The sequence below is a fragment of the Rhinoraja longicauda genome, chromosome 10, assembly GCF_053455715.1.
Source record: "Rhinoraja longicauda isolate Sanriku21f chromosome 10, sRhiLon1.1, whole genome shotgun sequence".
Classification (NCBI taxonomy): domain Eukaryota; kingdom Metazoa; phylum Chordata; class Chondrichthyes; order Rajiformes; family Arhynchobatidae; genus Rhinoraja; species Rhinoraja longicauda.
This window is the reverse complement of record NC_135962.1, coordinates 907,553-1,051,731: the sequence shown is the minus strand read 5'-3', so window position 1 is coordinate 1,051,731 and position 144,179 is coordinate 907,553. Positions and strand designations below refer to the sequence as shown.

Here is a 144,179-nt window from a genome sequence, read left to right as displayed (position 1 = left end):
ATGTAGATAAATGTGAGGTTATCCACTTTGGTGGCAAGAACAAGGAGGCAGATTTTTTAATCTCAATGGTGTCAGATTAGGATAAAGGGAAGTGCAACGAGACCTGGGTGTCCTTGTACACTAGTCATTGAAAGTAAACATGCAGGTACAGCAGGCAGTGAAGAAAGCTAATGGCATGTTGGTCTTCATAACGAGAGGATTTGAGTATTGGAGTAAAGAGGTCCTTCTGCAGATGTACAGGGCCCTGGTGAGACCGCATCTGGAGTATTGTGTGCAGTTTTGGTCTCCTAATTTGAAGAAGGACATCCTTGCTATTGAGGCAGTGCAGCGTAGGTTCACAAGGTTAATCCGTGGGATGGCAGAACTGTCGTAAGAGGAAAGATTGGAAAGACTGGACTTGTATTCACTGGAATTTAGAAGGATGTGAGGGGATCATCGAAATGTATAAAATTATAAAAGAACTGGACAAGCTAGACGCAGGAAAAATGTTCCCAATGTTTGGGGAGTCCAGAACCAGGGGCCACAGTCTAAGAATAAAGGGGAGGCCATTTAAAACTGAGGTGAGGAAAAACTTTTTTCACCCACAGAGTTGTGAATTTGTGGAATTCTCTGCCACAGAAGGAAGTGGAGGCCAATTCACTGGATGAATTTAAAAGAGAGTTAGATAGAACTCTAGGGGCTAGCGGAATCAAGGGATATGGGGAGAAGGCAGGCACAGGTTACTGATTATGGATGATCAGCCATGATCACAATGATTGGCAGTGCTGGCTCAAAGGGCCAAATGGCCTCCTCCTGCACCTATTTTCTATGTTTCTATGTTTCTATGTCCTCTGGTCCTCAATTTCCCTACGCTGGGCAAGAGACTCTGTGCATCTACCTAATCTATTCCTCTCATGATTTTGTACACCTCTACAAGATCTCCCCTCATCATCCTGCGATCCATGGAATCGAGACCCAGCCTACTCAACCTCTCCCTGTAGCTCACACCCTCTAGTCCTGGCAACATCCTTGTAAATCTGTTCTGAACCCTTTCAAGCTTAACAACGTCTTGCCTATAACATGGTGACAGAACTGAATGCAATTTTCTGAATGCGGTCTCACCGACGTCTTATACAACTGCAACATGACCTCCCAACTTCTATATTCATCGTTGGAAAACTATGTGGAAGACCAATAGAAAATTAACCTGATGAAGGCCTGTTTGCTGCAACTTCTCTTTAAATAACTATCACAAGCTTTGCACCACGATTGTTCCTCACACATCAGGTACTGGCAGTGCATTCACAAGTACAGTCCCTTATTCTCAATTAACATGCTTTTTTATCGTTATAGAAACATAGAAAATAGGTGCAGGAGGAGGCCATTTGGCCCCTCGAGTCAGCACCGCCATTCATTATGATCATGGCTGATCATCCACAATCGGTAACCCGTGCCTGCCTTCTCCCCATATCCCTTGATTCCGCTAGCCCCTAGAGCTCTATCTAACTCTCTTTTAAATCCATCCAATGAATTGGCCTCCACTGCCTTCTGTGGCAGAGAATTCCACAAATTCACAACTCTCTGGGTGAAAAAGTTTTTTACTCATCTCAGTTTTAAATGGCCTCCCCTTTATTCTTAGACTGTGGCCCCTGGTTCTGGACTCCCCCAACATTGGGAAAATGTTTTCCTGCATCTAGCTTGTCCAGTCCTTTCATAATTTTATACGTTTCTATAAGATCCCCTCTCATCCTTCTAAATTCCAGTGAATACAAGCCCAGTCTTTCCAATCTTTCCTCATATGACAGTCCCGCCATCCCGGGGATTAACCTCGTGAACCTACGCTGCACTGCCTCAATTGCAAGGACGTCCTTCCTCAAATTAGGAGACCAAAACTGCACACAATACTCCAGATGTGGTCTCACCAGGGCCCTGTACAACTGTAGAAGGACCTTTTTTACCCCTGTACTCAAATCAATGTTTTTCCATTTATTATGTGTTTCCATTTTGAGTCTATGCAATCATTTTTGTTCCGTATGGCCATGGGTGGAATTGTTCTGCCTCGAATAAGACCTTGCGATAGAAAGAGATGCCAGAGCAACTCAAGACGTGGGGGGCTTCACGGTGGTAGAGCTGCGGCCTCACAGCGTCGATCCCAAGCTTGGATGCTGTCTGTGTGGGCTTTGCATGTTCTCTCCGTGACCACCTGAGTATCCTCCAGTGCACAGAAAGATGTGCAGGTCGGTAGGTTAATCGGCCTCTGTAACTTGCCCCTGGTGTACAGGGAGTGGATGAGATCGTGGGATACTGTACAACCAATGTGAATTATGGGCAGTTTACACCTATAAACATAGACACAAAAATAGACATAAAAGGTAGACACGGTAGCGCAGCGGTAGAGTTGCTGCCTTACAGCGAATGCAGCGCCGGAGACGCAGGTTCGATCCTGACTACGGGCGCCGTCTGTACGGAGTTTGTACGTTCTCCCCGTGACCTGCGTGGGTTTTCTCCGAGATCTTCGGTTTCCTCCCACACTCCAAAGACGTCCAGGTATGTGGGTTAATTGACTGGGTAATATGTAAAAATTATCCTTAGTGTGTGTAGGATAGTGTTAGTGTGCGGGGATCACTGGGCGGCACGGACTCGGTGGGCCGATGGGCCTGTTTCCACGCTGTATCTCTAAATCTAAATCTAAATCTAAAATGCTGGAGTAACTCAGCAGGTCAGGCAGCATTGTTGGAGAGAAGGAATGGGTGACGTATCGGGTCGAGACCCTTCTTCAGACTGGAAGTCAGGGGAAGGAGAGTCTCGAGATATTTGTAAGATTATGGCCTGGTGCTCCTCTGTGGAGTCATGGTCCAAGGTAGGAGGAGGTGCCCGGGAACTGGCGCCTGGCCTCAGCCCAGCCGAGGTCAATGCCAGACGCCCACGGCACCTCCCTTGTCGGAGGGTTTGATGATAATGGCGGGGTTGCTGCAGAATGAGCGGAGGGCTGTTCATTCGGGGGGGGGGGGGGGGGTTGGAGAAGGGGAGATGGGGAGAGGTTAGCCTCCAAACCCACATGTCTTTGGGATGTGAGCAGCCAAAGAAAACCCACGTGATCACATGAAGAACATGCAAACTCGACAGACACAGCACCCGAGGTCAGGATGGATCCCGGCTCACTGGCACTACGCTGACATTGTGAACAAAAGGCTTGTTCTACTGCTCCATGTCTACATGGGATCTTATCAAAAGTCTGGTTTATATCCTGCAAATGTAATCGTGTGATTTCCTTAGCAATGAAACATAAAATATAGGTGCAGGAGGAGGCCATTCAGCCCTTTGAGCGAGCACCGCCATTCAATATGATCATGGCTGATCATCCACAATCAGTACCCAGCCACTACTTTCTCCCCATGATTCCGTTAGCCCTAAGAGCTAAATCTAACTCTCTCTTGAATTCATCCAGTGAATTGGCCTCCACTGCCTTCTGTGGCAGAGAATTCCACAGATTCACAACTCTCTGGGTGAAAAAAGTTTTTGCACATCTCAGTCCTAAATGACCTCCCCCTTATTCTTAAACTGTGGCCCCTGGTTCTGGACTCCCCCAACATTGGGAACATGTTTCCTGCATCTAGCGTGTCCAATCCTTTAAGGATTTTATATGTTTCTATAATATCCCCTCTCATGCTTCTAAATTGCAGTTAAAACATGCACTCTTATTTTATCTTTCTCTCTCTCCGTATTAATGCTCAATCTAACCAAGTTCTCCTCACCACAAACATGCTCCCCACCTGATACTCATCCAAGTGCTCATTCTCATTCTCCAAAACTAAACACACATTCACACCCCACCCCCAGTCCTCGCTCGGCTTGCTATAGAACAGCTAGAACAGTTCTCCTGATTTCACTCATCATCTGCTATTTATAGATTAGTTGCTGGTTCATTCCTCCTGACTGTTGTGTGAATGCTCCGAATCTGTAAGTGTAAATAATCCAAGACTAGTGGGGCTGATTCTTCTGTTCCCTTAACCATCCTTGTACTTTACAGATTCAGATGAGATACATAGATACATAGAACATAGAACATAGAACAGGAACAGCACAGGAACGAGCCCTTCGGCCCACATGTTTGTGCTGAACATGATACCTAGCTGAACTGACCTCATCTGCCTGCACCTGAAGCATTATCCATCTATTCCTTACGGCTTAGGTATTTCTGTTAACTAAATACCATGCCCAGAATTAGACGCATTTTCATCCAATGCTAAACAAGTAACTTATAAAGTAGAAACATGGAACTGCAGATGCTGGTTAATACACAAAAGGACACAGAGTGCTGGAGTAACTCAGCGGGTCAGGCAGCATCTCTGGAGAACATGGATAGGTGACGTTTCACAGAGTGTTGGAGTAACTCAGCGGGTCAGGCAGCATCTCTGGAGAACATGGATAGGTGACGTTTCACAGAGTGTTGGAGTAACTCAGCGGGTCAGGCAGCATCTCTGGAGAACATGGATAGGTGACGTTTCACAGAGTGCTGGAGTAACTCAGCGGGTCAGGCAGCATCTCTGGAGGACATGGATAGGTGACGTTTCCAGTTGAGACCCTTCTTCAAACTGTTTGTAGAGGGGGGATAGGAAGCTGGGAGAAGGGCAGGGCAAAGCGTAAGTTTGTACTTTCTGCAGCAGGTCCAAGTCACAGAGGGCCTGGTCGGGCAAGCTGGGAAATATGCTTTGATTCTGCAGGCCTTATGTTTTCTGAAGTGAGGATAGAGGTGTACAAGATCATGAGAGGAATAGATCAGGTAAACACTCAGAGTCCTTTCCTTAGAATAGGGGAATCGAGAACTAGAGGTTTAAGGTGAGAAAGGGGGGGAAAGATTTAATAGGAACTTGAGGGGTAATTTTTTACAGAAAGGGTGGTGGGCGTGTGGAACGAGCTGCCAGAGGAGGTAGTTGAGGCAGGGACTATCACAACGTTTAAGAAACATTTGGACTGGTATGTGGGTAGGACAGGTTTAGAGGGGTATGGGGTAAACACAGGCAGGTGGGGCTAGTGTAGATGGGGCATGTTGGTCGGTGTGGGCAGGTGGGGCTAGCGTAGATGGGGCATGTTGGGCGGCGTGGGCAGGTGGGGCTAGCGTAGATGGGGCATGTTGGGCGGCGTGGGCAGGTGGGGCTAGCGTAGATGGGGCATGTTGGGCGGCGTGGGCAGGTGGGGCTAGCGTAGATGGGGCATGTTGGGCGGCGTGGGCAGGTGGGGCTAGCGTAGATGGGGCATGTTGGGCGGCGTGGGCAGGTGGGGCTAGCGTAGATGGGGCATGTTGGGCGGCGTGGGCAGGTGGGGCTAGCGTAGATGGGGCATGTTGGGCGGCGTGGGCAGGTGGGGCTAGCGTAGATGGGGCATGTTGGGCGGCGTGGGCAGGTGGGGCTAGCGTAGATGGGGCATGTTGGGCGGCGTGGGCAGGTGGGGCTAGCGTAGATGGGGCATGTTGGGCGGCGTGGGCAGGTGGGGCTAGCGTAGATGGGGCATGTTGGGCGGCGTGGGCAGGTGGGGCTAGCGTAGATGGGGCATGTTGGGCGGCGTGGGCAGGTGGGCCACAGGGCCTGTTTCCGTGCTGCAAGACTCTCTAATGGAATAACAAAAGTGTCGGAGAGTGAAAGAGGGAACATAAACCAGGATGAAGTGCTGGAAGATGGAAGATAAGGAAGAGAAAGAGGCTTTTAGCAAAAATCAATTCTTATACATGAAACTCAGCTAGAGAGTGGTCCTGAGCTCCCAACTAGCTCATAGGAGACCTCTGAACTATCTTTAATTGGACTTTATCTTGAACTAAATATGGCACCCTACATCTGTGAACGGCTTGATTGCATTAATGTACAGTCTTCTTTGACTGCATAGCACGCAACTAAATATATTTGCTCTACAAGTGACAATAATAAACCACGAACTAAACCACGTCAGGCATCTTCTTCAGTAAGGCTATTTCATTGAGATTATGAGCCTGTACAACCACTCCTATCAGAGCAGAACACTAAGTGCTGGAGGAACTCAATGGATCAGGCTCCATCTGTGGAGGGAATGAACAAACATTATTTGGGTCGGGACCTTTCTTTAATCCATCCATTCCCTCCATCGACCCTGCTTGACCTGCTGAGTTCCTCCGGCACTCCGGCGATTTCCCCTAGAATCTAGCACCTGCTATCTGTATCCATCAGCGGTAGAGTTGCTGCCTTACAGCACCAGAGACCCGGGTTCCATCCCGACTACGGGCGCTGTCTGTACGGAGTTTGTACGTTCTCCCCGTGACCTGCGTGGGTTTTTTCCGAGATCTTTGGTTTCCTCTCACACTCCAAAGACGTACAGGTTTGTAGGTTAATTGGCTTGATAAATGTAAAAATTGTCCCTCGTGTGTGTAGGATAGTGTTAATGTGCGGGGATCGCTGGTCGGTGCGGACTCGGTGGGCCAAAGGGCCTGTTTCCGCGCTGTATCTCTAAACTAAACTAACTCTGCAGTTTCATGGGTCTCCATAAACTCCGAGATGCATTAGACTTGACTGCCAATCGTGCCAAGTGAATGCTTCAATTAACTTTTAGTTCCGGCTTCTTCCAGATCAGAGTGGGAAATATTTGCAACATATCGCATTTGCCATCCACTGTAGCAGGTAGAATGCTTCTCTCTTTTCATTGATTGCAGGTGGAGAGGGCAATGGGATTGGAAAGGTGTCTTTAACAAAATGCAAACCATTTAATAGGCGCTGCCTTTTATAAAGTTACAAGCATATAATTGAGCAAGATTAGGTCACTTGGCCTTTCAAGACTGCTCCATCATTTCAGTTTTAATTTCTGGAGATACAGTGTGGAATCACGTTTTTTTCAGTCCACAGAATCCTCACTGATCACTAGTTGTACCCGGCCCACTCGGGACAAATTACAGAAGACAATCAACCTACAAACCTGCACGTCTTTGGGATGTGGAAGGAAAGCAGATCAGCCGGAGAAAACCCACGCGGTCACAGGGAGAACGTACAAACTTCACACAGCCAGCACCCGTAGTCAGGGTCAAACCCGGTCTCTAGCGCTGTAAGTTGGCAACTCTACTGCTGCGCCAGCCACCGTGCCGCCCTCATTTAATTTTATCATGGTTTATCTCACTGTACCCTCTGGTTCACATTCCTGCAGTTACCTTTCATCCTTGGCTTATTAAGAATTTAACCACTGATAAATAAATAATAAATTCAAAGACTCTGCTTCCAGCACAGTTTGAAGAAGTTAATTCAGGACCTCCCGAGAGAGAAAAAAATTGCAACACCTCTGTCTTCACCAAGCAGCCCTTACTTTTGAAAGTAGACACAAAATGCTGGAGTAACTCAGCGGGTCAAGCAGCATCTCAGGAGAGAAGGAATGGGTGACGTTTCGGATCAAGACCATTCTTCAGACTGAACCTTCGATTTAGACCAGCATCTGCAGTTTTTTTCCTAACCCTTATTTCTGAACAGTCAGCACCAGAGTCATAGAGTCATGGAGTAAGACAGTGTGGAAACAGGCCCTTTGGCCCAACTTGCCTACACCGGCCAACGTGCCCCAGCTACATTAGTCTCACCTGCCCATGTTTGGCCCGAATCCCTCCAAACATGTCCTATCGGTCGGTGTACCTGTCCAACTCTTTCTTAAAAGATGGGATAGTCCCTGCCTCAATTACCACCCTTTGTAATCTTTCTTCTTTATACTTCAATTTCCACATAAACATCTTCAGAGTTTGTGATGTACTTTAAAATGTAGATGATCAGATGCATATAAATTCATATATATATTGAATATATATATATGAAAATATATGAAAATTGCTAATCATTTTAGATCTTGCTTTGAAATATGAATCACTTGCTGAATTGGAATATAAATCTTTCTTCATACAATGTTCCAAAATTGGATTTGAAGACTTTCATGTTTGTGAAAGTTATGTTCTAGTGAAATGATTGTCTGAAAGTCTACTCACAATGACTTTCAATGGAAACATTACAAAATACACTGAAATAAGACTTTGGTAACCTCCGTAAAGATATCTGAAAATCATTACAAAAAAACCTTTAAATTTCATTGAAATGCAATTTAATCTTTTTTCTGCACTCCTGCCTATTTTATCACCAGGTCAGCTGGTTTGATTACAATTTCCTTGGTGCAAAACCAATAAATGCAGAAAACAGCAGCAGTGAGGCTGCATTGCCGAATAGGCATCGATAGAGTGGATGTGGAAAGGATGTTTCCACTAGTGGGAGAGTCTAGGACTAGTCGTAGCCTTCTAATTAAAGGGCATTCCTTTAGGAAGATGAGGAGGAATTTCTTTAGTCAGAGGGTGGTGAATCTGTGGAATTCTTTGCCACAGAAGGCTGTGGAGGCCAAGTCAGTGGATATTTTTAAGGCAGAGATAGATAGATTCTTGATTAGTACGGGTGTCAGGGGTTATGGGGAGAAGGCAGGAGAATGGGGTTAGGAGGGAGAGATAGATCAGCCATGATTGAATGGCGGAGTAGACTTGATGGGCCAAATGGCTTAATTCTGCTCCTATCACCTTATGACCTTATGACCTTATTGGTGGAATGAGAGACAGAGTTAATGTTTCAAGCCCAAGCCCATTGTTTGAAGGGCGGTAACGGTGGTGCAGCGGTAGAGTTGCTGCCTTACAGCGAATGCAGCGCAGGAGACCCGGGTTCCAACCCGACTACGGGTGCTGTCTGTACGGAGTTTGTACGTTCTCCCCGTGACCTGCGTGGGTTTTCTCTGAGATCTTCGGTTTCCTCCCACACTTTCTGCCTTAAAGACGTACAGGTTTGTAGGTTAATTGGCTTGGTAAATGTAAAAATGTCCCTAGTGGGTGTAGGATAGTATTAATGTGCGGGGATCGCTGGTCGGTGCGGACCCGGTGGGCCGAATGGGCCTGTTTCCACGCTGTATCTCTAAACTAAACTGGGAAAGAGTGGAACAAGTTAGCTTGAGTTGCAGAGAAACTAGGAGGGGGGAAGAATAAAGCAAAGGGAAGATGGCTCAATGGTGCTTTATTGTCACATGTGCAAAACACAGTGAAATTATTTCTCGAGTCGTGAAGAAGAGTCTCAACTTGAAACATCACCCATTCCTTCTCTCCAGATAGGCAGCATGCGTGTCCCGCTGAGTTACTCCAGCATTTTCTTTTTCGGGTTGCCAGAGTTTGTGCCGTTTCCAAAGTCCAGTGCATGCTCTCGGTCTGCTGCTGCCGGGGCTCCAGCTACCACCTCCGTCCTGATCATCCAGTGCGTGCTCTAGGTCTGCTGCTGCAGGGCCTCCAGCTGCCGCCTCCATCCTGATCGTCCAGTGAACTGTTGGCTCTCTGCTCCCTCGACCACCGTCAGCCATTGTGCCCGGGGACATCTCACACAGCTGACATGGAGGCCGCGGAAGGTGAGACCCTGGGTCACTTTCCCACTGGCCTTGCCCCACACGTCCATCATCGCCACTCCCTCCATCCTCCTCTCTGGTTCTCTGGCCCACAGGGGACGAGCAGGCCAGGGTGCACTAATGGAGAAAACTGAGCCATGTCATAGGCATATGACTTACAGCAAGTCTGAAGAAAGGTCTCGACCCAAAACGTCACCCATTCCTTCTCTCCAGAGACGCTGCCTGACTCGCTGAGTTACTCCAGCATTTTGTGTCTACCTTTGACTTAGAGCAAAAATGGCTATTCAGATATAGACAGAGAAATCAAGTTATTAGAAGACTTCAAAAGAGTGATACAGCGTGGAAACAGGCCCTTCGGCCCAACTTGCCCACGCCGACCAACATGTCCCAGGTACACTAGTCCCACCTGCCTGCGTTTGGCCCACATCCCTCTAAACCTCTCCTAGCCATTTACCTGTCCAAATATTTTTTGAATGTTGTTCTAGTACCTGCCTCACCTACCCCCTCTGGCTGGTCATTTCATATACCCATCATCACCCTCTGTGTAAAAAGCTGCCCTTCAGTTTCCTGTTAAATCTTTCCTCCCAGGAGATCGCATTAAATACTGCATCCACGTTGCATCTGGAAGGTCGCAACATGCCCAATGGGAAGATGAGGAGGTATTGATCGGACTTGCATCGCGCCTCGTTAAAATAATACTGGGGGCTGCAGACAGATAGTGTAGGTGGTCCTCAAAGTGGTCACCCAGAGGGTGGTGAATCTGTGGAAATCTTTGCCACAAAAGGCTGTGGAGGCCAAGACAATGGATATGTTTAAGGTAGAGAGAGATAGATTCTTGATTAGTGCGGGTGTCAGGGGTTATGGGGAGAAGGCAGGAGAATGGGGTTAGGAGAGAGAGATAGATCATCCATGATTGAATGACGGAGTAGACTTGATGGGCCGAATGGCTTAATTCTGTTCCTATCACTTATGACCTTATTAATCTACATTTGGTTTCTCCAGCGTTGAACCTTGTGAACACCAGATGCAGTACGCTGAATGCCTAAAGGTTCTCAACCAGAAACCTTGCCTGTGTATCTCTCTCCACAGACTGCCTAAGCTGCTGAATGTTTCTCCGGTTTTCTGATTTTTGTTTCAGACTTCCCGCATCTGCGGTCTTTTAGATTGACCTTTTCTCGATGGCTAATCTGTTTATATTTGGCTTCGGGATAATGTTGACGCCATCCATGAATCCTGAAGCCCCTTTGATCTCCCTGCTCCATCCTTGCCTTGTCACTTTTATGTGGCATCGTGAGCTTTTAAAAATCTCAGTAGATTTGCAATGTTTCACATTGGAGTATCTGGGCTGCCTCGCCAACTGTCTCTGTCTGTCCTTTCTACTGTTTTTATTATTTTAAGTATGTAAAAAGTATGTTTTAGTGTTTCTTGGTTTGTGTTATGTGGGGGGGGGAATTGGGGGAAACTTTTTTTCAATCTCTTACCTCGAAGGAGATGTGATTTTCCCCCGTATCGTATCTTCATCCCCACTGCGGCCTAACATTGCGGAGTTGGCGGTCTTTCCTGGAGACCGGCCCGGCGCTTCATGACGCGGGCGCGACGCGGACTTTAACATCGCGGAGTTGCGATCCTTTGCCAGGGATCGACTGTGGAGAGCCCCAACCGCGGGGCCTGTGGACTTTAACACAGTGAAGCCCGCGGTCTCTGGTAAGAAGAGGCCGACTCGGGAGCTCCATGCCGCGGAGAGAGTTTCAACCGTCCCGACAAGGGGAGTTTCGATCATCCCGACGCGAGGGCCTCTGACAGTCGGTGGCGGCGACTGCAGATGGTTCAACAGCCCCGACCGCAGGTGAACAACGAGGAAGCTGATTGAACTTTATTACCTTCCATCACAGTGAGGAATGAGGAATCCGCTGTGGTGGATGTTTATGTTAAATTTTATTTTATGTGGCTGTGTGTCTTGTTGCTTTTTACTTCGTATGGCTGTATGGTAACTCAAATTTCACTGCACCTTAATCGGTACATGTGACAATGAATTGAATCTTGAATCTTGAATCTTGAATCTTGAATCTTGAATCTTGAATCTTGAATCTTGATTCAAAGGGAGCAGAGAATAAAAACTTCTCCTTAGAGGGGCCCAGAAAAAAAAAACGCGGTGAGCTTTGTGGTAAGGAGCATGAGCCACATGGTGTCAGGTATCAGGTAGTGGTTGGGTTTAGTTGAGTTTAGGTTATTGTCACGTGTACCAAGGTAGAGTGACCTTTTGTCCGTACCAACCAGTCAGCATAAGGATAATACATGATTACAATGTACATCCACAGTGTACAGATACTTGATAAAGGGAATAATGTGCAGAATGTTTAGTGCAAGGTAAAGCCAGTAATGTCCGATCAAAGATATTCCGAGGGTCTCTAATCAGGTGGATTTTAGCTCAAGATTGCTCTCTAGTTGTTGGTAGGATGGTTCAGTTGTTTGATAACAGCTGGGAGGAAACTGTTCCTGATTCTGGTCATATCTAAGAAGAAAAAACCCATCCACCTGGTCTTGCACTCCATTTGAAATGTTATTCTTTGTTTGTATTGGAACTGATTCATATGTCAGTAAGCATTCCCACTTTGTTCCGGGTAAAGTTTAGAGAGATATGGGCCAACACGAGAAAATGAGACAAGCTTAGATGGGCAACTGGGTAATTATGAATGAGTTGGGCCAAAGGGCCTGTTTCCGTGCTATATTACTCTGTGATCCTAGGGCTGAAAGTAATAGATGATAACTCAGCTCAGGAAGCCATGCTAAGGAATTGTTACAGCATTGCATTCACCTGCTGCGAAAATTATCAGATCAATGATTTTGTAAGTAAAAGCAAAATACAAAAGTTACGAAATGATATCTTTATTAATTACCCCCCTTTCCCTCCCCTGTTCCCCACCTGGACTCCCACTTATTTCTACCCTCCACACCCCCCGCCCCTCCTCCCCCCCCAACACATTCCTCACAATCCACAATTCAACCCTGTCTCACACTGTCTGCTCTTATCTCTGGCCTTTGATCCAAACATCTGCCTGCCAAACCCCTCCTCGTTGCGTTCAGCTATTGCCCGCCACGCTTTGTCCCGCCCTTTTCCCAGCTTTCTTCTCCCCCCCTGAAGAAAGGTCTCGACTGGAAACACCACCCATCCAGGTTCTCCAGAAATGCTGCCTGACCCGCTGAGTTACTCCAGCACTCTGTGTCCTTTTGTGTATTAACCAGCATCTGCAGTTCCATGTTTCTACTTTATAAGTTACTTGTTTAGCGTTGTGTGACAATGCGTCTAATTCTGGGCATGGTATTTAGTTAACAGAAATACCTAAGCCGTGAGGAATAGATGGATAATGCTTCAGGTGCAGGCAGATGAAATCAGTTCAGCTAGGTATCATGTTCAGCACAAACTTGTGGGCCGAAGGACTTGTTCCTGTGCTGTTCCTGTTCTATGTTCTATGTATCTCTTCTGAATCTGTAAAGTACAAGGACGGTTAAGGGAACAAAAGAATCAGCCCCATTAGTCTTGGATTCTTTTCTGTGCAGACATTAATAATTAAGATAGTCACAAAATGCTGGAGTAACTCAGCGTATCAGGCAGCATCTCAGTTCTGTTTAGTTTATTGCCACGTGTACCGAGGTACAGTGAAAAGGTTTTGTTGTGCGCTAACCAGTCAGCAGAAAGACAATACATGATCACAAGTGTACAGATACATGATAAGGGAATATCGTTTATTGCAAGCCAGCAAAGTCCGATCAAGGATAGACTGAGGGTCACCAAAGAGGTAGATAGTAGTTCAGCACTGCTCTCTGGTTGTGGTAGGATAGGTTCAGTTGCCTGATAACAGCTGGGAAGAAACTGTCCCTGAATCTGGAGGTGTGCGTTTTCACACTTCTGAACCTGATGGGAGAGGGGAGAAGAGGGAGTGGCCAGGGTGAGACTGGTCCTTGATTATGCTGCTGGTCTTGCCGAGGCAGCGTGAGGTATAAATGGAGTCAATGGAAGGAAGGTTGGTTTGTGTGATGGTCTGGGCTGGGTCCACAATTCGCTGCAATGTCTTGCGGTCTTGGATGGAGCTGTTCCCAAACCAAGCTGTGATGCATCCTGATAAAATGCTTTCTGTGGCGCATCTGTAGAAGTTGGTGAGAGTTGTAGGGGACATGCCGAACTTCCGAAGCCTTCTAAGGAAGTAGAGGAGTTGGTGTGCTTTATTGGTCATTGCTCAATATGGGTGGTCCAGGAGAAGTTGTTGGTGATATTGACTCCAAGGAACATCTCTGGAGAAAAGAAATAGTTGATGCTTCAGGTCAAGACCCTCTTCAGACTCTTTTATATATCCGTTTTCAGGAGTAAATTGCTTTTAAATGTGGAGGTGATTTAACTTTGATTTAACATTTCTAACTGCTGCCCTTCAATATTTTAGATCATATTCACGTTTATATTCATTGTACTTTTGAAAATGATTTTGCAATTTTATTTGTCAGTGGAAATAAAAAGAACAATCTTGTTTTACACCACTAAAAAATGGAAAATTGTTCCAGGTAGTATTTCTTCATTAAAACCTTTGCAGTAACATTTTACTTTATTGATCATTTTAAATTAATTACCTTGCTGTGTGAGATGTATTTCAAAAGCTGTAGCTTATTACATTCCAAGGTTATTATTGATATTTTAACTGGTATCTGCTATAGAATTCATTGACCTTATTGCCACAGAAGGCTGTGGAGGCCAAGTCAATGGATATTTTTAAAGCAGAGATAGATACTGTAGATTCTTGATTACTACGGGTGTCAGGGGTTATGGGGAGAAGGCAGGAGAATGGGGTTAGGAGGGAGAGATAGATCAGCCATGATTGAATGGCGGAGTAGACTTGATGGGCCGAATGGCCTAATTCTGCTCCTATCACTTATGACCTTCTGAACTTAATCTATTTTGGTTTTCATATTTAGCTTCTGGTTTTTCTGACGTTTTAAAATTGTGTCCCTGTAAAACTAACTGAGAAAGAAAAAGAATAAGGATAGAAAGTGCTGGAAATACTCGGCAAGTTAGGCAGCATCTAGGGAGAGGGAAAGAGAATAAAATTTCAGCATAATAACTCTTCATCACACTGAGACAGTGTGAAGGATAGAGAAAACAAGGCGATTGTGGGTGAGTGAGTGGAAATTCAGCTTGTTCAGGTAACATAATTGCTTTGGAAAAAGATAGACAAGAGAAGTATAACATTCACTTTCCTCTCGTAGAAGGCCACTGAGAACTGTTGTCACCTGGGTAACCTTGGTTGCTTCAGGCTAGAGCAGGGGGAGACTCATTCTACCAACCTCTTTCCCAAGCCCGCCAAGTTCTCTCTGTTCTGTACACAACTCACTCCCTTTTGAATGCGACCAGCAAGTAACTTCCATTGCTAACCCGTGCTGTGTGTTCCATGTCCTAAATAGCTGCAGTGTGAAAGGATTATTCCTCATGTCTCGTTATGTTTATTTTGCCGATTTTTCAATCTATGAATTCTGTAAGTACAACTAGCCCCTCTGTTATTTCCTCTTGATTCATTTCGGCCCATCCAGAATTTCAGTTAAACTTTTCTTTGCAGAAAACTGACAACATTTTCTTCCATCGTGAATGTTAATGTAAAATACTTGTTTGTCAGAAACAAGGAACTGCAGATGCTGCTGTACAAAAGAAGACACAAAGTACTGGATCAGTCTGAAGAAGAGTCCCGACCCGAAACGCCACCTATCCATGTTCTCCAGAGATGCTGCCTGACCCGCTGAGTTACTCCAGCACTCTGTGAAAAGCCACCTATCCATGTTCTCCAGAGATGCTGCCTGACCCGCTGAGTTACTCCAACACTCTGTGAAACGTCACCTATCCATGTTCTCCAGAGATGCTGCCTGACCCACTGAGTTACTCCAGCACTCTGTGAAACGTCACCTATCCATGTTCTCCAGAGATGCTGCCTGACCCGCTGAGTTACTCCAGCACTCTGTGAAACGTCACCTATCCATGTTCTCCAGAGATGCTGCCTGACCCGCTGGATTACCCCAGCACTTTGCGTCTTTTTGTGTAAACCAGCATCTGCAGTTCCTTGTTTCTACCTAAACCTTGGTCTCCAACATGGACATTCCCTTTGTTCTGACATCTGTAGTTTTTAGCTCTTCGATTACTGGGGAAAAGAAAAGAACTGCAATTTTATTTTAAGAGGATCGGACACTAGATAAAAGACACCAAAAGAACCGTGACTGCAAATTTTATTTTTCAAAGTCTTAAAACAATTTGGCTTCCAGAAAATGATTGTTAAACGAGATTATTGCAAACTGAATTTGTTGCTTGGATGTTAAATCTTGTTGCTAAATGCATAGAGGTCTCGAATCTGCAGGATTACTTTATAGCCAGACTAAAGTCATTGCAAAGACTCAGGATCTGTTCAGTATCCATTTCTACAATTTCCGATGTTAAACATGTTGTACTTTGTGGTCCGGTATCTGTTATACCGTTGTTATGACTCTGGAATGACCACAATTACACGTATGACCACAAGTACACGTATGACCACAAGTACACGTATGAACTTAAATCCAGGCTCAGTTTATTTCACGGCCACCTGGAACCAGAGTGCCCGGCAATATTACGTCATTCCCACATATACATGTTGCTACGCAGGCAAACAAAGTGATCCTTGTGATATAACAAAATAGTCCTTGCAATATCACAACAAAACATACCACTGACATTTTAAAGTCATGCTTTTTATTCTAATTGTTTATCAATCAGCACAGTTTAGGGTGGCGCAGCATTAGAGTTGCAGCTTTACAGCACCAGAGACCCAGGTTCCATCCTGACTACAGGTGTTGTCAGTGTGGAGTTGGCACGTTCTCCCCGTGACTGTGTGGGTTTTCTCCGGGTGCTTTGGTTTCCTCCCACACGCAGGTTTGTAGGTTAAATTGGCTGCTGTAAAATAGACAATAGGAAATAGACAATAGACAATGGGTGCAGGAGGAGGCCATTCGACCTTTCGAGCCAGCACCGCCATTCAATGTGATCATGGCTGATCATTCACAATCAGTACCCCGTTCCTGCCTTCTCCCCATACCCCCTGACTCCGCTATCTTTAAGAGCTCTATCTAGCTCTCTCTTGAAAGCATCCAGAGAATTGCCTCCACTGCCTTCTGAGGCAGAGAATTCCACAGATTCACAACTCTCTGACTGAAAAAGTTTTTCCTCATCTCCTTTCTAAATGGCCTACCCCTTATTCTTAAACTGTGGTCCCTGGTTCTGTACTCCCCCAACATTGGGAACATGTTTCCTGCCTCAAACGTGTCCAATCCCTTAATAATCTTATATGATTCAATAAGATCCCTTCTCATTCTTCTAAATTCCAGCGTATACAAGCCTAGTCGCTCCTGTTTTTCAACATACGACAGTCCCGCCATTCCGGGAATTAACTTAGTGAACCTGTGCTGCACGCCCTCAATAGCAAGCAGTCCCTAGTGTGTAGGATAGTGCTAGTGTACGGGATGATTGCTGGTCGGTGGGACTCGGTGGGCCGAAGGGCCTGTTACCATGCTGTGTTTCTACAGAATAAAGTCTAATCATTATAATGATTCAAAAATCTTTTGAATATGTTTGTGTGGCAGCAAAGTTTAAAAACATTGGCACGGCCAAAGGTTTATGGTCATTATCTTCATGCCCAATAAGACCATACATAGAATATTTATCCAATTTCAGTCTTCATATCTTTAATTCGGTATTGATTGGTTAAGGGGAAAAACAAAAACATGGGCAAAGTCCAAATTTAGATCAATCAGTAGGAGCCAATATATTTCTGTTTAAGTAACTAAAGACGTGAACACAGTTGATTATCAGACTAATGGCAATGAATGTGCCAATTACTTAAAATATTTGTAAACCAAAAAAGATAATGTGTAGAGGAAACTAATGTTCCCATTGTACATATAAGAAGAATGTATTGGCGACATGATGGTGCAGCGGTAGAGTTGCTGCCTTACAACGAATGCAGCGCTGGAGACCCGGGTTCCATCCCGACTACGGGTGCTGTTTGTACGTTCTCCGCATGACCTGCGTGGGTTTTCTCCGAGATCTTTGGTTTCCTCCCACACTCCAAAGACGTACAGGTTTGTAGGTTAATTGGCTTGGTGTATACAGTAAATTGTCCCTAGGATAGTGGTAAAAAATATGCGGGGATCGCCGGTCGGTGCGGACTCGGTGGGCTGAAGGGCCTGTTTCCGCGCTGTATCTCTAAACTAAAAGAAAAGTGGGGTGGGTAATTTGACTGTTAGAATTAAATCCTAATTCAAGCAGTACAGTGCATTCAGAAAGTATTCAAACCCCTTCACTTTTCCACATTTTGCTACGTTACAACCTTATTTTAAAATGGATGAAATTCCTTTTTTTTCATCAATCTACACACAATACCCCATAATAAAAAAGCGAAAACAGGTGTTTAGAAATTTTTGCAAAGTAATTAAAAAGAAATAACTGAAATATCACATTTACATAAGTATTCAGACCCTTTACTATGACACTCAAAATTGAGCTATGTTCATCCTGTTTCCATTGATTATCCTTGAGATGTTTCTACAACTTGATTGGAGTCCACCAGTGGTAAATTAAATTGATTGGACATGATTTGGAAAGGCACACACCTGTCTATATAAGGTCCCACAGTTGACAGTGCATGTCAGAGCAAAAACCAAGCCATGAAGATGAAGGAATTGTCCACAGACCTCCGAGACAGGATTGTGTCAAGGCACAGATCTGGGGAAGGGTATAAAACAATTTCTGCAGCATTGCAGGTCCTGAAGAGCACAGTGGCCTCCGTCATTCTTAAATGGAAGAACTTTGGAACCACCAGGACTCTTCATAGAGCTGGCCGCCCGGCCAAACTGAGCAATCGGGGGAGATTGGGGAGGTGACCAAGAACCCGATGGTCACTTTGTCAGAGCTCCAGAGTTCCTCTATGAAGATGGGAGAACCTTCCAGAAGGACAACTATATCTGCAGCACTCCACCAATCAGGCCTTTATGGTAGAGTGGCCAGATGGAAGCCACTCCTCAGTAAAAGGCACATGACAGCCCGCTTGGAGTTTGCTAAAAGGCTCCTAAAGGACTCTCAGACCATGAGAAACAAGATTCTCTGGTCTGATGAAACCGAGATTGAACTCTTTGGCCTGAATGCCAAGCGGCACCGCTCATCACCTGGCTAATACCATACCTACGGTGAAACATGGTGGTGGCAGCATCATGCTGTGGGGATGTTTTTCAGCGGCAGGAACTGGGAGACTAGTCAGGATCGAGGGAAAGATGAACGGAGCAAAGTACAGAGAGATCCTTGATGAAAACCTGCTCCAGAGTGTTCTGGACCTCAGACTGGGGCAGAGGTTCACCTTCCAATAGGACAATGACCCTAAGCACACAGCCAAGACAACGCAGGAGTGGCTTTGAGACAAGTCTGTGAATGTCTTTGAGTGGCCCAGCCAGAGCCCGGACATGAACCCGATCGAACATCCCTGGAGGGATCTGAAAATAGCTGCACATCGATGCTCCCCATCCAACCTGACAGAGCTTGAGAGGAACTGCAGAGAAGAATGGGAGAAATTACCCAAATACAGGTGTGTCAAGCTTGTAGCGTCATACCCAAGAAGACTTGCTGTAATCGCTGCCAAAGGTGCCTCAACAAAGTACTGAGTAAAGGGTCTGAATACTTATGTAAATGTGATATTTCAGTTATTTCTTTTTAATTACTTTGCAAACATTTCTAAACATCTGTTTTTGCTTTTTTATTCTGGAGTACTGTGTGTAGATTGATGATTTTTTTATTTTTAATCCATTTTAAAATAAGGCTGTAACGTAGCAAAATATGGAAAAAGTGAAGGGGTCTGAATACTTTCTGAATGCACTGTATAACATAATAATAAAGAAGATACCAGAGGAGACTATTTTCCACAGAATGAACGGTCAAAGAGGCCCAATGTGAAGGCTTTGAGAATGGGTTCAGATCAAACAGAACAATGAGGCTGTTGATCCAATAGACCTATACCAACATAGAAACAAGGAACTGGTACCCCAAAAAAGACCCTAAATACTGGAGTAACCCAATGGGTCAGGCAGCATCCCTGTAGAAAATGGATAGTTTAGTGTAATTTAGAGATACAGCATGGAAACAGGCCCTTTGGCCCACCGAGTCCGCACCGACCAGCAATCCCAGCACACTAACACTATCTTGCACACACTGGGGGCAATTTACATTTTTACCAAAGCCAATTAACCTACAAAACGGTACATCTTTGGACTGTGGGAGGAAACCGGAGATCTCGGAGGTCACGGGGAGAACGTACCAAGTCCGTACAGACAGCACCTGTAGTCGGGATCAAACTCAGGTCAATGGAGCTATAAGGCAGCAACTCCACCGTTGGGTCCACAATTGGGACCCTTCTTCATATAGATGAAGGCTCCCGACCTGAAACGTCACCTATCCATGTTCTCCAGAGATGCTGCCTGACCCGCTGAGTTACTCCAGCACTCTGTGAAACGTCACCTATCCATGTTCTCCAGCGATGCTGCCTGACCCGCTGAGTTACTCCAGCACTCTGTGAAACGTCACCTATCCATGTTCTCCAGCGATGCTGCCTGACCCGCTGAGTTACTCCAGCACTCTGTGAAAAGTCACCTATCCATGTTCTCCAGAGATGCTGCCTGACCCGCTGAGTTACTCCAGCACTCTGTGAAACGTCACCTATCCATGTTCTCCAGAGATGCTGCCTGACCCGCTGAGTTACTGAGTTACTCCAGCACTTTATGACCTCTACTAATAGTTTTGTTGTTATATTGTACTAATACAACTACATCCTTTAATTTATTTTCAATTTCCTGTAGAAGCTTTCTCTTTATCTGTTCCCAACCAATCAATATTTATGTTTATCTTTGCTAAAAGGAATAATCTTAGGTCTTTACTGTCTTTTTTGCTGATTGATCTAAATCTTTCTTATTGCCTTTGAATGATCTGTAACACATAAAATGCATCCTCCTCTGCTAAAGGGTCTAAATCTAAATTGCCCGCAGTTAGCATTAAGGTACTGATGAAAGATGTCTGAGCACATTTGTGAAGTATTTGTGCTCATTAGATAAAACTGAATATTTTTAGGTGTGTTATCTGAAAATAGGCTGTGAAATGTTCCAAGATAAATTCCAAAATATGGAAGTATCAAAGGAAAAGCACTACAAGTGGGACATTGTCGTTTATGATGAATTATACACTTCAACTGTGATATTATTGAAAAATTGGAATAAGTTGTTAATTAAGGTCACAAGTAATAGGAGCAGAATTAGGCTGTTTGGCCCATCAAGTCTACTCAGCCATTCAATCATGTTTGATCTATCGCTCCCTCTTAACCCTATTCTCCTACCTTCTCCACATAATCCCAGACACCCGTACTAATCAAAGTGTTCTTTAAGTGCTACCGACTAGGGAACTAACAGATAACATTTCGCAAAGTTTAATATATCAAAGTCAATTTACAGGGCAGGTGCAGCTTTTAGACAACGAGTGGTGCAATAAAATAAGGTAAAAGAGAGTAGATAAACTAGAAAAGAGGTGATTCCGTGCATAGGATCTTGGCACAGACACACCATTCGGTCTATTGTTTAATATCATGCAGTCTGTCAATTTTATCAAATATTTTTCACAATGTTCCTATTCCGCTGTTGTGGTTATGTTAACATTGCAAAAACTAGCAAGGTTTGTGAAATGGAGAGGTAGAATAGTTAGACGCAGAGGACTTCTTCGGGAGTGAGAGTGCACAGCTTAGTTTAGAGATGCAGTGCTGAAACAGGCCATTCGGCCCACCGAGTCCATGCCGACCAGTGATCCCCGCACATTAACACTATCCTACACACACGAGGGACAATTTATAATTATACCAAGCAAATTAAACTACAAACCTGTACGTCTTTGGAGTGAGAGGAAACTGGAGAAAACCCACGCAGGTCACGGGGAGACACGGGAAAAACCGTGCAGATAGCACCCGTAGTCAGGATCGAACCTGGGTCTCTGGCGCTGTAAGGCAGCAACTCTACCGCTGCGCCACTGTGATTTTCTTTTCACATTGCTATTATTCTGCTGTTGTGGTTATGTTAATATTGCAAAACGTAGCAAGCTTTGTTAAATGGAGAGGTAGAATAGTTAGAGGCAGAGGACTTTTTGGAAGTGTAAAAGTACAATTCCATTTGGAGCGTGTAACTACAACAATAAGAGTTTACATTTAGTTTCGGTTGTAAATGTGGATATAAAAATTTAGAGTAGGGAAATGGCCTGTTTTCATGATCCTGTGATTCCATAATTCTGTCAGTGTGTACAAAGAGAAGCGAACAGAGTAGGGGAAATAAGCCAAAATTGTCACAAAAGGGAGACATAGAAACATAGAAAATAGGTGCAGGAGAAGGCCATTCGGCCCTTCGAGCCAGCACCGCCATTCATTGTGATCATGGCTGATCATCCACAATCAGTAACCCGTGCCTGCCTTCTCCCCATATCCCTTGATTCCACTAGTCCCTAGAGCTCTATCTAACTCTCATAAATCCATCCAGTTATTTGGGTTCCACTGCCCTCTGTGGCAGAGAATTCCACAAATTCACAACTCTGGGTGAAAAAGTTTTTTCTCACCTCAGTTTTAAATGGCCTCCCCTTTATTCTAAGACTGTGTCCCCTGGTTCTGGACTCGCCCAACATTGGGAACATTTTTCCTGCATCTAGCTTGTCCAGTCCTTTTATAATTTTATATGTTTCTATAAGATCCCCTCTCATCCTTCTAAACTCCAGTGAATACAAGCCTAATCTTTTCAATCTTTTCTCATATGACAGTCCTGCCATCCCAGGGATCAATCTCGTGAACCTACGCTGCACTGCCTCAATTACAAGGATGTCCTTCCTCAAATTAGGAGACCAAAATTGTACACAATACTCCAGATGTGGTCTTACCAGGGCCCTGTACAACAGCAGAAGAACCTCTTTACTCCTATACTGAAATCCTCTCGTTATGAAGACTAACATGCCATTAGCTTTCTTCACTGCCTGCTGTACCTGCATGCCAACTTTCAGTGACTGGTGTACAAGGACACCCAGGTCTCGCTGCACCTCCCCCTTACCTAATCTTACACCAGTGAGAAAATAATCTGCCTCCTTGTTATTGCCGCCAAAGTGGATAACCTCACATTTATCTATGTTATACTGCATCTGACATGCATCTGCCCACTCACTCAACCTGTCCATGTTACCCTGCAACCTCCTAACATCCTCTTCACAGTTTACACTGCCACCCAGCTTTGTGTCATCTGCAAACTTGCTAGTGTTGCTTCTAATTCCCTCTTCCAAATCATTAATATATATGGTAAACAGTTGCGGCCCCAACACCGAGCCTTGCGGCACTCCACTCGCCACTGCCTGCCATTCTGAAAGAGTTTACTCCTACTCTTTGCTTCCTGTCTGCCAACCAATTTTCTATCCATGTCAACACCCTAACCCCAATACCATGTGCTCTCATTTTAGTCACCAATCTCCCGTGCGGGACCTTATCAAAGGCTTTCTGAAAGTCTAGATACACTACATTCACTGGCTCCCCTTCATCCATTTTACTTGTCACATCCTCAAAAAATTCCCGAAGATTAGTCAAGCATGATTTCCCTTTCATAAATCCATGCTGACTTGGACTTATCCTTTTACAGCTATCCAAATGCACCGTTATTACCTCTTTAATAATTGACTCCAGCATCTTTCCCATCACCGAAGTCAGGCTAACTGGTCTGTAATTCCCCGTTTCCTCTCTCGCTCCTTTCTTGAAAAGTGGGATAACATTAGCTATCCTCCAATCCACAGGAACTGATCCTGAATCTATTGAACATTGGAAAATGATCACCAATGCATCCACTATTTCTCGAGCCACCTCCCTGAGGACCCTGGGATGCAGACCATCAGGCCCAGGGGATTTATCATCCTTCAGTCCCATTAGTCTACCCAATACTATTTCTCGCCTAATGAAAATTTATTTCAGTTCCTCTACCCCCCTAGATCCTCTGTCCTCCAGTACATCTGAGAGATTGTTTGTGTCTTCCTTAATGAAGACTTTTCCGAAGTACCTGTTCAACTCTTCTGCTATTTCCTTGTTCCCCATAATAATTTCACCCGTGTCTGCCTTCAAGGGACCCACATTTGATTTTGCTACACTTTTTCTTTTAACATATCTAAAGAAGCTTTTACTGTCCTTCTTTATATTCTTGGCCAGCTTCTCCTCGTACTTCATCTTTTCAGCCCGTATTGCCCGTTTTGTTACCTTCTGTTGTCCTATGAAAGTTCCCAATCCTCTGGCTTCCGGCTACTCTTTGCTGTGTTATACATCTTTTAGTTTGATTCCATCCCTAACTTCCCTTGTCAGCCACGGTTACCTCCTACTCCCCTTAGGATCTTTCCTCCTTTTTGGAATGAAATGATCCTGCGTCTTACGGATTATGCCCAGAAATTCCTGCCATTGCTGTTCCACCATCATTCCTGCTAGGATCCCTTTCCAGTCTACCTTGGCCAGCTCCTCTCTCATGCCTTCATAGTCCCCTTTGTTTAGTTTAGAGAATCAGCGCGGAAACAGGCCCTTCGGCCCACCGGGTCCGCGCCGACCAGCGATCCCTGCGCATTAACACTATCCTACACCCACAAGGGACAATTTTTACATTTATTCAACTGCAACACTGACACTTCTGATTTAACCTTCTCCTTCTCAAATTGCAGATTAAAACCAATCATATTATGATCACTACCTCCAAGCGGTTCCTTTACCTCGAGTTCTCTTTATCAAATCTGAGACAACATTTGAAATAATGTTTCAGGCATTTTTCAGTATACATTCATTTTTTATCTAAACCTGTTTACGTTTTAATTTTATCTCACCCTGTTTATGTTTTAATTTTAGTGTTAGTTTTCGAGGTACAGCATGGAAACAGGTCCTTCAGCCCAGCGAGTCCGTGGCAACCGTGATCACCTGTTCACTAGCATTATCCTACACTCCAGCAACAATGTACAGAAGCCAATTAACCGACAAACCAGTACGTCTTTGGAATGTGGGAGGAAACCGGAGCACCCAGAGAAAACCCACGCGGTCACAGGGAGAACGTACAAACCCCTTACAGACAGCACCCTTTGTCAGGATAGCACCCGAGTCTGTGGTGCTGTAAGGAGTTGACTCTCTATCTTGAAGATAACTATGATCTATTCTGCATTTTCCTTGCCCGTCGTCCCCTTTGATGTCTCATTTTCACACGTTACCCTTCCTTATCTCTGTGCCTCTCCCCTGTCTCCCAGTCTGAAGAAAGGTCTTGACCTGAAATGTCACCCACTCACTCTATCCAGCCTGTCTCACTGAGTTACTCCAGCATTTTGTGGCTCATGTAAAATACTCATTTGTCAGAAACTAGTGATTGCAGATGCTGTTGTACAAAATAGGTCACAAGGTACTGGTTCAGTCTGATGATGCTTCCTAACCCGAAACATCACTTTTCCATGTTCTCCAGAGATGCTGCCTGACCAGCTGAGTTACTCCAGCACTCTATGAAACGTCACCTATCCATGTTCTCCAGAGATGCTGCCTGACCCGCTGAGTTACTCCAGCACTCTGTGAAACGTCACCTATCCATGTTCTCCAGAGATGCTGCCTGACCCGCTGAGTTACTCCAGCACTCTGTGTCCTCTTGTGTACTCACTTTGTAACTCTGATTCCAAAAGTAAAAATTTTTTTGGTCTCTCCTCGCCCTCAATTTGCTTCTTACAACCCTTTCTCCTGTTCACTTGCCTCTAGAATATTTATGAATTTCCCTTTAGATTTGCTGCCAATCTTTTCTCAGCCTATTTCTTTGCCCCTCGTATTTCTTTATTCACTTCCTATCTCTCCTGGCATCTGTTTACTTACATGCTTCTTTATCTGATCTCTCTTACTCCAGCTTTATCCTCTCTGCCTTTCTCTCTCATGGAATGTGCCTAGACTGTAGCTAAACCTTTTTCGCCCTGAATCCCATAGATCCATTACAGTTTTGGCTTTTGATTTGGGCATTTACATTCTTTATGTAACTTATGTAAGTTACTCCAGCAATTTTCTGGAAATTAGGAAATCATCTTACAAAGAGAAGCTTAAAGCAAAGATAATTTCCGTATTTCAGTATGAACCAAGCAATATGACATGATTATCAGAAAGTGGCTGGAGAAGTAAGTGGAATAATCAGAAATATAAAATAAAATCAACATTAGACTTTAAAGTATTAATCATACTTTTTGGTCATTGATTAAAAGATGCAGCATGGAAACAGGCCCTTCAGCCCACCGAGTACATGCCGACCATCAATCATCCATTCACACCAGTTCGATGTTATCCCACTTTTTCATCCGCTCCTTGCACACTAGGGGCAATTTACAGAATGCCAATTAACTTGCAAACCTGTACATATCTAGGATGTGGGGGGAAACTGGAGCACCTGGAGGAACCCACGCGGTCATAGGGAGAACTTGCAAACTTCACACAGACAGCACCCGAGGTCAGGATCGAACCCAAGTCTCTGGCACTGTGAGGCAGTAGCTCCACCTGGTGCGCCCCATGGTTGGTGTCAGTGGGGTGTTTTACTGACTGGAGGTTTGTGATCTGTGGTGTTCTCCAAGAGTCAATGTTGGGGCTGCTGTTATTTGGAATAGATGTTAATGAATGGCTTAAAGTAATCTTTTGTGTGGCTGCATGTAAGAATGTTCTTATTCCATTTTGGGACATATGACAATAAAACACTCTCTCTCTCTCTCTCTCTCTCTCTCTCTCTCTCTCTCTCTCTCTCGCCAGCGTGTAAAGTTAGCTTTTAGACTTTAGAGATAGAGCACAGCAACATACCCTTTGGCCCACTGTCCATGCCCACCGGTGATCCCTGTACACTGATTAGTAAGTTTGCAACTGACCCAGCAAGATGTAGATCAATTGGATATTTATAATATCTTGTACAATGTATGTTTTGTGTGTTCTCAGAGTATATGTGCCTGTGATGTGTTGCAGGCAAAAAATTTCTGTGTGAAAATTTTAATTTTCTTGCACAGTTCTTGTGCTCGACAATAAACTCGACATGACTGTACTAAATTACTTCCTCTCTTGCAACCAATGGGACGATGTTTTGATGGAGCCAAATGGTGAACTAATACTTTGTCGACTTGCCCAGTAAAAAGTTCCAATACAATTGTAGGTTTTACTGCAATATTATATTTTCAATTTCAACTCTCTATAACTATTATTATAGGTTTACTGTTGGATATGATGTAACCAAATATCTGCATTGCAATATTGAAATCATCATGCAATGCATTTGTTCACGAAGGAAAATAAAACAATGGACCTGAAATGCTAATAAAATGCTTCAATGACTAATTATAGGATTGTTTGTTAAATTCACCCGTAGTTGTACAATGAACCTCGGTTGTACTCGGGCATTAAACTCTTTGAATCATGAATACACAGTTTTTTTCCATTACCTGTACAGCCACTTTAATTGAGTTTTAAAAAAAATCATCTCCAAGTTTAAATGTTATCAAAGGTCAACAAGTCAAAACCCTTGCAAAACACTGCCTCTGCCACCAACTTATTCTTGAAGGGAATCTTGCTTTGCTTCTCACTTGCCTGTGCATAGTTTGATCCAAGAGTTGAAGGAAAGTTTGGGACCGTTTGGAAACAGAAGGAATTCCCTCTGTCCCAGCCACCTTCAGCTGTGTGGTGAGCAGTCCTCCGCAGAGGGAGCAGAAGTAAGCCTCTTGCAGAGGGATAAAGCTGCACTTGTGTGAGGGTTGGTGTTTGAGGTGATTCCCAGACCCAGCAGGTTGTGTGGAGGTTCATTGTGAGCATGCAGTGGCAGTGCAGCCACCAGGGGCGGCGCTGCGGGGCGACACCACCGACACTGCATCCGCAACCAAACTTGCCCGCTGATGGACAGCCGCCGCCGCCAATGGGCGGAGCGCCGCGGCGGCTAGACCAATGGGAGACGGGTTGCTGGGCGCGTTGCTGGCGACGCGGCCAATAGGAATGAGGGAGGAGTAGGCGGGACGGCGGAGGAAGCACCAATTGGAAGAAGGCTTGGAGGCGGGAGGGTGGGCGGCCACCAATGGGAGGGCGGTTGCTAGGCGGGGCGGGCCAATGGTCGCGCGGTGGCGGCGGCGGCGGCGCCAGCAGGTTGGGGTGCGCTGGCCGGGTGGCGGTTGGCGGTGAGGGTGAGGGAGGAGAGGAGGCGCCGCCGAGCAGCGCTGGAGGCTGAGCCCGGCCCCGCCGCCCATAGACACCTCCCCGCACTCACCCCTCGCCCCACCGTCCGTCCATCCATCTGTCCCCGGGACCGACAACTTCGCGGCGCCGGGGCGAGTGCCGGCCCGGTCCAGCCCGGGCGGCGGCGGCGATGCCGACCATGATGGAGAAGGGGCCCGAGGCGGCGGGCAAGCGGCGCGCCAGGAGCGGACACAAAAGTTTCCCCGCGGCCGCGGCGGCGGCGGCAGCAGCAGCGCCCAACGGCAGCAACTCGTGGGAGGAGGCGAGCAGCGGCTCCGAGGACGAACCGGGTACGGGCCCACTCTACACCCCCACCCCCTCCCTCGCACTGTCAACCCCCCCCCCTCCACAACTCACCCCCTCATCCCCGCACTAACTCACTCCCCCTCCCATCACAACTCACCCCCTCATCCCCGCACTAACTCACTCCCCCCCCCCCATCACAACTCACCCCCTCATCCCCGCACTAACTCACTCCCCCTCCCATCACAACTCACCCCCTCACTCCCCCCCATCACAACTCACCCCCTCATCCCCGCACTAACTCACTCCCCCCCCATCACAACTCACCCCCTCATCCCCGCACTAACTCACTCCCCCTCCCATCACAACTCACCCCCCCCATCACAACTCACCCCCTCATCCCTGCACTAACTCACCCCCTCACTCCCCCCCCCTCCACAACTCACCCCCACATCCCCGCACTAACTCACCCCCTCACTCATCCCCCCACAACTCACCCCCCTCCAACTCACTCCCCCCCACAACTCGCACTCCCCCCCACAACTCCTCCCCCCTCACGCTTCCCCCCCCCCTCACGCTCCCCCCCCCCCCCCCCACAACTCACCCCCCCCACTCTCCCCCTGGACCCTCTCCCCCCACCTTCAATCCCCCCCGGACCCTCTCACCCCTCCCCGCGCACTATCTCCCCAACTCACCCCCTCACTCCACCCGGACTCTCCTTGATCCCCGACCCTCTCAACCCCGGACTCTCTCACCCCCGGACTCTCTCACCCCCCCCTCCCCTCCAGACCCTCTCACTGCCCCGACCCTCTCACCCGTCCCCACGATCCTCTCAGCCCCCCTCTCCCCCGATCGTCTCGCCCCACCTCCCGATCGTCTCACCCCACCCCCCCGATCGTCTCTTCCCCCCCCCCCCCCCGATCGTCTCTCCCCCCACCCCCGATCGTCCCCCCACCCCCCGGACCCTCTCACCCACCCCCCGGACCCTTTCATCCCCCCGCGGACCCTCTGACCCCCATCCACCTCGGACCCTCTCACCCCCCTCCCCCTCGGACCCTCTCACCCCCCCCCCCCGGACCCTCTCACCCCCCTCCCCCTCGGACCCTCTCCTCCCCCGCGGACCCTCTCCCCCCCCCTCCCCCGCGGACCCTCTCCCCCCCCCTCCCCCGCGGACCCTCTCCCCCCCCCTCCCCCGCGGACCCTCTCCCCCCCCCCTCCCCCGCGGACCCTCTCCCCCCCCCCCTCCCCCGCGGACCCTCTCCCCCCCCCCTCCCCCGCGGACCCTCTCCCCCCCCCCCTCCCCCGCGGACCCTCTCTCCCCCCCCTCCCCCGCGGACCCTCTCCCCCGCGGACCCTCTCTCTTCCCCCCCCCCCCGACCCTCTAACCTGATGTATCTCTGAACTACTTGTTCTAGGTGGGGGAATGCGAGTGGGCTCACAGTACCAGGCGGTGGTCCCTGACTACGACCCTGGTGAGGAATATTTCTGTGTGTGCATGCTGTAATTCTGGATGTTTGATGTGTTGGCATAGCCTAAAACTCTCCCTTCTCCCCCTCCACGTCTCCCCCTCTCCCTCCATATCGCCTAATCTTGTGTATCAATGTTATTCATGTTCAAAAGTTCATCATTAGAAAAAAAAACTCCATGTTGTACCTGGCTATTTGAGTTGTGCGATTTGTAAGTCTCCTTCTGTCTGTATGATGTGTTGAAATAGCCTAAAACACTATATTCCCACCTTCAATCCACACTTCTCTGTTTAATAAGTTAAGTGAAGGGGAGAGGTCTGTGTGGGGGACGGAAAAAACTCCTTTCTAGGTCACGGCGGGAAGAGTTAAGGTGATATAAAAGTACTCGGCATTGGTTATAATAAAAGGATGATAGATGATTAACTCGCCCCTCTCTCTCTTTCTCTCTCTCCACCCTACTGTTCGCCTTGAGAACAGCAGCAGCTGTTGAAGTTTGTGATGCAGGCATGCTCCCACTTAAATCATCACTGAAGAAGGGTCTCGACCCGAAACGTCACCCATTCCTTCTCTCCCGAGATGCTGCCTGACCTGCTGAGTTACTCCAGCATTTTGTGAATAAATCGATTTGTACCAGCATCTGCAGTTATTTTCTTATACTTCCTAGTCCACCTTGGCTAAAACTGAAATAATTGTACCAATGTCATTTCAGCTCATAATTGGAACAATCTTATCTCCCTGGGTTGTGTCTCGCTGTTTGCGTTGTGCAATTTATAAAACTCCTTTCAGACCTGGTTACTTTCACATTCACTATGAAGCCAGCACAGTTCTATTCTCAGATTTGCTGGAGTTATAATACGATTTTGGGGGGGGGGGGGGAGGATTTAAAGTGTATCTTTAAATCTATGTTATTTACCTCTGGGTGTCTGGGTGTGAAATAAGAAAACAAGTGGCCAGTGCAAAGGTGCTGAAAATATTTGTTATTAAACGTGCATTTAAAAGTTGGGGAATGCGTTTTGCTCTCTTAGTGCGGTGCATTGTTTTAGCCTATGGACCTGGAATGTTAACTGTACAGCGGGAAGCCCAGCAAAAGATGTTTCCAATTCGGCCAAAAGTTGGCTTTAATGTAAATATTTCCAGTAATTTTCATTGTTGATCAAGTTTGTAGTTTTTTCACGTATTCATTAGCAAGTTTGCAGATGACACAAAACTGGGTGGCAGTGTGAACTGCGAAGAGGATGTTAGGAGCTTGCAGGGTGACTTGGACAGGTTGAGTGAGTGGGCAGATACATGTCAGATGCTGTATAATAATGTAGATAAATGTGAGGTTATCCACTTTGGTAGCAAGAACAAAGAGGCAGATTATTATCTCAATGGTGTCAGATTAAGAAAAAGGGTAATGCAATGAGACCTGGCTGTCCGTGTACATCAGTCAGTGAAAGTAAACATGCAGGTACAACAGGCAGTGAAGAAAACTAATGGCATGTTGGCCTTCATAACGAGAGGATTTGAGTGCAGGAGCAAGGAAGTCCTTCTGCAGTTGTATAAGGCTCTGGTGAGACCACATCTGGAGTATTGTGTGCAGTTTTGGTCTCCTATTTTGAGGAAGGACGTCCTTGCTATTGAGGCAGTGCAGCGTAGGTTCACGAGGTTAATCTCTGGGATGGAGGGACTGTCATATGAGGAAAGATTGGAAAGACTAGGCTTGTATTCACTGGAGTTTAGAAGGATGAGAGGGGATCTTAGAGAGACGTATAAAATTATAAAAGGACTAGACAAGTTAGATGCAGGAAAATTTCCCAATTTTGGGGGAGTCCAGAACCACAGGCCACAGTCTAAGAATAAAGGAGAGGCCAGGGGAGGAAAGAAAAAACTTTTTCATCCAGAGAGTTGTGAATTTGTGGAATTCTCTGCCACAGAAGGTAGTGGAGGCCAATTCACTGGATGAATTTAAAAGAGAGTTAGATAGACCTCCAGGGGCTGGTGGAATCAAGGGATATGGGGAGAAGGCAGGCACAGGTTACTGATTGTGGATGATCAGCCACGATCGCAATGAATGGTGGTGCTGGCTCGAAAGGCCAAATGGCCTCCTGCACCTATTTTCTATGTTTATGTTAGAGAAACTGTTTTATGGCCACAAGATGTTTCAAATTGATTAAATGTTGGCTTTAATGTAAATATTTTGGGTAGTTTTCATCGTTGACAAGCAAATTTGTAGTTTTCTCATGTTGGAGAAATGGTTTTATTGCATGTAACATGAGTGTACCTGAAGCACGTTTTGGAAGTTGAAAATTGGTCAACTGCATTTTATGCCAGGAAACTGTTCTAAAACCACACAATCTTGATTTAACTACTTGTCACTGTGGCACAGTGGGAGCAAGATTTCTTCTCATGGCAATTTAATGCTGAATTGAGTGTTTTTCAAATCAAATTGATCTTCAAAGGTGATCTGAAAATGAATTAATTTGAATTTTGAGAGAATGTGTGTAGTGTCATTTGAGGAAGATGCTATCTGTTCCCTTAGCATTAAATGGCAAGAGGACTGGAAGGGCAGTGAATTTGAATGCTTCTATTTCATTGTTAGCTGGTGGGTGAAGAGGTGTGGGAAGGAACTACAGATGCTGCTTTAAACCGAAGATAGACATAAAGCTGGAGTAACTCAGCGGGGCAGGCAACATCTCCGGAGAAAAGGAATAGGTGACGTTTTGTGATGAGAGTCTGAAGTTACTCCAGCTTTTGTGTCTATCTTCCTAGTTTTATCAATGTCTTGGAACGTGGGTGAATGGCCATGCACAGTTTTAGCTGTGAAACTGAATAGAATATGTGGAATTGTGAAACTGAGCAACTTTGAAATTGTGGAATGGTGAATTACATGGGCTGGTAAGGATTTAAAAATGTGGAGAGTTGGTTGGCGATTTGGAACAGATGACTAAGTGAGGCTGAGTGGGCCTTGGTGTGAAGTTAGATTATAAGTGGTGGCATTTTGAATGCTGGGCAGTAGAAGAAGGGATGGTCAGGCCGGCACCACATTTGTCCATTAGAGTCATAGAATGATACAGGTGTGGCAACAAACCCTTCGGCTCCACTTGCCCACACCGGCCAACATGTCCCAGCTACACTAGTCCCACCTGCCTGCTTCTGCTCCAAACCCCTCCAAACCTGTTCAGTCCATGTAACTGTTTCTTAAATGTTGGGATAGTCCCAGCCTCAACAACCTGCTCTGGCAGCTTGTTCCATACACCCTCTGGCAGCTTGTGAAAACGTTACCCCTCAGATTCCTATTAAATCTTTTCCCCATCACCTTAAACCTATGTCCTCTGGACCTCGATACACTGACTCTGGGCAAGAAACTCTGTGCATCTACCTGATCTACTCCTCTCATAATTTTATACACCTCCATAAGATCACCACTCATCCTCCTGTGCTCCAAGGAATAAAGTCCCAGCCAATGCAACCTCTCACTATAGCTCAGACCCTCTAGTCCTGGCAACATCTTTGTAAATCTTCTCTGTACCCTTTCCAGCTTGACAACATCTGGCAGAGCTATGGGCACCATTGTTGGATTTAGCCAAGGTCAATGATGCTTTGGCATTGAAAGTAGAAATCACTTGTGGTTGAATTCAAATGGGGTTGAAATTAATGATGATGTTATGAGTGCTGGTTTAACTGAGACAATGGTTGATAATAATAATAATAATAATCCATTTACTGTACAAAATTAGAACACATCATATTGGGGGTAGGCATGGATAGAGAACTGGTTGGCAGACAGGAAGCAAAGAGTACGAATTAACGGGTCCTTTTCAGAATGGCAGGCAGTGACGAGCGGCGTGCCGCAAGGCTCGGTGCTGTGACCCCAGTTATTTACAATATATATTAACGATTTAGACGAGGGAATTAAATGTGACATCTCCAAGTTTGCGGATGACACAAAGCTGGATGGCAATGTGAGCTGCAATGAGGATGCTATGAGGCTGCAGGGTGACTTGGATAGGTTGAGGGAGTGGGCAGATGCATGGCAGATGCAGTATAATGTGGATAAATGTGAGGTTATCTACTTTGTTGCCAAGAACAGGAAGGCAGATTTTTATCTGAATGGTGTAAGATTAGGAAAAGGGGAGGTGCAACAAGACCTGGGTGTGCTTGTACATCAGTCACTGAAAGTGGGCATGAAGGTACAGCAGGCAGTGAAGAAAGCTAATCTTCATTGGCATTCATTGCGAGAGGATTTGAGTTTAGGAGCATGGAGGTTCAACTGCAGTTGTACAGGATCTTGGTGAGACCGCACCTGGAGTATTGTGTGCAATTTTGGTCTCCTAATTTGAGGAAGGACATTATTGCTATTGAGGGAGTACAACGCAGGTTCACCAGGTTAATCCCCGGGATGGCAGGGCTGACATATGATTAAATAATGGGTCGACTGGGCTTGTATTCACTGGAATTTAGAAGGATGAGAGGGGATCTTAGAGAAATATATAAAATTCTTAAAGGATTGGACAGGCTAGATGCAGGAAAAATGTTCCTGATGTTGGGGGAAGTCTAGAACCAGGGTTTACAGTTTAAGAATAAGGGGTTGGCCATTAAGGACTGAGATGAGGAAAAACTTTTTCACCCAGAATTGTGAATCTGGAATTTTCTGGCACAGAAGGCAGTGGAAGCCAATTCACTGGATGTTTTCATGAGAGTGTTACATTTAGCTCTTCGGGCTAAATGAATCAAGGGATATGGGGAGAAAGAAGGAACGGGGTACTGATTTTAGATGATCAGCCACGATAATATTGAATGGCGGTGCTGGCTCAAAGGGCTGAATGGTCTACTCCTGCACCTATTTTTCTATGTTTCTAAGCAGGTTGTGCTAAGTAGTCAAAATGTAGAAACAAAGAACTACAGGTGCTGGTTTATACCAAAGATATAGATACAAAGTGCTGGAATAATGCAGCGCGTCAGGTAGCATCGCTGGAGAACCAAAGGTAGACACGAAGTGCTGGAATAACTGAAGAAGGGTCCCGACCTGAAACGTCACCCATCAATTTTCTCCAGAGATGCTGTCTGACCTGAGTTACTCCAGCACTTTGTGTCTGTCTTCAGCTAAGTAGTAATCAGGAGTACTTTGAGATGTCTTCAGTAAGATGCAGTTAGCTAACACTTCAAGGATAGTAAAATACCCTGGTGTTTCATAGGCATTTCCTAGGAGTTTGATGAGGAGGTATCATGCAAAGTTAGTCAGAGTTGTATTTTAAGGGAATAAAATAGGAAAGCACCAAGAGCTAACTCCTGATCACTGGTTCCGGCATCAAATGCCAGGGCACAGATGGTGGAACAATTAAAATTGGAAGGGCAGGTGGTTAGAACGGGAGGGATTTGAAAATAAAGGCAAATGTGGTTGCTTTCAGAATTTGGCTGTCTGATGGTTGCAATTGCATGGTCTGGGGTATGAAAAAGCCTTTAAGTTCTTAGGCTCTGGGTTTGAATGAGCTGTGGTTGGGTAAGATAGGTGTTGTATTTTAATTTTTGTACTCTAGCAGGTATTATTTGCTTTGGCTAAGTTCGTTCATCAGTGGTTTAATCTTGGGACTGTTCTGGGCTGCGTCGCTCGTTGTTGAATGCAGAAGATGATTGAAAAAGAATCCACCAACTTGAATTTCAGTACATGTGACAATTTCTAGGATAGAGGTGATTAGCTGAGAATTATGATCTATTTAATAGATAGATCTGACCCAAGAATAACATTGATTTTACTTGGACGATAGACACAAAATGCTGGTGTAAATCAGCAGGGCCGGCAAAAGGAACTTTTTCACCCAGAGAGTTGTGAATTAGTGGAATTCTCTGCCACAGAGTGGAGGCCAAATCACTGGATGAATTTAAGAGAGAGTTAGATAGAGCTCTGGGGGTTAGTGGAATCAAGGGATATGGGGAGAAGTTGGGCACAGGTTACAGATTGTGGATGATCAGCCATGATCACAATGAATGTGCTGGCTCGAAGGGCCGAATGGCCTCCTGCACCTATTTTCTATGTTTCTATTTGGATAGAAGGAATGGGTGAAGTTTGGGGTCGAGACCCTTCAGCTTACAGATTCCAGCTTTTGTGTCAATCTTCGGTGTAAACCAACATCTGCAGTTCCTCCCTACACATTTATTTTTACTTGTCCGGCAGGAAAGTTTGTTACTTGCTTCAATTGAATTTTCAGAAGGAGTTGTAGTATGACTCTTACTGTAATACTGAGATGGAATATATTTTGGGCCTAATTGTGGTCCCCTCATTAGTTATTCTTCACGGCTGGTGCTACAGTTTTAATAGTTGTCTTGTATGCACGCTTGGTAAATAACTGCATCATCATTGAGAGATTCAGAGATTTGGACGTTACCAATTTGTGTTTTCCTTTGAAGGTAATTACAGATGGAATAAATCATTAAGCAAAAAACTTTCACGTACCAGTTTCTTCTACAAATAATTAATTATTTGTAATGTATTCGTAATGAAAACAAATGTATCTAGATTTTGAAAAGAAAACAATCTCCCAAATTTGAAACTAATTATTAGTCAACGTAGCGGAGTAAAATCTACAAATATGCATTTGGTGAGAGGATTTCTCTTAAAATTCTGTTCATTTAAAATTGTCAGAGGAAGAGCAAGATGTATCAAGGGATTTAAACTAATGCCAATGTTTCATTTTACTATTGGTGTTCTAAGCGGTACAATGAAATATGAAGGTGTGGTAAAGAGAGAATACTAAAATGAACAATGATTTTATTCCAGATCTATTTATTTCAGAGAACTGAAGTTTGTAGGAGATAATTTGTTATATTTCCTATAAACCTACTGACTCCTATGGTTACTTTGACCACACCCTATCTCTTGCATCCATTTCTTATTGTTTTGTTTCTTATCGTTTTGTCACATACCATGTGTGTTCATCTTTAGTTTAGTTTAGAGATAGTGTGGAAATGGACCCTTCAGCCCACCAAGTCCGTGCTGACAGGTGATCCCCGCACACTAATACTATCCTACTAGGAACAATTTACAATTATACCAAGCCAGTTACCATACAAGCCTGCACGTCTTTGGAGTGCGGGAGGAAATCGGAGATCCCGGAGAAAACTCATGCAGGTCATGGGGAGAACGTACAAATTCTATACAGACAAGCAGCTGTAGTCAGGATCAAACCTGGGTCTCTGGTGCTGTAAGGCAACAACTCTACTGCTGTGCCACTGTGTTGCCCCAATCTCTGGCCTTTAGTTTAGAGATACAGTGCGGAAACAAGCCCTTCGGCCCACCCGGTCCGTGCTGACCAGCGATCCTGCATATTAACACTATCCTACACATACTAGGGACAATTTTTACATTTACCAAGCCAATTAACCTACAAACCTGCATGTCTTTGGAGTGTGGGAGGAAACCGAAGATATCGGAGAAAACTGATACGTATGAACATATGATAGACCTTGAATAGCATTCCGTGTTGTATAGGAAGGAACTGCAGATGCTAGTTCACACCAAAGATAGACACAATGTTGGAGTAACTCAGTGGGACAGGCAGCACCTCTGGAGAGAAGTACTCCTGTGTTTCAATGCACCAGCACCAACATTGAGCACCATACTCCAAGCTTAATTGGAGCTAGCGAAAATGTTGGAGGATTATGTGCTGTATGCGACGGCTGATGGGGTAAAAGGTGAGGACTAGTGGGACTCTGTCCCTGTTGCGACTGGGGGAGGGGGAGCAAAAGCAGAGCTGCGGGTTATCGAAAAGCCTTAGTGAGGGCCTCGTCTATGATGGAATAGGGGAACCTAAATAATTAGGACATCTCCGATGCCCTGGTATGGAACACTTCGTCTTGGGCACAGATGTGGCGTATTAGGGGGAATTGGGAGTAGAGGATAGTCTTTACAGGAAACAGGATGGGAGGAAGTGTAACCTATATAGCTGTGGGAGTTAGGTTTATAATAGATGAAAGTCGATAATTTATCTCCTGTGAGGGAGACGGTGAGATCAAGAAACTGCAGGGGGATATCGATGGTCCAAGTAAATTTGAATGCCATATGGAAATTAGTAGTAAAGTTAATGTTCAGTGAGTTCTGCATGGGTACAGGAGGTGGCCCCAATGCAGTCATCAATGTAACGCCCCCTCCCCTGACACACGGTCTGAAGAAGGGTCTCGACCAAAAATGTCACCCATTCCTTGTATCCAGAGATGCTGCCTGTCCTGCTGAGTTACTCCAGCATTTTATGTCTATCTTCAGTGTGAACCAGCACCTGCAGTTCCTTCCTACACACTCGATTAACTGGAGCGGCTCCTGATCCAGGTGAGCCACAACCCCAGAGATAACTCACCGCGATCACAGGAAGAAGGTGCAAACTCCAACAGCACCCAAAATCAGTGGCGCTGTAAGATAGCAGCTCTACCTGCTGCGCCACTAATGGGAAGCAGAGGACATGATATTAATATAAAACTTTAGACATTACTCTACAAGACATTTTAAAAATAAATTGGAACACTGACCTCTAGATTTGTTTTAGCAGAATATATTTGCAACAATTTAGAAAATTGTTTAAATTTAAAATTTAAATTTAAAAGAGGCCAACTTTCTTAAGTGAAGCTATGTTTGAGGCATCCATGTCTTAAGTTAAACTAGTTTTTAAGTTTATCCTGCTAAGGATACAGGAAGAGCAAAGATGGTTGACTGTGATAAAGGGCAGTATAAGTGTAGTGCAGGAGACCCCGGTGGCTGTGCCGAATGAACACATGTACACCCTCTTGGGAGCTGTCGGGGCAGAAGATGCTTCCAGTCCGAACGGCGAACAGGTTGGTGGCTCCAATACCAATGATGAGACTGACGTCGGGCAGAGCCATAGTGGTGGATGATTCCATTGTCCGAGGTGCAGACAGGAGATTCTGTGGCGGTAGACGAGACTCGAGGATGGTCTGTTGCCTCCTTGGTGTCGGGGTTAAAGATGTCACGGACTGACTTCAGAACATCCTCATGAGGGAAGGTGAACAGCCAGAAGTAGTTGCGCACGTAGGAGGAAGTCGTCGTCGGGAGGAAGAGGAAGGCGGTTCTGCATCGTGAGTTTAAAGAGTTAGGAAGAAGACTTCTAGGGTGGTTATCTCTGGATTGCTTCCTGTACCTTGTGCTGGTGAGGGCAGGAACAGGGAGATAGAGGATATGAATGTGTGGCTGAGGGGCTGGTGCAGGGATTTAGATTTAGATTGGAATCTCTTCTGGGGTAGGGGTGACCTGTACAAAAGGGATGGGTTCCACCTTAACTGGAGGGGGACCAACGTTCTGGCAGGCAGGTTTGCTTGTATTACACGTGTGGGTTTAAACTAAATAGTGGGGGAGGGAAGGGTTGACAAATTGGGAATATAACGATGGAGTTAAAGGGGAAGTGATTACAAGAAAGGTTGCAATTCTAGGGTGTCGGAGGAACTGAAGAAAATTCACATTAGGCAGGAAATGGTGTTGGGTAGACTGATGGGACTGAAGGCTGATAAATCCCCAGGGCCTGATGGTCTACATTCCAAGGGTACTTAAGGAAGTGGCTCTAGAAATCGTGGATGCGTTAGTGACCATTTTCCAATGTTCCATAGATTCAGGATCCGTTCCCGTGGATTGGAGGGTAGTTAATGTTATCCCACTTTTTAAGAAAGGAGGGAGAGAGAAAACGGCAAATTATAGACCAGTTAGTCTGACATCAGTGGCGGGACAGATGCTGGAGTCAATTATAAAAGAAGAAATTGCGGAACATTTGGATAGCAGTAACAGGATCATTCCGAGTCAGCATGGATTTACGAAGGGGAAATCATGCTTGACTAATTTGGAATTTGTTTAGGATGTAACTAGGAAAATGGACAAGGGAGAGCCAGTGGATGTAGTGTACCTGGACTTTCAGATAGCCTTTGATAAGGTCCCACGTAGGAGATTAGTGGGCAAAATTAGAGCACATGGTATTGGGGGTAGGGTACTGATATGGATAGAAGATTGGTTGGCAGACAGGAATCAGAGTAGGGATTAGCGGGTTCCTTTCAGAATGGCAGGCAGTGACTAGTGGGGTACCGCAAGGCTCGGTGCTGGAACCGCAGCTATTTACAATATACATTAATGACTTAGATGAAGGGATTAAAAGTAACATTACCAAATTTGTGGATGACACAAAGCTGGGTGGCAGTGTGAACTGTGAGGAGGATGCCATGAGGATGCAGGATGACTTGGACAGGTTGTGTGAGTGGGCAAATGCATGGCAGATGCAGTTTAATGTGAGGTTATCCACTTTGGTGGTAAGAACAGGAAGGCAGATTATTATCTGAATGATGTCAAGTTCGGAAAAGGGGAAGTACTAAGAGATCTGGGTGTCCTTGTTCATCTGTTACTGAAAGTCAGCAGGCAGTGAAGAAAGCTAATGACATGTTGGCCTTCCTGACAAGAGGAGTTGAGTATAGAAGCAAAGAGGTCCTTCTGCAGTTGTACCCTAGTGAGACCGCATCTGGAGTTCTGAGTGCAGTTTTGGTCTCCAAATTTGAGGAAGGACATTCCTGCTATTGAGGGAATGCAGCGTACGTTCATTAGGTTAATTCCTGGAATGGCGGGACGGTCATATGTTGAAAGACTGGAGCGACTAGGCTTGTATACACTGGAATTTGGAAGGATGAGAGGGGATCTTATTGAAATATATAAGATTATTAAGGGATTGGACACGCGAGAGGCAGGAAACATGTTCCCAATGTTGGGGGAGTCCAGAACCGGGGCCACAGTTTAAGAATAAGGGGTAGGCCATTTAAAACAGAGATGAGGAAAAACCTTTTCACTCAGAGATGTAAATCTGTGGAATTATCTGCCTCGGATGGCAGTGGAGGCCAATTCTTTGGATGCTTTCAAGAGAGAGTTAGATAGAGCTCTTAATGATAACGGAGTCAGGGGGTATGGGGAGAAGGCATGAACTGATTGGACGATCAGCCACGATCACATTGAATGGCGGTGCTGACTCGAAGGGCTAAATGGCCGCCTCCTGCACCCATTGTCTATTGTCAAATGAAAGAAGAGGACTTTGTGAGGGTAATTGACAAATCATGTTGAGGTTTCTTGACATTCCTGTTAAGGAACCAAGATGAAATTAAAGTCTAAAATGGTAATAGAAGTATATGAAATACCTGCTCCTTTTAGCTTGAGGCAAATGTATGTACTGTGGGAAGAATGTATTAAGGATATGTTAGGTGCGGCTCCAGGAATGGAGTAAATTGAAAGGTTTGTTTCCCAGAAACGCTTTGCAAAAGAGCAATTGGTATGTCTTTATTCGCTTTACTGCCAAAAAACAAAGTTGGTTAAGTACTTGACGTTCAGTGTTTTAGAGTTGTAGAGTCCTACAGCATAGAAACAGTCCCTTCAGCGGACCATGATGTCCCATCCAAGCTAGTCCAGCATTTGGTCCACACCCCTCTAAACTTTCCAATCCATGCACCTATCCAATTGGCAGCTCGTTCCACTGTCCTCTGTGGAAAATGTTCCCATTAATGTGGGGAAATGACATTTAATGGGGGAAATGGGCATTTGCCCCATCTGTTTCCCTAGAGGTAAATTTTGTACGCCTCTAAGATCCCTACAGCCTTCTGCAAGGAGGAATAGAGGTCTACCATGCCTGACAGCTTGGCCCCGTCAGTTTTGGCAAGAAAATGGCTGCTTAGTTTAAGCACATCAGTGGCTGTTCATCTGAAGAAGTGTCCCAACCCAAAACGTCACTTATCCATGTTCTCCAAAGATGCTGCCTAACCCACTGAGTTACTCCATTTACTTTCGTTAAAAATAATTCGTTGGCCAATAGATTGAGGATGAATATGGATATGAATATATAAATGCAAGCTCATTCTTTTTCTGTAATAGTTTTAAGTAACAGCTGCTTCAAATAGTATGTTAACAAATGTAATATTAACAAGGTAAACAGTGGTCAGAATTTTAAGTTGAAGTTTCTAAAAATATAGGATCTGATATGCTAACATTTTATCTGTGTGGATTCTTGCAGGTGTTTTTTTTGCCACTGAAGGGATCACAATTTAGGGATTGTCTCAAGGGGATAATCTAACAGTCACTACTTCAGTACCAGCAGCAATCAATATTGGATCATAGCCACTCGAGCTGCAACACTTTTATTAGACCAATGTTGTGATTTCATCTAATACATCACACCACATTAAAACAGTCGATAGGCCCTTTGGATTAACTTAAATGGTCACTGGTTTTATAGGTTGTGTGATTAACATTCAAATTACCACAACAATATTTTCCATAATCCTTTATTGCTATATTGTTTTCAGTCAGAGGTCTGTCTGTGTTGGCGCTGTATGTTTCTTCAGGAATATTCCCATTGCTGTGCTTCTTTATGGGGCCTTTGGCTCTGCACTTGCCCAAGTTGACCAGTGCCAAACACTTCCGGGCACCTGACCCATGCTGACTAATCTCTAAATCAATCCTGTCTCAAATTATTACTAACCTTGTGAGTGCCACTACCAGTGCTCTTGGCTTAGTTCCCATCCTTGCCGCTGTTTGATCCAGTGACCCCATGCCTGCCTGCCTTTATTTTTATCCCAGTATTACCTTGCCATTGTCAGTAGCATCTCAGAGAACAAACCCTCAGCTTTGTGACTGTTTCTGGTCAGCACCTTGAACAATACCACTGGAGATTAAAGATAGTTGCACCTAAAATGTGATATGCAGTTTTTAGTTTTAGAAGGAAATTTTCAGTTTACTGGGTAGCACTTTTGGTCTTGTTTGTGGTCTTTAACCATATGGATTCTAGGCCCAATCAGTAATTGGCTGTGAATTAATTATATGGCAGTAGTTCCTTCTCCAAAACTGTTATTTTGAAACTACATTTTTCTCCTTGTGTTTCTTCCTTTTATCCTGGTAGCTTTGGTAATGCTTTTGTGAAACTAATCGCGCATAAGATATGAATCATACATGTTGTGACTTCACAGGTTAATATTTACGCAAATATTTGTCAAAAAACGGAATCAAGAGTCAAGAGTGTTTTATTGTCATATGTCCCAGATAGAACATATATGTGTATACACACACAAAAAACAAACAATAGTAGTGCAATAATAGTCTTTTGTAGTTCAGAGCTTTTTGGAGGTTGTCGTGTTTAACAGCTGTAGGGAAGAAGCTGTTCCTGAACCTGGACGTTACAGTTTTCAGGCTCCTGCACCTTCTTCCTGATGGCAGGTGTGAAATGCGTGTGTGGCCAGGGTGGTGTGGGTCTCTGATGATGCTGGCTGCCTTTTTAAGGCAGCGACTCCGGTAAATCTCTTCGGAGGTGCGGAGATCAGAGCCGGTGATGGACTGGGCAGTGTTCACAATTTATTGCAGTCTTTTGCCGAACTAGGTTGTGATGCAACCAGTTAATATGCTCCCTAGTGTACACCTGTAGAAGTTCAAGAGAATCCTCTCTGACATACCGAATCTCCGTAATCTTCTCAGGAAGTAGAGGCGCTGATGTGCTTTCTTTATAATTGCATCAGTGTGCTGGGTCCAGGAAAGATCTTCGGAAATATGCACGCCCAGCAGTTTGAAGCTTTTGACTCTTCGCCGTGATATAAACAGGATTGTGGGTCCTCATCCTTCCTCTTCCAAAGTCCACAATAATTTTACTGATATTGGGAGCCAGGTTGTTGTGCCGGCACCATTTGGTCAATCGATCGCACTCATTTCTCTACTCTGAATCATCACCATCTGTAATTCGTCCAACTACGGTGGTGTCATCGGCGAACTTGAAGATGGAGTGGCACTGTGTCCGGCTACACAGTCATGAGTAGAGCAGGGGGCTGAGCACGCAGTCTTGAGGTGCTCCTGTACTGATTGTTAATGAGGAAGAAGTGTTTCTGCCAATTCGAACAATGGATGAGGAAGTCAAGGATCCAATTGCAGAGGGATGCGCAGAGACCCAGTTCCGTGAGTTAGGTAAACAGCTTGGAGAGGATGATGGTATTGAACGCCGAGCTGTAGTCTATAAACAGCCTGATGCAAGTGTTTTTATTGTCCAACTAGTCCAATGCAGAGTGGAAAGCCGGTGAGATCGCATCCTCCGTCGACCTGCTGTGACTGTCGGTGAACTGTAGTGGGTCGAGGTTCTTGTTGAGGTAGGAGTTGATCTGCACCATAACCAACCTCTCAAAGCACTTCATCACCACGGACGTTAGTGCCGCTGGTCGATAATCATTGAGGCAGGTCACCTTCCTCTTCTTGGGCACCGGTATTATTGATGTCCTCTTAAAGCAGGCGGCAACCTCAGACCTCAGTAATGAGAGGTTGAAAATGTCTGCAATAGCTCCAGCCAGTTGGTCGTCACAGGTTTTGAGAACTCGACCGGGTGCACCATCAGGTCCAGACGCTTTCTGAGGGTTCATCCCCCTGACGGATTTTCTGATGTCGGCCTCTAACTGTGACAATTATTATGCTTCTTGATTTTTATCACAACCATTTCATTTCATTGCAAATGCTTAATACAAGCCTCCCTTTTTCCACATAATAGGAAGATCTGTCTTTTACTGTTTCTCATAATGAAAGAATCATGTAAATTTCTGTTTTTTATTAATTTAGAATGAATTTCCTGTTATTCTATTATCCTTGTTTATAGTTGTAATTGTTTGGTAATAACTGTATACTGAAGCATTTTACTTAGTTTTTATTTATGATCTTGTACTGTTTTAAATCTGTGACAACTTTCAAATGTTGCGTGTTTTCTTGGAGGTTAATCAACCATTGAATATTTTGAGCATCTGTCTTCTATGTAATTAGTAATCTTAAAATACCAAGCTTCCTGCATTTTTTCAGATAAGCATGTAATTACTAAATGTTAGATTGGTAAGTCAGGAGGAGAGTAAAACATTGGTTTTAATTTACACAGGAATAGTCTTTCCTAATTCAATCCATTATCTGAATGTAGAAATAAATACAAGTACTCCACAACAGGCAGAGGTTCATTCAGTACAAGGCCACTGATCTATCATGGAATCTGTTAAAGCAGGTATTGTGATTGTATTACCACTAGCCTAGTAATTCAGAACATGGAACTAATCCAGAGGATCTCAATGTCAAATTGATAAATTAAATTCACTTTTAAATATTTAGAGCTGAAATGTTATTACTTTTGAACATGGCCATCAGCTGTTATTTTGCTTTTAGGCAAAGTAGCTGTACTTACCTGTTCAGGCCTTGTTTTACTTCATTGCCACACTGGATCCTCCATAGTGTAAGCTACAGGGTTGCTATAAACTGTCAACGGAAGCCAGGATTGCAAATAAAGAAATCCTCTGGGTTCCACATTATTTCACTTCCTTCTCCCGCGGCTTTTCCTTACCTTTGGCCAATTCCATGCAGTTCTGTTAGGGCACCTCTAACTCCAAGATCAGGGGCATTAATTTGAGCACTTTCCTGCATATATTTCATTTATTTCTATTTGATACACCACATACTGTTTCAATCCAGTTTTGTCGATTGCTTGCTGGTCTTTCTGTAGGCATTGAATAGGGAGGGGCAGCACAGTGGCGAATCGATAGAGCTGCTGCCTCACAGTGCCAGAGACCTGGGTTAGATCCTGTCTGTGGAGTTTGTATGTTCTCCATGGGAGTTTCTCCATGTGCTCCAGTTCCCTCCAGCATTCCAAAGTCGTGCAGGTTTGGAGATTAATTGGCTTCGGTAAATTGTCCCTAGAGTGTTGGATAGAACGAGTGTAAGAACGATTGTTGGTCACCCATGGACTCGGTGAGCCAAAGGGCCTGTTTCCACGCTGTATCTCTAACTGAAAGGTGGACGCGAGTACATAATCTTATGGTGCTCATCACTTCATTCCCCCTAATGCTATCTTGTGTTGTGGAATTTGAATATTTAACTTTGCAAATGAACCTATTGTTAGAATTTGAGTTTTGCATCCCACTGCCTTTTGTGAAATGACCCACACGTGGTTTGAAATGCCTTAGCTAACCTTTAGAACCACTGAGCACCTAGTCCATGCCAACCAGCAACATCCATCCAACCATTTGTGATGGGCATAGAATTTGCAACAGTATTGTAAGTTGGGATATCACAAATATTAACTTACAGACTAGAGCAAAATAAAATAGCCATGATCCAAGGATGATTTCACAAAGTTAGTCACCATGTAAGTTACAGAATTATTTTTAACCAATGAAGATAGAGTCTGAAGAAGGGTCTCAACCCGAAACATCATTCCTTCTCTCCAGAGATGCTGCCGGTCCCACTGAGTTACTCCAGCATTTTGTGTCCATCTTCGATTTAAACCAGCATCTGCAGTTCCTTCCTACACAAGATAGATTGCTCGATGGGTGCCACAAGTTACCACTTTTTTTAAAAAATCGTGCTATTTGCAAAGAGGTAATTGAGGGATCTATTTTCTCTTATTCTGCAGTTTACTTAACATAAAGGTCAATAGGGTTACATCTTTGATGAATTTTCTTATTGTTACTGTTAAAAAATCACAAGCTATTGTGTCAGTATCCTTTGCAATCTGTGAACAATTTATATAACCAGTCATGCCTCGAAGGACTCTTGCTCTGATTTTGAGGACATTGAGAAGTCCTCCAAGTTAAAAATTACATTAATTTATGATTGCTAGATTTTGTTATAATTATGAGTTTATGTAGTTTTGATACAGGTGATTGGTGAGCAATGAATGCTGCTAAAATTATCAGAGACTTGTCAACGGACACAATGTTTATTGCCCGCTATTACCTTTCTACAATAGTTCATTTGGGGAACAAGCTTGTTTACAGGGAGTTAATATTCTGAGCTGCTTTAGCATTACATCAGTGATTCTTTTTCTTGGATCAAACTGCTGTTTTTTTTAAAAGACACAAAGCACTGGAGTAATTCTGCAGGTTAGGCAGCATATCTGGAGAAGATGGTTGGGTAATGTTTCTATGTTCTCTAGAGATGTTGCCTGACCGGCTGAGGTACTCCAGCACTTTGTGTCTGTTCTGTAAACAAGCATCTACAGTTCCTCACTTCTACATCTAACTGTATGTAATGAGTGTGCAAAATCCTTGTGACTCATCACAATTCGGCATGTTTTCCAGATATTTTTGATATCATGTTAAAGCTGGCTTTATGCACTCGTGTAGTGATTTGCTTTTGATTAACTCCTACCAACTGGTAGGTTTCTAGACAGCTGACCACTAGGGCCATCGAAACTGAACTTAATACAGGCCATCCCTGGGTTGTGAGGGAGTTGTGTTTTTAAGGTATCCAGAAGTAAATTGTGTCTAGGTTAGAACATGCACAAATTTACTCCACTCAACATACCATTCCCCCCCCCCCCATTGTTTTGTAAAGAATCATCATAATCGTAATTTATTAGCCAAGTATATTTTGTAACATACGAGGAATTTGGTTAACAATACAGTCGTAACCAAAAAGCAACAAGACACACAACTACATAAAAATGGACATAAACATCCACCACAGCGTCTCCTCCACATTCCCAACTGTGATGGAAAGCAATAAGGTCTTGTCTTCTTTCCTCCCGCGCGGTTGGGGGAGTCGAGCCATCTGCAGCCGGCAATCGAGCTCCCTCGTCGGGGTGATTTAAGCTCCCACATTGGGGCGGTTGAACACCTGCAGCTTGGAATCCCAAAATCGATCCCTAGCCAAGGACAGCGAGCTGGAACCGCAGGTTGGAGCACGAAAGTCCGACCCCTGGCAAAGGATCGCCCGCTCTGTGATGTTAAAGTCTGCAGGCTCCGTTGTTTTGAAGCTCTGGAAGTTCCAGCAGAGGCCGCCAACTCCACGATGTTAGTGCGGACAGAGATACGACACGGAAAAAGTCGCATCTCCATCGACGAAAGAGATAAGAAAAACTCCTCCCCCCCCCCCCACCTCCACATGAGGCAGCCATCAAAAGCATATAAGAAAGAACAAGGGGAGAGAGAGAACTGTTTCTGCAGTTCATGGGTATAAGTATATCTGTTGGATTTTGGAATTTAAAAATATGGATGCTTGTTTGTATGTAGGGGTGTCTGTTGGGCATTTGTACACCGCACAGCCTGTAAAATCACCTGATATTGTAAAAAATGGATAATTTTGTCCCCTCTATTCTAAATTTGATACTTGATCAAGTTTCTTTCTCTTAATGATGTGACATTGGACCTAGATTTGGCACTTGCATTCTGAAACTTTAGCGTCTGCTTGCAAAATTGTATCCATTAAATGTTGGGCTGTTGACTTCTGCTGAATTTTCTCTCAATGTGAGGTCTGAGTGCACACTCATTGATTTGCATTGCTCAAAATCTATTTTAGTGAATGTTTCAGATTCGTGATTATCTTCCTATCAGGTAGAGATTCAGGTTAGTTTGTCATATACACTTGCAGTGAAATTCCTTATTCACAGGAAGCTCGCAGACTAAGCCATGTGTTTCTATACAGTAAAGTTAAATCTAACAATAAATACCATGAGTCAAAACAGTATGGTGCAAGATTGTAGTGCAAATTCCACGTCGTGCAAAAGAATATTTAAGAACAATAACAGAATAAATGAAAGAATTAGAGGTAAGAGTTGTTCACAATGCTGGAGTAACTCAATGGGACAGGCAGCATCTGGGGAGAAAGAATGGTTGACGTTTTGTGTCGAGACTCTTCTTCGGACGGACCCGGGTCGAGACCCGAAAAACCACCCATTCCTTCTCTCCAGCGATGCTGTCTGTCCCGCTGTGTTACTCCAGCATTTTATGTCTACCTTCCGTGTAAACTGGCATCTGCAATTCCTTCCTACATAGAGGTAAGGGTTATCACATTTTTGAGCAAGTGGCTATAAAGAAGAAAGCAGTATTGTTTTTAGAAAAAAGAGTACCATAGTAGCTCAAGGGGTTAGACAGCATCTCTGGAGAACATGGAAGAGAGGAGGGGAAGTTTGTAGACTGTTGCGAGTGGGGTATAACTTGGCCCCAGCTACTTGCCGCCACCATCAAATGGCTGCTATTGTAAGGATTTGCCGAGGATACTAAAAGTGGGAGAGAATATGGTGAATGGATAATAATCGGGGAAAAATGTGAGATTAATGATTTAGGTACCCAAAACAACAGCTTGGTCCATATCCCTCCTTGCGGCATCTTGGTCAGCAAGGACGAGTTGTACAGAAGGGCCTGTTTACTCCATGACTCTAAAACCTAAGAGTTATTTTTAAACGGTAACAAATCAGAAGATGCTGATCGTTCAAAGGGTTCGAGCACATGAGTCACTAAAAACCAATACGAAGGTGTAGAAGGCAGTTAGGAAGGCAAGTGGTATGTTGTTCTTTAATATGATCGTATTTGAGTACAGGAGTAAAGATATCTTGCTGAAAATACAGAATCTTGGTGAAAACAGCTGGAAGGATGTTTCTCCTGGTCAGGAATCTAAAGCCAGGAGTCAGTCTCAGACAGAGTAGGATATTTGGACAAGAAATCTTTCCACACAAAGGGTGGCAACATAAAGGATTTAACATCAGGACTATGGAGGCTTGGTGCAGTTTAGAAATACTGCATGGAAATAGTATTTGACCCAACGATCCCTGCACACGAACATTATCCTACATACACTAGGGACAATTTTACATTTATACCAATGACCCTACTAACTGCGTCTTTGTAGTGGGAGAAAACCGAAGATCTCGGAGAAAACCCACGCAGATCACACTGAGAATGTACAAACTCCGTACAGAAAAGCAACCGTAGTCAGGATCGAACCTGGGTCTCTGGCACCCTAAGGCAGTAGCTCTACTACCATGCCACTATGCTGCACAGTTCATGGAGTTCATTCAAAATGGATGATCTAAATAAAAGCAGAACAGGCTGGAAAGGCTGAATCAGTTACTTGTGGATTAAAACACTATTTAAAAACCTATTCCATACAATTTTGTGTGTTAATTTTAGAGTAGTCTACTATAGCAAGATGGTAAATATCTCCTTTTTCTCGGCAAGTGATATCTGTAGATTTGGTGGAGGTGGCAGCAAAACAAAGTAGCGGGTGGAAGAATGTGCAATCACTGACGGCAGCTTTGAGGTGTCTGCATAAAAACTTGCATGTGGGAAAATCAATCAATTTCAATTTCATGATATACAATTATAGTGAACACTTAGTTTTACCATAAGCAAACTCTGAAATCCAGGCCATCGACTATTCTGTCCTGCAACGCTTTAAAAAAAAATATGGAAATAGTGAAGTTTGTGTATTTTCAGAAATGATTGAGATTAATAATTGAGAGAAGAAATTATAATTAATTTGTGGTTGGGACCTATTGGACTGATGGTGTAGAGGGGAGGTTAATTTCAAGACACGGCATGGAAACCAGTCCACCATGTCTACTTGACGATTGATCACCCATTCACACTTCTATGCAATCCCACTTTCTCATCCACACCCTACACACTGTGGATAATGATGCATGGCCAATTAACCTACAAACCCATACGTCTTTGGGATGCTGGAGGTAACCAGAGGAAACTGATGCAGTCACGGAGACCAGGCAAACTGCACACACAGCATCCAGGGTCAAGATCGAACCTGGGACTCTGGTGCGGTGGGACAGCAGCTCTACCCTCTGCACACTGAGACAAGGGGAAGGTATGGGCAACCGCTGGCAATTGATAGGTGGGTCTGGATAAGGAGGGGTTGATTGACGGATGCAATGGGTGCAGAGAGGAAGGCTGGAGGTGGTAATCAAGATTGGAGGTGTTGAGTGAAGAAAACAAAAGGATGCAAATGGTGGAATCTGATAATAGAAGGTGAAGTATCAATTTCTGAACCAGAGGCAAAGATGGTCAGAGAAGGGAATAGGGCATCTGGTGTAGGGAGAGGTAGGTGATGAGCGGATGGAGGAGGGGAAAGGATCTGGGGTGGGGGATTGTGAAAAGAGAGGTGTGAAGTGCATATGTGAGGACCATGGTAGATCGGGAGGAGAGAACGGGCTGGGCATGTGCTGAAATTGGAGAATTCAATGTTCATGCTGTTGGGGGTGTAGGCTGCTCGAGTGGAATATGAAGTGCAGTCTGGTTTGCATGTGGCTCCTTTCTCACTCACCTCACCCATCTGCCAGTCTTTCCTTCCTTGCCTGGATCCATCGATCACTTGCCCCATCTTGACTCACCCCTTCCCCTCGCCTCTTTTTACTGGCAGTCTTCCCTCTACGAATCATCAACATCGAATAGTTAGGCCTATTTCCATGCTTCATGTATAATGTGAGAAGAGGCTGATTGGCTCCAGGTGATTTTTGATCATGATGGTTAGTGGATTGATGTGCTTTCAAGATCTCTTTACTGCCCCTGTACAACTCTTTTTCTACTACTGAGGCTGTTCTATTATGGTCCTGAATCGTCATTGGAATATTTCAATCAGACATGTGAGCCAAGACTGAAGAAAAGCAGCAGCATTGTACTATTCAGAAATGCCTGTTAAGCAAATGTTGTTTCTCTGGTGCAGGTGGAGTGCAGATGATAACTCTATCTTTTGATGTATGTCGTTTGTTGAAAATATCTGAAAACAATCACTATTTCTGTGTTAATCTTATGGTGAACCTCCATTTATAAGAGACTGAGCAGATTGCATATCTGTGCATGTAATCGCATGTGCCTGCTTTTTCTTTTGCAAAAGAGAACTTGAGACGCACTTGAGCAAATCATGCTTATTTTATAATAATAATAATAATAAGCATTTATTTTATATAGCGCCTTATCAGGTGCTCAAAGCGCTTTACATAAACAATCAAACATAAAAACAAACAGACAAACTATCCTAACGGAGAAGCGGCAAATAAACAACGCCAGCGTCCTCTCACGTCAGGGTCCGGCAGTAGACAACAAAAAGCACAGGACACACAGATACAATTTTTACACAATTTTTACACAAACAGCCATCACAGTGATTGCTCTAGGCACACCCTCACTGTGATGGAAGGCAAAGTCTTTTCTCCTCCTGATTTCTTCTCCCGTGGTGCCACGAGGTGATCGAGGCTCCCAACTTTTTGAAGCCCCCACCGAGCGATGGAAAGTCCCAGGGCCGAGCCGAGCCGACCGATGAAAGTCCTGAGCCCCCACCGGGCGATGGAAAGTCCCAGGGCCGAGCCGAGCAGGCCGATGAAGGTCCTGAGCCCCCACCGGGCGATGGAAAGTGCTGCGGCCGAGCCACGCAAGGCGATGAAGGGCCTGCGAGCGGGTCGATCATACCTCGCACTTCGGGGCGGTTGAAGCTGCTACGGCTGGAGCTCCCAAAAACCGGTCGCCAGCCAGGGACCTGCGAGCTCCCGATGTTGCGGTCTGCAGGGCCCATGGCCGAAGCCTCCGAGATGGTAAGTCCAGGCCCTGCGACCGGAGTCTTCAAGGTCGATCCCAGCTGGAGGCCGCCGACTCCACAATGTTAGGCCGTAGCACGAACAGAGATACGACACGGTAAAGGTCGCATCTCCGTTGAGGAGGAGATTTGAAAAAAGGTTTCCCCCAACCGCCCCACCACCCCCCCACATACACAGAGTTAAAAATAAAAACAAAACGTACATTAAACGATGACAGACAAAAAACAAAAAAAAAGACAGAGAGACTGCCGGTGAGCCGCAGCTGCAGAACACAGCCACGCCCCCCTTAATGTGCCTGAGATGCCTGTCCTGCTGAGTTGCTCCAGTGTCTACCTTCGATTTAAACCAACATCTGCAGTTCTTTCCTACACATACTTATTTTATTATATCTCCCTGGGATATCTTGAGTAACGCTAATTGCCATGTTACAAATCTGCATTAGAAATCCTGTATTAAACCACTTGCAGTTTAAAGAAATTGTGCATAAAACTTTTAAAACAATCTCACAAATAGCTATATATTTTCTCCTTTCCTAAATGTTACAGGTTTCCTGTGCTTCCATTTTCAAATAATAGCATTAGCCATTCAGTTATACGTAGTTTAGTCAGAATGTCTTGTGTTAAGGCATTTTAATTGTTCCTGTTACTGATCTTGCTATCAGCTGGCAGCCAAAAGTAAATTTACTGAAATGTTTCTCTGTTTTAATAATCATGGTACTATATCCCTGTGCCATGTATGCTAATTTGGTTTCAGTAAGATAGTTTGGCAGTTCTCTCCAAATGACATTCTATTACCTAAACGTTTTACAATTTTCAACAACTAAATTGCAGCCAGTCTATTGAATATGATACATGTTAGTATTTTAGAACCCTAATTTGAATGCCTTATGTGAAATAATTTAATTCCAAAGTAAAAGTGTGCTGAATTTGAGGCAGTCATAGTTTTAGAATTACTTAAATGTAGGAGATGAAAGTCGGGTTAAGGAAATGGAATTTCTTTTGGATATAGCCAGTGAATCTGTATGAATAAAATGAATGAATACCAAATGTATGCGTTCACGTTTGCAGATAACACTAGTTAGAAAGAAACTGGGCACAGAAACTTAGAGGGACTTTTAAGTGATTGAAACATAGAAAATAGGTGCAAGAGGAGGCCATTTGGCCCTTCGAGCCAGCACCGCCATTCATTGTGATCATGATTGATCATCCACAATCAGTAACCCATGCCTGCCTTCTCCCCATATCCTTTGATTCTGCTAGCCCCTTAAGCTCCATCTAACTCTCTTTTTAAATTCATCCAGTGAATGGCCTCGACTGCCTTCTGTGGCAGAGAATTCCACAAATTCACAACTCTCTGGGTGAAAACGTTTTTTTTCATCTCAGTTTGAAATGTCCTTCCCTTTATTCTTAGACTGTGGCCCCTGGTTTTGGACTCCCCCCAACATTGGGATTTTTTTTCCTGCATCTAGCTTATCCAGTCCTTTTATAATTGTATATGCTTCAATAAGTTCCCCTCTCATCCTTCTAAATTCCAGTGAATACAAGCCCAGTTTTTCCAATCTTTCCTCGTATAACAGTCCCGCCATGAACCTACGCTGCACTGCTTCAATAGCAAGGATGTCCTTCCTCAAATTAGGAGACCAAAACTGCACACGATTCTCCAGATGTGGTCTCACCAGGGCCCTGTACAACTGCAGGAGGACCTCTTTACTCCTATACTCAAATCCTCTCGTTATGACTCCTATGCTCAAATCCTCTCATTGTACTCCTGGCAAATGAAATTGGAATGGAATGGCAAGTGGGGAGGTGTCATACATTTTGAATCCAAATGTATGGAAAGAGATTTGTGGAAATAATAATTTTGGCAAAATACAGATTTTGATATTCCTATATGAACATTTAAGTGATAAGCAGTTATTAGGCTATAGAAATAATTGAAGAAAGGCTAATAGATTAGAATGTTGTTCTTATCTTGAGAAGGAAGAATACATAAAGGAGGAATTATACTTGGACATATCCCATCTGCAATATAACTAACCCTCAGGAAGGATGTTATCCTGAGTTCTACCAATTCACCAGGAAGATAGAAGCTAAACAGAACACTTTAGATCACAGATAGAAATCTGTCTTCAATATATTGCATGGAATCCAATTGAGGCGGAAAAAAACAATACGTAGATTTTATTCATCCAAGTGATGAATAGTTGGCAGAGCTAGATTTTAGCCCCAAATTGTCTGAAGGATTAGAATCACAATCTGAGTTCATTGCTACATTTTCTTGGTCACATTCTACCATGTCAATTTTACAGTGTGAGTTTACGGATACAGCATCTTCACATTCTAGCATAAAATATTTGACTATGGATGAGCTGCATATAGGTGCTTGTGTCTGGTGGCAGGTTGTGTTCACTGGCAAGGACAAAACTAAACTATTGGTCTGAGTGCAGTGTGCCAACATAGTAAATGTTCCAAGTTGCTAAAGATTTGCTCAACAAAATTTGACCCCAAATTCCACACAGTACTATTAGAATCAAGGGGATACAGTACCTTGAAAGAAAGGAATAGGGATGGTGATGACTTAAGTGACATAAAGGTACCCGGGGTTATGGAGAGAAGGCAGGAGAATGGGGTTGAAAGGGAAAAATAGATCAGCCTTGATTGAATGGTGGAGTTAACGTGGTGGGCCAAATGGCTTAATTATAAGGTCATAAGTGATTGGAGCAGAGGTAGACCATTTGGCCCATCAAGTCTACTCCACCATTCAATCATGGCTGATCTATCTCTCCTAACCCTATTCTCCTGCCTTCTCCCCATAATCCCTGGCACCCATACTAATCAAGAATCTATCTCGACTTTAAAAATATCCATTGACTTGGCCTCCACAGCCTTCTATGACAAAGAATTTCAGATTCACCACCCTCAGACTACAAAAAATCCTTTTCATCTCCTTCCTAAAGGAAAGTCCTTTAATTCTATGGCCTCTAATCCCACACTCTCTCACTAGTGGAATCATCCTCTCCACATCCACTCTCTCCAAGCCTTTCACTATTTGGTAAGTATCCTCATTCTCCTAAACTCCAGTGAGTACAGGCCCAGTGCTACCAAATGCTCATTGTAAGTTAACCCACTCATTCCTGGGATCATTCTTGTAAAGCTCCTCTCCTGAGCCAGCACATCCTTCCTCAGATAAAAATGTTCCCGATGTTGGGAGAGTCCAGAACCAGGAGTCACAGTTTAAGAATAAGGGGTAGGCCATTTAGGACTTTTTCACCCAGAGAGTTGTGAATCTGTGGAATTCTCTGCCACAGAAGGTAGTGGAGGCCAATTCACTGGAAGTTTTCAATTTAGCTCTTGGGGCTAACGGAATCAAGGGATATGGGGAAAAGGTAGGAACGGGGTACTGATTTTAGATGATCAGCTATGATCATATTGAGTAAGCCATTTGGCTCGAATGGCCTACTCCACCAATTTTTCTATGTTTCTATGATATGGCGCACACAATTGCTCACAATACTCCAAATGCGGCCTGACCAGCGCCTTATAGAGCCTCAGCATTACCTCCCTGTTTTTGTATTCTTGCCGTCTTGAAATAAATGCCAGCATTACATTTGCCTTCTTTACTATCGATTCGACTTACAGATTAACTTTTGGGGAATCCTGCACCAGCACTCCCAAGGCCCTCTGAACCTCCGGTTTCTGGATTCTCTCCCCATTTCGAAAATAGTGTACTCCTTTATTCCTACTACCAAAATGCATGTTCTGCACATTGCTGCACTATATTCCATCTGCCACTTCTCTGCCCACTCTTCCAACCTGTCCAAGTCCTTCTGCAGAGTTCCTGCCTTCTCTGCTCGACCTGCCCCTCCACCTATTTTTGTATCATCCGCAAACTTGGCCACAAAGCCTTCAATCCCCTCATCCAAATCATTAATATACAACATGAAGAGTAGCGGCCCCAGCACTGACCCCTGCGGAACTCATTGCCACAGAGGACTGTGGTGGCCAAGTCGGATATTTCTAAGGCAGAGATGGACAAATTCTTGATTAGAACAGTTGTCAAGGATTCAAAGGTCTTTTATTGTCACATGTACCAATTAATCTACTATAAACCCACTGACTCGCACAGCTATCTGGACTACAATTCTTCCCACCCTGTCTCCTGCAAAAAGTCTATCCCCTACTCCCAATTCCTCCGTCTACGCCACATCTGCGCCCGGGATGAGGTTTTTCACACTAGGGCATCAGAGATGTCCTCATTCTTCAGGAAACGGGGCTTCTCCTCTTCCATTATAGATGAAGCTCTCACTAGGGTCTCTTCTACATCCCGCAGCTCCGCTCTTGCTCCCCCTCCCCCTCCCCCCATTCGTAACAAGGACAGAATCCCCCTCGTTCTCACCTTCCACCCCACCAGCCAGCGGATCCAACAAATCATCCGCCAACATTTCCGTCACCTACAACGGGACCCCACAACTGGCCACATCTTCCCATCCCCCCCCCCCCCCCCCCCTTTCTGCGTAACTCCCTGGTCCACTCGTCCCTTCCTACCCAAACCACCCCATCCCCGGGCACTTTCCCCTGCAACCGCAGGAGATGCAACACCTGTCCCTTTACCTCCCCCCTCAACTCCATCGAAGGACCCAAACAGTCTTTCCAGGTGAGACAGGTTCACCTGCACCTCCCCCAACCTCATCTATTGCATCCGCTGCTCTAGATGTCAACTTCTTTACATCGGCGAAACCAAACGCAGGCTTGGCGATCGCTTCGCTCAACACCTTCGCTCAGTCTGCCTTAACCAACCTGATCTGCCGGTGGCTGAGCACTTCAACTCCCACTCCCAGTCTGACCTTTCTGTCATGGGCCTCCTCCAGTGCCGTAGTGAGGCACACCGGAAATTGGAGGAACAGCACCTCATATTTCGCTTGGGCAGCCCAGTGGTATGAACATTGACTTCTCCAACTTTAGATAGTTCCTTTGTCCCTCTCTTCCCCATCCCCTTCCCAGATCTCCCTCCATCTTCCTGTCTCCACCTATATCCTTCCTTTGTCCCGCCCCCCTGACATCAGTCTGAAGAAGGGTCTCGACCCGAAACGTCACCCATTCCTTCTCTCCTGAGATGCTACCTGACCTGCTGAGTTACTCCAGCATTTTGTGAATAAAGACCTTCGATTTGTACCAGCATCTGCAGTTATTTTCTTACAATTAAGGTACAGTGATATACGAATTACCATACAGCCATACGAAAAAAAAGCTACAAGATACACAACTACATAAAAGTTAACATAAACATCCACCACAGCGGATCCCCCCACATTCTTCACTGTGATGGGAGGCAAAAAAGTCCAACCTGCTTCCTCCTTATTCTCCCGCAGTCGGGGCAGTCGAACCATTCGTCGGGGCGGTCGAAAACTCCCGCGGCTTGGAGTTTCTGATGTCTGTCTCTAACCAGAGATCGCGGGCTCTGCGATGTTAAGTCCGCTTCTCTGTCGTGATAAGCGATTAGAATTTTTTTTCCCCAACTCCCCCCCCCCCCCCCCGCCCCCACATGAAACAAGCTAAAGAACACTAAAAACATACATTTAACACATACAATTAAAACACAAAGGAGGAAAGGGCAGACAGACTGTTGGCGAGGCAGCCATTCCTGGTGCCACCCGGTGGTTATCGGGAAAAGGCACTGGGATTAGGGGAAATGGGAGGCAGAGATCAGCCATGATTGAACGGTGGAGTAGACTCGATGGGCCGAATGACCTAATTCTACTCCTATAACTTGTGAACTCCGCTAGTCACTGGCAGCTAACCAGAGAAAGCCCCCTTTATTGCCACTCTTTGCCTTCTGCATCCAGCCAACCTGCTATCCATGCTAGTATCTGCTCTTTGATACCATGGGCTCTCATCTTCCTTAGCAGCATCATGTGTGGCACCTCATCAAGGCTTATCTGAAAATATAGGTAAACAACGTCCACTGACTCTCTATTCGTTGGGCAAGATCTCCCCTTCACAAAACCATGCTGACCGGCCTATTTTATCATGAACTTCTAAGTATTCCATAATCTCATGCTTTATAATAATGGACTCTAAAATCTTACTAACCACTGACTCTGCTGAACCATTCAACAACTCAACAATTCTGCTCCTATGATTTATGAACTTGAATTTCAGAGCTGTGGAGCTTGGTGGCTTGGGACATGGCTGTTATAGGGTACGTAATAATTAAGGAGCATGGATATTTTGGAGTTGTAGGACTACAGATGGTTCAATTATTCCTGCAACTCTCAGCAGAAGCATAGGGAATTACCTTCACTGGAAAGACTTCACCACTCTCTCAAAGCCAGTTAGGGACACACCATGTATATTGGCAACTGAGGTGAAGAAGGGCCCCGGCCTGAAAAAACACCCGAGTTCTCCAGAGATGCTGCCTGACCGACTGAGTTACTCCAGCATTTTGTGTTATTAGGTAAACCAGCACCTGCACTTCCTTGTGTCTAGGGGAATCTTCTGTTGCAGATTGATTCAGGAATATTGAACAATGTTGGCAGACTTGAAGTGAACTCAGTTGTCAAGGCAGGTATAGTGTGGAAGGCTGAGTCAGTTGCCCACCATGCCTGTTCTGACCTGTGTTCCTTATATTTAGTTTAGAGATACAGCGCAGAAATGGCCCTTCGGCCCAGCGATCCCCGCACACTAACACTATCCTACACACACACACACACACACACACACACACACACACACACACACACACACACACACACACACACACACACAGGGACTATGTTACATTTATTCATTTATATCAAGTCAATTAACCTACAAACCTGCACGACTTTGGAATGCGGGAAGAAACTGAAGAGAAAACCCGCGCAGGTCACGGGAAGAACATGTAAGCTCTACATGTAGTCAGGTTTGAACCCGGGTTTCTGGCGCTATAAGGCAGTAACTCTGCCACTGCGCCACCATGCTGCCCATGCTTGAAGAAGGGGCAAGGAATGAGTGAGAAAGTGTTGATGGGAACTCGTGCACCAAGAGCATGTAGGGTTATGAGTCAGACCTTGAGGTGTAAATGTTCTGGTTCCAAATATATAAAGTTGCTGATCCTTACTGACCAACACTTCTGTTGTGATTTTATATTATTTGGTTGCTACTTTTAGTTTAGTTTGTTCAAGTTATTATTGTTGTCACGTGCACCAAGGTACAATGAAAAGCTTTTTGTTGAGTGCTATCCAATCAGTGAAAAGACAATACATGATTACAATCAAGCATACGGATACAGAACAAAGGGTGCAAAATAAAGTCTCGTTAAAGATAGTTTGAAAGTCTCTAATAAGTTAGATAGGTAGCTCAGGACTCAGGAAAGAAATTGTCACGGAATCTGGATGTATGCATTTTCAAACTTCTGTACCTCTTGGCGGATAGGAAAGGGGAGAAGAGGGAGTGAGACTGGTCTTGCTTATGCTGCTGGCCTTGCCGAGGCAGCGTGAAGTGGAGATGGAGTCAATAAAAGGGAGGTTGGTTTGCGGGATGGTCTGGGCTACACCCACAACTCTGTGATATCTTGTGGTCTTGGGTGGAGCGGTTCCCAAACCAGGCTGTGATGCATCCCGATAATATGCTTTTGACGGCACATCTGGAGAAGTTGGTGAGGGTTGTTGGTGACATGTTAAACCTCCTAAGCCTTTTAAGGAAGTAGAGGCATTGGTGTGCAAGTAAGAGTGCACAAATGTTACCATCATGTTAACTTTGTTTTGTATACAGTTTATGGTGCAGGGGTTAGGGAGACTTTGGGCTGAGAGCTTCTCCGAGAGAGTCTTTACCTCAATAGGACTCGGATCAACATCGCCAGCTTTAGTCGCCAGGTGTCCTTAAATTTAGTCTTAGGCATGTTCTTTTAATCCTTTTTTTTTCAACTTAAAAATGCAAAAAATTTATTGTTTGCTGCATTCCAAACATTCTTTTTTCACTGATTTGCTGTACTTTATTACCAAGTTGTTGTTTTTACACTGAAAACTGCTGCGTGCAGTACTAAATCTTTTTCACTGTACGGTTTATTCCAGTGCGTATTTTGGATGGTAACATTTTAATTTGGACACAGTACTGGAGTAGCTCAACGAGTCAAGCAGCATCTCTGGGAAACATGAATAGGTGATGCTTCGGGTCAGGATCCTTCAGATTGGGAACAAAAAACAGAGAGGGGCCAATATCTGCAGTTCCTTATTTCAACATTCGTGTATTTTTTTTGTTTAACCTATTTGCTTTCTATTTTTAAATTCCACTACCCTGGTCCTTTATCATCCCTCAGGATTTTGGTCACTCAAAATAAAGTTTGTATCACAAAATGCTGGAGTAACTTAGCAGGTCAGGCAGCATCTCGGAGAGAGGGAATGGGTGACATTTCGGGTCGAGACCCTTCGACCCGAAATGTCACCGATTCCCTCCTAGATGCTGCCTCACCTGCTGAGTTACTCCAGCATTTTGTGATACATTCAATTTGTACCGGCATCTGCAGTTATTTTCCTATATAAAGTTTGTATTAGCTTCCCTCTTCAAACTCCAGTTTAATCTCATCGACAGCAGAAGTATCTGAGTGATTTTATTTATGTACCCTTTCTGCCTATTACTCCAATTTTATTGAATAGTAATGCTTGACAAATTTTTCTATGGAGACTGCATTAATATTTTTCATAGTTTTGAACTAAACGTTTAATATGAGAATATTTTTTTCAAGACAGTGACCAATGAATTTTTGTTGCTTGGTTTCTGTTAGAGTCATTACTCTATGACTCTAAATTTTTTCCTACATTCTTTCTTATTCTTGTGTTTTGTAGCTTTTAAATTAAAAATCAAACTTTTTTATCTTACTCTTGTGAATGCTTCCTAGCCGGATGATTTAGGGAGCTTGGTCATTTCTCCTGTGCAGTTTTCCTATGCAATTGACACATCAAACCTGCACGGGCAACAAACCCAGTTTGAGTGGGCACAGGAGATTGAGCACTTTAAGGTTGTGAGCCTTTGCAAAACTTATTGAAGTAGAAGTGGTATTCCAAATAGATTAGTGATAATCAAAGTTCCTAAAACTTAAATTCATTACATAATATGTCCAAAGCTTCAAAATGTTTACATGTTGTTACAGGTTTGATGTCTTTATCGTTGTCTCTCAGCTTTATATTTAGAGGTTCTAACGAGGCTGAGATTAAAAGGAAGTGAACACATTAGGCCCCTGGTTTATAATTAATATTAAAAAAGTATTTTGCCCTCTGCCCTGCCTTCGTCTTTTCTATAGAGCAATAACCTTAATTGTGGACTTCAATTAGACGGGTCTGAAGAAGGGCCTTGACCCGAAATGTCATCCATTCCTTCTCTCCAGAGATGAGTTACTCCAGCATTTTGTGTCTTTGGTGTAAACCAGCATCTGAAGTTCCTTCCTACACTTAATTGGACTTCAGTTCTGGATTGCCTACGGGTGAAGTATTTACAAAGATTTGTCTCATCTTTCATGAGGTTCAGGGTCCCGTTACTTTACACTTTTCAACTTTGCAAAGGCACCTTCAAACATTTGTGCAAATCTGTACCCAGGTGACTTTGTTGTGGACTTTGTTGTCAGTCTGAAGAAGGGTCTCGACCCGAAACATCACCCATTCCTTCTCTCCCGAGATGCTGCCTGACCTGCTGAGTTACTCCAGCATTTTGTGAATAAATACCTTCGATTTATACCAGCATCTGCAGTTATTTTCTTATACTACTTGTTGATCACTGTTGATGATGCATCTCATTGTCGCCACTTCCTGCTCTTCCAACCAAAAATCATCACTTCACACTTGTACGGAATGTCATCTGGCATTTATCTACACATTTCACCAGCCAGCTCGTCCTCCTGAACTCTTTCCATCACTATCTGGTGTTGGTTTATTGTCATGTGTACTGAGATCCAGTGAACAACTTTGTTAAACGTACTATCCATACAGATCATACCATAGGATTGTAATCATACCATACATGAGGAGAGCGGGTAGTTCAGAAAGAGAAAGAAAATGCAGAATAACCAGAGAGCAGTGCTGAACTACTATCTACCTCTTTGGTGAGCCTCGGATTATCCTTGATCGGACTTTGCTGGGTTTACCTTGCACTAAATGTTATTCCCATGTGTATCTACATGCTATAAATGGCTCAATTGTAATCATGTATTGTCTTTCTGTTAACTGGATAGCACGCAACAAAAAATATTCACTGCACCTCTGTACATGTGACAATAAACTAAACTGAAATTTGCTTTTCAATGGTTGGACCAGGTCAAATTGTTTAAACCTCGGAACTTGAATTGTTGGTGATATTTTCACACTTAAATGTATGCAAAAAAATGCACATTTTGAAACTCTTCCATGGTCCTTGGTTCAGCACTGACCCTGGGGATGGGTGAACAAGATTTACAACTGATGTTTTGATCCATGTCTTGCAGACTGGATTTTTATGATATGGTAGTTGAACAAAAGTTTATCGAAGAACTGGGAATTTAGTGGATATTTTGAGACTGAAAAGAATGCAGGGCAGAGATAGAAACATAGAAAATAGGTGGAGGATGAGGCCATTTGGCCCTTCGAGCCAGCACCACCATTGATTGTTATCATGGCTGATCATCCACAATCAGTACCCGTACCTGCCTTCTCCCCATATCCCTTGATTCCGCTAGCCCCTAGATTTCAATCTAACTCTCTTTTAAATTCATCCAGTGAATTGGCCTCCACTGCCTTCTGTGGCAGAGAATTCCACAAATTCACAACTCTCTGGGTGACAAAGTTTTTTTTCATCTCAGTTTTAAATGGCCTCCCCTTTATTCTTAGACTGTGGTCCCTGGTTAGAAACATAGAAACATAGAAAATAGGTGCAGGAGTAGGCCATTCGGCCCTTCGAGCCTGCAGCGCCATTCAATATGATCATGGCTGATCATCCAGCTCAGTAACCTGTACCTGCCTTCTCTCCATACCCCCTGATCCCATTAGCAAAAAGGGCCAAATCTAACTCCCTCTTAAATATAGCCAATGAACTGGACTCAACTACCTTCTGTGGCAGAGAATTCCACAGACTCACCACTCTCAGTGTGAAGAAATGTTTTCTCATCTCGGTCCTAAAAGACGTCCCCCTTATCCTTAAGCTGTGACCCCTGGTTCTGGACTCCCCCAACATCGGGAACAATCTTCCCGCATCTAGCCTCTCCAACCCCTTAAGAATTTTATATGTTTCTATAAGATCCCCCCTCAGTCTTCTAAATTCCAGCGAGTACAAGCCTAGTCTATCCAGTCTTTCTTCATATGAAAGTCCCGCCATCCCAGGGATCAATCTAGTGAACCTTCTCTGTACTCCCTCTAAGGCAAGAACGTCTTTCCTCAGATTAGGAGACCAAAACTGCACACAATACTCCAGGTGCGGTCTCCCCCAACATTGAGAACATTTTTCCTGCATCCCCTCTCATCCCCTCTCATCCTTCTAAATTCCAGTGAATACAAGCCCAGTCTTTCCAATCTTTCCTCATATGACAGTCCCGCCATCCCGGGGATCAATCTCATTCAGGGAGAAATTTTGTATCCAAAACATGCAGCAAAGGGCACATGCAATGGAGAGAGATTTAAAATGTACGTAGCTAGAAAGCAGGAGTGTTAATGCTTACCTTTGGATGTGAAATGGAGGGAAAACATTTGCAATCAAACCCCTCACAAAGGGAGATGGTTTATTGTAGAAATCAGGAATTCCAGATGCTGGCTAACAAAAAAGACGCAAAGTACTGGAGTATCACAGGGGGTCAGGCAGCACCATTGAAGAACATGGATAGACGGTGTTTCTGGTCAGACTGATTATGGAGGGGGGTGGGGGGGATGAGAGAGGAGAAAACTGGATGGGGGGGGGGGGAGAAGAGGACAAAGCCTGACAAGATGATGGGATTGCTTCTGCAAAGGTGCAACTTTTTTCATTGCAGGGATCACTTTTCATTGCATACAGAACAGTGTTTTAAACTGGTACTCGGTACATGTAACAATAATAAACCTAAACCTAAAATCGATCTCTTTGTCTTTGACCAGTTTGTCGACTTTGAGATGGTTGACATCACTTCCTTGTCTACCTCACCACTGCCATCTAGTGGAATGAGGCTGCGCTTGCCAATCCCTTTCTTGTCTGTTCATGCTATATTCAAACATAGCCAGAGAGCGCTGAGAGTGGATGCACAGAAGCCATTCCCATTGCATTGTCTTTGGTGTTCCCCATAAATCTGTCGTTGGCACCTCCTGTTTCCCATCCACATACTTCAAGTTAACACTAACCTCAGGAAAAAATTGTTTAGTGTCTGTATGCAGTAACATGGCAAGCAATACCAGGTCCTTTGTTTTGCAGTTGTTATCTTGACACCATGCTACTAAACTCTTGTTCCTATCTGTACTCCGTCTCATTGTTGTTTGAGATCCAGCCCACTATGGTGGTGTCAGTGGCAAGCTCATGGATGGAGTTCAGTTTAGTTTAGAGATGCAGCCCGCCGAGTCCGTGCCAGCCGACAATCACCTGTACACTAGTTCTATTCTACATACTAGGGATAATTTAAAGAAACCAATTAATCTGCAAATCTGGACATCTTTGAAATGTGGGAGGAAACTGGTCAACCCGGAGAATACCCACACCATCACAGAGATAACTTACAAACTCCATACAGATGGTACTCGTAGTCAGGATCGAACCTGGATCTCCAGTGCTGTGAGGCAGTAACTCTACACCTGCGCCACAGCACCACCTTACATTTAGAGCAGAATTTGGCCGCAGTCGTGAGTGTATGGATAGCATATTAGGGACGGGGATACAGCCTTATGGGGCCCAGGTTTTGCGAATGATCTTTGAGCAGCATCTCTGGAGGGGGGAAAGGGAATGTTGACTTTTTGGGTCGGGCCATATATAAACCCTATGGCTTTTAATGGTCTGACAGGGAAGGGAATGGTTATGAATCTCTTGGTATACATTTAAGCTTGTTCCATTAGCATCATTGTCTAATCAATAAAGGTAGTCTGCCTTTTTGTATTATTGCTAGAAATTGGTTTGTAAGGAACTGTAACCTTTAATTGCAATTTTTTTGACCTAATTGTAAATCTTTTTAACTGCGTGCCACTCTTGGGAAGCCTTGCTCCTAGTGTGTGTGTATCATAATTAATAAATGGAAATTCATGGGGAATGTTCTTGTAATTTTCTGATATGCTCTGAAGCCGGGAAAGGCTTTGCTATAAAACGTTTTTCAGGGACTGCAGATGCTGGTTTATACTGAAGATAGACACAAAATGTTGGAGTAATTCTGGGACAGGTAGCATCTCTAGAGAGAAGGAATGGGTGACGTTTCAGGTCGAGACCCTTCAAACTGAGAGGAATTACTCAAATTCCTACCTGCACCTCTATTTCAGTGGAATCTGGATCACTACCGGTGAAGGTCACCATTCCTCCCACCTTTGACACAAGGCAGAAGATTATTTGCTACTGGTATCTTCAGGATCTGTGGCTCTGTTGGTCTGGCCATCTTCCAACCTTCTGTGATAAATCATAAGTCATAAGGAGTAGGAGTAGAATTTGGCCATTCAGCCCATCAAGTCTACTCCACCATTCAATCATGGTTGATCTATCTCTCCCTCCTAACCCCATTCTCCTGCCTTCTCCCCATAACCTCTGACACCTGAACTGTTAGTATAAGAAAATAACTGCAGATGCTGGGACAAATCAAAGGTATTTATTCACAAAATGCTGGAGTAACTCAGCAGGTCAGGCAGCATCTCGGGAGAGAAGGGATGGGTGATGTTTCGGGTCGAGACCCTTCGACCCGAAATGTCACCCATTCCCTCCTAGATGCTGCCTGACCTGCTGAGTTACTCCAGCATTTTGTGATACATTCAATTTGTACCGGCATCTGCAGTTATTTTCCCATATAAAGTTTGTATTATCTTCAGACCTGAACTGTTAGTAGGATAGCTGGAAATGAAAACTTAAGAAGCTGAACATACTGGAAATTGGGAAATACAGCATAGAAACAGGCCCCTTCAGCACTGCCCTTCGAGTTTGCACTGCCCTTCGGTCACCCGGTCAATGTTATCCCACTTTCTCATTCACTCCGTATGCACATGTAGCAATTTACAGGAGCCTATTAACCTACAAACATACCTGCTTGTCTTTGGGATGTGGAAGGAAACCGAAGCATCTAGAGGAAACCCACGACGTCACAGGGAGAACATGCAAACTCCACTCAGACATGCTTGAGGTCAGGATTGAACCTGGGTCTCTGGCACTGTGACGCAGCAGCTCTACCAGCTGTGCCACTTTGCCAGAAATCTAAAAAGATGAGGGTCATAGACAGGAACGTGAACTGTTTCTCTTTCCATGGATGCTGCCTGATGTGAGTGTTTCCAGCATTTTCTGTTTTGGCAAGGGCAAGCAGGTAGGGCTGTTCTCTCTCAAATCCCAGACTTGTACCACGAAAGGGCAGCGTGCATTAAATTGAGCCATCTGCCAATTCTCTATGGTACATGACCTGCTGTGTGCCACTATTGTTCATCCTTCACTGTCTCTTGGAAATCCACATCATGGGAAGAGGGCTTTCATTTTTACTGTAGTTACGGATGGTCAGGGAGCTTTGCCTTGAATAAAAGCATATTCTGTTCATGATTGCATTAATATGGGAGCATAGTGTACACAAATTAGCTGCCATACTTTCTATCATTGTGACTACGATTGATTGTCTGTAAAGAACTTTGCAGCATCTCTAGCCATGGATCCATTGAATGGGTTAAGAGCGAAAAATTGAATCTTGGAATCGTGCACATTGTGAATGATGAATGGATGTGTGGTGCTCAAACTATCTTTAAAAAGTTACCTCATCTCTTCATTGTTTTCTATCTTTTACTATCTGATCCCCACCAAAATCTGTCCCAACTTACTTTCATGTGTACATCAGCCAAGCCTATTTAAAGCTAAGTATTTTGTTGCAGTGATAGAACTAGGTTGCCGTACCCCCATGGGAGAATTCGTGTTATCTCATTGCCCACTTTCATTGTTCCTCTGACCATCTGTAAGGTACTCTTTCTCACATCCACCAACTCCTTGAGAATGGGAGCACCCGGAAGAAACACATTGGCTGACCAAGTTCTGTTTATAAGTTTGAACAGAGGTTTGGGATGAAACCTGGCTTGCTGGTGGAGCAGCAACTTGACACCCATTAGTTTAATTTAGTTTAGTTTGTCATGTGTACCGGGGTACAGTGAAAAGCTTTTGTTGCGTGCTAACTCGTCAGCGGAAAGACTATGTATTATTACAATTGAGCCATTCAGAGTGTACAGATACATGATAAAGCGAATAACGTAAATAACCTTTAGTGCAAGATAAAGCCAATAAAGTCTGATTAAAGATAGTCTGGAGGTCTCCAATGAGGTAGATTGGAGCTGAACACAGTTGTCTGGTTGTGGTAGGATGGTTCAGTTGCCTGATAACAGTTGGGAAGAAACGGTCCCTGAATCTGGAGGTGTGCGTTTTCACACTTCTGTACCTTTTGCCTGATGGGAGAGGGGAGAAGAGGGAGTGGCCAGGGTGCGACTCGTCCTTGATTATGCTGCTGGCCTTGCCGAGACAGCGAGGTATAAGTGGAGTCAATGGAAGGGAGATGGTTTGTTAAAATAAACTATTTTAAGTTTACATTTATTTGTAAATGCTGGAACTAGGTACATGTAATGAATATCAACTAAATAGTTTGTTTATTTTTATTCTTTTGCACGCAGATGTTGCAAAGCAATCTCAGGAAAGGGACAACCTTGGAATGCTGGTCTGGTCGCCTAATCAGAATGTCTCCGAGTCCAAATGTAAGTCTGCACTTAAACTTATACTTAATCTTCATTTTCATTTTGAAGTCTGTTACCATATAAGATCAAATGATTTTTATCCCCAATTTTCCAAGAATTGCTCTCTGATGGATCTTGGATTTACCCCTCTAATTACTAATGGAGCAAGCAATGTAAAATACAGTGTGCTTTGAATTTGTGCTTGCTAAGATTCAATGAAAGTAAATGCTGTTTACTCTGCACAATTTCAAGGTAATGCCATGGGGATCTCACCCTTTACATTACGCAGCAAAGGCACCAGGCAATGGTCTGTGACCTATCTTTAATCAAACATGCATCTAAAAGCTGAGCTGTTGACTGTTTTTGTATTCGTACACATAAAAGAGCAATATACTTCTGTCTCCACCCCTTTCTGCTTTCCGCAGAGACCGTTCCCTCCGAAACTCCCTGGTCAACTCGTCACTTCCCACCCAAACCACCCCCTCCCTAGGTACTTTCCCCTGCAACCGTAGGAAATGCAACACCTGTCCCTTTACCTCTCCCCTCGACTCCATCCAAGGACCCAAACAGTCTTTCCAGGTGAGGCAGAGGTTCACTTGCACCTCCTCCAACCTCATCTATTGTATCCGCTGTTCCAGGTGTCAACTTCTCTACATCAGCGAGACCAAGCACAGACTCGGTGATCGTTTCACTGAACACCACCGCTCAGTCCGTCTTAACCTACCTGATCTCCCGGTGGCTCAGCACTTCAACTCCCCCTCCCATTCCCAATCTGACCTTTCTGTCCTGGGCCTCCATTGTAAGAGTGAGGCCCAGCGCAAATTGGAGGAACAGCACCTCGTATTTCGCTTGGGTAGTTTACCCTCAGTGGTATGAGCATTAACTTCTCTAACTTCAGATAGCTCTTGCTTTCCCTCCCCCTTCTTAGTTCTCCCACTAGTCTTACTGTCTCCAACTACATCCTATCTTTGTCCCGCCCCCTCCAATGACATCAGTCTGAAGAAGCGTCTCGACCCGAAACATCACCCATTCCTTCTCTCCAGAGATGCTGCCTGACCCGCTGAGTTACTCCAGCATTTTGTCTACCTTCGATTTAAACCAGCATGTGCAGTTCTTTCCTACACAATATACTTCTGTCTTGTATTTTTAAAGGAATGAACCCAGTGTAGAGCCAGATTGATTGGAACCAGAACCGCTAGTTGCTAAAGGTGTAAATATTTTGTTGGGATGGAAATAGTTATGATAATATTGTGGTCTTTCATCATTGGTGTCATTCAGTTCGCAAAGTGTTGTAAGAATTGAGAAGCACTCTGCAAGCTTATATTTGTGGTTTATTGGGCAGGGCTTAGCATACAATTCACTCTTGGCCATCATCTGTAGTATAATTATTCTTCCACTGATAAACAACATTGACCTTCCAAGGAGTCAGGCAGTATTTGGGAAGAAAGCTTTTAATGTATTTGATACATGATCTTTCAAAAAGGGTGTTGGTTTGCTATGTTAACTGGTCTCCACAGCTGCATAACCTGCAGCTCGTTTCTCTTCACAATTTACATTTCCAGCTATTAAATAAAAAATTTCCTCAACTTTTAAGATTACATACAAACATTTGAAATACCTATTGTTTTTTAAGAGATTACTCCAAGTCACTTTGTTTCAACTTTATACCTGTTAGTTTGCTTATATGTGTGCAACAAGTTAGAACAAGAAATCAAATGCTCGTTTTTGCATTTCTAATATATTTATATAACAACTGAGTATTTTATACTTCTACTACATTGCATGCAAAGATGATAGACACAAAGTGTTGGAGTAACAGTGGGTCAGGCAGTATCTCTGGTGAACATTGATGGGTGACATTTTGGGTCGGGATCCTTCTTTAGAACCTGTTCTGAAGACCTAAAACATCACCTATCCTTGTCCTCCAGAGATGCTGCCTGACACCTGAGTTACTTCAGCACTTTTTTGTACACCAGTACACCTGCAGTTCCTTGTTTCTAGATTTTATGTATGTGTGTGTGTATATATATATATATATTACTAAAGTTTGGATAATGCTTGCTTTTTAAATATTTGATTTGTTTAGAAGTGACAGTTTTAGTTTGTCAGTAGGGTTATTAAAGTTATTATGTCCTAATGTACAAAAACATGCAAGTGTGCTTTTTGATATTGCTGGGCAAAATTATTTTGTTGATTATAAATCAAAATCATGGTGTTCTTAACATGTTGAATTAAAATCAAATGCTAGAGCTATTTGGGCTAGGCAGCATGTGTGGAAAGAGGGAGTCGGTGTTCCAGAATAACTTGAGTTGTGTTTGTCACAACACTGGGAAACTCTACATCCACTATTTTTGGCATTTTCAGTGTCATGTGCTGGACATGAGGATCTGAGCTGGAGTGGGCCACTGGCTCTTTCACCTACTCTATTCATCAAGATCAAGATGTTTGTCTTTGTCCTGGCTGGTCCACCTCTTATTTTGAGATTGTAAACTATGGCTTTAGATTCCTTTAGTTTAGTTTATTGTCACGTGTACTGAGGCACAGTAACCCCACTTTTTAAGAAAGGAGGGAGAGGGAAAACAGGGATTTTTTGTATATAGTCAATACCAGTTAACCAGTAAATGGGGAAGATGCTTAATGTGGATAAGTGTGAGGTTATCCACTTTGGTGGTAAGAATAGGAAGGCAGAGTATTATCTGAATGGTGTCAAGTTAGGAACAGGGGACGTACAACGAGATCAGGGTGTCCTAGTGCATCAGTCACTGAAAGGAAGCATGCAGGTACAGCAGGCAGTGAAGAAAGCCAATGGAATGTTGGCCTTCATAACAAGAGGAGTTGAGTATAGGAGCAAAGAGGTCCTTCTGCAGTTGTACAGGGCCCTAGTGAGACCGTACCTGGAGTACTGTGTGCAGTTTTGGTCTCCAAATCTGAGGAAGGATATTCTTGCTATTGAGGGTGTGTAGCGTAGGTTTACTAGGTTAATTCCCGGAATGGCGGGACTATCATATGTTGAAAGACTGGAGCGACTAGGCTTGTATACACTGGAATTTAGAAGGATGAGAGGAAATCTTATCGAAACGTATAAGATTATTAAGGGGTTGGACACGTTAGAGGCAGGAAACATGTTCCCAATGTTGGGGGAGTCCAGAACAAGGGGCCACAGTTTAAGAATAAGGGGTAGGCCATTTAGAACTGAGATGAGGAAAAACCTTTTCAGTCAGAGAGTTGTGAATCTGTGGAATTCTCTGCCTCAGAAGGTAGTGGAGGGCAATTCTTTGAATGCATTCAAGAGAAAGCTGGATAGAGCTCTTAAGGATAGCGGAGTTAGGGGGTATGGGGAGAAGGCAGGAACGGGGTACTGATTGAGAATGATCAGCCATGATCACGTTGAATGGCGGTGCTGGCTCGAAGGGCCGAATGGCCTCCTCCTGCACCTATTGTCTATTATTAAAGTTGTAATAGCAGTGTATTTGGAAAGCAGTGGCAGGATCGGTCAAAGTCAGCATGGATTTATGAAATCGTGCTTGACTAATCTTCTGGAGTTTTTTGAGGATGTAACAACTAGATTGGATAAGGAAGAGCCAGTGGATGTGGTGTATCTGGACTTTCAAAATGCCTTTGACAAGGTCCCACACAAGAGATTAGTGTGCAAAATTAGAGCACATGGTATTGGGGGTAGGGTATTGACATGGATAGAGAACTGGTTGGCAAACAGGAAGCAAAGAGTAGGAATTAACAAGTCCTTTTCAGAATGGCAGGCAGTGACTGGTGGGGTGCCGCAAGGCTCAGTGCTGGGACCCCAGTTATTTACAGTATATATTAATGATTAGGCAAAGGAATTAAATGTAACATCTCCAAGTTTGCGGATGACAAAGCTGGGTGGCAATGTGAGCTGCGATGAGGATGCTATGAGGCTGCAGGGTGACTTGGATAGGTTGGATGAGTGGGCAGATGCAGTATAATGTGGATACATGTGAGGTTATCCAATTTGGTGGCAAGAACAAGAGGGCAGATTATTATCTGAACAGTTAAGCTGTGTAGGAAAGAACTGCATATGCTGGTTTAAATCGAAGGTAGACAAAATGCTGGTGTAACTCAGCGGAGTAGGCAGCATCTCTGGAGAGAAGGAATGGGTGACGTTTCGGGTCGAGACCCTTCAGACTGATGTCAGGGGAGTGGGCCGGACAGATAGAATGCAGTCAGAGACAGTAAGACTAGTGGGAGAAGTGGGAAGAGGGAGGGGATGGAGAGAGAGGGAAAGCTAGGGCTACCTGAAGTTAGAGAAGTCAATGTTCATATCGCTGGGATGTAAGCTACCCAGGCAAAATATGAGGTGCTGTTTCTTCAATTTGCACTAGGCCTCACTCTGACAATGGAGGAGGCCCAGGACAGAAAGGTCAGATTGAGAATGGGAGAGGGAGTTAAAGTGCTGAGCAACCGGGAGATTGGGTAGGTTAAGGTGGACTGAGCGGAGGTGTTCAGCGAAATGATCGCCGAGCCTGCGCGTGGTCTCGCCGATGTACAGAAGTTGACACCTGGAACAGTGGATGCAGCAGATGAGGTTGGAGGAGGTGCGAGCGCAGCTGAATGGTGTCAGTTTAAGAAAATGAGACCTGGGTGTCCTTGTACATCAGTCATTGAAAGTAAACATGCAGGTACAGCAAGCATTGTGGAAAGCAAATTGCATGTTGGCCTTTATAGCCAGGAGGTCCTACTGCCGGTGTACAGAGCCCTGGTGAGACCACACCTGGAATACAGTTTTGGTCTCCTAATTTGAGGAAGGACATTCTTGCTGTTGAGGGAATGCAGCGTAGGTTCACCAGGTTAATTCCCGGGATGGCGGGACTGACTGGATGGATCGACTGGGATTGTATTCACTGAAATTTAGAAGGATGAGTGGGGATCTTATAGAAACATATACATTTCTTAAGGGATTGGACAGGCTAGATGCAGGAAAAATGTCCACGATATTGGGGGAGTCCGGAACCAGGGGTCACAGTTTAAGAATAAGGGGTAGGCCATTTAGGACTGAGATGAGGAAAAACCTTTCCACCCACAGTTATGAATCTGTGGAATTCTCTGCCACAGAAGGCAGTGGAGGCCAATTCACTAGATGTATTCAAGAGAGAGTTAGATATAGCTCTTGGGGCTAACAGAATCAAGGGATATGGCGAGAAAGCAGGAACGGGATACTGATTCTGGATGATCAGGCATGATCATATTGAATGTCGGTGCTGGCTCGAAGGGCTGAATGGCCTACTACTGCACCTATTTTCTATGTTTCTATGTACAGTGAAAAGCTTTTCTTACGTGCTAACCAGTTAGTGGGAAGACAATACATGATTACAATTGAGCCATTCACAGTGTACAGACTTCAGCTCTGCCTTTAACACGGTCATCCCGAGCAGACTGGTCACCAAACCTTCCGACCTTGGATTTTCCCAAACCATCTGCCAATGGATCAAGGACTTCCTGACCAACCGCCCCCAGACCGTCAAAATAGGCCCTCACCTCTCCTCCACCATTACACTGAGCACCGGCTCACCACAGGGCTGTGTGTTGAGCCCCATCCTTTACTCCCTCTACACTCACGACTGCGCCCCCACCCATCCCACCAACACCATCATCAAGTTCGCGGATGACACGACTGTGGTTGGACTCATCTCAGGAGGAGATGAGACAGCCTATAGGGATGAAATCCAAAGGCTGGCAGCATGGTGTTCAGTGAACAATCTGGTCCTGAACTCCTCCAAAACAAAGGAACTTATAATTGACTTTAGAAAAACCAGTGTAGAATACGACCCACTCTACATCAATGGGGTCTGTGTGGAAAGGGTACCCGCTTTCAGGTTCCTGGGTACGCACATCGCAGAGGATCTTACCTGGTCTACCAACACCATCACCACAGTAAAGAAGGCACAGCATAGACTCCACTTCCTGAGGATCCTCAGGAAAACCAACCTGCAGGAGAAGCTCATGTTGTCCTTCTATCGCTGCTCCATCGAGAGTGCTGGCATACTGTATAACCACATGGTATGCCAGCTGCTCAGAAAAGGACAGGAAGGCCCTTCAGAGGGTCATCACGACGGCCCAGAAGATCATCGGCTGCTCACTGCCCTCCCTGGAGCACCTGTTCAGCCTACGCTGCCTCAGGAGAGCAGGCAAAATAATAAAAGACCCATCCCACCCCGGCCACCGTCTGTTTGTTCATCTGCCCTCTGGTCGACGTTTCAGGTCGATCAAATCCCGAACAAACAGACTTAAGAACAGTTTTTACCCCAGGGCCATACGAGAACTGAACACTACCTTTGCACTAGGCAACACCGTTAAAAAATCTTGTACTTAATATAATTGTATTTATGTATTTATTTGTTTTTGCATTTATTGCATATATGTTTGTACGCACCATCAGGATTGGCTATTTTTTAATTTCGTTGTACTCGTTGCAATGACAATAAATGAATATTATTATTATTATTATTATTACATGATAAAAGGAATAATGTAAATAACATTTAGTGCAAGATAAAGCCAATAAAGTCCAAACAAATCCAAGCTGTTGAGCCACGTGAAAGTGTCTCGCACCACTCAATAATAATGGCATGTCTTTACCAGACGCAGTTCAAAGGGCAGCCTGGCACCATTTCTTCATGGGCTGTTATAGGTGGCAAGTAGGGCTAGCTAGACATGCCAGTAACAAACTAGATCCGAAAAATGGTATTGATGTCAAAATAAACAGTGTCAATCTTGGACGAGTTCCCTGCCCAGCAAAAAGTTTCCATCAGGTGCAGAATATTCAGTTGATTTCACCAACTAAGTCATGCATTCAAGCCAAAAAAGCCAAATTACTCCACAATTTCAAATAATGGAACCATTATCATCTCATGGGAGCAGTCAAAGTATGCCATTTAACATTGGTACCTACTGGTTGTATAGCTCAATAGCAGATGCCAAAAGCTGAATGTCTTCAACAGGAGTTGAGAAAGGCGGGCATGGACTTTCCAGGTAACAGGGGGTGGGGGGGGGGGACGAAGGGAATAAAAATTAGGAATAAAAATGTGCTCTAAAAATATAATGGGGGACATGGGTAGCACTACCAACTGCACTGCTATTACATGTGTCCAAAGTGGGTACACACATTTGAAGGGATCCTGTATGTAAATGCATATTGAACTATTTTATAATTGTGCAAATGGGTTAACATTTGTGAAATCTGCAAGTCTTTTCCCTTATTAGCTATGCATTTCGATTTGTCGGCAGCAAAATTTAAAATTTTACTCGACTTGAGGTATTTCTGGATTAAATAATTGCATGTATTTTTATGATCTGCAGCAGGCTGTTTATAGATGATGCATCGTATGTTTAAAATTCTTGCTATTTTAAAAAGGGACAGGTTATTTGTAAAAAATATTGCACAAAGATAAATGTTATTGTAAATATATACTCTATTCCATTTTGAAGGTTAACTGAATAAGTAAATCAATTCAAATACTAAGCAATTTGTAAAAAAACTTTTGGTTGTCAGATTACGGTACATATTAGACTTGAATATTGTTTGATTGGAAAAATTAAGATGCTCTTAATGAAATACTTGCTGGGGGTGGTGATGTGGCGAAGAGATTTAAGTTCGATCACTTTCAAATATCCTGTTAATTGGGCTTTTGTGCATAAAATAAACTATCGCCTATTTTAAGCATTTTCTGAAGGAGCTCTATCCTTGAAACTAGCTTAAATGTTGAGTGAAATTGAAATACATTATTTTCTTTTAAAAAATAAGCCACTTATGTAACCCCCACTGTGCATTAGTCAATTACTGGGAGTTTTTGAAATGGAACTAGGCTTCTGAGATGGAGCTGTAGAAGTTGCCGTGGGTATTCTTGTTTATTAGCCATACTGCACAGAAACAGAAACTTGTCCACACTGATAAGATGCCCATCTAAGCTAGTCCCACTATGCTGAGGAAACGTGAATGAATAGCAGTTGTTGGAAGAGAGAAGATTGGGTGATTGGTGCCCATAGTAAATGTTGTGAAGTATATAGCTACATTTTTGCTCCTTTTTTCTGTCACAGGCTCAGGAAGGGGGAATGGGTCTGGGAGGTACATTAGTAAGAGAAGCTGGATGACTTGCTCCACAGTGCCACTAGTTGGAGGCAAGGCTGAAAAGAAGGTAATTAAGTCATTAGGAATAGGAATACTTTATTGTCAAATGTGACTAGGCACAGTGAAATTCTTTGCTTGCATGCTCAATGTATACAAATGTATAAGCAGTAAGAGATCTTTTTAAAAAAAATCCTTAGGATATGTAGAAAATTGCAGGCAATTTTACAGAGGAAGATGTTGAATATTTGTTAGTGGCTTGGTTTGATATTAAAGTTTGACTTGCATATTCCAGCTTTTCATGTTAATGTTGTAATATCTGTGTATGATCCAGCACGGTGAATGTTTTGCCCATGAGAGTGGGAAAACAATAACATGAGAGTGGTTAGGAGAATCACAGCTTAGTTCTGTCCCAGTCTAATTGACAGACTCTTATAATTGCAGGATATGCGTGAGATGAATAGAAAGGTAAATGTAATTCATATTTCTCATTCTAACGTGCTGAAATTGAATTTTGAAAGTAAAATATGACCAGGAAAATGTGTTCAAAGATTCTGAATGTTCAAAAGCATCAAAATATCACATCAGGTCTTGCTTTTAGCTTTAAACTGTTACATAAATTTGTTAAAATATAAGTACAATCCATATGCAGTTTAAAAATAGCTTTGTGTGCAGGCAAATGCATGAGTATATATGCTTCATAGAACATGGTACAAGCTTTGTTGTTAACCACTTAATGAGCAATATCAGTCTCTTTAAATTCTCCTTGGTTAGCTTTTAAGGCTTGTTTATTGAGAAATAAACAATCAAATAAATAAACACATTTATTTCAAGAGGGCGAGAATACAAAAATAGGGATGTAATGCTGAGGCTCTACAAGCCGCTGGTCAGACTGCATTTGGAGTATTGTGAGTAATTCTGGGCACCATATCCGGAGGATGGATGTGCTGGCTCTGGAGAGGGTCCAGAGGATGTTTACAAGAATGATCCCAGGTTGACTTATGATGAGCTTTTGACGGCACTGGGCCTGTACTCACTGGAGTTTAGAAGGATGAGGGTGGACCTCATTGAAACTTACTGAATAGTGAAAGGCTTCGATAGAGTGGATGTGGAGAGGGTGTTTCCACTAGTGGGAGAGTCTAGGACTAGAGGTCACAGCCTCAGAATTAAAGGACACTCCTTTAGGAAGGAGATGAGGAGGAATTTCTTTAGTCAGAGGGTGGAATTCTTTGCCATAGAAGGCTGTAGAGGCAAGTCAGTGGATATAGAAAGATTCTTGTTTAATACGGGTGTCAGGGGTTATGGGGAGAAGGCAGGAGAATGGGTTTAGGAGGGAGAGATAGATCAGGCATGATTGAATGGCGGTGTAGACTTGATGGACCGAATGGCCTATTTTCCTCCTATCACTTATGACCTTATGAAATAAAATGACTGACCTAGCTTCAACAATGTAATTTAAGATACATAAATACTGCTTAAAACTGTCACAAAATAAAAAGAGTTTTAAAAGGCCAGTATGTGTTGTTACCATATTCTCCACATGAAATAAATTTGGTTATTTTAAGAATAACCAATGAAAAAAATTAATTGTAAGGAAGCAAGAAATGTATTCTTGACCTCAAAGGGAACTGCATGTGGCATTAATTCAAATTTGTACAAAAATGTTGACAAGGGGGACTGCAGATGCTGGTTTACAAAAAGTCAGTGTTGGAGTAACTCAGCGGGTCAGGTAGTATCTCTGGAGAATGTGATGAGCAATGTTTCAGGTCGGGACCATTCCTCACTAATTTAAAGGAGAGGAGAGAAAAAATGCTGGAAGAGAGGAGGGGCAAGATAAAGCCTGGCAGGTAAGAGGTAGATTCAGTGTGATACAGTGTGGAAACAGACCCTTAGGCCCAACTTGCACACACCGGCCAACGTGTCCCAGCTACATTTGTCTCACCTGCCTGCATTTGGTCCATATCCCTCCAAACCTGTCCCATCTATGTACCTGTCTTACTGTTTCTTAAATGTTGGGATAGTCCCTGCCTCAACTACCTCCTCTGGCAGCTTGTTCCACACACCCACCACCCTCTGTGTGAAAAAGATACAAAAGGATCGAGTTGCGCATTGTGAAGCCAGAGGAAGGAATGTAGGGAAGGAATGGATGAGTGTCTTGCAAATGCTGGCTGACAAAAAAAGATAGTGCTTGAGTGACTCTGGATTAGACATCATGTCCAACTTCTCTAACTTCAATTAACCCTTGCTTTCCCTCTCTCTGTATCCTTCCCCCACCCTAGTTCTCTGACTAGTTTCACTATCCAGCTGATTACATTTTATTGATATTTTGCTGATTGTACTCTCATTGTCGCCTTCCCTAAAGCTAACAAGGAACCAATCTACATTTCGGTGATCTGTCGTTTTCACACCTTGCCCTTCCATATATCTCTAGCTCCCTCTGCCCTGACTCAGTCTGAAGAAGAATCTCAACCTGAAACATCACACATTCCTTCTTTCCAGAGATGCTGCCAGTCCCACTGAGTTATGCCAGTATTTTGTGTCTTAGCATGTTTGATATATTGCATTAGTTAAAAATCATTGTTTCTTGGATCTCTTACATATAATATAATGAATCCTCAATTTTCTTATTACAACAAAAACAAATTGGACTAGATTTTCTAAAGTTCTGAGGTTGCCTGTCCTTTGTACCCCTAAACCAGTTTTCTAATGTGGTCTGGGGCAGTCTTTCCCCAGGACACTGGCTAGAGTGTTGTCATGCAGGCCCAGGCCTCTACAGAGCATGCTACTTTGATGGTGAAGCCCTCTATCGAGACTTATTGACTGTCAAACCTGCTGCTTACAAAAATACAGGACCAGTTTCAAAGCTGGAGAGTTCATTGAGGTTGAGAGCGGGGAAATATGCGGAAGATCACCTGATTTGCCATGAATCCATCAGCGTGATGTCCCTGGTGATCTGCGGAGAGCACATATGAATCTCAGCCTCTGCTTTGGAATAATGTAAAGGAATGTGTCGGAAGGAACCGCAGATGCTAGTGGTGTCCGCTCAGTCCGCCTAGGCCCACACAATCTCCCAGTTGCTAAACACTAACTCCTCCTCCCATTCCCATACTGACCTTTCTGTCCTGGGCCTCCTCCACTGTCAGTGTGAGGCTCAATGCAAATTGGAGGAACAGCACCTCAAATTTCACTTGTGCAGCGGTATGAATATTGACTTCTCTAACTTCAAGTAACCCTTGCTTTCCCTCTCCATCCCTCCCCATTCTAGTTCTCCGATTAGTTTCACCGTCCACCTGATTAATTTTACTGTTTGTGTGCCTCGTTGACACCTTCCCCTCAGCCGACAATGAACCATTCTATATTTCCTTAATCACCGTCTGCTTTGATCTGTCATATTTACAGCTTATCCTTCCATATCTCTAGTCTCCCTCTCCCCTGACTCTCAGTCTGAGGAAGGGTCTCGACCCAAAACGTCACCCATTCCTTTTCTCCAGAGATGCTGCCTGTCCCGCTGAGTTACTCCAGAATTTTGCTTCTTTCTTCAGAATAATGTAAAATGGATAAAATCTCAGCAGAACGTTTGCTTTCTCCCTCGGTCTTTAGATTTTTTTAGACTTTTGATTTTGTTATTGCCGCTGATTTTTCTGCCATCAGTTGAATTTGTTTTGCTCTATTCCCTAAATTCATTGCTCCCTTGTCATAGTGGATGCTGCTGTATCTCCATCAGTAATGTGGGAAATTGCTTTGAGCTGGAATGGTGGGTGAAGAAGGAAGAATGGACCAGGGAGTAGGGGAGCAAAACAACTCTTTGGAGTGTGTAAGGGGAAGGAGTCTGGTGGAGAAATCCCACTCATCGTGCTGGGTTTTTACATACAAAATCTTGCAAATATTTAAAGTTTCATAACAAAAATATCGCCACTCCCCTTTAAGGTGCTGCAGCAGATCTGAAAGTGGGAAGTAGGCAGCAAGTTCCGACAGGCATGCGAGTTGTTCAGGCAGGAATTTACTGGGAAAATTAGATTGAAGCAAACATGGATTTTGCAGCATTGTCAGCGCTGGGTAAACGTGGGGGCATAGCCTGCAGCAGTAGCCTACATCAGCTCAGGCAGCAGAACCCGTACTTGACTGCACCAAAAAAGGTATTTCAACCAAACAAACGTCCTAACAGCAGATCGATACAGCTGCTGGGAATGTAACTGGGATAATCCTATGCACTTGTCCACAAAATAAGTTGATGGTCAATGTTGTGTAGGGAGGAACAGCAGTTGTTGGTTTCAACCAAAGATAGACACAAAAAGCTGGAGTAACTCAGCGGGTCAGACAGTATCTCTGGAGAAAAAGAATAGGTGACGTTCAGGCCGAGACCCTTCTGCAAACAATGCAGAAACACTCCTCTCTGACCTGAACCAAGTGCTAAATAATGCCTGGTTCTCAAAATGTAGCTTATTGGCTTGCTGTAACTTTTAAAATATTGTTGGGTGGTGAATTGTGCATCAGGGCAATGTGGATGCCTTTAAGTGCTGTGTTTAAATTTTGAAAGGATTTATAACTAAAAGGGTAGTGAAAAGATACTCTAAAATCATTATGTTTTGATGAGATCACAGGATTTTAATATACTCTCCCTCAATACAATAACACTCCACTGAAATTTGTTTCCATCCACTTTCTTCAGTCTGTCTCCCTGACTGCTTTTGTGCTTGCAAATTTGGCAACACAGTGGCACAACTCGTGGAGCTGCTGCTTCTTGGCTCCAATAACCGAGGGTTCAATCTAGACTCTGGTGTTGGCTGGGTGGAGTTTACATCCATCATTGTAGTTGGCTCGGTGAAGTCAATCTACGTTGAAGCCCCAATCCTCCACAGTGCTCTTCTAGATTTGTGTGCAAATCACATCTGCCGTTCTCCTGCAGGAGGGTTGCTCGATCATTTTCTTGTCGGCCTTTTTACCATGTATTTTTAAATATCTTTGTCATCTGTAGACATGAGGAAAGAAAAACCTATCTTGTTCTCTCCTTTGAAATAAAATCCAGATGTCCTGTGGCTCATCTTGTCTATGAAAAACTTGTTGCTGTCAAACCATTTATTTGCCATACTTCTGTTTACCGACCATCTCATACTGTCCAACAAATGCAATTCAAACACGGCCAGTCTTTACTAACCTATCCTCCCACTCTCAAGATAGCAAATTTACACTGATGCTCTTAAGTTCATGTACAAAATTCCCCACAATACTGATCCTTTCCAGTCTTAAACTCCACCTCCTTTCATGCATCCCTTTCCTAACCAAAGCTGCTATTTTTTTGCTGGCATCCTTCATTTCTATTCCGTTGCATAAATTTGTGGCTTTAAACCTTTCTCTATGTGTCAGGTTTTCAACATAAATTGTTACTTTGTGGTAAGTGAGAAAAAATCTTGTTTACATGGTCAATACTACTTGAGATATTGATATTTTCCATAACCAGTAGATGGTGCACCACACCTTAAATAAGAATTATGTGGAAGACTAAAACATAAAATGTTCAAAGCTTCAATCATCAGGTCATTTATTCTACAAAAGCTGCATTCGGGTTATAGGTGATTGCAAACTTTTACATATAGCCTTTAATCTGAAGTTTCCCTTTCTAAGAGAATACCAACATATTTATATTATCAAAATATTACATTGGAAATTAGCACACTAGTTCTGTTATAACTGCCTTTGAAGTTGATGTTCAGGCCAATGAGTTAGACATTGGCGTAGACATCACCAACAGGATAGACAGAACCTTTAAAAAGAAATCAAATACCAGAGGGCATAGCTTTAAGATGAGAGGGATAAAATTTAAAGATGTGTGGGCAAGCTTTTACATAGAGGGGTGTGGTGCGTGCCTGGGGCATGCTTCTGCAGGCGATGGTTGAAGCAGATATAATAGTGGCGTTTAAGGGGCTTTTGGATGGCCACATGGGAATGGAGCAATGTGGGCTATGCACAGGTGGCTTAGAGACAGACATTGTCCTGGTCCCATTCTTGTGTTGTTACTGTTCTATGTTCTAGAACCACCCAATCACAAGCAATACCACATAATAATATAATAATATATGATAGTATAATAATATGCACAATTATTATATGCTCGATTTGCAATTTTTCCCAGTTCTAATTGAAGATCACTGACCTGAGATGTTCTTACTGTTTTTCTCTTTCCACAAATATGTGCTATTGAGAGTTTCCAACATTTCATGTTTTTGTTCTTCCAGCATGTGTGGTCTTTTTGTTTTTCAGCCAGTATTTCCGTATGGCCCTGGATAGCGAACATTTTGTCCATGAGAGTGATTAGGACAGACCTAAGCTGTGATTCTCAGATTCTAAATTGACAGGCATCCCTTACCTACGTATCAGCTAAAATAAGCAAATTCTGCATTAAAAATAGAATAGTTTGGGGCTGTGTCTCTGTTTTGCGCTTGTCAATGCATTAAGTATTATGGCACAGTTGTCTGGTTCAGGTAACAATTTAAAACTACCAGAAAATTACCTTAGATGCATATTTTGTGGCAAGAATTCTTTGGTTATTTATAAAGGAGTTACGTACAACTTTGTTGCAGGTGCTTAATTGATTTGCAATAGTACTACCAATATTGTAATGCAAACCATGATTCTGGGAAGTTTAACAATTTGTAGTTATATTGCAAAAATGCTTCATTTGCCATGTTTTAAAGGCATGTGTATTGGTACTTGAATAGGAGAGACATAGAGGAAAATGGACCTAAGGCCGAAGATGCCCGTTTCTGTGCTGTTCAATTCAGATTTTTATGTCAGATTTGCATCATCCAAGGGAAGGAACATCAATTACTTTTGCTTGATGATCAGATCATGTTTTGCTGTTGAGCTTCATTTATGATAAATTATTGTTTTCCTTATTGACGCAAAAATGATAGCAGTGAAGAGTTCCGTGTAATTTCTACCAAATAGATACCTGGGCGTCCAGATCTACTTCCTAAGTTTGGCACGGTTTTAATCCGCCTCTCCAAATGCATATCTATCAAAGGAGCGTTTTAAATTAGAGTCTCGCTCTTTAATACATGATGTACAAAGTTGTTTCTGATCTGGAGTTGATTTTGTTAGACTTTCTATATTATTATATTGTGATTGCAGTTCTGAATCATTTTTGACAAGTGGAATCGCCATGTTTAGGTTAATATATATATTGCATATATATATATTTATATATGCAAATATCTTGCATTCCGGATATGCAAAAGGTTGATAAAAACTAAGGTTGCTACACTTAGACCAAAAAAATCCCCAAATGAAAGGAATTTAAACTATTCTAGTTTCAAGAATGTGATTTGGTGATGAGTATGCCTTAAAAAACTCTTAACCCTAATAGTATGTTGCAGACTTTGCTTAGTGATAATTAGTTCCTCTGTTTAGAGGTCATGTACCTACTTGAAAGCACATCCGCCGTCATGACTCTTTAAAAATCCATTGGAACATGCAGCAAACATGTTACCTAATCTACAATTATTGAGTTCAAGTTGCAAAACCAATGAAGAATTTTATGTTGTGACACTCGCCTCATTTAAAATTATAAATGAAGACATCTATTGGGGGGAGCATAGTGGAATGTAGGTGTTTTTCTTTGATTGTACTGTTAATAGTATTGCTGAGATTTTCAGTGTGGTTTGAACTCCTGACTGAGTACACTTTCGTTCTCCCACATTTCATTTTGAAAAAATATCTTTTAATCATAAAGTCATGCAGCACAGAAACAGGTCCTTCAGCCCAACCTCCCCATGCTGACAAGATGCCCCATCTACACTAGTCCTGCCTGTCCATGTTCGGTCCACAAATCTTTCCTGTCCATGTACCTGTCCAAATGTCTTTTAAATGTTGTTATAGTACCTGCCTCAACTACCTCCTCTGGCAGCTTGTTCCATACACCCATCATCACCCTCTGTGTGGAAAATGTTTCCCCTCTTGTTCCATGTCCTCTGTTTCTCGATTTTCCTACTGTCTGAAGAAGAATTTAGATTTTAGATTTAGAGATAAACCGCAGAAACAGGCCCTTCGGCCCACTGGGTCTACGCCGCCCAGCCAATTAACCTACATACCTGTACGTCTTTGGAGTGTGGGAGGAAACCGAAGATCTCGGAGAAAACCCATGCCAGGTCACGGGGAGAACGTACAAACTCCGTACAGACGGCACCCGTAGTCAGGATCGAACCTGAGTCTCCGGCGCTGCATTCGTTGTAAGGCAGCAACTCTACCTCTGCACCACCGTGCCGACACAAAAATGAGTGGCAGCGCCTAGCTGGTGTATGGACCGAGAAAATATAGTCTGATTTGTTAGAGTGTTCATTCATGTTTCGATTAATGTGCCCTATCTAATCAAACCTATTCAATAAGCGGCAAGAGGGGAGAAGTTGTGAAAGAGAAAATAATGTTTTGTATTCTCAACACAGTGCACTGTGGGTTAGGCAGCATCTGTGGAGGGAGTGGACAGGCAACATTACAGGCCGGGTTCCTTCTAATCTGAAGCATCCCGACCGGGAACTTCACCTACCCAGCCCTTCAATGTTGCTTGACCCGCTGAGCTCCTCCAGCACCCTGTCTCTTCATCAAGATTCCAGCATTTGCACTCTCTTGTCTCAATGTTTTTGCATTATTGTGCATGAAGCATAAAAAAACGTGGAGAGCATGGGATATCATGACTACGTAAGCTAAAAACGGGTACAACATTCAGAAATAGTCTTACAACTGATTGTGAAAGATCTTTGATGATCCCACAGGGGTTTGGAAATGGGGGCATAATCAAACATCAGAACAAGAGAAGTATAAAAACTTTGTGGTTCTTACTTTACAAATGAAAACCCAAATTCTGCATGTATGAACACCAGTCCCAATATGCATCCCATGTACCCAAGTGTCATATATAACATGAAACCATGCCTTTTATAACTCCTGGTGCTATCATTTTGTGAGCTCTGCTGAGAAAATGTGATCGCTGATGATACTCGGCTACATTGGTGATTTGTTTTTAGGTTTCGTTTCTTCACTAGGGAAAACGCCAGTGACCCAAATAAAGCAATACATCAGAATTAGTATCTGAACCAGTGAGCTAAACATGTGTCTCAGAATCAGAATAACCTTTATTGTCATCCAAAAAAACAACTCTTTTGGACGAAATTCCTTTACCCACAGTCCAACATCAGAGCAATAAAAATAAGCAATAACACACACAATCACAAACCAACACAAAACCAAAAAAAAGAAACATCCATCACAGTGAGTCTCCTCCAGTCCCTCCTCACTGTGTTGGAAGGCCAGAATGTCTTTTCTCTTCCCCTGCCGTCTTCTCCCGCGGTCAGGCTGTTGAAGTTGCCACGTCGGGGGTCCCGACATTAAGAAAATCCCGCGGCCTATTCCAGGCCACGCCGGACAGTGAAAGGTCTGCAGCGGGCTCTAATCTATATTGCACGTTAGTTGAAAAGAAAAATCTTCTGCTCCTTACAAACATAATTAGAAGTGCAGTTTTAAAGATCACAATCCTGGCTAAGGCCTTCCATTTGTCACATAGTTTAGATGCTTCAAATAGTCTACATAGCACTTGAGAACTGGGAATCCCCAAGTTCTCTCAAGAATCCAGTTTGTAGCTTTAAGCAAAGGGAGAGAGAATAATACTGCACAGTAACAGTCCTTTGGCCCACCATGTCTGTACTGACCATAAGGCCAATTTAAATGAATCACATCTGTTTAAGATCTGTTCAAATCTGTCTAAATGCCACCTAACTGTTGCTATCATAATCATCTTCCAGGACCACCCTTGCACTGTTTCAGCAACGACCACTGTGTACCTCGAGTCATAGGGCTAGACAACATGGAGGCAGGCCCGTTTGGCCCACCTTCCTTTGTTACCAAAGTTGACATATCAGGCTGGTCCCATTTGGCCTGTACCCCTCTAAATCCTTCCTATCCATATCTGTCCCAATTTCTTTTGAACACGACCCTCTGAGTGAATACAACTTTCTGAGTACCCTGATGTCCCTCTTAAATATCTTCCCTCCCTATCGAGCCTTGGCTCTGGAGTTTTAGAATACTCTTCCTGGGAATAACTAAGTTGAGTTCGCTTTATCCATGCTACTACCTCCCCCACAATGAGCTCATAAACCTCAAAGTCCCAGTCAGATAGCTTGAGGCTAGAACTCAAGCCTGCAAACCAGGTAACATGTTGAATCTCTTCTGCACCATTTCCCGCTTGCATCCTTCCCATAGCTGGGTGACCAGAGCTGTACTTGCGTAGTATTCCAAGTGTCACCTCACTCGTGATTTGTACCACTGCATCATGTCTCAAGTTTGGTACCCTTTACCTTCAATGAACGCAAGCATCTCAAGAGCTCCCTGAAAGTAGCAATTGAAGTGGATAGGGTGGTAAAGGCATATGGCATGTTTGCCTTCAACACTCAGAGCACTAAAGGACAAATGTTGGCAAGTCATGTTGCTGCTTTATGGAGCTTCCTAGTATTGTGTGCAGTTCGAGTTGCCACCCGGTAGGATGTAGAGGTTTGGAGAATGGACAGGTGATGTTTTGGGTCGGGATGCTTCGAGTTAGACGGGTCCCGATGCGAAATGTCACGAGGATGTTGCCTGATTTCTCCTCGTACCCAATGCAACACAATTACGACAACATTCTGGTGACATTTCGTTGGACAAAGGATTCTTTTCTCTGAAGCACGGAGGCAGGGTGATCTGATCAAAGTATGTAGAATTGTAAGAAGCATAGAATAGGGTGGAGCCTGTCCTTTTCCCAAGGCAGAACTGTCAAATACCAGAGGACATTGGCTAAAGGTGAGAGGGGAACGTTTAAAGGAGATAAGGGAGGCAAGCTTATTATATATAAAGAGCGCAGAAATCTCCTGTGCCATTCCCCTTCAACATGTATATATGGGAATACAAAAGTTAGCATTGCAGGAGCCTCCAACACTACATTATTCAATACATTAGCAATCTCTGTAGCCTGTGTGGGTGAAAGTGGAAACTGTATGAAAAATAAACAAACTGATCATATGGCTCTGGTGCATTAATATTAAGGAGTGTAGCACTAACAGGATAACAAGACAATTTTTTTTGTAGCCCCAAGCATGAGTCTCAGGCTGTGTTGGTCCTGTGTCTTGGTAAAGGACACATCCTTGGGGCTGGGAGAAAAACCTGGAGTGGAAAGGGCACGATTTATTTGTTGCATTCAGTGCGAAAAAAACAGCGATGCAGAAAGAGCAAAGGTGTTGGCAGTGAAGGAATGCAAGCTGCTGGGGCCAAGATTAAAGAACAGAACTACAAGGAGAGTTATGTAGTTTACCACCTTGGGCACGTGGTGTGGTAAAGGGTCAACAAGTTTGAGCTGAGTGCATGACTTGGATGGATGTGGGGACTTGGATGGATGTGGGGACGGATGGATTTATTCACAAAATGCTGGAGTAACTCAGCAGGTCAGGCAGCATCTCGGGAGAGAAGGAATGGGTGATGTTTCGGGTCGAGACCCTTCTTCAGACGGATGGATGTGGGGACTTGGATGGATGTGGGGACGGATGGATGTGGGGACTTGGATGGAGGTGGGGACTTGGATGGATGTGGGGACGGATGGATGTGGGGACTTGGATGGATGTGGGGACTTGGATGGATGTGGGGACTTGGATGGATGTGGGGACGGATGGATGTGGGGACTTGGATGGATGTGGGGAAATGGTTTTTGATTTCATTGGGTGAAGGAGAGACGAGCTTCACTTGAATTGATGGATTTTTAGTTATTGAGGGAATTGAGAGAATGGGGGTTGGTGCAGGAAAGTGAAACTTAATTGAAAGATCAACCATGATCATGAATGGCAGGAGGCAGAGGGCTAGGTGGCCTATTCCTGCTGCCGTTTATATTCTTGTGTTGACTCAATAAGATAAGCTGAAGTTGTAAAAGTTTTAACTTTTTGTTTTGCATTTTTCAGTGGATGAGTACATTGCAATAGCTAAAGAGAAGCATGGCTACAACATGGAGCAGGTAATAACATTTTTAAGATATAAAATTTGATCTTTGAGTCAATTTTGACTGCCCATTTTTCCCTGACTGAAAATGCTCCCTTTCCTCTGGTGTTGCCAGTTACGTTTCAACATTGCTCACTGTTCCTCAGTAAGCCTATCCTTTGTTCTTTGGCTCTTGCAAGTTACTGTAACATCTTCAATATTCCTTTCTTTAATTTAGAAATTATACTGAGCTATGGATCCGTGCCCATGTTGTCCATACTGTATTACAATCCTGTTATTCTTCTATCCCTGCCACAGCATCAAATGATCCCAAATAGTGTTCTCTATTGCAATGAAATCTGTTCCTTATGTCCACCTCAGTTGGATTGTTGTGCTTAATTCCACACTCATCTGGTTTCAGTCAAAGCAGCTGCAGTAATGAATTCTCTTCATATGCTTGACCATTACTTCTGAAATCTCTCCTAAAACAGATCTTGGCCTATTTATTTTATTCATGTGCATTCCCATCCAACTTTCTCTCAAACCCCAATCTTTCAAACTGCTTGCCTAATTCCTGAGTGTCCAATTGAACATTGGAAAGACCAACCACTTTGCCTTTTAATGCGTCAAACACGTGCCCTAACAAATGTATAATTCAATCCAGATGTTTTACTCCTCGCCAAAATCTTGCTTATCTCCTTCACTTCTAGTTCTGCCACTAACTTCTTGCAAAGTATTGAGCGTCATCTCAAACGCTCATTCTGAAATGTCCTCCTTAAACTTTACATCACACTCTTCCCCAGATTAACCTACCTTAATGTGGTCTAATCTTATAATGAACCTTCTTGCCACCTGCTCCTCTGCCTGCTGCCAGGTTTATGACTATACACATGTACGGCACCCTGGCACTTAAATAGTGTTGTAATATCTAACTTGTGAAAACGCTTATTTGAGTTCTTATTGCTAAAGACCATTGTCATTTCTCGTTATGTATTTATTTCAATCTGGGTTTGCTTTCTTCATTTCAACCTCACTCTGATTTTTTTTCTCCCTGTATTTTATTGTAATGGAACCCTTCCTGATCTGAAGAAATGTAAGAAACCTAGAGATCATTTCCATTGCTGCAGAAAGACATGTGAAGAAAGGATGAAATTCGAAAAAGTGACCCTTGCATATGGAAGAATTGCTTTGTTGTCTGTAATTGTGATGAAGTATGAAAAAAAACCCGGAAGTTTCTTCTGAAGTGTCTTGTCAGAGTGTTTTCTATGAAATTAGCTGTGTGCAATAATACAATATGGGAACTCGTGTTTTTGGTTTTAAGATTGATCATAATTTTTTTATAAATATGAAAAGTGTCACCATTGTCAGGCTATTGTCAGTATTGACAGCGCAAATTACCATAGCTGTTTCTGGCCCCAGGAACGGTGCGTGAAGATTTACAATGGCATTACTTTTAAAAAACTTTATAAATTGGATGCTGAATAAACATGTTGATTGTTCCAATTCACCTCTATCTTTGGAACAATGAAAACTAACTTTAGTTGCAGAATATTTCACTCTTCCTCCATTGGATGAAAAGTATACCTCAGTTGAAAATTTCAAAGACTTATACCAAACGAATTTGACTGACTATTTACTGCTGTCAACTCATCATCACCCTGTTTTCAGCTGATCTCCAGCTGGCATTTGTCACAAAACTTCAGTACTGCTTTGTTTGACAGAAATAGTTTAAAACTGCTTACTCGACTGTGCAGAAACCTTTACAGTCGATTTTTGTTGAAAACATTAATACTGAACTCGTCACCCCATTTTAATGCAATATCTTGTGGAAGGATACCTTCGATTTGTACCAGCATCTGCAGTTATTTTCCTACACATCTTGTGGAAGGAAACTCCCAGCCATCTGATTTGGTGGAAAGGAGCCAGAAGCAAATATATTTTTTAAATGACCTGGAACTTATAAGCAACCAGGCAACATCCCAGTAATGGCAGAGCCATCTGCATCTCTAGCCATGCTGTTCTGGTACAATTTCAACAGCAACAACATGGAAAAGAGAATGTATTTGTCATATGTAATGGAACAATGAAATCCTTGCTTGCTGCAACTTTATAGGTCCATTAACTCAATATACTAAATTGCAATAATCAAAAATGGAATAAAGTAATAATCAGTACTAATTGGTAATTGTAAAAACTGAAGTCTGTAATGTGAGAACTGAAGTTGCTGACGTAGAGTTGTGGTTAGTGTTGTGCAGTATTCAAGAGCCGGATGGTCGCAGTGAAGAAGCTGTTTATGAACCTGGAGGTCACGGTTTTCAGGCTCCTCTACCCTCTGGGTGATGATAGAAGAGAGATGAGTGCATGGCCAGGGTGATGTGGCTCTTCCCTATTGAAAACTGCCTTTGGAACTCTCCCTGCCTACATAGAGAGTGCAGCAGGGGACTGAGCAAACAACTGAAGGTGCTCCTAAGATGATTATCAAGGACGAAGTGTTGTTGCCAGTTCACACTGATTGTGGTCTGCTGATGATAAAGTCGAGGATTCAATGGTACAGGAATGACTTGATAAGTTTAGAGGGGATGATGGTGTTGAACACCAAGATTTAATTGATGAACAATAGCCTGAACTGTTCATATTACCAAGTGGTCCATTGGAGAGCCAGCAAGATAGCACCCTCTCTTCATCTAATGAGGCAGAAGGCAAATTGTATGGGTTCAGGTCCTACCTCTGGCAGCGATTGATATGCGTCAGAACTATCCTCTTAAAAGACTTCATAACCATGGGTAATAGTCCCACCACCGGTCGGTAGTCATTGAGCCAAGTCTTCTTGCATTTTTTGGGCATCGATATTATAAAGCAGGTGGGGACTTCAAATCTTAGTTCCCGGACGTGGAAGATGTCTGCAAAAGTTCCAGCCAGTTGGTCTACAAAGGGTTTAAGAATGCAGCTAGGTACGCCATCAGGACCAGACGCTGTCAAAGTATTTATACTCTCAAAGGATCTTCTGACATCGGCCTCGGTGATTGAGATAATCGTGTCGCTGCAGGCTGTGGGGGCCTGGGAAGGTACAGTTTTTCATTTGCCACCAATGCGTGACTGGGCTGCATACACTCATTGTAGTTTACCTAGGTACCGTTTGAATATATTTTAAAAAACTGACGTTTAGAGGTGAGGTGACTGTTGTTAATGTCAAAACAGCATTTGATCAAAAGAGACATTAAGGAACCCTGGTAAAAGTGAAGTTGGTGATCACTCTGGGAAGAGCATTCCAATGGCTGGTGGTGCACTTTATACAAGATGTTGGCATCATCCCATACCCAGGGTCTTGTTACGGTGGTACAATGTCTCTAACCCAACACTCTTCACTGAGTTTATCAATATCTTTCCATGATAAGGTTGGTAGTGGGATGCCTGCTGTTAAATTTCATTTCCATCTTCCACAGAAAATAGTGATCCATGTATAAATGCAGAAAGGACTGGACACTTGTAGGTGTAGGCTGAGAAGTGGCAACTAACTTTCACGCTAACCAACTTCCAGGCCATGACCATTTGTTTATATGCGGCTTTGCCATTACAGAATTACGCCATCAATATCTTTGGGGGGTCATTTAACAAGGAACTCGCCTGGAGCTGCTAAATAAATACTGCAGCTGCAAAAACGGGCACGAGGGTGTATAACCTCTCGTGAGACTTCCGACCTGGCATCCTTGAGCCCTTCACCATGTTCAAAGTACAATTCAGGAGTGCAACGGAATATTCTTCTCTTGAACAATGTTCAGGAAGCTCGGGGCAAAGTAGACACTTTAGCTGCTCTGTTTACCGTGCTAAGTACTTATTTTCCTCTACCGCCATCGATACACTGCAGCCTCAGTACGATGTACAAAATGCACCGAAGTTGATTGCCATGAGTTCTCTGACAGTTCTTACTAAATCTGTGACCACCACGAGGGATAAGGTAGGTGGCAGCTGCACAGGAATGCCACTACCTATAGCTGCCTTCCTCCGATCTGGAGAGTCATCACCTCTGTTTAAATCCAGGAGCTTCCTGTCCATCAACAATTGGACTTCAGTCGAGGCCCAACAGGGGATGTACTTCCTGCGGCAACTGAAGAAACACAATCTGCCACAGGCAATGATGGTCCAATTCTATACTGCTATCATTGAGTCCGTCCTCACCTCCTCCATCATGGTCTGGTTTGGCTCAGCCACTGAGCACGACATCTGGAGGTTGCAACGGATCGTTCGCACAGCTGAGAAGGTTGTTGGCTGCAAGTTCCCCCCATTGACGAACTGTACACTGCAAGGGCCAGGAAGCGAGCGGGCAAGATCATCTCTGACCCCTCTCACCCTGGCCACAAACTCTTTGAAGCACTTCCCTCTGGAAGGCGACTCCGGACTGTCAAAGCAGCCACAGCCAGACATAAGAACAGCTTTTTTCCACGAGTGATAGTTCTACTCAATAACCAAAGTCTGTAGTCTCTATTTTGCTCTGGTTTATTTTCACCCACATGTTTAGACCGTAATGTTGTATCCTTATTGGTTTGATGGGGCGGCACGTTGGCGCAACGGTAGAGTTGCTGCTTTACAGTGAATGCAGCGCCGGAGACTCAGGTTCGATCCTGACTACGGGTGCTTTACTTTAAGGAGTTTGTACTTTCTCCCCGTGACCTGCGTGGGTTTTCTCCGAGATCTTCGGTTTCCTCCCACACTCCAAAGACGTACAGGTATGTAGGTTAATTGACTGGGTAAATGTAAAAATTGTCCCTAGTGTGTGTAGGATAGTGTTAATGTGCGGGGATCGCTGGGCGGCGCGGACTTGGTGGGCCGAAAAGGCCTGTTTCCGCGCTGTATCTGAAATATGAAAATAAAATATGAAAATATGTGGTTATGCTTTATTCTTAATTGTTAACTGTATGTTTGTGTTGTCATTTGTGAGCGGAGCACCAAGGCACATTCCTTGTATATGCATACTTGGCCAATAAACTTATTCATTCATTCAGTCTGCAGAAGGGTCACTTATTCCTTTTCTCTAGAGATGCTGCCTGAGCCGCTGTTAATCCAGCATTTTGTGTCTATCTTCTGTATAAACCAGCGTCTGCAGTTCCTTCCTACAATAACTTGGACCACCCACTATAGAAGGACTGCAGTGATTCAGTAAGTGGGCAATAAATAGTAAACGTTGCCAGTGGAATGGGAATTGCACGAATGAGTAAGGCAAAAGGTAATATGTAGGTTAATTCGCTGGGTAAATGTAAAAATTGTCCCTAGTGGGTGTAGATAGTGTTAATGTACGGGGATCGCTGGGCGGCACGGACTTGGAGGGCCGAAAAGGCCTGTTTCCGGCTGTATATATATGATATGATATGATATGATAAGCGTCAGGCATTCATCGCCACCAGCATGGAATCTAACCACCTGTGTACATTCAACCGCAGTGCTAATGGGGAATCCCAGATTTTAATCATGACATGGAAATTGTTATAGATCAGAAACTCCACTGGGCCAGTCGGCAACAAAAGTAGTGCCCCATCAATCGGTATTCAGTCATGACTGGTGTCCTGTCTTCCCACCAGCTGCAGCATGTCTTGCGTCTGACTGAGTACATCACCAATACTAGGCCTTTGTGATTATCAATTCTAATCCTGGACGTTCTTACCCAAAGAGGAGGATATGCTGTCAACTCCAGATCACAACAGTTCACAAGGACAGATCATCACCACCTCGGAAGCTATTAATAATGCACAGTAGTTACAAGTCTTGGCAGGTGCCCACATCCCAGAAATGGATATTAAATAGATGGGTGACACCCAGGTTATTACCTCATTCAACACATTGGCAGTAGCTAGATTGAAAATTGTTCTGTTTAGAAAGGTTTTGATTGGTGTGGAACCAATTCTTAGCAGTTTCTACATGGCATCTACTGAGGATCAGTCGTAACCTGTTTCCTTTCAACTGTTTCAATGTGCTATAATAGATCCCGTTTAATATGTTAAGGCATAGGTTGTGAAATGCAGCAATACCTATGAAGAATTTTGTCACCATTGAGTTTGAGTTTGGTTTGGCGAGGTGAAAAGCTTTTGTTGCGTGCTAACCAGTCACCGGAAAGACAATACACGATTACAATCAAGCCGTCCACAGTGTGGATGTAAATGTGCAAAGTTGCTTTTATTTCACTGGCTTGTGCTCGTATCACTGCAAGTTTTTACATTGAAAGATCTCGGGAGCTCACAGATTAATCTGCTTTTCAGTTTGACAGGTTATCTTTTATGTAGTTGACTAATGTGAAACAGCAAGAAACGTAGGATCTTTTGAAATTAATAATAAATCATTCCGTTTTGGTGTTTAATTAGCCATTCAATAAACTACCACTTTGGACCTGTTTTGCAGGTAAATAATCAGACTTTGCCCCACAGGTCTTCAACAATAGCAACCCGTTCAACAAATTATTCCACCTTTAGCGTTGAATGTTACTGTTTTGAGAATCGATATTTTCTTTTACCCTGTGATTTTCTCCTTTCCACCTTCCACAGGCCTTGGGTATGCTCTTTTGGCACAAGCATAACATCGAGAAGTCCTTGGCTGACCTTCCAAATTTCACGCCATTCCCAGATGAGTGGACAGTAGAAGACCGAGTGCTCTTCGAGCAAGCATTCAGTTTCCATGGCAAAACTTTCCACCGAATTCAGCAAATGGTAGGAATAAGTGATATTTAAACATTTTAAACTTTCTACTTGTGTATAAATATCAATTATACATTTGTACGCTCAGCATGAGGCATGCTTATTTTCTTTGACCATGTTCTTTTGAAACTTAGTGCCAGGTTGTGCTGAACAAGAATGACGGGACTGTCATATGTTGAAAGACTGGAGCGGCTAGGCTTGTATACACTGGAATTTAGAAGGATGAGAGGGGATCTTATCGAAACATATAAGATCATTAAGGGGTTGGACACGTTAGAGGCAGGAAACGTGTTCCCAATGTTGGAGGAATCCAGAACCAGGGGCCACAGTTTAAGAATACGGGGTGGGCCATTTAGAACGGAGATGAGGAAACACTTTTTCAGTCAGAGAGTTGTGAATCTGTGGAATTCACTGCCTCAGAAGTCAGTGGAGGCCAATTCTCTGAATGCATTCAAGAGAGAGCTAGATAGAGCTCTTAAGGATAGCAGAGTCAGGGGGTATGGGGAGAAGGCAGGAACGGGGTAGAAACATAGAAAATAGGTGCAGGAGGAGGCCATTCGCCCCCTCGAGCCAGCACCGCCATTCATTATGATCATTGGTGATCATCCTCAATCAATACCCCGTGCCTGCCTTCTCCCCATATCCCTTGATTCCACTAGCCCCTTGAGCTCCATCTAACTCTCTCTTAAATCCATCCAGTGATTTGGCTTTCACTGCCCTCTGTGGCAGAGAATTCCACAAATTCACAACTCTCTGGGTGAAAAAGTTTTTTCTCACCTCAGTTTTAAATGGCCTCCCCTTTATTCTTAGACTATGGCCCCTGGTTCTGGACTCCCCCAACATTGGGAACATTTTTCCTGCATCTCGCTTGTCCAGTCCTTTTATAATTTTATATGTTTCTATAAAATCCCCTCTCATTCTTCTGAACTCCAGTGAATACAAGCCCAGTCTTTTCAATCTTTCCTCATATGTCAGTCCCACCATCGCAGGGATCAATCTCGTGAACCTAAGCTGCACTGCGTCAATTACAAGGATGTCCCTCTTCAAATTAGGAGACCAAAACTGTACACAATACTTCAGATGTGGTCTTTCCAAGGCCCTATACAACTGCAGAAGAACCTCTTTACTCCTATACTGAAATCCTCTTGTTATGAAGGCCAACATTCCATTAGCTTTCTTCACTGCCTGCTGTACCTGCACGCTAACTTTCAGTGACTGGTGTACAAGGACACCCAGGTCTCGCTGGACCTCCCCCTTACCTAACCTAACTCCATTGAGATAATAATCTGCCTCCTTGTTTCTGCCGCTAAACTGGACAATTTCACATTTATCTATGTTATACTGCATCTGCCACGCATCTGCCCACTCATTCAACCTGTCCAGGTCACCCTGCAACCTCCTAACACCCTCTTCACAGTTTACACTGCCACCCAGCTTTGTGTCATCCAAACGATGCTTCTAATTTCCTCTTCCAAATTATTAATATATATGGTAAACAGTTGCGGCCCCAACACCGAGCCTTGCGGCACTCCACTCGCCACTGCCTCCCATTCTGAAAAGGACCCGTTTACTCCTACTCTTTGCTTCCTGTCTGCCAACCAATTTTCTATCCATGTCAACACCCTACCCCCAATACCATGTGCTCTAATTTTAGTCACCAATCTCCCGTGCGGGACCTTATCAAAGGCTTTCTGAAAGTCTAGATACACTACATCCACTGGCTCCCCTTCATCCATTTTACTTGTCACGTCCTCAATAAATTCCAGAAGATTAGTCAAGCATGATTTCCCTTTCATAAATCCATGCTGACTTGGACTTATCCTTTTACTGCTATCCAAATGCACCATTATTACCTCTTTAATAATTGACTCCAGCATCTTTCCCACCACTGAAATCAGGCTAACTGGTCTGTAATTCCCCGTTTTCTCTCTCTCGCTCCTTTCTTGAAAAGTGGGATTAGCTATGCTCCAATCCACAGGAACTGATCCCGAATTTATTGAACATTGGAAAATGATCACCAATGCGACCACTATTTCTAGAGCCACCTCCCTGAGGACCCTGGGATGCAGACCATCAGGCCCAGGGAATTTATTATCCTTCAGTCCCATTAGTCTACCCAATACTATTTCTCGCCTAATGAAAATTTCTTTCAGTTCCTCTAATCCCCTAGATCCTCTGTCCTCCAGTACATCTGGGAGATTGTTTGTGTCTTCCTTAGTGAAGACAGATCCGAAGTACCTGTTCAATCTTCTGCTATTTCCTTGTTACCCATAATAATTTCACCCGTGTCTGCCTTCAAGGGACCCACATTTGACTTTGCTACTCTTTTTCTCTTAACATATCTAAAGAAGCTTTTACTGTCCTTCTTTATATTCTTGTCCAGCTTCCCCTCGTACTTCATCTTTTCAGCCCGTATTGCCCATTTTGTTACCCTCTGTTGTCCTATGAACGTTTCCCAATCCTCTGGCTTCCAGCTACTCTTTGCTGTGTTATATATCTTTTCTTTTAGTTTTATTCCATCCCTAACTTCCCTTGTCAGCCATGGTTGCCTCCTACTCCCCTTAGAATCTTTCTTCATTTTTGGAATGAAATGATTCTGCGTCTTCCGGATTATGCCCAGAAATTCCTGCCATTGCTGTTCCACCAACATTCCTGCTAGGATCCCTTTCCAGTCTACCTTGGCCAGCTCCTCTCTCATGCCTTCATAGTCCCCTTTGTTCAACTGAAACACTGACACTTCCGATTTAACCTTCTCCCTCTCAAATTGCAGATTAAAACTAATCATATTATGATCACTACTTTCAAGCGGCTCCTTTACCTCGAGTTCTCTTATCAAATCTGGTTCATTGGACAACACTAAATCCAGAATTGCCCTTTCTCTGGTAGGCTCCATTACAAGCTGCTCTAAGAATCCATCTCGGAGGCACTTACAAACTCTCTTTCTTGGGTTCCAGAACCAACCTGATTTTCCCATTCTACCTGCATATTGAAATCCCCCATCACCACAGTGGCATTACCTTTCATACATGCCAGTTTTAACTCCTGCTGCATCTTACACCCTACATCCGGGCTACTATTTGGGGGTCTGTAGATAACACCAATTGGTGTCTTCTTGCCTTTACAATTCCTCAACTCAATCCACAGTGACTTTACCTCATCAGTCCCTATGTCACCCCTCGCAAGGGACTGAATTTCATCCCTCACCAGCAGAGCTACCCCACCGCCTCTGCCCACCTGCCTGTCCTCTCTATAGGATGTATATAACCCTAAATATTAAGTTCCCAGGCCCGATCCTCCTGCAGCCACGTCTCTGTAATCCCCACAATGTCGTATCTACCAACCTCTAACTGGGCCTCAAGCTCATCTACTTTACTTCTTATACTTCGCGCATTCATATACAATACTTTTAATTCCTTACTCATCTCATCCTATTACACTTGGCCATACTCTCCTATCCCTTTGTGAGCTCTCTTTCCCGTTTATTCTGGGGTCATTAACTATCCCTTTACTCTCTTTCCCTTTAACTCCATCCTTGACTATCCCATTTGACCCCCCCCCCCATTTAGTTTAAACCCACCCATGTAGCAGTGGCAAACCTGCCTGCCAGAATGCTGGTCCCCCACCTGTTAAGGTGCAATCCATCCCTTTTGTACAATTCCCCCTTACCCCAAAACAGATCCCAGTGGTCTAAGAATCTAAATCCCTGCCACCTGCACCAGTTCCTCAGCCACACATTCAGGTCCTGTATCTCCCTGTTCCTGCTCTCACCAACACGAGGAACTGGAAGCAAACCGGAGATAACCACCCTGGAGGTCCTGCTTTTCTGCATTTTTCTGAGCTCTCTAAAGTCACGCTGCAGAATATTCATCCCCTTCTTTCCGACATCGTTTGTGCCGACATGCACTACCACTTCCGGCTGTTCATCTTCGCCCTTGAGGATTTTCTGCATTCTGTCCGTGACATCCTGGATCCTGGCATCAGGGAGGCAGCACACCATCCTCGAATCCCACCTGTTGCCGCAGAAACCCCTGTCCGTACCGCTCACAATGGAGTCTCCTACTACCACGGTGTTGCCTGACGTCGGCCTCTTTGGTTTTGGCTCAACAGCACGTTTTGCTTCGCAGGCCAGTCTGCCGCTCAGTGTGGTAACGTCTTCTTCCCCGACAGCTTCCAAGTGGTTGAACCTGTTCTCAAGAGGTACAACACCCGGGGTCCCTTGCACTCCAAGTTTCCTTCCCTTTCTCACCGTCACCCACTTTCTCTCTTCCAGTACCTTTGGTCTAACAATCTCACTGTAGGACTTGTCCAGGAACGACTCAGTTTCTCGGACGAACCTGAGGTCATCCACTTGCTTCTCCAGTTCCCCAACACAGTCCTTCAGGAGCTGTACCTGGATACACTTCTCACACTTGTAGCAGCCAGAGGCACCAGCAGTGTCCCTGACCTCCCACATCCTGCAAGCATCACACTGAATCAGTTTGCTTGGCATTTCCTTCTTGCGTCTCACCCTCCCTCAGCCTCCTCGCCGAAGTACTGATTGAGAATGATCAGCCATGATCACATTGAATGGTGGTGCTGGCTCGAGAGGCCGAATGGCCTACTCCTGCACCTATAGTCTATTGTCTATTGATCTTGCCTTTACAGCATGTTTTTTCCTAGCAGTAATCCTTCCCTGGCTGTGAAGTTGCATGAGATGGGGAGATTCCAGTGCAGGAAGGAACTGCAGATGCTGGTTCAAACCAAAGATAGACACAAAATGCTGGAGTAACTCAGAGGGACAGGCAGTATCTCTGGAGAGACGGAAAGGGTGACATTTCGTGTTGAGACCCTTCTTCATTCTTTCTGTCCAGAGATGCTGCCTGTCCATATAACATATAACCATATAACAATTACAGCACGGAAACAGGCCCGTTCGGCCCTACCAGTCCACGCCAACCACTTTCTCTCACCTAGTCTCATCTACCTGCTCTCAGACCATAACCCTCCAATCCCCTCCCATCCATATACCTATCCAATTTACTCTTAAATAATAAAATCAAGCCTGCCTCCACCACATCCACCGGAAGCTCATTCCACACAGCCACCACCCTCTGAGTAAAGAAGTTACCCCTCATGTTACCCCTAAACTTTTGTCCCTTAATTCTGAAGTTATGTCCCCTTGTTGGAATCTTCCCCACTCTCAAAGGGAAAAGCCTACCCACGTCAACTCTGTCCGTCCCTCTTAAATTTAAAAAACCTCTATCAAGTCCCCCCTCAACCTTCTACGCTCCAAAGAATAAAGACCCAACCTGTTCAACCTCTCTATATAGCTTAAGTGCTGAAACCCAGGCAACATTCTAGTAAATCTCCTCTGTACCCTCCATTTTGTCAACATCCTTCCTATAATTTGGCGACCAGAACTGCACACCATACTCCAGATTCGGCCTCACCAATGCCCTGTACAATTTCAACATTACATCCCAACTTCTATATTCGATGCTCTGATTTATAAAGGCAAGCATACCAAACGCCTTCTTCACCACCCTATCCACATGAGATTCCACCTTCAGGGAACAATGCACAGTTATTCCCAGATCCCTCTGTTCCACTGCATTCCTCAATTCCCTACCATTTACCCTCCTCAAGTTAGGAGGAGGGGGAGTTCAACGAGATCTGGGTGTCCTAGTGCATCAGTCAATGAAAGGAAGCATGCAGGTACAGCAGGCAGTGAAGAAAGCCAATGGAATGTTGGCCTTCATAACAAGAGGAGTTGAGTATAGGAGCAAAGAGGTCCTTCTACAGTTCTACCGGGCCCTGGTGAGACCGCACCTGGAGTACTGTGTGCAGTTTTGGTCTCCAAATTTGAGGAAGTATATTCTTGCTATGGAGGGCGTGCAGCGTAGGTTCACTAGGTTAATTCCCGGAATGGCGGGACTGTCGTATGTTGAAAGGCTGGAGCGATTGGGCTTGTATACACTGGAATTTAGAAGGATGAGGGGGGATCTTATTGAAACATATAAGATAATTAGGGGATTGGACACATTAGAGGCAGGAAACATGTTCCCAATGTTGGGGGAGTCCAGAACAAGGGGCCACAGTTTAAGAATAAGGGGTGGGCCATTTAGAACGGAGATGAGGAAGAACTTTTTCAGTCAGAGAGTGGTGAAGGTGTGGAATTCTCTGCCTCAGAAGGCAGTGGAGGCCAGTTCGTTGGATGCTTTCAAGAGAGAGCTGGATAGAGTTCTTAAGGATAGCGGAGTGAGGGGGTATGGGGAGAAGGCAGGAACGGGGTACTGATTGAGAGTGATCAGCCATGATCGCATTGAATGGCGGTGCTGGCTCGAAGGGCTGAATGGCCTACTCCTGCACCTATTGTCTATTGTACGTCCTATTTTGATTTGTCCTACCAAAATGCAGCACCTTACACTTATCAGCATTAAACTCCATCTGCCATCTTTCAGCCCACCCTTCCAAAAGGCCCAAGTCTCTCTGTAGACTTTGAAAATCTACTTCATTATTAACTACACCACCTATCTTAGTATCATCTGCATACTTACTAATCCAATTTGCCACACCATCATCCAGATCATTAATGTAAATGACAAACAACAGTGGACCCAACACAGATCCTTGGGGTACTCCACTAGACACTGGCCTCCAACCTGACATACAGTTGTCAACCATTACCCTCTGGTATCTCCCATTCAGCCATTGTTGAATCCATCTTGCAACCTCACTATTAATACCCAACGATTTAACCTTCTTAATCAACCTTCCATGTGGAACCTTGTCAAATGCCTTACTGAAGTCCATATAGACAACATCCACAGCCTTGCCCTTATCAATTTCCCTGGTAACCTCTTCAAAAAATTCAAGAAGATTAGTCAAACATGACCTTCCAGGCACAAATCCATGTTGACTGTTTCTAATCAGGCCTTGTTTATCCATGTGATTGTCCCACTGAGTTACTCCAGTATTTTGGGTAGATTCCTGCCAGGTGCTGCTCTATAGTGAAATCTAGTTGTGATTTTGAACTTCCCTTGATTGTTAGTTCATGAATTTATTTATCATAGATTTGCAGTGCACTCTTTGATTTGAAATCTTTCCTTTGATAAAAGTACAACCGTGAGTTGACAAATGTAACTGGACTTTGCTATTTGAACTTCATTTTGTGCATCTTGCAGCTGCCTGACAAATCCATAGCTAGCCTGGTAAAGTTTTATTATTCGTGGAAGAAAACGCGGACCAAGAGCAGTGTAATGGATCGTCATGCCCGCAAACAGATGAAAAGGGATAAGGAAGGAAGGTAATTCAATCTTCTGCCCGCCGTTTCTTCTTATTCTGATTAATTTAATTGTGCTGTAAACATTTTGAAACTGCAGAAGACAAAGTACTGCAGTAGCTCAGCAGGTCAGACAACATCTCTGGAGAACGTTTCAGCTGCCGATTTGTGTTGGGACCCTTCTTGAGACTGATTGTAGCGGATGGGGAGGGGTGCAAAGAAAGCTGGAAGAGAGGAGAGACAAAAGCCAGCAGGTCATAGGTGATCACAAATGAGGGTTTTTTATAGGCAGATAGTTGGACAAAGGCCAAAGATGAAAATAATATATTTTTTAAACCCTCGCCTGTATCCACCTATCACACTTGGGGGAATTTGTGCTGCTCCTTCTCTTTTCCAACTTTCTTTTCCCCATATAATCAGTCTGAAAAACGGTTCTGACCCAAAACATTACCTATCTATGTTTTCCAGAGATGCTGCCTGACCTGCTGAGTTGCTCCAGCATTATGTCCTCTTTTGTAAACGAGCATCTGCAGCTCGTTATTTCTATATTTTAAAACTGCACACAGATATTGATTGAGTTTTTCAGGTTTGGTGTAGGATGAGAATATTTGGCAGGCTATTAGTTTGCAATAACAAGACTTTTTAATTTGCAAAATTATTACGCGTAGTTTTGTCTTTTTGGGGTGGGTGTGTATTGCCCTCGAGTAATGAATTTCCAAATTGTTGAATTCTATAATGTATCTGCAAGGCTGCTTTTCTTCTGCAGTGGTGATGAGATTGAAGAGCCGAGTGTAACTACAACCAGTATAGTTGACAGCGAAACAGATCCGAACAAAGAGGCAAAGAAAGAGGTGAGCTGACTTTGTTTGTCTTTCTATTCAGCTATGCAATTTGAATTTGTCAGCCTGCTTTTGTCATTTTGAATTTGTCACCAGATTGTGCAAACACAAGTTTTAAGTAGAAATTAAAGTTGTGATTGTGGCTTGAAAAAAGCAAATTATAATTGCAAATTAATAATCTCACCATCCAGAACCTGTCTATTGTAAGTTATAACCAATTTGTTCCAGATTGAGCACAATTCCATTCATTTGAATTCCAAGTCCATAGTAAACTCATAACAGCATTTCTGAATATTGCCAATTATCATTCACTCAAATGATACTGACTCGTTTACAACACTTTTGCATGTTTTTTGAAATTTTCATTTTTAAAACCAAATGATCCCCAGCATTCCACCTGGTTAAAATCAGCCTATTCTGCTGATTAAATGTGAGGCCATTTATAAATAGCCATGAGGTACGGTGGAGCAGCAAAGTGGCACAGCCGTAGCCTTGCTGTCTGTATGGAGCATGTACGTTCTGTTCTCCCTGTGACCGCGTGTTTCCTCCCACATTCCAAAGACGTGCAGGCTTGTAGGTTAATCAGCTTCTGTACATTGTCCCCATTGTGTAGGATAGTACTAGCGTATGGGTTATCACTGGTTGATGTGTACTCGGTGGGCCAAAGGGCCTGTTTCTACGCTGTATCTCTAAACTCAACTAAATTCATTTCTAATTAATGTTTTGTGCACTTATCCCATGGAAGCAAGATAACTTTGTTGCTTAAAACATTTGCTCACTACTTACATAGTGGGGAAAGAAGTACCAGCAGTCACTGACCTGGTGGTGTATTCTCAACCGTTGACAAAGGTAAATGTGGGTAACCTAGGCCCGTCTGAATTCAGATACTCCAGATTAATTAAAGGGCCTCCAATCTTAGTTTTTGTCATCTTTCTATTCATGTACAGATCACGAGTCATCATCTGAGGTGGAAATATAAAGGCTAATCTTTAAAAATTGAATTACAAATTTGTCTAATTACTATGCATCAGAAAGAAGTAATTTTCATTATACACCCATATTTTGGATTAGTAATGAGAATTCTTAAATTCCTACGGTCTTTTAATCTGTGGTGCTTTTTTTCTAACAGCAGGGTTCTCAAACTGTAAAAAGTGTCCCACCAAAGAAAGAGACACGAACAGTCCAAGGAAAGCAAAGAATAAGTCAGAAGCCTCCAAACGGGATGTTTCTTCTTCAAGAGGATCTTGATGCTTTGTGTACAGGTTCTGGCGCTGCTAACTCTGTCCTCAGGCAGCTTGACATGGAGCTGGTCTCACTTAAACGTCAAGTAAGCTCTGTATCTTCTTTTCAATTGCATCCAACAGACGTTTAAATAACTTGGAAAGCTTTTTTTCTAATAATAGTTTTCCATTGTACTTCGTATAATACTGGTTTGGGGGGAAAATAGTGATGAAAGTTGAAAAATTAGACCTCTCCTGGCTTAATCTGAGCCTTCCTGCCTAATACCCACAGTACAGGCGACTGGGTGGGAAGATGGTGTGGGTCACCTTCCTGGAAAGCAGTCTGGTTGTCCTCGCACAACGCATGTTCACTGCATCCGCTTCAAGAAATGCAAGTTTAGAAATATTGTTTAGTACTATTTTCTCCACCGACTTTGTGAACAAATGTTATTCCGTATCACAAATTGTTTTGGTAATAATTTGTGAATTCTGTAAGGCCAATTTGATACTGGAGTAGCCGTATCGCTGGGAACGCCCGTACTATTAAAGCAGAAACACCACGTGAAACGTTGTGATTTATATGCTTGTGCTTTCTGTTTGGGAATAAAACTGGAAATGAGCAGAAAGTTGCTGGAAATATGTTTTTAAAAAACTGGATCATGTTTTGGAACGGCCTCAATTCCTGAAGAGGTTCTAGAACAAGACTCTGGGCATCCTTTTCTACAAGTATCTTGTCATTTGTCTTTGTTCTTGTGGTTGGAATGCTGCAGAATTGAATTATGTAACGTGGCCTCACGGGCCAGAATCGTGTGTGCCTCTTGCCCATGCTAACCTGATTGGATGTGATGGTCTCTGTTGGATCTCCCGATCCTTGGGTCCAGATCACTACATCACTTGTGGCGCAGCTGTTCCAACCAACACCTTGCCCTTGAAATGCTCCTAAGGCAAAGCTGGAGGGTAAAGCTCTTATTTCTGTCAAAGCTGTCATTGATTTTTAGTTTCTAAATTTCACTTGGTATTCCAAGTGGTAAAATTAAAGCAAATAACAATTGCTTGAAATATAAAAGCAAGTAAAGTGAGTGAAAATATATAAAAACACATAATTTTGACGTTTTAAGCTAAAATAATATTTAAAATCATTAGGGGAAAATGGGAAACTAAAATTGAAAATGCGAGAAGCACTTGGTAGGTCAGATGGTATCTACAGAGAGAGAAAAGGCCATATCAGGTCACTAGCCCAATTTAGAAGTGAAAAGTAAAAACTGGATGTAAAAGGGCTAAAAAGCTAGTGTTAACAATTACACGAGTGAAAGCAAATGTTTGCCAGTGTTAATGACTGTGTAATTGACTGGAAATATTGACTGATTAACTTCACAGACGCTGCCTGAACTTATGAGTACTTTCAGCATTTTCTTTAATGTAGAAAACAACTCTTGCGTATTTATCCCGACTGAAAATGCTACTGCTTTCAAATGGAATGACATAAAGCAAATTAAATTTCATGTATAAAAGAGCAAAGATCTTTAAGAACAAGGTTTTCTAGCCCCTCGAAGGGCAAACGAGATATGATTTGCAAATACTCTCAAATTCTGGAAAAAAGACCAATCTTGTCTTTATTTAGCAACATTATTCAAGTGCTTTTTCAACATGCCTTGCCCCCTATATCAGATCTACTACAGGTCCTTGGCCTTTGGGCCATGTCACCAAACCATGATGTAGTCTAAATCAACCGCATGCCAGCTGCAAGTGCCCTCCAGTTGCAAAGCTGGGGTACAACCATTAACCAACTTTGAAACACAATGATGTGCAGAGTTACCATCGCATTTCCTTTGTTCAAGTAGTGCAAAGTAAGAGTACTGGCATAAAATAATGTATTCCTAAATCAGTGGATAATCTTGCTTAAACCACAGCTCTGCACTTTGCCCTTTTGAATATTTCATTTCTGATTTATTTATAGCTGTTGTTACAAAGGCTTAGTTGCTTTTTTAGATGCCCTACTGTTTTACCTTTTTGAATGTAAATGAAACATTTTGCAGGAGAATATGGATAAGGTCTTCACCAGTTACAGCAAAGCACCATATTATTATTTCCATTCAGAATGCATGTAATATCAAGGTGAATTTACCAGCATTTAAATGACATTCCTTTGTTTAAAGTATGATATTGTGTTTACATGTTGACTCTGGTCTCAGCTTACACTTTGCTGGATCCACATGAGACATACAGCCTACAACCATTATTTGCAAAGTTGTGATGTCCAGCAATAGTAACGCCATTAAGTTGCTCAGTTATCATTTAAGTTGGAAAATGTTCATAGGTAAATGAAGTAAAAACAGTTAAACATTTAACATAAAGCAAATATAGAAATTTGAACATGGGATTAAAATTGAATAAAAAATACTGCAAGCTATGAAGAAATAAACAATTGTTTTTCAAATCATGGATTTTTCTAACATTCTGAAGGGATGACGGTCTGCACATTCAACATGCAGTTTGGTAATTTTCTATGTGCCGATCTAAAACAGTTATTGCTCAATCAAAGTGGTTTGAAGTTTTTCATGTTTTGTATTGAGAATGTGAATAAAATATTGAAGTTGATGTTGGAAAGCTGTGTTGATTGATTCTGAAGACTGCAACAGCACAGCCTGTAGAGGTGTCAAGGTATCATGAAAGTAGTGCCTTCACTTCCATGTTTAATTGTTTTTTTACCGATTAATTACAGATTCAAATTAGTTTATTATCATATACACCCAGGGTCCAATTAAATTTTTTCACATGAAGCTCGCAAAGTAAACAGTATATATTGATGATAAATACAACTATGTACACAATTGAGGGCAATTGCTGGAATTTAAAAAAATTCACATCGGAAATAAGAATGGAAAACATTTGAGGCACTCGGCAGCTCAAATGTTTCAGGTCAATGAGTCTTGATCAGAACGGGGAAAATGAGGGAACAAGTTGGTTTCACCAGTGAGGATGGAGGAGGGGTGAGTAGGGCAACGGCGATGGTGTAGACGATCAGAACCTTTTTCATTGGGTGGAAATATCAAATACTGGAGGGCATTGCTTTAAGATTAGAGGAGCAAAGTTTAAAGGAGATATATATAGGGTGATTTTTTTTTTCCACCCAGAGTGCCTGGAACGTGCTGCCAGGGGTAGTAGTGGAGGAAGATACAATAAGAAACCTTTAGGTGGGCAGATGGATAAGGAGGGAGACTGATTATGTGCAGGCGGATGAGAGTTGGTCTTGGCATCATGTTTGCCTCAGACATTATGCTGTACTGTTGGCAATGTACTCTCTGGCTAATAAACAAATGAGGGAAGTTAAGAGACAAAACAAAAAGATATGTAAAAGTTGTGGAATGCAGACCACAACGATTGCAGAGAACTGGAATAAAAAGGAGAATGCTGGAAATACTCAGCATATAGGGAAGCTTTGTGAAGAGGCAAAAGCTTCAGACACAAAACCATCTGTTCATTTCCACTCCATTTCCCTCTTTGACTCTTCCTATGCCTTTCTCGATCTGTCTTCGTCTCGAGATCGATTAGTAAACAAACCTATTATTAAATGTCCACAGACTCAAACTGTGGGCAGCACGGTGGCACAGCAGTAGAGCTGCTGCCGCACAGTGCCAGAAACACGGGTTTGACCCTGACCTCGGGTGCTGTCTGTGCGGCGTTAGCATGTTCTCCCGGTGACTGCATGAATTACCTCCGGGCGCTCCGGTTTCTTTCCACATTGTAAAGATGTGCAGGTTTGTAGGTTAATTGACTTCTGTAAATTGTCCATAGTGTGTAGGATAATTCTAGTGTGTAGCGTGATTGCTGGTTGGCACAGTCTCTGGGCTGAAGGGCCTGTTTCTACGCAGTTTCTCTTATCTAAACTATCTCAACTCATCTGCAAGCATTCCATTCTTCAGTCTCAGTAAACATCTACTCTGATAAGTCATTCTGCAAAAGTACCTCTGGGATGTCCTCTTTCCTTGAATCTTCCCCCACCCATTGAATGCATCTCATCTATTTCCTACACCTACCCTCCCAACCACTCCAAGTCAGAGCAAGGATTTAGTTGGCCTGGTCCTCATTTTCCACCCTCGCAAGCCTTTATTTTCAAAAGTTCATTGATAATTTGCATCACCATTAATGAGATTCTACCAACTTTCCATTCAACAAACTGAAAGGACCATTCCCTTTACAACTTCCTAATCTGGTCGTCGATCTCCACCAACAGCTCTCCTCTTTTCCCATGCAATCTTGAGATATGATATCTCCCATTTCTCCCTAAGATAGACAAAAAGCAGGAGTAACTCAGCGGGCCAGACCGCATCTCTGGAGAAGAGGAATTGTTGACGTTTTGTATCGAGACCACCTTCAGACTGAGAGAGATCTCCCAACATTTGATTTTACAAATTCATAATTTTGATGTCCAAAATTCAGAATTTTACATCTAAATTCATAATATGGCGCTTAATGCAACTTTTCAGCAAAAAAAGTATACGCATAAGCGTTGCGCTACATTTATGTGTGAAAAACGACTATTATTTCCAACAGTCTGTAGTTCTTGGACTACATGTACAATGTCAGGCCTATCATGAGTATATTCTACTATTTATAGAAAGGTTATTGAACAGAGATATTTGCTGGCTCCAGCCGGGCTGGAGTTCCAGTGTCCCAGCCGCAGGTTGCAAATTCAACCTACTGATCGGCCATGGAAGTCCCGATGAGGTTGAGATTGGCTGCCTTGCCCAGCCTGGGTGCCACATTTTCGGGGAGATTTCCAGGGCGGGGGGGATTTCTCGCAGGACCTCTAGCGGCTGAATTGACAAATTGCAATTATCGACTGTTTTGCGGAAATATGTGGGGCGAAATCGGAATGACGGAAATGAAATAAGAAAGCGGAAACTTTCCGCTAAAATCGGAAGGGTTGGGAGGGGTGCTGAGAGTCAGGGAAATGGGAAACGAGAGATTTAGACTGTGATGTAGAGAGATATAGGACAAATGAATCAAAGATATGCAAAAAAGTAACGATGATAAAGGAAACAGGCTGTTGTTAGCTGTGGCCTAGGTGGAAATGAGTTATAGACAATTAGACTCAAGACGACTTTGACGCTGGTACGACTTGGGTGGGGGAGGGATGGACAGAGAGGCGATGCAAGGGTTACTTTAAGTTAGATAAATCAATATTCATACCACTGGGTTGTAAGCTGCACGAGCGAAATATGCGTTTAGCCTCATTCTGACAATGGAGGAGGCCTCGGTCAGTTTAAACCAGCATCTGTAGTTCCTTCCTACACATCCCATTTCTCCATCTTCCTACACATCCCATTTCTCCCAAATGCAGACTGGCTGTCCACTTTGCAAAGTTCTCCCCCATAGTTAGCAGTGGCCAATCTGAGCTTGTTATCTGTCACTTAGACACTTGCTCACCCTGATCTGTGTGCTTTTGGCATTGTTCCGATGAGACCCAACTCATTAAGAAATGGCACATATTCCATCGGGACCTTCTGTAGGGTATTCAACAATTTCAGGTAATTTTCATTCAGTTTGTATTAGAACTGGTCAATGCTTCTTTAAGGTTATCTACTTGGAATACTAACTCAGCTCTTCTGTCCACAGATACTGCCTGACATGCAGCACATTCCAACAATCTCCTTTTGTTCTCAGTTCTCTATCAGCTCTGACCTGCATTTTACAGCTTTCACATATGCTGGTTTATACCAAAGACGAGGCACAGTGCTGGAATAAATCAGCGTGTCAGGCAGCATCTCTGTAGAAAATACCTTTTTCTCCACAGATGCTGTCTGACCCACCGAGTTACTCCATTACTAAACACTTTGTGGCTAACTTTGTTACCTCAGCCTATCCAAAACATTCCCTTGGTTCCATCCAACCCCTCGATAGCTTGAAACTAACACATTGCTTTTCCAATTCTTCAACTTTTTAAAAGTTTTAAAGTGAAGTTTTAAAAACAAACAATGCTGCAGATATGCAGCTTCTATGGAGAGAGAAACATGTTGAGCCATTAATGTTTCATGTACATATGCTGTTTTTATAATTGTTTTATAAATGTGCCTTAAAGAAAAATGAGCGTAAATCTTTCAACATGTGATCCCTGTAATGTGATCATGGATTGCAAGGAGGTCAATGTAATTCATCTTGTCTGTACTGTCACGTCATGAGAGTTGATGGCCAGGTGTAGATCCTTGGACCACTTCAGCCTTTTCCACCGTTCAGTAAAATCGTGGCTGATCATTTCGCTCTGACCCATATTCCTACTCTATCTGCATAATTTTTAATTCCCTTATATATGGATCTGTTTGATGTTTAGGTTTTTATTAGTGACACATGCACCAAGGTACGGTGAAAAGCTTTGCTTTGCATGCTATCCATACAGATCAGAGATACCATACAATCACTTGTATAAACTTAAGTACAATAGACAGAGCAAAAGGGAAGATGTGGAGTGCAGAATATGGTTCTCTGAGTGTACTCTGACTGAGCCTCCACCATTGACAAAAGTCCCGATTGTCCCAATTCTAAAAGGCAGAGTGAATATTTTCAGGGGGCAGGACAGAAGAGAAGCAGAGGAGAAGGCAGGAGATTGGGGTTGAGAGGGAAAAGTAGATCAGCCATGATTGAATAGTGGGGCAGACTCGAGCAGCATAGCCTAATTCTCCACCTACGTCTTACGATCTTGTGTTCATTGTGTATGGGAGGGGTGGGAAGATTGGGGGTGATGATGGAAGAGTCTGTTTAAGGGCAGGGCTTGATGAGACCTCCAGTTGCTCCAGCCAGTCCCTATTGTCTGCATCAAACATGCACCCATCCTTTCAGGCACTTCTACTCCTCCAATCCTGGGAAAATCAGGTTGGAAATGGACCCCAGGAAAGAGAGTTTGTAGAGTGCCTTCGAGATGGATTCTTAGAACAGCTTGTACTGGAGCCTACCAATGAGAAGGCAATTCTGGATTTAGTGTTGTGTAATGATCCTGATCTGATAAGGGGGACTAGAGGTAAAAGAGCCATTAGGAGGCAGTGATCACAACATGATAAGTTTTACTCTGCAAATGGAAAGGCAGAAGGGAAAATCGGAAGTGTCAGTATTACAGTATAGCAAAGGGGATTACAGAGGCATGAGGCAGGAGCTGGCCAAAATTGACTGGAAGGAGGCCCTAGCAGGGAAGACGGTAGAGCAGCAATGGCAGGTATTCCTGGGAATAATGCAGAGGTTGCAGGATCAATTTATTCCAAAGAGGCGGAAAGACTCTAAGGGGAGTAAGAGACACCTGTGGCTGACAAGGGAAGTCAGGGACAGCATAAAAATTAAGGAGAGGAAGTATAACATAGCAAAGAAGAGTGGGAAGACAGAGGATTGGGACTCTTTTAAAGAGCAACAAAAGTTAACTAAAAAGGCAATACGGGGAGAAAAGATGAGGTACGAGGGTAAACTAGCCAATAATATAAAGGAGGATAGCAAAAGTTTTTTTAGGTACGTGAAGAGGAAAAAAATAGTCAAGGCAAATGTGGGTCCCTTGAAGACAGAAGCAGGGGAATTTATTATGGGGAACAAAGAAATGGCAGACGAGTTAAACCGTTACTTTGGATCTGTCTTCACTGAGGAAGATACACACAATCTCCCAAATGTTCTAGGGGCCGGAGAACCTAGGGTGATGGAGGAACTGAAGGAAATCCACATTAGGCAGGAAATGGTTTTGGGTAGACTGATGGGACTGAAGGCTGATAAATCCCCAGGGCCTGATGGTCTGCATCCCAGGGTACTTAAGGAGGTGGCTCTAGAAATAGTGGAAGCATTGGAGATCATTTTTCAATGTTCTATAGATTCAGGATCAGTTCCTGTGGATTGGAGGATAGCAAATGTTATCCCACTTTTTAAGAAAGGAGGGAGAGAGAAAACGGGTAATTATAGACCAGTTAGTCTGACATCAGTGGTGGGGAAGATGCTGGAGTCAATTATAAAAGACGAAATTGCTGAGCATTTGGATAGCAGTAACAGGATCATTCCGAGTCAGCATGGATTTACGAAGAGGAAATCATGCTTGACAAATCTACTGGAATTTTTTGAGGATGTAACTAGGAAAATTGACAGGGGAGAGTCAGTGGATGTGGTGTACCTCGACTTTCAGAAAGCCTTCGACAAGGTCCCACATAGGAGATTAGTGGGCAAAATTAGGGCACATGGTATTGGGGGTAGGGTACTGACATGGATAGAAAATTGGTTGACAGACAGAAAGCAAAGAGTGGGGATAAATGGGTCCCTTTCGGAATGGCAGGCAGTGACCAGTGGGGTACCGCAAGGTTCGGTGCTGGGACCCCAGCTATTTACGATATACATTAATGACTTAGACGAAGGGATTAAAAGTACCATTAGCAAATTTGCAGATGATACTAAGCTGGGGGGTAGTGTGAATTGTGAGGAAGATGCCATAAGGCTGCAGGGTGACTTGGACAGGTTGTGTGAGTGGGCAGATACATGGCAGATGCAGTTTAATGTAGATAAGTGTGAGGTTATTCACTTTGGAAGTAAGAATAGAAAGGCAGATTATTATCTGAATGGTGTCAAGTTAGGAGGAGGGGGAGTTCAACGAGATCTGGGTGTCCTAGTGCACCAGTCAATGAAAGGAAGCATGCAGGTACAGCAGGCAGTGAAGAAAGCCAATGGAATGTTGGCCTTCATAACAAGAGGAGTTGAGTATAGGAGCAAAGAGGTCCTTCTACAGTTCTACCGGGCCCTGGTGAGACCGCACCTGGAGTACTGTGTGCAGTTTTGGTCTCCAAATTTGAGGAAGGATATTCTTGCTATGGAGGGCGTGCAGCGTAGGTTCACTAGGTTAATTCCCGGAATGGCGGGACTGTCGTATGTTGAAAGGCTGGAGCGATTGGGCTTGTATACACTGGAATTTAGAAGGATGAGGGGGGATCTTATTGAAACATATAAGATAATTAGGGGATTGGACACATTAGAGGCAGGAAACATGTTCCCAATGTTGGGGGAGTCCAGAACAAGGGGCCACAGTTTAAGAATAAGGGGTAGGCCATTTAGAACGGAGATGAGGAAGAACTTTTTCAGTCAGAGAGTGGTGAAGGTGTGGAATTCTCTGCCTCAGAAGGCAGTGGAGGCCAATTCGTTGGATGCTTTCAAGAGAGAGCTGGATAGAGCTCTTAAGGATAGCGGAGTGAGGGGGTATGGGGAGAAGGCAGGAACGGGGTACTGATTGAGAGTGATCAGCCATGATCGCATTGAATGGCGGTGCTGGCTCGAAGGGCTGAATGGCCTACTCCTGCACCTATTGTCTGTTGTCTATAATCCATTGAGGAATATTAAACCATCTTGTCACCAGTTACCCACAATCGACAGACTCAACATAAATACATTTGCATTGGATGGGGTCATCTCTGGCTGGGAAGGCCACCAAATTCAGATGGACTGCATCCATTCAGATCTTGCATCTGAAAAATTGTATTGTGAGTAAGATCGAGGGTCCTTGGGAATACAACCCAGCAAGTCATTGACATCTGCAAATGATAGAAGAGAACAATATTTTCATTGTTTAGTCCATTGTACTACTAACAACAGCAAAATGACAATATTAGCAATTCATGAGTGGCTTTCTTGGCTCATTAATATCTTTTTATTTGTAAATTCTAGATCCAAAACGTGAAGCAGATAAATGGTGCTCTGAAACAAAAATTACATGGTGGGATAGAGGAATTCAGGCCTCTGGAGGTAAGGAACCGTTCACCTCATTAAATTCTGTGTGTGAGGTTTATAATGCCGCATTGAGGATGTGCTTCGAGTCGTGCAGCATGGAAACAGGCCCTTCAGCCCAACTTTCCCATTCCGACCAATATGCCCCATCTACACTAATCACACTTGCCTGCGTTTGGCCCATATCCGTCTATACCTGTCCTATGTATCTGTCTAAATGTTTCTTAAATGTCATGATAGTACCTGCCGCAACTACCTCCTCTGGCAGCTCATTCCATATTACCTACCACCCTTTGTGTAATTAAATAAACAGTTGCCCCTCGGGTTCCTATTCAATTGTTTCCTCCTCACCTTAAACCTATGTCCTCTGGTTCTTGATTCCCCTACACTGGGGGTAAAAGACAGTGCATTTACTCTATCTATTCCTCTCATGACTTTATACACCTCTGTATGATCACCCCCTCAGTCTCCTGCATTCCAAGGAATAGTCCTAGCTGAAGAAGGGTCTCGACCCGAAACGTCACCCATTCCTTCTCTCCTGAGATGCTGCCTGACCTGCTGAGTTACTCCAGCATTTTGTGAAATAAGAGTCCTAGCTTTATACCCTATAGCTCCTGGCAACATCCTCGTTAAATCTTTGCACCCTTTCCAGCTTCAGAAACATGATATTACTGGTTTGGTTTTTTGCATTTAATGCAAATTATTAGAATATGCTGCATTGATAATACTTTTTATATGCCAACCTTTTTCTTAAATTTGCATAAAGCTCTGACTTCCAAGATCTCTGTTCATGTGCACACATTATGTCATTTGAGGGGGGGAAAAAGATTTACTTGGTGCAAAATCATGTGAGTGATAGATCGAGTAGACGCACAGAGTCTCTTGCCCAGAGTAGGGGAATCGGGAACCAGAGGACATAGGTTTAAGATGAGGGAGGAAAGATTTAATAGGAACCTGAGGGGCAACTTTATCATGCGAAGGGTGGTAGGTGTATGGAACGCTGCCAGAGGAGGTAGTTGAGGCAGGTACTATCGCATCGTTTAAGAAACATTTAGACAGGTACGTGGATAGGACAGGTTTGGAGGTGTAGGGGCCAAAGGCAATGGGACTAGTGTAGATGGCTGGTGTGGGGAAGTTGGGCTGAAGGGCCTGTTTCCACGCTGTAAGACTCTATGACAAGGTGTCATTTTAATTATAGTAGAAGTGCAAGAGAACACACGTGAAGGAAAAAATACACTTGAGTGAGACTTCATTGTTTGCAAATCCTTTTTACCAAACCCGTTGTGTTCAGATCGAGCTGCCTGGCAAACTCATTTAATTGGACTATTGCAGTCATTACCAGCTACATAATCTAATTCAGAAAAAAACGTTAAATAAAAAATACCAACGACTAGAATTGTGTAATGTAAGCTGGAAACGCTCAGCATGCCAGGCAGCATCTATTGAAGACGAACTTAGTCAAAGGCCAAATGGTTAGAAGTTGGGTCATGAATTTGATATTGTGGACTCAGTTAACCCTGTTTAGTTGAGATATAGTTTAAAATGTACTGCTGTATGTCAGGTGGATGCTGCAATTTTGTATAATTGATCTCCCAGCTCTGAATCAGAGAGTTATGAGTTCCAACTCTACTCCACTTCATCCCAACTACAGGTTACTATCATGGTGCAAGACATAAATTTTCACATAAACTGTATTTCAGATGAGATTTTAAGGTGGGGTTTTCTCAATCATCAGCCTTGTTTAGAGCTGCATAAATGATCCCACTCTCACGTTCTTGTAGTATACTGGTTAGCACGCAACAAAAGCATTTTGCTGTACTTCGGTACACGTGACAATAAATTAAACTAACACTATAGCAACTGAAGGTAGACACAAAATGCTGGAGAACCTCCGTGGGACAGGCAGCATCTCTAGAGAGAAGGAATGGGTGACATCTCGGGTCGAGACCCTTCTTCAGCCCCGAAACGTCACCCATTCCTTCTCTCCAGAGATGCTGCCTGTCCCGCTGAGTTACTCCAGCATTTTGTGTCTACCTTCGATTTTAACCAGCATCTGCAGTTCTTTCCGACACTAACTAACATTCATAATTTATGATAATTTACCATATTTGCAAGCAAGACAATGGGTGAGGGCACTTTAGAAGTAATTACGTGTAAAGAAATTTGGAATATTAAATGCAAGTTTGTTCTTTAGACAAATCTGAAAATTAATGCTCGCTGGACAACTGAAGAACAACTGCTAGCTGTTCAGGGTAAGTAAATGTTCTGCTTTTATTCTGATTTGGAATAAAAACGCAGGAATGTTTGTAAAAATGTATAAATGTTTGAGTAATGGGAGTTCTCCCACCCCTCTCACAGCAATCAGAAAATATGGCCGAGACTTTCAAGCCATTTCGGATGTAATTGGCAATAAGACAGTTGTACAAGTGAAAAACTTCTTTGTGAATTATCGCCGTCGTTTCAACCTTGAAGAGGTTCTCCAGGAATGGGAAGCAGAACATGGTGGTGGAGAAGCAAACGGAAACATAGGTGACAAATCCCACAGCTCTCCAGACATGGCTACTAAACTTTCTGAGGAGGAAGAGGAGGTAAATCTTCGTCCTTTGTTTCAGGGCAGCAAAGTGGTGCAGCGGTAGAGTTGCTGCCTTACAGCGGCCAGCATTGTAACCCGGGTTCCATCCTGACTATGGGTGCTGTCTGTATGGAGTTTGTACGTTCTCCCTGTGACCTACGTGGGGTTTCTGAGAGATCTTCGGTTTCCTCCTACATTCCAAAGACGTGCAGATTTGTAGGTTAGTTAGCTTCGGTAAAGATTGTAAATTGTCCCTAGTGTGTAGGATAGTGTTCGTGTGCGGGGATCACTGGTTGGCGTGGGCCAGAGGGCCTGTTTCCGCACTGTATTGCTAAACTAAACTTCATACACTGGAGCTTGCTAAAATCTATCTGGTGATATTTTTGGAGATCCTGGAAAACGTGTTTGACGAGGATGTGTTAGGTGCAGCTACAAATGAGCAGCAGGTATGGGGCAGTTAGCATTTAGATACGGACACAGAAAATACCGATTCACGACTCCTTGTTTAAATGCTATGATAGCAGATATGCTATCTGAAGAAGGGTCTCAACCCGAAACGTCACCCATTCCTTCTCTCCTGAGATGCTGCCTGACCTGCTGAGTTACTCCAGCATTTTGTGAATAAATATGCACATAATATTTGCATGTTTAGCTCAATTGTTTCCCGTAGTTCTTATTGGAGCTGTGCATTTTGCAGACGACACAACGGTGATCGGGCTTATCACCAACGGGGATGAAACAAACTATAGAGCGGAGGTGCAGAACCTGGCGGACTGGTGCTCGGATAACAACCTGTCCCTAAATACCACCAAGACCAAGGAGCTGATCATCAACTTCCGTAGGTCACATAACGGGGAATATGCCCCGATCTCTATCAACGGGGACAGTGTGGAGAGAGTGTCCAGCTTCAAGTTTCTGGGCACTCACATTTCGGAGGACCTAACATGGTCCAATAACACTGCTGCGCTGGTCAAGAAGGCACAACAAAGACTGTTCTACCTAAGAATACTGAAAAAGTCTGGTCTACCCCAACAGCTGCTGACGACCTTCTACCGCTGCACCATAGAGAGCATCCTAACGCATGGCATCCCAGTGTGGTGCCTCAGCTGCACGGAGGCAGAAAGGAAAGCTCTACAGCGGGTAGTCCATAGAGCTCAGAGGGCCATCGGAACACAGCTACCAGACTTGGAGGGCATCTACAACACACGATGCCTCAGAAAAGCCACCAGCATCCACAAAGACTCTTCACACCCCTGCAACAGTCTGTTCGAACTCCTTCCATCTGGGCAGACAATACAAGGCCTTCTACGCCCGCACCTCCAGACTCAGGAACAGCTTCATCCCCAGGGCCATAGCGGCTATGAACCGGTCCTGCTGAGCCGGATGGTCACAACGCATAGATCAACTTGCACTTTACCCTGTCTAAAACTGTTACAATTGTTTCGTTGGGTTGCTGTTGTCTAAATTACTTAAATTATTGCATCGTATGGGAGGCGCATTCCCAATCTCGTTGTACCCCTGGGTACATTGACAATAAAGATATATTGTATTGTATTGTATTATATTTAGTTTGGGACATCTAGATTAGTTTAGCTTAGAGATACAGCGCGGAAACAAGCCCTTCAGCCCACCGAGTCCGCGCCGACCAGTGATCCCCGCACACTAACGCTATCCTACACGAGGAACAATTTTTACATTTATAGCAAGCAAATTAACCTACAAACCTGCACGTCTTTGGAGTGTGGGAGGAAACCAAAGTTCTCAGAAAACCCACACAGGTCACGGGGAGAACGTACAAACTCCGTACAGACAGCACCCGTAGTCAGGTTGAACCCGGGTCTCTGGCACTGTAAGACAGCAACTCTACTGTGCTGCCCATCTAGTTTAAGGCAGGTTTGCCATATGAGAGATTAAGTAAATGAGACCCATATTCTCCAGATTATTTTACTTCTTAAAGGGCTCATCGGTTGGATGCAAGGCAGATACTTCCCTGGTTGAAGACAGCACTCTCTGGGAATACAGTAGGCCACAGTACTGAGATGCAAAATGTCATCTCTCCGGGGTTGTGCATTTGTGCCGTTCAATTTCCTGGCAGGTTCTCGAGGTTCAGTCATCGGATCCTTTCCAAATAGAGAGAGATTTATGTGTGTTAGGAGAATCAAGGGAGTCATAGAGTCATACAGCATGGAAACAGGCCATTTGGCCCACAAAGTCTGCACCCACCAGCGATCACCTCCTACTCTTGTTCTACCCTACACACCTGGGCCAATTTATGATTTTGTACTGAAGCCTATTAACCTGCAAACTTGCACGTCTTTGGAGTGCGGGAGGAAACTGGAGCACCCGGAGAAAACCCACGCAGTCACAGGGTAAACGTGAAAACTCCATACAGACATCAGCCGTCGTCAGGATCAAACCCGGTTCTCTGCGCTGTAAGGCAGCAACTCTACGACTGTGCCACCCTGACATTGTTAGTTGTACAAGACGTGCTGTGGGAAGGATGGCAGATCACCTTGATATAGGAAGGATGTTGTCAAACTGGCACGGGTGCAGAGAAAATTTATGAAGATGTTACCAGGACTGGAGGGCCTGAGCTATCGGGAGAGGTTAAGCAGGCTAGGGCATTATTCCTTGGAGCACAGGAGGATGAGCGGTGATCTCATAGAGCTACAGAAGGTCATGAGGGAATATTCACAAAATGCTGGAGTAACTCAGCAGGTCAGGCAGCATCTCAGGAGAGAAGGAATTAGTGACGTTTCAGGATCTTTTCCTGATCCTACACCGCACCACACCTGCCCTCCATTATATTTAAGAATATGCCTTGCAGTAAAGTAGCGGCCTCTTGTTATAGATCTCAACACTCCTTTGACATCTTCAATCAGGTTGAAGTAGGGAAAATAAACACAGCTGGGGTAAGTGGGTCATGTAGCATCTCTGGAGAACATGGGTAGGTGCCATGTCGGCTCAGGACCCTTTTCCAGACTGATTGAAGGTGGGGAGGGGGGGGGGGTGGGGCTGGAAGCAAGAATAAAAGAATCCTGACTCAGAACGTGACCTATCCATGTTCTCCAGAGATGCTGTCTGACCTGAGGTCAGGTCAGTCTGAAGAAGGGTCTCGACCCGAAACGTCACCCATTCCTTCTCTCCAGAGATGCTGCCTGACCCGCTGAGTTACGCCAGCATTTTGTGTCTACCTGCCTGACCTGAGTTAAAGCAGCACTTTGTGTCTTTTTTGACATCTTCGAGTTTTCAGCATTTCTCTAAAACCTGAGTCTCAACAACAGGTGGCACTAAAATTAAAAGCTGCCCAATAGAAAAGTTTTTTGTTGTGCTTGTAATCACTTTAAAATATATTTTTTCAGGTTCCTTCTGAGCTTGACGTAAGATATCACACTGCATCGTGAGAGTGGCCTACAGCTGGTGATCTGAACATGCTATCTTGACGGCTGTTTGGTCCAGGTCATCCAAAGATGCCAAACCTCAACCAACCACCTCCACCAACTCCCCAGGACCAGCTTCCAGCTTCACACCAAAAAAGCTGCAATATTCACAGACGGACACTTACTTCTTTCTGCCTTACCCTGCCTCTGCCATCAGGACAACCTACTTTTCATCAGAGTCACGGAAAAACAAAACCTTTGATGCAACAACATGCTTCTAAACAAAACAGGGAATTCACAATAATGTTTGTGGATGACTATTGTTTTTTCACCTAACCGGTTCATGATTTAATGTCCACAAGGCATTAATAATTTGTATATTTTTGGAATGGTGACTGCCATCAAATACATCTTTGATACTTCCCTCGCAAATATTTTATGATTTAATGTGAATGCCATGATTGTATATTGTATTAACTGGCGTACAGGAAATGGATGTCTGAACTGTCTCTAAATTATTGGGTACTTTAACTGTAGTTTGGACTGTCTCATAGACTTTAAACATACCTCCCAGTCTGAGGAAACTTGAAAGGCCTTTTACTAGCATTTTCATGCAAAGATTTAAAAATGATTGGTTTTTATTTAAGTTTCATCTTATATGCTGCACAGTATTTTGGTAGTTCTTCCACATCACGTATGGAGAGAATTTTTACTTGAATATTGCAGTTACTGGACTGAAACTGGTCATATTCAGGTATAGAAGATTAGCACAGCTAAGCTGTACTGTGTTCACTGCAGAATTAGATGTTCTAACCGTACAGAGTTCCTTCTGATTCAACATGGTGACGGATGAAGCACAATGCGCTGCAGATTCATTGGGTTCATTACAGTCATTTGAGTCTATGCATGTTTCTGTGTAAGAATGGGTGTTTACAATTTCTACATTAATATTTGCCTGAAATGCAAACCATTATTAATCCTTTCTGGGAATAATGTCCCAACATTTAGAATTTTCTAAATTAAGTTTGTTAAAATTGCTTATGGGTTGCTGCTGATATGTAGTGATGTTTGCCAGAATTTCAAAAATATATATAAGGATTTAGTTTGCAATAAATTGAGCATGTTTTTATATAGCCTCTTGATGTGCTCAATAGGAAGTTCTTTTTTAAGAGAAAAGTCAATGTGTTTATATTGCAGATTTATATTTTATTGCCTGTTACTGCTAATTTTAACAGAAATAATTGTTAGTGAGAAATGATTATTTTGGAGGTTTTAAGCATTATGTATCATGGTTCTACATTCATTGAGAAATGGTGATATTACAGTACTGCTTTGAATATTGTGCGGGGGTTCCTGCTAACCCTGCATTTTTAAGAAACTATTATGATATTGCGTCCAGGATAGGGTGGGAGGGATGAAAAACCATCATCGATCAAAGAAGGAACAAAATGACAACATGGGAACATTGTAAATGCCACTTGTATAAAATTGTACTTCTAACTTCTCAATATGCACACAAGAGTTTTGGTAACGCAAAATAACTTTTGAAGGTAACTTTCAGAAAGGAAAATAAACTTCTTAAATCCCTTTTATTTTTCTACGGTTTAACCTGCCAGAATCCTGTATTTGTAATGTTTTTTCTGCTTCTGAAGGCTGGAACAGTAATGGGACTGTCATGCAAATATTCAATATCTCATATTAAACATTTATAGCTTGGAAGAGAACTGAAGTATTTGGTCTCAAATAAAATCTATTAGAATTATTGCATTGTATTATGTTTGAAATGCCACCTTGAAATAAACAAAATCATTGTATAAAATGCTAAGATACCTACATAGTTGATTATTTACAAGTCTCAGTCTCGCTCTGCAATAAGAAATTCTTCATTGCATTTCATTAAACTAAATAAACTTTCCTGAATGTAACAAACTTACATGTTAACATGAATTAAATTATTCAAGTATTTTGGAAAGAGAATCCTTGATAAAGTGGGAATACTTTGGGAGCAGGATACCTTGTGTGCTGCAAGAGGTTTGTGGAACAAAAAGTCATCTTACAGGGCACAGTGCTGTGTTTTTAGATCTTGTCATTTGTGTCCGTTACATTTAAAACTCAAGTGGCTGTTTTAAACAAATTTATGTTTTTATTTTTTCTAAATTATCTTTCTGACTTGATAGCCCACTAAAGTAACTTGAAAAGAATGATTACATCTAAATAAACCACTATTTGAAACAGTTTTGCAATATGACCGGTTTCATTGTATATTTAGAAATGTGTAAAATAATACTATTTTTAAAAATATCGGAAAAGCCTATGTAATCTCTTTATGCTTATGTATATTTGAAAACATGGGGTTAAGGTCGAGCTGTTTAAATTATGAGGGCTCTTGAATTTAGTTTCAATAAATTTTAAATAAAAAACCCTCTAATGACTGGAAAGAAACTTAATGCAGTAACTGTAATGCCATAAGTCCAATGCTATGAATGGTTTCCCCTTATGGGCAAGTTGTGCTAGAAAATCATTATCGACAACTTGTGTTTAAAGTTATCTGGCGTTTAATTTTATCCCACTCAGGATTGCCAGGGAAGACTATAACTTGACATTTTAGAAGCGTTTTATGTCAGGGTTCGGGGTTTATCAGGTGAAGACATAGATGCCAATAATGGAGTGATTAATTATGGGAATGAGCAAGCATCTTGAAGCAGGACATCTGAGACTTCTAAATCTGGATGAGATTACAATGAAAGTGAGAGGAAAGGGGATGCAGGGATCGGAGAAGAAGAATTTAGAGCCGTTTAGTACAGCAGGATGGATGGTAGATGAATTTCAGTCAGTATGAGGACATAGGCAGAAGAATGGCAGATACCAGATGAGAGAGTTGGAAAGATACACAAAAAGCTGGAGTAACCCAGTGGGACAGGCAACATCTCTGGAGAGAAGGAATGGGCGACGTTTCAGGTCGAGACCCTTCTTCAGAAAGAGTTGGGAAGGATGGTGAGGAATGCAATGGAGTAGACAAACAGAGATTATAAATGTGAATCGGAGTTTCGGTGGTGGTCGAGCAGAGAAAGCAAATGGGATGGTTGATGTATCGGTGGGAAGAGGCCGTAGGGAGGAATCTGCAGGGGAGCCACTGTGAACGATGGGGTGGGGGATGCAATGAAGGAGGAATCTGGCAGGGCCTGCAAACATGGTCAAGGCCTGGTTCTGAAAGGAGATCAGTCTGTTCAATGAATTTCATGTAACTTTGTCGGTGCCAGAAATGTGGCAACTCTTGTGCACTGCCTAGGTGAGGTCTGCTGTATGATTTTACTGGGTTGTATGCAAAAGCAACGCATTGAACTGTACCTAGGTACTCGTGACAATAAAGTGTCATTGAATAGAGATGCTAATGATGGTTTGAAAGAGATGGAAAGCTTGGAGATAAATATAAATAGATGGAATCTATTCCATCAAAGCATGGAATCTGCCTCAGAATGGCGTTTATGGTTATAACCAAAACAAAGCTTTTTATTTGCCTGATATTTGGAGGACATCCATGTGTTAGACAGCCATTTGACCAATTCAACAAAGATGAGATTCGGAGAACTGGTAATGGAGTTGATAGACACAAAGTGCTGGAGTAACTCAGGGACAGGCAGCATCCCAGGAGAGAAGGAAGGGGTGATGTTTTGGATCGACACCCTTCTGAAGTTGGATTGGGTGGGGTGTTAACTTGCACATGGGAGCTTGTGGCACTGTGGGAAAACGTTCAGGGCAGAAAATAAAAGTAAGGCAGGTGGGTGCTTTCAGAAACCAGCGATAACAGTCAAAATGCTGAGGAGAGGAAAGTAGGTGATTCTCTGATGACAGCCAAATGTAAATGGTGCAGGGCAAGTGCAATCTTGCCAGCGGTGGTGGACAGACACAGGGTTGGTGTGATCTCATATTTTGAAGGTTCAGGTAAACTACAAGGAAATATAAAACTATCATAAAGATGTCAGTAGAAAAGACCTGTTGTTGCAGGTATGATTAAATGCTGATCAAAGTGTTGACAGGAACTTGACAGGTCAGTTATGGCCAAGTAAAGAATTTATTTTTTTGAGAAAGTCACAAATTTGGTGATTAGAAATTCATTGTCAATTTGCACATCTAATAGGTATTTTGATTAAGACATGCACAAGATAATTAATATGCAGAAGTAAGGAACTGCAGATAACATATAACATATAACATATAACAACTACAGCATGGAAACAGGCCTGTCCGGCCCTACCAGTCCACGCCGACCATTCTCCCTGACCTAGTCTCATCTACCTGCACTCAGACCATAACCCTCCAATCCCCTCCTATCCATATACCTATCCAATTTACTCTTAAATAATAAAATCGAGCCAGCCTCCACCACTTCCACCGGAAGCCCATTCCATACAGCCACAACCCTCTGAGTAAAGAAGTTACCCCTCATGTTACCCCTAAACCTTTGTCCCTCAATTCTGAAGCTATGTCCCCTTGTTGGAATCTTCCCCACTCTCAAAGGGAAAAGCCTACCCACGTCAACTCTGTCCGTCCCTCTCAAAATTTTAAAAACCTCTATCAAGTCCCCCCTCAACCTTCTACGCTCCAAAGAATAAAGACCCAACCTGTTCAACCTCTCTCTGTAGCCTAAGTGCTGGTTCACACAAAAAAGAGACTCAAAGTGCTGGAGTAAGTGCTTCAGCATGGTCCAGGCCTGAAACGTCACCTATCCATGTTCTCCAGAGACGCTGTCTGACCCGCTGAGTTACTCCAGCAGTCTGTGAAACGTCACCTATCCATGCTCTCCAGAGATTCTGCCTGACCCGCTGAGTTACTCCAGCACTCTGTGAAACGTCACTTATCCATGTTCTCCACAGATGCTGCCTGACCCGCTGAGTTACTCCAGCACTCTGTGAAACGTCACCTATCCATGTTCTCCAGAGATGCTGCCTGACCCGCTGAGTTACTCCAGCACTCTGTGAAACGTCACTTATCCATGTTCTCCACAGATGCTGCCTGACCCGCTGAGTTACTCCAGCACTCTGTGAAACGTCACCTATCCATGTTCTCCAGAGATGCTGCCTGACCCGCTGAGTTACTCCAGCACTCTGAAACGTCACCTATCCATGTTCTCCAGAGATGCTGCCTGACCCGCTGAGTTACTTCAGCACGTTGTTTTATTTAATTATCAATATGTAAATGTATACAATTGGAGTGAATCCTGAGAAATAACGACAGCGGAGAAGTAGTAACCAGGGATAAACAAAATCCTGGAATTGTTAGGAAGTAATAAATGGTGTTTTCCATGGAATATGTATTAGACCTCATCAATCCTGACTACAGGTGCTGTCTATTCTGCATTTGTGCATTCTCTCAGTGACCATGTGGGTTTTCTCCAGGTGCTCCGGTTTCCTCCCACATTCCAAAGACGTGCAAGTTTGTAGGTTAATTGGCTTCTGTAAATGGTCCCGAGTGTGTAGGATAGTGCTAGTGTTTCACTGATTGCTGGTTTGTGCAGACTCAGGGGTCTGAAGGACCCTTTTCCACGCTGTATCTCTAAATGAAACTTAATTAAAAGACAGAATTTGGGTACAGGGTTAGAGTTGTGGGACCAATGGAGTTTCATTTACTGAAGGGAAAGCAGGAACATGTTTAAGGTGCTGAATGGAATATTGTGAAAGCAGTCACATAAAATACCAGAAGAATAACGAGTTTTAAGGTTTCTGCTGTTGCTGTAAATAAAACTAGCATCTACACGAGATTATTGCGGGTCTTATTACTTTATAATGTAATTTCTCATCTAATATTTAATTTGACACATTTTAAAACTGATTCCTCCCCATCAGCTTGGAACTGGACAACAATGAATTGATAAGATTTGTAATGTATGCTCTGATTTAAGTAAATATAATAGGGCACCTTGCTGGCTTTTTGTCCATCTTTTCTTAATCCATGGATCTGTTGTGGAAAACCATACAAATCCTCACTACAAAAGCTAAGCAAATTTGTGTGATTTAAATAGCCTGTAGTCAGGAGTGGCACAATGATAGAGTTGCTGCCTCACAGCGCCAGAGACCTGGCTACGGGTGCTGTCTACGGAGTTTGTACGTTCTCCCTGTGACCGCGTGGGGTTTTCCAAACGCTCCAGTTTCCTCCCACACTCCAAAGACGTTTGTAGATTAATTGGCTTTGGTAAAAATTGTAAAAGTGTATAGGGTGGTGCTAGTGTACAGGGATCGCTGGTCGGTGTGGACTTGGCGGGCAAAAGGGCCTGTTTCCATGCTGTATCTCTAAACTAAACTAAACTTGCTTCAAAACGGAGAGAATATTGCATTATCATGTGACTAATGAAGAATTGTTACCTCTTGTCAGGTAGACATTAAAGAAGAAAAATTAACTTTCAAGAAAATTAACTTTTGAAACAACGTAGATGCCCAGAATCCCTTGCCCAGAGTAGGTGAATCGAGGATCAGAGGACATAGGTTAGTGAAGGGGAAAAGATCTAAGGGGGTAACTTTTTCACACAAAGGGTGGTGGGTGTATGGAACAAGCTGCCTGAGGAAGTAGTTGAGGCAACGTTTAAGAAACAGACAGGTACATGGATAGGACAGGTTTGATGGGATACGGGCCAAACGCGGGCTGGTGGGACTAGTGGGACTGGGACATGTTGGCCGGTGTGGGCAAGTTGGACTGAAGGGCCTGTTTCCACGCTGTATCACTCTGACTTGCAACAACCAAGCAATGTTATACTCTCCCTCATTTGCAGTAAAGACTATTGATGCAAGGAGACATCAGCTTCAAAATATGATAGCTAGTTGCAGGTTGAAGATGATGCAATTTGAATAGAAGTCTGTTTTTGTAAACAACACGTTAGCACAATATTTTTGCCACAAATTTGGTAGCACATTCCGTAAAATCCACAGATTATTAATAATTGTTAGATTTACAGTTCTTTGTGCCTTGAAGATTACTATTTAAAGTGAGTGGCATGTCTTTGGTTATTATGCCGCATCATGTTAATGCAAAGTCGATATGTTTTATTGTCATATATCCAGAAACTATACAATTCTTACTTGCAGGAGCACAATAGATATTTTATAATAAATCATGCAGAAATTTGTCGTTTAACATAATAATAAATCATACAAAATATTGTCATTTATTAGAATTCATACAAAATATTTTTGATCAATTAAGTGCAAGAAATCTTAGGTCAAATGCTATGTTGTTATTTTAAAAAAGCTTCCGTTTCAATCTTTCTCTAGTTCAGGTAGAGTGTAAACAGGCCCTTCGGCCCAACTTTCCCATGCCGACCAACATGTCCCTGCTACACTAGTCCCACATGCCTGTGTTTGGTCCATATCCTTCTAAGCCTGTTCTATCCACGTACCTATCTAAATGTTTCTTAAACGTTGCAATAGTACCTGCATTAAACGTTGCGATAGTACCTGCATTAAACATGATAGTACCTGCATTAAACGTTGCAATAGTACCTACATTAAACATGATAGTACCTGCATTAAACATGATGGTACCTGCATTAAACATGTTAATATCTGCATTAAACATGATGGTACCTGCATTAAACATGATGGTACCTGCATTAAACATGTTAACATCTGCATTAAATGTTGCAATAGTACCTGCATTAAACATGTTAATATCTGCATTAAACATGATAGTACCTGCATAAAACATGATGGTACCTGCATTAAACATGTTAATATCTGCATTAAACATGATGGCACCTGCATTAAACATGTTAATACCTGCATTAGACATGATAGTACCTGCATTAGACATGATAGTACCTGCATGAAACATGATAGAACCTGCATTAGACATGATAGTACCTGCATTAAACGTTGCGATAGTACCTGCATTAAACATGATAAAACCTACATTAAACATGATGGTACCGAGCATTAGACATGATAGCACCTGCATTAAATATGTTAGTACCTGCATTAACCGTTGTGTTAGTACTTGCATTAACCGTTGCGATAGTACCTGCATTAAACATGTTAGTACCTGCATTAAACGTTGCGTTAGTACCTGCATTAACCAGTGCCATAGTACCTGCATTAACCGTTGCGTTAGTGCCTGCGAATGTCTCGCGGGATCCATCATGGATCTCACACCTTTTGTGAAGCACGTTGCCTTTGGCTTATCTAACCTTGTGAATCTTCCACATGCGTTGTTGTACATCGTGGCATGATCCTGCCCTTCATGATTTGACAGGATACCTGGCTGATTTGGGATGTCTCTGTTTTGTAATAAATAGTTTTTGGGGAGGTATTCTGGGCCAGCTCCAAAGGAGCAGCTAACCTACGATTATCTGCAACTGTTCAAGGGGCTTTCCTGCATGTCAGCCTGAGCTGAACCAAGGCGCTTCCTGTCCTAATGCTTCAGGGTGCACGCAAGAACTGAACTGTGCACAATCGTGGCCGGCTTATCTGTCTATGATGAGCATTGTTTTCATAAGAAAATCTCGCAGAAGCCTGCTGTAATTGGGCATGCAACCTCTGGGCTCTGGGCCACTGAGGCCCTGCTTGTACCGGTCCCAGCAGCATTCCAAAATTGAAGCTAAAATAGTGTATACTATCACTGCGATCAATAAATAATAAGTGGCAGTTTGATTTGATTTATAAAATATGGTTTAGTTTATTGTCACACGTACCGAGGTACAGTGAAAAGCTTTTGTTGCGTGCTACCCAGTTAGCGGAAAGACTACATGATTACAATCGAGCCGTCCACAGTGTACAGATACACGATAAAGGAACTAACATTTAGTGCAGGGTAAAGTCCAATGAAATTACTAGATTTTCTGATATTTATAGTGGCTGAATGACTATATAGTTTGGTACAATAACAACATTTATAAGGCGTTTGGACAGGTACATGGATAGGAAAGGTTTAAAGGGATATGGGCCAAACGCGGGTAGGTGGGTCTAGTGTAGATGGGGCATGTTGGTGGGCATGGGCAAGTTGGGCCGAAGGGCCTGTTTCCATGCTGTGTGACTGACAATGAGCCTGCAATATGCAGGGAGTTATAAAAATGTTTCCAGCACAACTTGCTGTTCAGTCAGAGATTAAATGGTTGTAGATCGGAGTATGTTGGAACTTCTGAGTTGAGCTTCAGAAGAAGTCAGTGCCTAAAGATAGACACAAAATGCTGGAGTAACTCAGCAGGACAGGCAGCATCTCTGGAGAGAAGGAATGGGTGACGTTTCAGGTCGAGACCCTTCTTCTCTTCGGTTTAAACCAGCATCTGCAGTTCCTTCTTACACATTTCATCAAAGGGGAAAGATTGTTTTGCAACATTAACAAACTGTATTTACTGGTTCTGCATTTACTAAATTATCCGAGGCATTGACTCCTAATTCAGATGAAATACCCTTGACTTTCTATCTCTGAATGTCAGATTCAAAGTGCTGTCATAAGCAATCTTGCATTTTGCAAATTATTTTTAAATCTAATCATTTGCAAAATAAAGTTGAACGACATTTTTACACAAAGGGTGGTAGGTGCATGGAACAAGCTGCCAGAGGAGGAAGTTGAGGCAGGGACTATCGCAAAGTTTAAGAACCATTTAGACAGGAACATGGGTAGGACAGGATGAGAGGGATATGGTGCAACTAGTATAGTTGGTCGGCACAGGCAAGTTGGGCTAAAGGGCCCGTTTCCATGCTTTTAGAGATACAGCGTGGAAACAGGCCCTTCGGCCCACCATGTCTGCGCCGACCAGTGACTCCCGCACACTAACACTATCCTACACCCACTAGGGACAATTTTTACATTTACCAAGCCAATTAACCTACAAACCTGCACGCCTTTGGAATGTGGGAGGAAACCGAAGATCTCGGAGAAAACCCACGCAGGTCACGGGGAGAACGTACAAACTCCGTACAGACGGCACCCGTAGTCGGGATGGAACCCGGGTCTCCGGCGCTGTATTCGCTGTAAGGCAGCAACTCTACCGCTGCGCTACCGTGCCCGCCCTTGCTGTATGACTCTGACTCGACCACGGACCATGTTTTAAATACTTCTACAAATATTTTGGGGTAGAGGCTACAACACTTCCAAAATATTGTGGGAAATGCCATTTGGAAAGAATATGTAGAGTTTTAGTTCTTTGCCAAACCTGAACACAGTTTCCTCCAAGTTTATATATTTTGAATAATTTGAAAACTACAAAAATAATTATCTTTTACTCTATGTTGAACTGTATTTCAAATCAGTTCCAAGGTCCAATGTAATGTATCGCCTGTGAAGGTAGTGTAGACAAGACAACTGAGTAATGCAGCCAAACACTAATTTGTAAAATCAGATCAGCAATTTTAATCAGTGTTTTGTCTACTGCCAGTGATTATCTCAATTGCATAGAAATGACCTAGAAAAATACTTAGCAGTTCGAATAATAGATCATGGACTATAGAACAGTACAGCACAAGAACAGGCCCTTCGGCCCACAATGTCTGTGCTGAACATGATGCCAAGACCATCACTTATCTACCTGCACATAATCCATATCCCTCCATTCCCTGCATATCTATATGGTCAGTCTTTTAAATGCCACTATCTGGCATTTACCAAGCCAATTAACCTGCTTCATGCACCACCCCTGGCAGTGCGTTCCATACACTCACCACACTCTTGATCAGTCTGAAGAAGGGTCTCCACCCAAAACGTCACCCATTCCTTCTCTCCCGAGATGCTGCCTGACCTGCTGAGTTACTCCAGCATTTTGTGAATAAACACTGTATATAAAAATATTTGCTCTGTACATCTCCTTTAAACTTTGCCCCTCTCAATGGGGTACATTGTTAATTTTAAAATCGTTGAGAATATTTCAGTTCAGTTCAGTTTTGTTTATTATCAAGTGAGGTACAGTGAAATGCTTTTGTTGCATGTTAACCATTCAGCAGAAAGACATTACATGATTACAATCGAGCCATTAACTGTGTACAGATACATCATAAGAGAATAACGTTTAGTGCAAGGTAAAGCCAGCAAGGTCCAAACAAAGGACAGTCCGAGGGTCTCCAGTGAGGAAGATAGTAGTTCAGCACCATTCTCTGGTTGTGGTAGGATGGTCCAGTTGCCTGATAACAGCTGGGAAGAAACTGTTCCTAAATCTGGAGGTGTGCGTTTTCACACTTTTGTACCACCTACCTGATGGGAGAGGGGAGAAGAGGGAGTGGCCAGGGTGCGACTGGTCCTTGATGATGCTGCTGGCCTTGCCGAGGCAGCGTGAGGTGTAGATGGAGTCAATGGAAGGGAGGTTGGTTTGTGTGCGTCCACAATTTGATGCAATTTCTTGCAGTCTTGGATGGAGCTGTTCCCAAACCAACCTGATTTTCCCAGTCTACCTGCATATTGAAAAGCCCCATCACCACAGTATTGTAGTTAAACAGAATCTGATACACTTTCAAGACTGGCCGTATATTTTTTAATTATATAGTGCTCTTCGTATTGACTCCGTTAGACGGGTGTCCTTTTGAGTCATGGAGAGTCATCATCATACAGCACGGAAACAGGACCCTTCAGCCCAACTTGCCCACACCGACCAGCATGTCCCATCTGCCTGCGGTTGGCCTTAGATCCCTCTAAATCAGTCCTATCTATGTGCCTGTCCTAATATTTCTTAAACATTGCCATGGTACCTGCCTCAACTACCTGCGTCTGGCTACCTTCTCCGGCAGCTCGTTCCATATACCTTGCTTTGTATAAAAAAGGTTACTCCTCAGGTTCCTATTAAATCATTCACCCCTCATCTTGAACCTACAGTATGTTCTCTGGTTCTCGATTCCCCTACCCAGGGCAAGAGATTCTGTGCGTTTACCAGATCTCTTCCACTCATGATTTTGTACACCTCCATGAGATCACCCCTCATCCTCCTGCGCTCCATGGAATAGAGTCCTAGCCTACTCAACCTCTCCCTATAGCTCACACCCTCTAGTCCTGGCAACATCCTGGTAAATCCTCTCTGCACCCATTCCAGCTTGACAATGGTACACTGAATGTTTACGACAAGGTGTACCAATTTATTCACCAAAGTGCTCACTCTGCAAAGGCAAGCCAGGCTTGGTGCAAGGGATGCAACAAGGAGGTTCGGACGATCAGGCGAGAGACGGGTTTGTTCAAGAGTCTGACAATAGCAGGGAAGACACTGTTCTTGAATCTGCTGATGTATGTTTTTCAACTTTTGTATCCTCTGTCCGATGGGGGAGGCATGAGAGAGCACATGACCTGGGTGCGAATAATCTTTGACCATGTTCGATGCTTTCCCGAGGCAAAGTTGATCCCTGGGATGGCGGGACTGTCATATGAGGAAAGATTGGAAAGACTGGGCTTGTATTCACTGGAGTTTAGAAGGATGAGAGGGGATCTTATAGAAACATATAAAATTATAAAAGGACTGGACAAGCTAGATGCAGGCAAAATGTTCCCAATGTTGGGCGAGTCCAGAACCAGGGGCCACAGTCTTAAAATAAAGGGGAGGCCATTTAAAACTGAGGTGAGAAGGAACTTTTTCACCCAAAGAGTTGTGAATTTGTGGAATTCTCTGCCACAGAGGGCAGTGGAGGCCAAATCACTGGATGGATTTAAGAGAGAGTTAGATAGAGCTCTAGGGGCTAGTGGAATTAAGGAATATGGGGAGAAGACAGGCACGGGTTATTGATTGTGGACGATCAGCCATAATCACAATGAATGGCGGTGCTGGCTCAAAGGGCCGAATGGCCTCCTGCACCTATTTTCTATGTTTCTAAAGTGCAGTTGGAGTCATGGGGTGGAGGCAGCTTGTGAGAAAGACAGGGCTGCATCCATGATTCCTTGTCAATTCTTGCGGTCTTGGACAGAACAGTTGCCCAACCGAGCTGTGACGCATCTGGACAGTGCTATCTATAGAGCTTCTGTAGAAATTCTACAGGGCAGTCATGGTGGTGCAGCGGTAGAGTTGCTGCCTTACAGCAAATGCAGCGTCGGAGACCCGGGTTCCATCCTGACTATGGGTGCTGTCTGTACAGAGTTTGTACGTTCTCCCTGTGACCTGCGTGGGTTTTCTCCGAGATCTTCGGTTTCCTCCCACACTCCAAAGACTTACAGGTTTGTAGGTTAATTGGCTTGGTGAATGTAAAAATTGTCGCTAGTGTGTGTAGGATAGTGTTAATGTGCGGGGATCGCTGGTTGGCGCGGACCCGGTGGGCCGTAAGGGCCTGTTTCCGCACTGTATCTATAAACTAAACTAAACTAAACCAAGCTGTGATGTTTATGGACAGAGCTAATATGGGAGAATATTATTTTATGCATGATATTATTTGCTATTATTTTATACATTAGACATTGTTACGGCATTATTTAACAATGTCTAATGTATAAAATAATAGCAAATAATATCATGCATAAAATAATATTCTCCCATACTATCTTTAGAGCTCTGTAGTAATTGGTGAGTGTCTTTGAAGACATGTCCAGTATCCTTGGCCTTCTGAGGACATGGTGTGTTCTCTTGGCCAATGTGTCAATGTGGTTGGACCAGGGCAGATTGCTGATGAAGAAACAAGGAACTGCAGATGCTTGGTTTAAACTAAACTAAAGTAAAAATGTACATCCAGCAGTGAAGTGCAGATACGGCTGCAATGCAGCATCACTCATGAAATGTAGAATCACTGAGAGGCAGCAACCCACTACATTGGTATGTTAATGTACCTTGTGTTCCAGTCTCTGAACCCACACTCGTGTGTCAATGTACCTTCGTTTTGTTTAGAGATACAGCACGGAAACAGGCCCTTCAGCCCACTGAGTCCATACCGACCAGCGATCCCTGCACACTAACACTATCCTACACACACTAGGGACAATTTTACACATACACCAACCCAATTAACCTACATACATGTACGTTTTTGCAGTGAGGGGGGAAACTGAAGATTTCAGAGAAAACCCACGCAGGTCACGGGGAGAACGTACAAACTCCGTACAGACAGCACCTGTAGACGGGATGGAACCCGGGTCTCTGGCGCTGTGTGGCAGCAACTCTACCGCTGCACCACCGTGCCACACTAGTTGAGTCACATTCGACAGACATTGTTATTAATAAAAATGAGAAAGGGGTGGCATGTTTTTTGGAGCAGGGCCTGGGGTTTGCTTGGCTTGGGTTTTCTTTACCCAAAATGGATTTGTTTTTCCTTTTGCCTTTCGCAAGAGATTGTGTGACTAATAGGGTCAGGTTGTTGTCACATGCAGACCTAGATAGCAGACTGCATAGTCTTGCTGATCCTCCCACTCACGTAACCTCTGCACACAATGGCTGGTGGTTGCAGGGAACGAGCTGCAAGAGGAGGTCGATGATGGGAGAACCAGATCGGCTGTATTGTGACTAATGTATTACCTGAGTCATGGAGTTGTACAGTGTGGAAACAAGCCCTTCGGCCCAACTTGCCCACACTGTCCAACATGCCCCATGTCTTGGTGGTCGAGGATGAGCAGCGTGGGTGCCGGAGTCAGTCGGCGACAGGCCGCCGATAACAAAGGGGGGCCCGGCATGGAGGGGGAACAATAACAAAGGGGGACCCAGCGTGGGGGGAACAATAACAAAGGGGGACCCAGCGTGGGGGGGAACAATAACAAAGGGGGGGCCAGCGTGGGGGGGAACAATAATAAAGGGGGACCCAGCGTGGGGGGGGGGGGAACAATAACAAAGGGGGGCCCGGCATGGGGGTGGGACAATAACAAAGGGGGACAATAACAAAGGAGGGCCCGGCGTGGGGGGGGGCAATAATAAAGGGGGACCCAGCATGGGGGGGGGGGAGGAACAATAACAAAGGAGGGCCCGGCGTGGGGGGGGGCAATAATAAAGGGGGACCCAGCATGGGGGGGGGAACAATAACAAAGGGGGGCCCAGCATGGGGGGAACATTAACAAAGGGGGACCCAGCGTGGGGGGGGGGGGGACCCAGTGTGGGGGGGAGCAATAACAAAGGGGGACCCAGCATGGGGGGGAACAATAACAAAGGGGGACCCAGTGTGGGGGGGGACCCAGTGTGGGGGGGGAATAACAAAGGGGGACCCAGCATGGGGGGGCAACAATAACAAAGGGGGACCCAGTGTGGGGGGGGAACAATAACAAAGGGGGACCCAGCATGGGGGGGGACAATAATAAAGGGGGGCCCGGCGTGGGGGGGGGGAAACAATAACAAAGGGGGACCCGGCATGGGGGGGGGCGGAACAATAACAAAGGAGGGCCCAGCGTGGGGGGGGGGAACAATAACAAAGAGGGGCCCAGCGTTGGGGGGGAACAATAACAAAGGGGGGCCCAGCGTGGGGGGGAACAATAATAAAGGGGGGGCCCAGCGTGTGGGGCCCGCCAAGAGATCAAAGAGGGACCATTGGGAACTAAATGGAATACTCTGTAAACTTTGTCAGCACCCTTTATGTGGTGACTCTTTGTATACCTGGATCTGCTAAACAAAGAAGCTCATTGTGACCTGCCACACGTGATAATAAAGTATCATTCATTCAAACATTCAGTTGAGGCAGAGACGATCGCAACGTTTAATTGTGATCAATAACTAATAAGTGGCAGTTTGATTTGATTAATTTAATTTAGTCATTTATTGTCACGTGTACCGAGGTACAGTGAAAAGCTTTTTGTCGTGTGCTAACCAGTCAGTGGAAAGACATTACATCCACAGTGTACAGATACAGGACAAAGGAATTAAACTTAGTGTAGGATAAAATCCAATTAATTTACTGGGTTTTCTGTTATTTATAGTGGCTGAATGACTATATAGTTTGGTACTATAACAGCATTTATAAGGCATTGGACAGGTACATGGATAGGATAGGTTTGGTGGGATATGGGCCAAACGCAGGCAGGTGGGACTAGTGTAGCTGGGACAAGTGTGGGCCGGTGTGGGCAAGTTGGGCTGAAGGGCCTGTTTCCACACTGTATCACTCCATGACTCAGGTGATAAATTAGTCATAATGTAGCTGCCGCCAAGCAATGCAAATGTTCATTCACTTCGTGAACTCTGCACAACTTTAACTGTAGAAACCTTTCATCCCTAGGTGATCAGGTGTCTAGCTATCTCTGCTCAAAAAAGATTCAAAGATTGGTGGTGCTAACTCAGCGGGTCAGGCAGCATCTCTGGAGTAAAGGAATGGGCGACGTTTTGGGTCGGGGCCCTTCATCAGCCATCTCTTTCTTGAATGGGTGAGCGATCCTCACCAACGGCCAACGTGGGTTTTGACAGGCTGACTTTATCATTGCCAAAACCCGCATGTGTGTCTACGAGATGATGCTGAGAGGTTCTGAAATATGTGTTGCCCCTGACTTTGATGTGGTTAATGTCCAAGGCATCCTGGTAAAATTCAAGCCAATGGACACCAATGGGCATCAGGGGCATTTGTGGGATTAGCCATGTGGAAGGAAACCGGGTCAAGGGGAGAATGTGCAAACTCCACACAGACAGCACTCGAGGTCAGGATCGAACCCACATCTCAGCTGCACCAACGTGCTACCCCTAGGGAAAGGACTTAATATTATTTATCTGCCTGTTTATCACTGTAGATAGACACAGCTTATGATGAAGTCTGAAGAATGGTCTCGACCCGAAACATCACTTGTTCATTTTCTCCAAAGATGCTGTCCTATCCATTGAGTTACTCCAGCATTGTGTGTCTATGGGCCACCATCGACTCCACAGTCAAAAAGGCCCAACAGAGGATTTACTTCCTGCAGCAACTGAAGAAACACAATCTGCCACAGGCAATGATGGTCCAATTCTATACTGCTATCATTGAGTCTGTTCTCACCTTCTCCATCATGGTCTGGTTTGGCTCAGCCACCAAGCACGACATCCTGAGGCTGCAGCGCATCGTTCGCACAGCTGAGAAAGTTGTTGGCTGCAAGTTCCCCCCATTGACGAACTGTACACTGCAAGGGCCAGGAAGCGAGCGGGCAAGATCATCTCTGACCCCTCTCACCCTGGCCACAAACTCTTTGAAGCACTTCCCTCTGGAAGGCGACTCCGGACTGTCAAAGCAGCCACAGCCAGACATAAAAACAGTTTTTTTTCCACAAGCATTAGCTCTGCTCAACAACCAAAAGTCTGTAGCCTCCTTTTGCTCTGGTATTTTATTTCATTCACATATTTAAACTATAATGTTTTGTTAGACATAGACATAGAAAATAGGTGCAGGAGGAGGCCATTTGGCCATTCATTGTGATCATGTTTGATCATCCACAATCAGTAACCCGTGCCTGCCTTCTCCCTTGATTCCACTAGCCCCTAGAGCTCTATCTAACTCTCTTTTTAATTCATCCAGTGAATTGGCCTCCACTGCCTTCTGTGGCAGAGAGTTCCACAATTCACAACTCTCTGGGTGAAAAAGTTTCTTCTCACCTCAGTTTTAAATGGCCTCCCCTTTATTCTTAGACTGTGGCCCCTGGTTCTGGACTCCCCCAACATTGGAAACATTTTACCTGCACCTAGCTTTTCCAATCCTTTTATAATTTTATACGTCTCTAAGATCCCCTCATCCTTCTAAATTCCAGTGAATACAAGCCCAGTCTTACCAATCTTTCCTCATATGACAGTCCCTCCATCCCAGGGATTGACCTCGTGAACCTACGCTGCACTGCCTCAATAGCAAGGACGTTCTTCCTCAAATTAGGAGACCAAAACTGCACACAATACTCCAGATGTGGTCTCACCAGGGCCCTGTACAACTGCAGAAGGACCTCCTTGCTCCTGTACTCAAATCCTCTTGGTATGAAGGGCAACATGCCATTGGCTTTCTTCACTGCCTGCTGTACCTGCATGCTTACTTTCAGTGACTGGTGTACAAGGACACCAAGATCTCGTTGCACTTCCCCTTTAACTAATCTGACACCATTGAGATAATAATCTGCCTCTTTGCTTTTGCCGCCAAAGTGGATAACCTCACATTTATCTATGTTATACTGCATCTGCCACGCATCTTCCCACTCACTCAGCCTGTCCAGGTCACCCTGCAACCTCCTAACATCCTCTTCACAGTTTACCTTGCCAACCAGCTTTGTGTCATCAGCTAACTTGTTAGTGTTACTTCTAATTCCATCATCCAAATCATTAATTTATATGCTAAATAGTTGCGGCCCCAACACCGAGCCTTGCGGCACTCCACTCGCCACTGCCTGCCATTCTGAAAAGGACCCGTTTACTCCTACTCTTTGCTTCCTGTCTGCCAACCAATTTTCTATCCAAGTCAACACCCTACCCCCAATACCATGTGCTCTAATTTTAGTCACCAATCTCCCGTGTGGGACCTTATCAAAGGCTTTCTGAAAGTCTAGATACACTACATCCACTGGCTCCCCTTCATCCATTTTACTTGTCACATCCTCACAAAATTCCAGAAGATTAGTCAAGCATGATATCCCTTTCATAAATCCATGCTGACTTGGACCAATCCTTTTACAGCTATTCTTAATGTTTTAATGTTTCATGTTTTATTCTTAAATGTTTACTGTATGTCGTGTTGTTACTTGTGAGCGGAGCACCAAGGCACATTCCTTGTATGTGTACATACTTGGCTAATAAAATGTATTCAATTCAATTCAATTCTATCTTTGCTGTAGCCCAGTATCTACAGTTCCTTCCTACACATGTTTATCTCTGTACTGCCCGGAGGGACTATTATTGGGATACTATTAATGTTGTTTACTGTGAAGGCAGATTCAAAATAATTGTTTAGAACCACTGCCATTTCCTTATTTCACATTATTTATTTCATGGTCTTATCTTGATTTTTATCCTCCTGGAACGTGTCCCTCTCTGTTTTTATTTAATGTGCAGGTTTACTCTCAGACTCAATCTTCGTTTTTTTTACATCTTTATTAGTCTTCCTTCACTGGAATTTTTTTTAAGTCCCATGTGCACTCAAGGAACTGCAGATGCTGGTATACAAAAGAAGACACAGAGTACTGGAGTAACTCAGCAGGTCAGGCAGCATCTCTAGAGAACATGGATAGGTGACGTTTCACAGAGTGCTGGAGTAACTCAGCGGGTCAGGCAGCATCTCTAGAGAACATGGATAGGTGACGTTTCACAGGGTGCTGGAGTAACTCAGTGGGTCAGGCAGCATCTCTGGAGAACATGGATAGGTGACGTTTCACAGAGTGCTGGAGTAACTCAGCGGGTCAGGCAGCATCTCTGGAGAACATGGATAGGTGACATTCTGGGCTGACTCGAAATGTCCCCTATCTAGAGATGCTGCCTGACCCACTGGCTTCTTCCAACTTCGTACCATAGCTAAAATGAAACCTTTCCTCCAATTCGACGACACTGAAAAAATCATTCACGCTTTCATTTCCTCCCGCCTAGACTACTGCAACTCCCTATACACTGGGATCAGCCAATCATCCCTGTCCCGCCTGCAACTGGTGCAAAATGCCGCAGCGAGACTCCTGACGGGTACCCGTAAAAGGGACCACATCACCCCGATTCTGGCCTCTCTCCACTGGCTCCCTGTACGGTACAGAATCAACTTCAAGCTCCTCCTATTCACATATAAAGCCCTAAATGGACATTCCTCCCCCTACATCAAAAATCTTCTAACCCACCTCTCTAACTCCAGGTCCCTCAGGTCGGTCGACTTGGGGCTACTCACTATCCCGCGGTCTAGGCTTAAGCTCAGGGGTGACCGCGCTTTTGCGGTGCAGCCCCTAGACTGTGGAACAGCATCCCTCTCCACATCAGAACTGCCCCCTCCATCGACTCCTTTAAGTCCAGGCTCAAAACCTATTTCTACTCCCTAGCGTTTGAGGCCCTCTGAGGGGGCGCTGTGAACTGTTTTGTATGTGCTGTTATGTTTGTGTGCTACTGTATGTTTCATTTTTTCCTTAGTACCTGAACTGATGTACAGCACTTTGGTCAACGTGGGTTGTTTTTAAATGTGCTATACAAATAAAATTGACTTGACTTGACACTGAGTTACTCCAGCACTGGAGATTTCTTTCAAAGATGTGCCAGCCCTTTGGCCTACCATTGATAGTCATCGCAATTCTGCCTTTTCTGGTTCAAAAATGTATCAAGGGTATTGGTCTGCTTATGTAAGAATAAGGATATACATGCACTATGTTGAGGGATTGTGGTAACTCTGATCAAGCAGAATTCAGAGTGGGACAGGATGTGGCTTGGCGACTTTCGATGAGACGGGATCTACGCAGATAGACGCACGAGTGATTTGAAATTCCAATTTGGACAAGCTAAGCTACAACAAAGGAACATTCGCAATGGAGTTTGGACTGAGGACAGCAATATTACAGAGATGAATATAAACTCTATTGTCAGTAGATTAGCACAGGGATTGAAGCTTATTCAGTAACATTATATATTGTAGAGTTTCCAAGTGGAGACGGCAGAGAGGAGGAGAGGAAGGAGAGCAAAGTTACAGCAATTTGTCATCTCACAGTTAGTTCGTTTAGTTTATTGTCAAGTTCGTTTAGTTTACTGAGGCACAGTGAAAAGCGTCGGTGCCTCTGTGCCGAGAGCCCGGCTAGCTCAGTGGGTAGAGCACAAGAGTCTGAATCTCAGGGTCATGGGTTCCAGCCCCACGTTGGGCACTTCCTTTGGGGCGGCACGGTGGCGCAGCGGTAGAGTTGCTGCCTCACAGCGAATGCAGCGCCGGAGACCCGGGTTCCATCCCGACTACGGGCGCCGTCTGTACGGTGTTTGTACGTTCTCCCCATGACCTCCTCTTCCTCCTCCTCCTCTTCTTCCTCCTCCTCCACTTCTTCCTCCTCCTCCTCTTCTTCTTCCTCCTCTTCTTCTTCCTCCTCTTCTTCTTCTTCCTCCTCCTCTTTTTCTTCCTCCTCCTCTTCTGCCTCCTCCTCTTCTTCTTCTTCTTCTTCTTCCTCCTCCTCCTCTTCTTCTTCCTCCTCCTCTTCTTCTTCCTCCTCTTCCTCCTCCTCCTCTTCTTCTTCCTCCTCCTCTTCTTCTTCCTCCTCCTCTTCTTCCTCCTCCTCTTCTTCTTCCTCCTCCTCTTCTTCTTCCTCCTCCTCTTCTTCTTCCTCCTCCTCCTCTTCTTCCTCCTCTTCCTCCTCCTCTTCCTCTTCCTCTTCCTCTTCCTCTTCCTCTTCCTCTTCCTCTTCCTCTTCCTCTTCCTCTTCCTCTTCCTCTTCCTCTTCCTCTTCTTCCTCCTCCTCCTCCTCCTCCTCTTCCTCTTCCTCTTCCTCTTCCTCTTCCTCTTCCTCTTCCTCTTCCTCTTCTTCCTCCTCCTCCTCCTCTTCCTCTTCCTCTTCCTCTTCCTCTTCCTCTTCCTCTTCCTCTTCCTCTTCATCTTCCTCTTCCTCTTCCTCTTCCTCTTCCTCTTCCTCTTCCTCTTCCTCAGCCCTTGGCTCCTCTAAGGAGCAGAGGCCATTGACAAATGTTGAAGCATCATGTTCCCCATCCCTGGGGCACCTTCTTCAACCAAGTGTAATTTGGTTTTCAATTCGTCAATGTTTCTGTAACTCACACTTTTTTCCAGGGTGGGGTAGTTAACCCCCAACCTGGAGAACCAGGGACCGCTTCGTCTGCCTCCTCGCCCATCACCTGTCCGGTTTGGTTGAACCTGCTAGGGATATGAAACCCCATCTGGCCTAGCTCATGGGATCGCTGGAGTATGCAAGCCTCTCTACCACGTCAAGGTTGCAGTCCAGGAGAAGATAAGATCTCTTCTCATCCTAAATTCCAGTGAATACAAGCCCAGTCGACCCAGTCTTTCATCATACGTCAGTCCTGCCATCTCGGGAATTAACCTGGTGAACCTACGCTGCACTCCATCAATAGCAAGAATGTCCTTCCTCAAATTAGGAGACCAAAACTGCACACAGTACTCTAGGTGCAGTCTCACCAGGGCCCTGTACAACTGCAGTAGGACCTCCTTGCTCCTAAACTCAAATCCTCTCGCAATGGCTTTCTTCACTACCTGCTGCACCTGCATGCTTACTTTCAGTGACTGATGCACTAGGACATCCAAATCTCGTTGCACCACCATTTCTCCATTCAGATAATAATCTAGCTTCCTGTTCTTGCCACCAAAGTGGATAACCTCACATTTATCCACATTATACTGCATCTGCCATGCATCTGCCCACTCCCTCAACCTATCCAAGTCACCCTGCAGCCTCATAGCATCCTCCTCACAGCTCACACTACCACCCAGCTTTATGTCAATTGCAAACTTAGAGATGTCACATTTAATTCCCTCGTCTAAATTGTTAATATATATTGTAAACAACTGGGGTCCCAGCACCGAGCCTTGTGGCACCCCACTAGTCACTGCCTGTCATTCTGAAAAGGACCTGTTAATTCCTACTCTTTGCTTCCTGTTTGCCAACCAGTTCTCTATCCATGTCAATACCCTACCCCCAATACCATGTGCTCTAATTTTGTCCACTAATCTCTTGTGTGGGACCTTGTCAAAGGCTTTTTGAAAGTCCAGATACACCACATCCACTGGCTCTTCCTTATCCATTCTATTTGTTACATCCTCAAAAAATTGCAAAAGATGAGTCAAGCATGATTTCCCCTTCATAAATCCATGCTGACTTTGACCGATCCCGTCACTGCTTTCCAAATTCTCTGCTATAACATCTTTAATAATCGACTCCAGCATCTTCCCCACTACCGATGTAAGGCTAACTGGTCTATAATTCCCCGTTTTCTCTCTCCCTCCTTTTTAAAAATCATTGGCTACCCTCCAGTCCACAGGAACTAATCTAGAGTCGAGAGAACATTGGAAAACGATCACCAATGCATCCATGATTTCTAGGGCCACCTCCTTGAGTACTCTGGGATGCAGACCATCAGGCCCTGGGGATTTATCTGCCTTCAGTCCCAACAGTTTACCGAACACCATTTCCTGACTAATGTGGATTCCCTTCAGTTCCTCCCTCCCACTAGATCCTCGTTCCCCTGGTATTTCTGGGAGATTGTTTGTGTCTTCCTTAGTGAAGACAGAACCAATGTACTCGTTTAATTGGTCTGCCATTTCCTTGTTTCCCATTATAAATCCACCTCTATCTGACTGTAAGGGACCTACATTCGTCCACTAATCTTTTCCTTTTTATATACCTAAAGAAACTTTTACAGTCAGTTTTTATATTCCCCGCAAGCTTTCTTTCATGCTCTTTTTTCCTCCTCTTAATTAACCCCTTTGTCCTCCTCTGAAATCGACATTTCTCCCAGTTCTCTGGTTTGCACGGGTTACTGATTGTGGATGATCAGCCATGATCACAATGAATGGCGGTGCTGGCTCGAAGGACCAAATGGCCTCCTCCTGCACCTATTTTCTATGTCTATGTCTAATAAAAGAAGAATGAAATAAAATACCAGAGCAAAAAGGGGAAAAAAGTGCATGATCATATTGAATGAGATGATCAGCCATGATCATATTGAATGGCGGTGCTGGCTTGAAGGGCTGAATGGCCTACTCCTGCACATATTTTTCTATGGTTCTATGTTTCTCTCTGCAGTTCCTTCCTACACATTAATAGTTAATATCCGTCCCTCTGCGATTGATGATGGTGTGGCTTTGACATTGCCCAGCTTGGAGAGGGGGATTTTCCGTGTGTGGTTGCATCTCCTGCAGTGGCTGACTAGGCTTATCCTTGACGGTCAGACCTCCCACAGCTCCCACAGTTGAAGGTCAGTTCAGTTCAGTTCAGTTTAGTTTAGATTATTGTCACGTGTGCCGAGGTACAGTGAGAAGCTTTTGTTGCGTGCTAACCAGTCAGCGGAAAGACAATACATGATTACAATCGAGCCGTCCACAGTGTACAGATACATAATAAAGGAATATCTTTTTGTGCAGCGCAAAAAGTCCGATTAAGGATAGTGCGAGGGTCCCTGATGAGGTATATATCGATATATTAATATATAAAATTAAATATCGATATATTAATTTTAAGATAGTAGTTCAGCACTGCTCTCTGGTTGTGGTGGGATGCCAACTGTTATTTGGCCATTGGACTGGGGAGTTGGGCTGCTGCCAGGGACCATTTTGTGGTGTTGACGCCTGGCCTCCAAGGACTTGAACCATGTGCTGTCTGAACCATATTTGACAACAAACAGTAATATGATAAAATGAACTTGCTCCTCCCAGTGACCATAGATGCTAGCCTGTCTAGAACAAGAACAAGAACAGGAAGGCAGATTATTATCTGAATGGTGTCAGATTAGGAGAAGGGGAGGTGCTTGTACATCAGTCACTGAAAGTAAGCATGCAGGTACAGCAGGCAGTGAAGAAAGCTAATGGCATGTTGGGCTTCATAGCGAGAGGAGTTGAGTCTATTTGAGACCGCACCTGGAGTACTGTGTGCAGTTGTACAGGGCCCTGGTGAGACCGCACCTGGAGTACTGTGTGCAGTTGTACAGGGCCCTGGTGAGACCGCACCTGGAGTACTGTGTGTACAGGGCCCTGGTGAGACCACACCTGGAGTACTGTGTGTTCAGGGCCCTGGTGAGACCGCACCTGGAGTACTGTGTGCAGTTGTACAGGGCCCTGGTGAGACCGCACCTGGAGTACTGTGTGCAGTTGTACAGGGCCCTGGTGAGACCGCACCTGGAGTACTGTGTGCAGTTGTACAGGGCCCTGGTGAGACCGCACCTGGAGTACTGTGTGCAGTTGTACAGGGCCCTGGTGAGACCGCACCTGGAGTACTGTGTGCAGTTGTACAGGGCCCTGGTGAGACCGCACCTGGAGTACTGTGTGCAGTTGTACAGGGCCCTGGTGAGACCGCACCTGGAGTACTGTGTGCAGTTGTACAGGGCCCTGGTGAGACCG

At 43.9% G+C, this 144,179-nt stretch overlaps 1 protein-coding gene across 3 annotated transcripts; it reads left to right on the top strand.

Moving 5' to 3' along the window:
• Positions 1-27,637: 27,637 nt before the first annotated feature.
• rcor1 (REST corepressor 1) lies at positions 27,638-121,539 on the top strand. Of its 3 annotated transcripts, none has more exons than XM_078406010.1 (12): positions 27,638-28,027; positions 29,396-29,452; positions 67,544-67,624; positions 87,668-87,720; positions 94,214-94,375; positions 101,527-101,648; positions 102,373-102,475; positions 103,593-103,790; positions 113,353-113,430; positions 115,607-115,664; positions 115,771-116,000; positions 119,347-121,537. In XM_078406010.1, exons 1-12 carry the CDS (start codon positions 27,868-27,870, stop codon positions 119,386-119,388), a joined length of 1,344 nt encoding a protein of 447 aa, XP_078262136.1. In that variant the 5' UTR covers positions 27,638-27,867; the 3' UTR covers positions 119,389-121,537. The 3 variants fall into 3 exon arrangements, with proteins under 3 accessions (XP_078262136.1, XP_078262137.1, XP_078262138.1); XM_078406011.1 differs by having other exon boundaries at positions 102,391-102,475; positions 119,347-121,535; XM_078406012.1 differs by lacking the exon at positions 115,771-116,000 and having other exon boundaries at positions 119,347-121,539.
• The last annotated feature ends 22,640 nt before the right edge of the window (positions 121,540-144,179 follow it).

Excerpts from the sequence above, each read along its gene's own strand:
- rcor1 (XM_078406010.1), top strand. The coding sequence starts at position 27,868 with ATGCCGACCATGATGGAGAAGGGGCCCGAGGCGGCGGGCAAGCGGCGC. Across the intron at positions 28,028-29,395 it reads CGGCTCCGAGGACGAACCGG|GTGGGGGAATGCGAGTGGGC; the intron begins GTACGGGCCCAC and ends TACTTGTTCTAG. Across the intron at positions 103,791-113,352 it reads TGGTCTCACTTAAACGTCAA|ATCCAAAACGTGAAGCAGAT; the intron begins GTAAGCTCTGTA and ends TGTAAATTCTAG.